The following is a 144,179-nucleotide window of genomic DNA, read 5'->3' on the forward strand; positions in this document are numbered from 1 at the left end:
ATATTTTTTAACAGAAAAAATGGCTATGATTTTTTGAATTATTAAAATTTCAATAACTATTATTTCATAATTTTTCCATAACCGTAAGTTTACTAACAACAGTGACATATATGTCTCTGCTAACAGTAATGATTTATCTTCCCTGAAAAAAAAACCCACATAATAAATGTCCTAATACTCAGTAGTATGATAAAGTTTGAAAGATGTTTTAACAGAAATATTTACTAATTAACTTTTTAACAACTACATGTACTGCATAAACCTACACACCCCGGGATACCAATATTGATTTGTGTGATTCAAGTATCTTTGATTGTTCTCTGCAGGGAGTGATGCGTGTATAAATATTATCAATTTTTCACAATTTTCTTATCATTTCAAGTTGAACACTTTCAGAGTTTTATCTTTGACGAGTTTTTGATTTGGCTAAGTTAGCTACATGTATTTAGGAAAATACCACGTGTTTACTAAATACTTTGTCATATTTGAGATCCGTTACATATATTTCTTTAGAAATAAACATTATTATGAAATAATCATTAAAACGAATATGAAAATAAATTAAAAAAATTACTGAAAACTATAATATATTTGGAAAAGTTTAATTCTTGAAAATCACACAATGGATTGTTACTTGAATACACACTGACTAAAATCATAAAATCTCGCAGCATGGAGGTTTAGATCTATTGTGTCAAATAAAAGATACATGTATGCAACCTTTTAAAAGGTTTTACCATTAAAATCAAGTTATATTAACATTTGAAACCAGGAAGAGTTTAACCAAACAAATTGAGGTCAACAGGGCCGAATTTGTGTCCCTAGTAGTAGATGTTGTAAGAGACCAATATAACAAACAATATAATGAAATTATGTTCAGAATTGCAATATTTAAACAGTGACACTATAGATTGGTTTTGATTATAAAAATTGGATCTCTCTTTTAGAATCTACTATACTTTATGCAATATCATAATTTAATTTAAAAGATAAAATAAAAAAAGGCCTAATTGAGATAAAATAAACATACATTTTGTAGCTTCTGTAAGGAGTACAAATTGACTTTTCTTCCCTTTACACACGTATTCCTCATTATTATAAACTTAAAGACAATGTAAACTTATATGTCAATCTTTTGTTAAGTGTCCATAGTTAAAACAACTGTCTTGCTTGAAGAATGGACAAATCACATTTTTAAAAAACTCTTTATTCGTAAAAAAAAAACTGTGAAACTGACATGATGTTTGATTTTTTTTTTCATTGACCAAATGTATGTTATGTTAGATTGACGTTTTTTTTCAACTGAGACCAGTTGCATGAAATCCTATCAGAAATAATTATGGTTCACTTTTCACCGACATGCATGTTGCTTTGTTTTAACCAAGCTAGTTTTTTTAAATAAATAAGGCCGTTAGTTTTCTCGTTTGAATTCTTTTACATTATCATTTCCGGGCCTTTTATAGATAACTATAATTTCCACAATTGTTTAGTCATGACACAGTCTTTCGAATCAATTTGTACGTGTCTGCTAAATGTAAAATGAAATTAGAAAAAAAATCTGAATGAAAACTTTTAGGATTACTGTATTTATATAACATTGACTTAATGATTGTGATGCGTTCAAAGCGCTTTTCTGTATTTACCCTTATCAATATCCAAAGTTATAACACACCATACAATTAATTGGTTAAAGGTGTCTTCTTAAAACTAAGGAATATATAAAGTATCAGTATGATGACCATAAAATCAGTAGGACATCATCGTTTACGAAGCAGTAACAAAAAGGTGTTAATTCTGTTTATCTTACTATGTAAAAGATCATAAACTTGAAATAGATATTATTACATAATACTTTTTATTTATTTTTACCTCATGTATCGAAGAAGTGAAATCAATTTTGTTTTAAATCATTCTCTATTTTAAACTTGCAACATTTAATAGATTTTATAGATGCATTTCGCCATCTTGCTGTTCAAAGATGAAAAAAGAAACAAACTTTTCACCAAATTCGATAAAAGTTAAATTGAGCTAATATGAGTTTAGATTTTTTCTCTGTACCGATGTAATGCATTGTCTGTATGAGATTCAAAATATATTTACTAAGTTCCTTCAACCAGACATGGCAAAATACAATGTTTTGGTAGCCAGATTTATTTCTTTTATGTCTTTTTTTTTTGTCTTATAAAACCAAAACTTTTCATTTTCTTTACAGAATTTGCATGTTTAGAAAAGAATTCAAAGATACGAAAGAATTATGTTACACAGTAATTACGCATTTCGTATAATAAAAAATAATTGAAATTATTATATATAAACCGTAATAATCCTAATTTGCTTCCGTACACTCGGTTTTCTATTAAGATGACAAATTATTATACTATTGGAATTCAGCGTGGACATCGATCATTAAACATTCAAACCCCGTTGTGATCCGATATTTAATTATTTATGTACACAAGTTGGCGTGCAAAAATCAACAGCCTCCTCGGAAATACTGATAAACTCGTTTCCCTTTATAAGAAAATTGAGTTACCTCCCTCTTTTTTAGTACGAGTTGTCTTTCTTGACCGAACTAATAGTTCAGTATGTGGCGTATTATACTATATAATCCTGGTACATTTGGTTACTATTTAAATAAAGAAATGCACACATGTAAATTTTAATACAATGATTGTGTTGTTAGGAGTACGGAAACATTATTTTACAAAATACATAAATTTGTTGTTCAGAGTACAAGAGCAGAACCGAAATATTTATCGTTATACTAAATACTTTAAATACTCAAAGGTGGCATATATTTAGAATAGTGAGACGAGATATAACACAAAATAAGTAAACATTAAATTACAGAAACGCATTACAAATTGTTTCCACAGGTAAAATTAACGCAAACGAACGATTTGGGGGTACTTGCAATTTCTGAAATCTAGTTAAAAGCCAAAAACAAGCTTATAGTGTTTTAAAGCCATTGACTGTAAACATTTTTTTTTATCAATTTCACCTGCATATTGGATATACATTTCTTACTCATTCGGTATCCAAGAGCTTGTAGCTGCTACTCAGATTTATAAAACTTCCCCAGTGTTTGGGCAAAAAGTTGATATTCCAAGATTAAGTCAAATAACGTCTCGTCCTGTTACTAAAAAAAATCATTGAAAGTTACGAAGGCATTGTTGATTACTATTCCTTATCAACTTCACAAATAAAACATGATGGTCTTGAAGTATACATTATTGGGCCTTACGTTGTCTATCATCTTAATAACGTGTTACAGTCCCCTTTTTGTCCTTTGTATATTTTCAATCTTCAATGGTAATCCATTTTTAGATTATATACCTGTTACGTTGATCGGTACTCTGACATCATACCATTGTGCTTTTGTGCTATGGTCAATTTTGAGTTATTGTCCTTCATTTATGCGTATATACTTTGCCTGTATGCCATTTTGTGTTTCTTTGTTCAAATAGTTATTTGTTTTTATAGTGATTAAAATTTTTATTACAATGCTGACAGCTTACGTCGATTTTTGACATTTTTACCTATTATGTCTGTTTGTTTTGCTCACACGTTGGTCTCAATATAATGAGGGAATTATATGCAATTGTCATACAAGCGATGAGTTTTGCAAATTATAAAACCAGGATTAATCGTCCATTTTCTACATAAGCAAATGCCTGTTGCAAGTCAAGAACATGACAGTTGTTTTCGATTTGTTGGATGCGTTTGAGCTTTTGGATTTGCCCTATCATAAAGGACTTTCCGTCGGGGTTCAGTATTTTTCTTATTAAACCCTTTTCAAACAATGGTAAACTTGTTCAATATCTGTACTGTTATACCACTGTCCAAGTTTGTGAAGAGCTAAGTGCTCACGAACATTTTGAACACGGTCAAATATGTATGTATTGTTCATAAGCCATGAGCTTGTTCTCATTTGTTGCTGTCTGCTATGGTTGCTTTTCGTATATAGCTTTTAGTATAAATAAAGGCAACAGTAGTATACCCTGTTTAAAAGTCATAATTCGATTTTGGAAAACATATCTTGGTTACAAACTGAAACAAGGGAAAATATCCAACTGAACCTGGTTTTTATGGCTATTCAAACCTACCGCTTATATGACCAGGCTGTTGCTTTTCTCTTATGAATTAATTGTTTCAAATTTAACGCGCCCTTTTTAAGTTACAGTGAGGTATTGGGATGTTCATTGTTGTATCGTGACCTGGAGCTGCTTCATCCTTGTGCATTTGTTTTTGATGGATAGTAACTTCTTGTGTTAGTAATTTGTGGTGACAGTCATAACGTGAGAAACAAATGAATAGGTTATAATTTTGCCGTGAAATACTTTTCAAAAATGATTGTCAATAAACTTTAATATATGAGAGTTGTTGTTTTCGAAATTATAGCAATACGTCTATACTGAATATTCCATGTTGTGACTATCCGTCTTTTTAAATTCAGTGTTCAAAGAAGATTTGCTTTTTTATTTTGCATATATGACTCAGGTAGTTCGCGGATGTTCGTGGTCAAAGAATACAGACCCAAAGCTCTGCCGTACAAAATATAATGCTATCGACAACAAAATACAACTTTCGTCGTTTCTCCTTCGCATTTGAGATATACGGTAAATTATTTCCAACCATACCAGTCTCTGTATCAATGTGGTGTAGTAAAAAATATTTCTACTAGGTTTTTTTTCTTCTGGTTGTGGGTTTCTTTTATGCTTTCAGTTACTCTTATTTTTAAATTTGACATTTGGTAGAAGACAGTTTTTAATATGTATATAGACTTTACCTATAGTTTGAATGGTTTAATGTCATTCAACCAAAGAGTCATCATGAAAAAGTTCAAATCTAACTGCATGAATTTGTACTTCATTTTCAAAATGATCACATTACACGTAATCTATAAAAAGGTACAAATGTATATGAACTGGTAAAAAAGTATTATTATATACAAAAATATGCCTTTATACGAGTACATGTCGTACATTTTTTTCACTCGCATATTTTGTTAACAAAATACAATCAGTAATAATACGAACCACCAGGTCAGCTCGAGGTCATATGTTTCAAAGCCAAAACACATCAAACTCTAATTAAACTTCAAAATTCAAAACACATAAAAAAAAACAACCAACTCGACCATAATTAGCTTTGTCAGTGAACATTTCATGAAATTATAGTTTCAAGTATTGTTTTAAAGTATAATCTAATGACTTGTCTATAAAAAAGAAGATGTGGTATGATTGCCAATGAGACAACTATCCACAAAAGACCAAAATGACATAGACATTGACAACTATAGGTCACCGTACGGCCTTCAACAATGAGCAAAGCCAATACCGCATAGTGAGCTATAAAAGGCCCCGATAAGACAATGTAAAACAATTCAACCGAAAAAAATGTGCCATTTAATCAATTGCTTTTATATAAGAAACCAAGAAATCTAAAGTTATAATTTTCATTACAATTTTGCTAACGTTTTTTTTTTGTGCTTAGTATCTGCATGACTGTGAAAGGCAATTTCCTTTCAAATAAATGGTTTAATTTGTCCAATAGCTGTACAGTTAAACAGCTGTCCACGTTTGTGAAGTGTTTTTTTTTTTTTTTTTTTTTTTTGTAAAACGGCAACAGGTGTATGTATCTTTCTTAAGTCATGAACCTGTAATCGAATGGTTCTCATTGGCTGGTGTCTTCTATGATTGCTTTCTGTTTTAGTTTTTAGTGTTAATGAGGCCGATGGATTTCTCTTTTGAATTATTTTAAATCTAACAGGTCGTTTTATAACTTGACAATATAAGATATTGGTTTTGCTAGTTGTTGATGGTCGTATTATGACCTGAGCTGTTTTATCCTTATCCATTGATCTTTGATTGATAGGTGTCTCATTGTAAAAAATCCCATATCTTCTTATTGTAAATGAGTTTTTTGTGACTAAAACTTTAGAAATTAAAAATTATAATTAGACTAGAAACAAACTATGACCTTATACGAAATGATCACAAAACTTAGGTTATTATAAATGACGAATTTCATCATATACAGTATTTCATCTTATGTCATGTAAGTGAGTTTCTGTTAAATTTCGTCTTCAAATTATGACAAATTAAGACATATTATGATTGCTTAGTGAAACAATAGCATCCACGATATTTAAAATAATTAATTGGTCAATAAAGTAATTTATATGTCGAACCGATATTGATTTGCTATTTATCATTTTCTTCACTATATCTCACCATTTGCACTTTATATGATTTATTGCGATATGCAAATAGGAGAAATCAATTCATGTAATTGAATCATCATACAATCAATTATTGATTATTGGATTTCACTTAGAAAGTTAAATAATTTGAATATGATAATTTGAAAATGTGTTTTGACATAAGTAAATCCCAAAGAAATACGGGCTACAATTTCAGATTCAAGACAATCATTAGAAATGTCTACTGTACAATTAGACATGGGGTCGATTATTATCAATCTTGGTTTTAACCCAATTCGTTTATATGCATTAACTAAGTATATTTTATCTGTGTTTGGACATAGAATATTTGGTATATGCATGTAGCTTGGATTTCGACCTCCGGTAAAATATCGAGGTTTAATAAATATCACGACCACCCATAGATTTCAAATGTTTGGCTTTGAGCGTTCCTAATGAAGGTAAATCCAGAAAAGCGCTTCGGACGCATGAAATTATTAAACGTGTTGTTTTCAAATTTTTAATAGACAACAAGTTAAATGACGGTTCGGTATACTGAATTGCCAGATATCATGTATATCCTACTAATGATAGAAATAATGCATAAATAGAATGAGGAACACGACATGGTGATAACTTCGTTGTATATATCCAAGCTCATGGAAAAATGTATATATATATAAAAAAAACTATGTGAATAAAGATCGAACAAAACTACAAACAAAAGAAAAACGAGAAATATGCAAAAAATAAAAGACCTTTATGCATAAAAAAACTTTCAAAGTTGAGCAACACAAACACTACTATTAACAGGTGGTGGATTACTGCTCAAAGTCCAGCGGCAAATTAATATGCCTATTCATGATAATAACATCTTAATGTAATACTAAGACTATCAACCCTGCTTTGTAATCGACAAACACGTCGAACCGGGTGTTTAAGTGAAGTCCGCAGAACACATATAACCTTACCGGAACAAAGACCGACTCAAAGACGTCTAGTATAAAAAAAAAGTCTTTGGGTTGACCACAGAGGGGTTCGAACCCACAAAATCCTACACTCGAAGCGAACATGCTATCATGAGACCCCTAAGTCAGTCTACTATATTTACTGTTGATACATTTAGTTGCTCTGGAATGGTATGTCATTTTGTTCTCTTGTAGATGCACTTCGGAAGTAAAAAAAAATGGGAGCATAACACAGGCAATATGGAAATGATAATGTACCATAGTAGTACAAATTAAATAATAAGAATGTCTTGTATGTGCCAGAACTCGCAAAACGCGCGTTTTGTCTACACATAAGACGACTGATCAGTGCATAAAACACGAATCAAAACTGTTTAGAGATTATTGGCAAGAACAATAGACTACGGCAATGATAGGATGCTCGTACTGTATTAATTGATGGCGAATTTGATCATCTAACAAAAACAAGAAAAGAAGTCAAACAAGGATATACATCTTCTAAATTGGCATGACTTTTGATACTTTGCAATCATTGTAAGACAACAATTAAATCTAGAAGGATTTGAATAATGACATTAATCTTTTATATCTTTGGTATCTCAAACAACTAGCGACACTGTTTTTTGTATTGAGTTCATGGATCTTGTGATACTAGTTTAGTAGTCTGATGTGTACTTTTGCCACTAGTGTACAAGTCCTGATTGTGACATTTTGACAGACTGCGAATTTGCACGACGACTGATGCATGCTCAGCAGGTGAAGCTTACCTTGTCGACGCACCGTTATAATAATCACACCTTTGGACTTTCATTGAATTTCATCAGCTCATATTTGTGACCTTGCTTTTTCTCGTCCTTATCGATTTACAAGATTATAACATCGATAAACTACTGTTGTCTTAAAATTCGCTAACGTGCAATGACATAGCATTTTTTGTAAAATTGTCTCTTGTAAGACATTATATATCAATTTAAGTGCACATAACACTGGAATATGCAAAGGTCATAGTTCCATTGCGTGATCGAAAGTTGATTTTTTTCAATGACTTAAGGGACGTGTTTTAACTTCCGATATGTATATACATCGCGGATATTGAAATGGTATAAAAATAAAAGAAGCAAAAATACAAAAACAAAAGAAAACTATGTCAATATGAAAACGGGCAACAGATAAAGGATAAGATTTAATAGAAAGGCTGATTATAAATCTAACTACAAGTAATAGCATAACCTTCACATTCACAATATCCCCGATGTAAGAAAACACATGTCTGGATATTGTCTTTCGTATTAAAGCGTATTGAATATAAGTAAATAATCATTACTGTAAGTTTATAACCAATCCGATTTTCATCGACTTATTTTTCCTGTTTACAAGCGTTAATTACCTTAAGTTTCCAAAATATTCTATCGTAATACCAAATAAAAACAATTAGGTGTTTTGAAATACCCAGATTTTCATGATTATTTGTATTCTTGTCTTTCGCTTATGCTAATGAGCTTTGTTTATATGCATTGTTATTTGTTTTTGTTGGCATATTTGTTTGTTTTTATAGTGATTAAGATTACAACATAATGCTGACTGCAGTACCAATATTTTTGAGATTTTTACCTATTATGTCTGTTTGTTATGTTCACACATCGTTTTCAATATAATGCAATGTTATGCTACTTTCAAACTAGTGAGAGGTTTAACTAGCTATAAAACCAGGTTTAATGCACCATTTTCTACATAACATAATGGTTGTTCCATTCATTTGATGTGTTTGAGCTTTTATTTGAAGTTTTATTTGTGTGGTCATTTTATAAATTGCCTGTTTACAAAACTTTGAATATTTTGAAAAACTAAGGATTTTCTTATCCCAGGCATATATTACCTTTGTCGTATTTAGCACAACCTTTTGGAACTTTTTTTTATCCTCAATGCTCTTCAACCTTGTACTTGTTTGGCTTTATAGATATTTTTATTTTTATATGAGCGTCACTGATGAGTCTAATGTACGCGAAACGCGCGTCTGGCGTACTGAATTATAATCCTGGTACCTTTGGTAACCAATTAAAGGCAAATAATCGATAATAACATTAACAGTACCAATAATATTGCACCAGATGCACACATTGACAATGAATAATACCTCAGTGATGCTCAAGGTCAAAATATTTGGAAATCTCAAACTAATGGAAATAAGTAGGGCAAATAAACTATAAAGGACAAAAAATACAAAAAGTTTAGCCTTAGCCTAGTAAATAATCAGAGCTTTGCTACGGTACAATCAATATTTCATATTTAAAGATATTAGATCTCCCTAATGAAACTTCATGACACATCATAACTTCACACATATTGTATTGAGTATAAGATGTTTCAATTCAAACTGATGTTTTGATTCTTAAAAATATTGAAAATTCGTTCAAAAGGAAAAGTACAAAAACCTATTAAAACAATAGTATTCCTTCTTTTTTTAAATAACAAACTGTTTATAAATTTGAATCAACAACGTTCTTATAATTATGATTATAAATATTTGTTAGTATATCACTCTGTACTCTGATGACATGGCTATGATTTGCAACAATAGTTGGATAAATTTTCTGCTTGTTGAATAATTAATTTGATGTAAAAATCAGAATTTTCAGAATTTTGAATGAACTACAATAGGGGAAGAGAAACAACTATGATCAATTCATAGTGAACAGAACACTGTTTAATGTATTAAGGTGGTACTTAACACTACAGGGGGATAACTCTGTAAAATCAGCAGAACGTTTTAATGACGTTGTGTTCTTAAGGGAATATTAAGCTTATCAATGATCAAAATGAGTGTTTGTCAAACTACTATATAACCAGTGTAATCTTTCTGATTAAACAGTTGGTTCAATTTTTTTGATTTTTTTTTATATTTTTGTCAAAGGGTCAAAGTAAATACTTTGTCAAAATTTTAAGAAAATTAAACCAGCCAAATTAATTTTAGTTCAGGTTTTAGGTACCACCTTAAAGATGGCTTTCAAATCCTGTGTATACAAGATTTATTAACTAAAAGTATGTTTACCTTGACCATAGTATCACCTTAGTATACACTACAAGTATTTAATAAATTCTTGTATTAATATTATAAAATGCCGTCGACCTTCCTATTTATCTCTTGAAAATATCCCCACGCCTTTTAAAATTCTAATTTCTAAATTTTACGGAGTCATCTCAAGTTAATTGACTGTTATGGAAAATCTGTTTTACAGATAGAGACGGATATGTTACAAAAAGAAAATGAACACAACACGTTATAAATTACATGAAACCGAAGGGCTCATCTGGATTTACCTTCATCAGGAACGTTTTAAGCCGAATATTTAAAAATCAAGGACCAATAACGTTGAAGAGATATAAACCAAAAAGACCTAACAAAAATCAGTGCCAAATCCGTCTAATGTTAACTTGCCAACTTTACAATTGGTCGTTTCAGAATCTAAAGCATCATGGGTAATTTCATTGTTCGTACCCCAAAATGAAAATAACGCCACTTCATTGGTTAAATTTCCATTGTTTATGACATTTTTAACCAATCAGGACGTTGTGGTGTACACCTTTGAAAATATTACCCAGGATGCATTATATTCTGAAACGGCCAATTGTCGTAACAGCAGTCCCATCCTCTTTTGACTCAAGTGTAACATCATCACAGTAGACTTATGACCGAGTTTGTCCTGACTCGAGCAAAAAGACGAATGCTTTTGTTTTCTATTTTGTGTTTTATATTCTGTCTTGTGGTCGTTTGTCCTTTTTTCTATGTCATTGTTAGATTGTAATCAACTTATATAGTCCTAGTTATTGAACTGAAGAAAATACTTTGCGTGAGCTTATATGATTATGTGTTCTTACACTGACTGGTTCGGTAATGAGGGTCTGGATAGGGTTTACAGGACAGCGAATACTATTACTTTGCAAAATGTCCAGAATTTAAGATACTAGTAAAGAATATAAAGAATATATTAAAAAGAAAAGACAAACAAAAATAAAGAAGAGAGATTAATTGGATGCTGTGGTATGGAGATTAGAAATTAAGGGTCAAGATATATAAGGAATCTGTTATTCAATAATTAAATATAAAAAGTATTCAAGCCGACAATAAACGCGACGTAATATTTGTTTTGAATTTTTGATTTTTTTTTAATTCTTTAATGATTTTTTATTTCTAATCAGACATTTGTATAATTTCTGTTAAATTTTTTCTCAAATTAAAAAATGATTCTAACTTATTTAAAAGTTTGAAAATTATGTTTAATGATAGTTTTTCAATACTTTATCATTTATGTAATCTAAATTCCGTTAATTTTATACTTATTCAAACATTTGAGTTATCTGTACCGTAGAAGAATGTTTACAAGTAAACATGCCTCATGGGTTGAAAAAAAGTGGAATTAGTCCTTTATTTTGCCTAAATTCTTTTATTGTTAAGATTGAATGTTCATTATGATTTTAAATAATCCATTATAAGTATCTATATCTCCTTATTTCTAGCTTCGTAATGATCGATCTTGTTTCGACGAACGTTAATCAATCAATTTTAAGATACAGTCGTAATCTTTCTTCAAACATTAGTTAATATATAAGTTACATTTGGTCTATATATGAGATCTTCTGATTATTAATTTAAATATCTTGATATATAAACTGACGTCACTCTATCTTATATGTTTCACAAGGAAGACAAAGAAACAGATGAGAAATAATGTTCAAGATTCTTCAACATTATGGACTTATTGTGATCTTTGGATGTTTTGTATGGACAAAGGTTGAATCAACAAAGGTATTTATATTTCGTATTTATATAATATGCTATAACATATAAAATTGTGACGAAAATACCAAAATACGAAGATGTTAGTGAAGATAATGAAATAATAAGTACATAGTTATCAAAGGTACCAGGCTTGTGATTTGATACGCCAGATGCGAGTTTCGTCTACATAAGGCTCATCTGTGACGCTCAGGTGAAAATTGTTTCAAAGAAAAACAAGTAAAAAAGAGCATTTTTTCCTTTAAAAATGTCCTGTACCATGTCAGGAATATGGCCATTGTTATATTATAGTTCGTTTCTGTGTGTGTTACAATTTAACGTTGCGTCGTTTGTTTTCTCTTATTTTTGAGTGTAAATTGACATTGCGATAAGACGTGTCACGGTACTTGTCTATCCCAAATTCATGTATTTGGTTTTGATGTTATATTTGTTATTCTCGTGGGATTTTGTCTGATGCTTGGTCCGTTTCTGTGTGTGTTAGTTACATTGTAGTGTTGTGTCGTTGTTCTCCTCTTATATTTATGCGTTTCCCTCAGTTTTAGTTTGTTACCCCGATTTTGTTTTTTGTCCATGGATTTATGAGTTTGAACAGCAGTATACTACTGTTGCCTTTATTCATTGACCATATTATTAAATGCACTGCTACTTCTAATTATTATTTTTATCATTATTATCATTATTATTATTATTAGTAGTAGTAGTATTATTATCTTGCTGATTATTATTATTATTATTATTATTATTATTATTATTATTATTATTATTATTATTATTATTATTATTAATCGTATTATCATTATTAATAATTTTATTATTATCAATAATAATTTTATCATTATTATCAATAATTTTATTATCATAAATAATTATTAATAAGAATTTTAATTATTATAATCATTATTATCATTATTTGTTAGAATCGTAAAAATATATGATGATTTCTTAAATTTCGGATAAATTATAAAAGTATCAAACATTTTTTTAAATGAAAATTAAAAGAACGAAACTAAACGGTTGTTGTCTGTTCTATGGTCGGGTTCTTGTCTCTTTGACACGTTCCTCATTTCCATTCTCAATTTAACAATATAATTGTTTGGAAATTTTGGTTATAGCTGTTTCTTTCTTATTAGAATTTTCTCTCTTTTAGCCTTGTAACACACCACTGAAACCAACCTGTAAATGTAGTTTCAATGGAAAAGAAATACCGATTGAAACTAACACATCTGGAAATGAGGCTTTAATTGGAGCTGTTAGTGCAATGGGGTCATTGTTATTAACCGGAAGTGGAATTGGCATATATTTGCTACTTAAAGATCGATGCAGCACACCACAAAGACCAGATTCATTGATTAAGAAAAAGCATGGACCAAGAAACTATGGAAATGTTCAAAGTTCGAATGCACCAACGAATGTTTACAGGTCGGGAATGTCGGACGAAGTTAATCCCCGGAGCGCAAATAGAATGAGCAGTGCTAATTCATATGGGAGAGGAACTTTAAGTGATTGGACCTAGCGGTAATTACTTTGAGGATAGGACAGGTCAAATAAAAATGACACTTGCTTTCGAAGCGCTGTTTTATATTTACATTATTCTACAATGCTCAAACCCATAATATTTTAAACCGAGGATGTGTAAATACTTTAGAGAGCGTTATGTTTGAGTTAACATCCCTTTCGACGTATACCATAGAATATGTTTCCTTTACTCATTTTTCAAAAGTAAACTAAAAATGATATCGTGTATTTATTTTTCTTTATACATATGTCTTCTTAATAAATGCATTATAAATGTTTTGTTATACATCCAGTCCACGTATATATATTCTAAAAATTATTGGATGAAATCATATGTATAGAGTTAACAGAAGATCTGTATTCCTCTTTAGATAAAAGTATGATAGACAAAACTAAAAAACTTATATAATACTTAACCCAAGTATGTATTAACGCTATCAATATAAACCTGTGATAGATCTCCAAGAAGAGTATGGTTAAAGACTTGTGAAGACATGTATCTTATTGGAGATTATTGAAAAAAAAATATTTATCAACATCATAGATAAATAAATACATTGTAGACATATAACTCAGTTTGTCGGCGTTAGCAACCAAGTTGGCTGTTGTTTGGTGTATCTTGCAGTATGGCATATCATTTGGCTAACCTCTAAATCCGGGAGTTCGCCAGTGATAGTCTATACAAACCCTAAGCTGAATGCCAAGTGCATAAACATGTATCGACAATTTTGCTCAACTTAAAACACTTGAATTCTAAACCTTGCATTAAATGTTTTATCTTCCAGATTGTTTATCCAAAATAATAGCTGTTATTTAATGTAAATAATATTACATTATAAATAGTACAAGTACATTTTATAAACACATTCACAAATAGGATTCAGAAACAAGCAACTAGTGCGTATATATATTAATCTGATTCCTTGTATTTGGCTGTTATTTATTATTGTCCTCAGTGAATCTATGATTCGAAAAGATTTTTGAAATTAAAATATGAAATTGTATATAAAATTGATTAGTTTTGAGTCGATATTTTTTTATCTTGGAGTAATCACCTGTTTTTGCTGGGAAGAATTAACTTGCCATTTGGGTTTCCCGTGGAAATCCCCCCTTTTTGTAATTGACGCGGAAGGGGAAAAAAGATAGTTAACTATTAAGTCGAAAAATAATAGAAAATGTCGTAGTCATCAAAAAACAACAAAAATATACTACAATCTACAAACACAAATTAGAAAACAGAGATTCAGCAACATTACACCCCACCAAAAACAAGAGGGTGACTACGTGAGTCCCGGCAGCAGATCGTGTTTAAGTTGTGGCACCTTCGTGTTGATCATGTAAGTGACATCTAATGAAAAGAGAACACGATTGGCTAATTATGACATTTGTGTCCTTTTTAATTCACACGTGAGTATATTACTTTTATATTTGTTCCATCCATCATATTTATTATATATTTTATATATTACAGGAGTGTGCTCTGCTTTTGGGAACTTTGGTCCTCGGTGCTCTTCCTATTCGTACTTTGTTTGGCCTTTTTGAGCTTTTTTTTGGTTCGAGCGTCGCTGGTGGGTATTTTGTGGACGGGGCGCGCGTCTGCTGTGGATCCACAATTTAATCCTGGTGTCTATGATGAGTATATCCAACATAATTATCAAGAGGGTATATTGAAAATGACACTCCGTAAATTTTATTGACACCATCACGAATTGGTTGATCTTTACAATGTGTTTGTGTTTGTGTTTAGCTTGTTGACTTCTACATTGCTGATCTGCTTGATACCGAACGTGACCCATTCCCTTATATGACTGTCTGCCGAGTGTAAATTCTTTTTGATATACGAAGTGTTTCGATATTTGTATATCAAACAGTAATGTATTTAGTAATTGTGATTCTTTTGTAAGTGCAATTAGTTATTTTGTCTTTTCTCTCATGTTTATTCCCTGTTAGAGAGGACGTGGTTCGGTATTTCTATATGTTGCGGGCATTTTCTAAAATGCCTGCAAGATTTAGTCATTGTCATATAAACAAATAAACATGTATGATAATTACTGAATTAAAATAAAAAGAAAGTAAAAATAATCAAGAAAAAATTAACTGAATTATCCCAAATTCACACAAGCACAGAACTCGACAATTTTTTATAATTTCTCAAAATGTTTCGATGACAGAACTGTTTGTCCTGATTTTTTGCAAATAAGTGGATTGACGCAAAACACTTTTTTTTTTCATTTCGACAAAACTTGGAGAAACCTTGATTATCACCAATTAAGCACTTTCATTACCATTTCTGATAAAACACTTATGTCAACAACATTAGGATTCGCAATGAGCATACACGTCAAACATGCATATCTTCTTTTTCAGATGTTTTAAGAGGGTTTAAAGTACATTATCATGATTATAAAACAGAAATTGCGGTAGGATTGTCCATGAAACAACTCTCCACAAGGGACCAAATGACACAGAAATCAACTAATATTGGTCTCCGCACGGCCTTCAACAATGAGCAAAACTCATACCGCATAGTCAGCTATAAAAGGCCCCAAAATTACAAATGTATAACGATTCAAAATAGAAAACCAACGGCCCAATTTATGTACAACTGCACAACAAATAAACGAAAAAAAAATGTAACACATAAACAAACGGCAACCACTGTTTGTTTGACTTGTTTCTTTTGGTTTATAGCTTTTCTCACTTACTGAATTAGATTTGCTTATAAAGGGTGATGCATCTATAACTTGAATTTCCTTGATGCAGTGAATATAAAGATACTCATACGTTGGCATCACAACCATTAACCGCTTTGTATCGCGAAGCCCATGCTTTAGACGGGCAAGCGGCAGTTGTAATTCCTGTTCTTTAACCAGGAAAATCCATTGCAGAAATAACCCATATGAATTATAACCATATCATTCTCGTCTTAAAGATGCATGCAATATTTGTTACTGAAAGCAACCAATCATTAAAATAAAAATTTATGTGGACTCTCTAAAAAATCGATTATTTTTTTTTTTATAGAAAGTTTCTTCTATTAAAATAACACTTTGTCCTCTTGTCCTTTTGATAAAATAATCATAAATTTACAATCTGAAATACAGATCAAGATTTAGGACATACTTAACGTAGTTTAAATTAACATAATTAATAATATGACATACATACCTTCCCAGCTGGTTTTTGGCAAAAAGAATAATTCTACCGAACCATTAGTTATTTTTTGGCAAGATATTGTGTTTATGTCCACTTATGTCATATGCATCTCAATGATGTCATTCTTCTACAAATTACCTGAAACTGAACAGGCAATTTGTGAAATTTTGTTTCAAAATTTCAGTCATTATACAAAATGACTAGATATTTTTAGTCATTTTGTATAATGCCTCTCAAGGTTAGGCATTTTTAAAAATTGCCTGAAAATTCAGACATTTTACAAAATGACTAAATTGAGAAATTGCCTGTAACATATATACCGCTTTTAGGCATTTTGTTATTTTTCCTATACGTGTGGGCGCAGTGGGTCATTTGATGCTGAGTTATTGTCAGTTTGTTTTATTTGTGTGTTTGAATTCTGTATTTACGGTGCATTTCACATATTTATATTTATCAGTATAGACGTGTAACTTTCTTGTGTTATGTTGTTTCTTTTCACGTGTATTTACTGTTTAGTCTCAGTCGATCATACCATATTATAGTTATTTATTTTTATTTTCTATATGTTTGTTAAAGTTAAGATAAAAGATAAACAACTCCATTTATATGATTTTAAGTCTAAGGCAACTATATGCATGGGATTTGTTTGGGTTAAACACAGTTTTGAATTGGAAGAAAAAACGACATGGTTGGAAAATACAAATAATAACACCATTACACTAGTCTTGGACGTGAGAAGTTTTAAAAATATAAATGTCAAAAAGAATACGTCACCTTTTTACGCTGATCCATTCAAGTGACGAGCTGTTACTTTTATGTCCGTGTGTGCTGTCGTAAATTATGGGAGATGTCCGTTGTTAGTCTGCAGTTTACATGTTGTAATGTGCTATTATATTATTATTCATTAATGCATTTCTCAGTGTGGAGTGTTAAAGCGTTTGTTTGTTCTGTTTTCCAGTCATGTAGTGTTGTCATCTAAGTAGTATTTTTAACATTGCCATATAGGCGAGAGGTTCGGCTAGATAAAATCAGGTTCAATCCAGCATTTCTTTTTAAATGTTCTATACTAAGCCAGGAATATGGCAGTTGTTATCTACAGTCCGTTTCTATGAATATTGGCTGTTGTTATTGTAGTGAAGTGTTTCTGGTGTTGCGTTGTTTTCCTCCTGTAGTTGATGCGTGTCCCTAGGTTTAACTTTGTTTACTGGATTTTTGTTTGCTGCTTGGTTGTATACTACTGTTGCCTTTTAAAAATAAAATAAATGAATATGTATTTTACAGACATTCTTGTCTTTTGTTTTTGCTTTGTCTTTATGTCTTTTCGTCTGTCTGTCTTGACATATTTGCTTGTTTAAGTAGTTATTTATTTGACGTGGCTCAGTACTTGTATATCTCGTCATTGTGTTGTTGTGCTAAAGTAAATTTGTGTATTCTTGTCTTTCGTTTTTTTCTAATGAGATTTATCTATATGCCTTTTTGTTGGTCTTTGTTGACTTACTTGCTTGTTTTTGTAATGATTGAGATTATAACACGGTGTTGACTGATGTGCCCTTATTTTTTTTTTTACCTATTACGTCTACTGTTTTATTCACACATCGTTGTAATAATTATAATGGAATTTTATGCGACTGTCATATAAGTGAAAAGATTAACTAGCTTTAAACCCAGGTTTAATCCACCATTTTCTAAAAGAAAAATCCCTGTAGCAAGTCAGGAATATGACAGCTGTTATTCATTCGTTTGATGTGTTTGAGTTTTTGATTATACCATTTGCTTAAGGACTTTTCTTTAAGAAAAGTGCTTGAAGTTCGGAACTTTTGTTATTTTACTTTATGCTGTATTCATCTGAATAGATAATCAAAATCAGTTATTCGACTATACTATTTTTTCGTTCTTAATAAAATTAACAATTTATAAATTTAGTCAGTCCGTCGGCGTCCCACATTTGTTTTACTTTCATGAGAATGTATCAAACCAGAACATTTTAAAGGCAAGTTGAGCTTATCTGGTGGACTTTAAACAGTTATTAGTAAAATGGACATTGAGCACTTAATTCCACGCGTCAGACCTGTTGGGAAAAAAGTAGACACAAATAACGTATTTTGGGGTATAAGTCAATAAAACACTAACTCAATTACGGAATAAAAACGTAGATATCAAGCTTATATTGTATAAAGCCAAACGTGTTTTTCGTTCAATTCAGACTAATCAGACTTTGGATTATTATACACCTAGCCATGTTAGGCCCTTTATAGTTTGCTGTTCGGTGTAATCGATCCAAGGCTCCGTATTAAAGGTCGTAGTCTGACCCATAATTGTTAACTTTTTATACATTTTTACTTGGATGGACAGTTGTCTTATTGGCACTGATACCACATATTTTCATTTATAATCAGTTAGAAGGCCATATCAATAAAAATGCTGATAAGATATTCCGTTTCTTGTATTTCCTATCCTATGTTCCCTGATAAGGGGTTGCTGCTCATAAGGAAGCTATTAAACCTAGAGTTCTAATTGCTCAAGATCATATCACTTCTTCGTAATTTTCACAGATACCATCACGAGCTGTTTGAGCGTTATGGTATATCTGTTTCACAGATGACGACGGATATCTTTCAATATTGTTGTAGCTATCCCAACCCATCCCATTTTTCCCGAATATGCATTACCGAATTAGACTTATCAAAACAGTGTGTCCTTTACATCTTGGTATACATTTGATGGGATTCTAACAAGATATGGTGGCGTTATGGTGTTTAAGATTCAATATTAAATATAGCTTTCGTTTCCAAGGGTCAAGGGGTAATCTCTTGTAAAAAAAAGTTGATCGGCGCTGATTTGAAGCTTATATGATGAATTGTTGGTATTAGAGAGTCTGGATGGGAGGGGGTCTGTTATTCTGTAAACGTTTAATTTTCACCCCTTTTTTCTCTAATCTTCAAAAAAATAACCCCTTTTTTCTCTAATCCTCAAAAAATTAACCCCTTTTTTCTTTAATCTTCATTTTTTTTACCGTTATTCTCTAATCTTCATTTTTAAAGGGCATTATTCTTAAACCATTTAACCCCATCCAAACCCTCGTATTAACATGCAAGATAAAAAGTAAAATAACAACAATACCGACTCCAAGGGCAATTCGAAACGGGAAGTCCCTCAACAAATGACAAAATCAATACGCATGAAAAAACTTCTTTCATATTCCTTACTTTTACAGTCATTTCCTAGTGTAAAAAGCGGTTTTATTACTAGCTAAACTTAACTTTTATTTGAATGACTGTCACATAAATGCCATTATATTGACAACAATGTCTGAGCGTAAACAAACAGACATAATAGGTAAAACATGTCAATAATTTGGGTACAGCAGTAAACTTTGAGTTATATTCTTAATCAGTATAAAAAAACTACTAGTATATCAGCAATAAAAAAAATCACATGAAGACAAATAAACTCATCATAGATACCAGGACTAAATTTAGTATATACGCCAGACGCGCGTTTCGTCTACAAAAGACTCATCAGTGACGCTCAATTCCAAAAAAAGTTAAAAACGCCAAATAAAGTACGAAGTTGACGAGCATTGAGGACCAAAAATTCCTAAAAGTTTTGCCAAATACAGCTAAAGCACATTAACAAAAAAAAAAACACAAGAATTCAATAAATGAACATAGCACAATAACGGGATGCATAAATACCAAGCAACGTCAAAAGAATATTATTAAAAATAGACTTATCAGTAAAGGTTAAAAATAGAGAAAAACAATTAAATAAAAACACTACGAAAAGCTTCACTTAAAACCGACATGACTTGACGGTGTGTGACATCTAACAAGAATTTATAATTGATTGGGATGATATTCATACTCTTCCTGCATTACATTACAGGTGTAAACAATTAAAATCTTACCATAAATGTTGTGACAGTGCTTTCAATGCAATTTACTGTATGCAACGAGTCATAAATCTTATAAAACAAAGTTGATCAGTGCTAATTTTCGGACTGTATGTTATTGCTTATGCCCCACTCGCATTATTATTTTCTATTGTTTAGTGGACCGTGAAATTGGGGTAAAAACTCTAATTTGTCATTTAAACCATTTAAAGATCATATCATAGGGAACATGTATACTAAGTTTCAAGTTGATTGGACATCAACTTCATCAAAAACTACCTTGACCAAAAACTTAAACAGAAATTTGCACTTTCATTTTCTATGTTCAGTGAACTGTGAAATTGGAGTAAAAACTCCAAATTGGCAATACAATTAGAAAGATCATATCATAGGGAACATGTGTACTAAGTTTCAAGTTGATTGGACATAAACTTCATCAAAAACTACCTTGACCAAAAACTTTGACCTGAGGCGGGACAGACGGACGAACGAACGGACGAACCCACAGACCAGAAAACTTAATGAGGGGGTCCCTCTACTATCGTAGGTGGGGTATAAAAACAAATCCGGGTTACAAATCAAAACCGAGGAAAACACATAAACTATAAGAGGAAAACAAAGGAAAACAGGAACACCGAAGTGCAAAAAAAAAAAAAACAATTTTAAACGCCAACATACATAAAACCGAAGTATTCCATAACAACTGCCATACTTCTGAGTTGGACATTTTAAGAAAAGTGAGGGGTTTATCCTAGTATAATTATAATACCATGCCAAACCTCCCGCTTTATGACAATGTTAAAAATATCGCTTAAAAACTACATGACAGACATATTTAAACCCGAAAAACTAGTTGGGATAGTAATTTTTTGGGTCAAAGTAATTAAAATTTTAATGGCATTTCTCCCGTAACAACAGTTCATTGGCTGTCAAACATGTCAAACTTGTTTATCATATTTCAAACTTTTTTTTTCGAATCGAACAATTATAGTTTAGGCGTCAGAGCGCTAATCGTGCAATCTCACATTCACTTTTCCTGAAGTAATATATAATGAACAAGTCGTTCTTAAACAGTTTAAGCGAGGACGTTGACATTGCAATTGTCCATATAACATACATTTGCCAGTCGATAAACTGTTGATCGATTAAAAGTCTGAACTTGAAGCAAAGAAATTGTCCGTATAAATCTTTTGTTGTGCACGAGTAGAAATGTTTAAGAAATTTATGTTTCCTCTCCCTTCAACCAAAGTTGCCTTTAGATAGATTTTGACACTGATATTTTTTATCTGTATTTTTTATTTTGCAGCTGCTCTTCCAATGTATCGGTTCTTGTACATCCTTGACTTTCAATTGTTCTGTTTTGAGCGTTCCTAATGAAGGTAAATCAATAAAAGCCCTTTGTACGTTTAAAGTGGTGTTTTCATTTTTTTTATTCTTCAGTCAAGCTGCATCCTTAGATATAGGAAGATGTGGTGTGGATATGGGCGATATATTCATATACATATATTTGTTAAATGCTAGATATTATATATCATTCATCGGATGGATATTTTTTGTTTGCAAGGACTCATGGGATTTCTTACAAATAACCAAATATCATTTACTCAATCATGAGTCCTTGCAAACAAAAAATATCCATCCGATGAATGATATATAATATCTAGCATTTAACAAATATATGTATATGAATATATCGCCCATATCGAGGTTTATACTATCCGATTATTTATAAATCGTCCAATTAATCATGTATCCGTCAAATTAATCATATATCCGTTAAATCATGCATCTATTTGTCAAGTCATATATCCGTCAAATTCCCATTCATATATCCATCTTATCAAAAATATATCCATTCAATTATTTTTAATATACTCGTCCAATCATTCAAAAACCATTCAAATCAATTTCATATCCGTCTATTCATGCATATATCCGTCAATCATTTATATATTCGTCTATCCATGCATATATCCGTCAGTCATTTATATAACGGTCTAGCCATGCATATACATGTATCTGTCAATCATTTATATATCCGTCTATCCATGTATATATCCGTCAATCATGAACGTATCCGTTAATCATACATATATCCGTCTATCGTTTATTTATCTGTCAATCGTTCAAATATCTTTCAATTCGTTTATATATTCATCCAATTATACTGTATATGTCAATCAGTATATACATTCGTCAATTCATTTATAGATCCGTCCAATCATTAAATAGTCGTCCTAACATTTATCTACATGTCCGGTCAATACATTAATTCGTTCAAACAATTATCTGCATGTCAAGTCAATATGAATACTCGCCCAATCAAATATATCCACATGACTGTGTACATCTACTTAATAAATATTAATTTGTGAATTTCAGTTATGCACAAAAGCTAATTTCACAAATATAAACATCAGTTATGTTTCACTTCGATTTCAAATGAATCTAAATTCAATAAGATATTTACATGGATTTTTTTTTCTCATAAAATCAGTACTTTTGTGCTGTATTCAAACATCAGAAATTTTGTTAATATCAGATAAAACTAAATCTAGTTATCTTTCTTATACCCTGTATTTGAATTGCCATCTTTAATATTACATCAATATTCAACTCGTTGGTTTTACATATAAATTTGTATTTCTATTCGGGTTCATATTGCCAATACCCGACTTCATGTGTATTAATGTCCGCCCTGAAAAACAGAAATGATAAATTCAAACTGAATTATTCTGATAAATGGAGATAAGCACACCATGCAAATTTTAAATCAGTACAGTTTTTCGGCCGATATATTGTCGATATAAACATGGTCACATAAATGGGAACTACATTAAGAAAATTTAATATCAATTAATTGTATTCAAAATATGTCAATAATTTAAGTGCGTAAACAGTTCAGCTAACAAAACATGATTTCACATATATGACATTTACCCTGAGACTAGTCTACTATAACACAGTAGTTAAGAATAAAGATTTCAAGTTCAGAAAAGAAACTGGTTTTATCTGCCTTCAAATAAACAGAAACTTACCTGTCCAGGATTGTTTGTTAGAAAAAACAAAAGCTAGACATTGTTCATCTGCATTGCAAAGCGCTTCCGCTTCCTGTAGGTCAAAGACCGATACAGTACATCCGGATCCAGTCAATGATAACCGACACGGGTAATCATATATTCCAGGAAGATCTTGGTAAAGTATTTTGTTGTAAAGAACTGAAAATGATAAGCAATGAAATATTATTTTTTTGCATTATGTAATGTATAAATGATAATAAATCTCGTTGGTTCTTGTATTAAAAAAAATAAAATAAACAAAGGTTTTACGGTTACATAGTAAGGTGACCAAAAACAATACCCATAGACAAAACAAACGGTTTTGAAAACATTACAGGAAATAAAGATAACTAACCATCTAGCAAAAAGTGATATACCATCGTTTCCTATTTCTTTACAAGTTCTAAAATTGTGCAAAGATCCGGAAATAAAATCTATAAATCTTAATGATAGTACAATAATTGTTTTTCTGACAAAGCAAATTGTAGACCTCATTGATAAATAAAAAAATATATTAAAAACATGTCGTCTTGTACCTATGCATAGGAACTTCAACCATGCTTTCATTTTGTCAATTTACCTTTTATGTGTGTACCAGTCCGGTTCAAGTAACTACCACTCCCGTACATTAGCACAATTTTGTCCATCAAATGCAAGAGTTGTTTGGTGTTCATAGTAACATTAGAGTAACCATGTACAACTCTGTCAACTAATGGCTGTAGACCTATCGGAACACCATGTGGCAGAAGGAATGTAGTAAAATGTCTGCCAGCATTAAAAATGTTCTTTTTCTCGTTATGTCCAACACACTTTAAATTCTGACAAGATATTCTAAAATAAATATAAGCATTTTTTTTCTATTATATTTCATTCAAAATACTACATAGATAAATAGAGTGTGAAGTAATAAATGAGGGTATATGGGTAGATATTTTACATATTTTAAAAATAGCGAATAATTGGCAAAAATACAAAGAATCGTGTCTGTCTTAAGATGTACGTATCTGTCTTAAGATGTATATTAATGTTTTTTTTTATTGAACTAGAGCTTAGAACTGTGTGGATTCGTAACAGAAATTTCATAATCGAACATATGTAATGGCTGAATATTTCATATTTTAGCATTATTACTTCACTTTGACTGATTTATAATGGTTTTTTTTTGTTGCAACCCGGATAAAAGAAGAAATAGTTTACCTCAAAGAGAAATTGGCATTTGGAAAAGAAACAGCACAATCGTCATCTGTTTGGCAAATTGGATCGCCGAAACCTATATCATCAACATCTGATAACTTTATTTCACCATTTACCCTGACAAACTGTTGCCTCCGGAAATCATTGATAGAAATTGTTCCAAACTCATTGTGTGACATGAAATATAACAACTTTGTAATGTCGTACGCAACCTGAGAAAAAGACAAAAAGAACTGTTTAAACACAATATACAAATGCATGTGTTAAAAGATAAAACAGAGATAAATTACATCTACAACGCGTTAAAAAAACGCCATCGATATTTATCGCCAAGGTAAAGAGACACAACTTAAAATCGCTGGTACGAGGAGTTGACTGACAATTCGGGCTACTTGTCTGAACTTGTCTTGCTGATCTGATTGCTGTTTTTAATTTTTTATCTGTATATAATGTTTTTTTAAATTCACGCATATTTTAGTGAAATTGGCTTTAAGCGAGAAAACAACGGGCAAATGACTTCGGCAATATGATTCGTGGATCATCTTTGCTTTCTTAAAGTTGCTCTCTCTATTTATTATAGTTTTGAAATAATTAAATTATAAGTAATAACGCAAAAAACAATCGTCATTAACGAGAAATAAGCTAACTTCTATAAACGTCAACAGTCGATTTCGGCCATGTTGGCTGTTAAGAAGACATTGTCTTGCTTATCGCCTATGATTCTATTCAACTATGATAATATCAAGATAATAAGTAAAAGTGCAACGAATTGGTAGACAAAAAGGGGGGAATCCAATAAAGAATCGACAAACAATTCGGCCATTTGATTCCTTTGAAGGTCGTGTATGTCTTGCTGGTAATTTTTTGTTTTAGTTTCTATCTATATATAACTTTATAGTTTTCAAGATAAATATCAATAGGCACGTTGAATAAAATTGTAATAAAAGGGGCGAATCAAGCCGGCTTTTTTTAAAGGGGGGTCCAGCCCTGGATAAAGAAGGTTCCAACCATATTTCCTCATTCAAAAGCATTGATTGTAAAAAAAAAAGGAGGAAAATCCAACTCCCGGATTACCCTCCCCCTATTAAGATCATAGATGTTTGCAAATTTCATTCTTTTTTTTTTTTACTGTATTCCGATGTCGATGCACACGGCCCGTGTTTCTGTTATAAACTTTATTGGGTGCTCTTACATTTGTAAGACCAACTGTTTGGAAGCGACCAAGAGTGTCAAAACCAAAATATCGACCAAGAGTGTCAAAACCAAAATATCGACCAAGAGTGTCAAAACCAAAATATCGCAATAAATATAAAAGCCAAATCGTCGTAAGTATAGTTCAAGATTAATATCCGTCAGACTGCCCAAGGTCGATTTAGCTTGATAAATTTTTAATCTCTTTATGAACGAACAAAGACAACTTTAGTCCCATTCGGTACAACAAAAAATACATGATTAATAACTTGAAGTTAAAGGTACAAAAAATTCCTAATATTATGAGCAAAAGTGTTTCTCCTGGTGAAATTACAAGATTAATACAACAGACTTCTATACAAAAACTCATTAATAATAAAAACAAACAGTCATTATAAAGACATTTAAATTCTTTAAAGACAGCTCTTACGTAATAGTTGTTTCGGATTAACGTTTCCACGTGGTACGCATCAATTATATTTTTGACACGGGAGTTTAAAACTGTGATAATATGCACATGCTACATGTGCTAGACAAAACGTAATCTTGTGAGACTTTCTATATATATCATGTCAGGAAAGATCGATGTATTCTAATGCAACTGCATGCATGCCATACTCCTTGTTTACTGATAACAATTCTTACCTGACATTTCTGTGTCTGTCATGGTAATAAAAGGTAAAGGAAACAATCCTATCGAATATGTATATAAATACATAAAGGTGGAAAAACTTACAATAGCTCTTTTACGACGCATGCAACTTTCGAGTACTATATTGTCTATTTCGTGGTGGTCAGTTTCATGGGTAGAGGAAGCCAGAGAGAAGAAGAAAAATCAACCTAGCTTTTATGATATCCCGATAGAGAGAGAAATTTAATACATAGGGACTAGGGGACAGGACATTTTTTTTGCCCTCCCCCTTTTTTCCAAAATCCGTTAGTTTTTCGTTTTCTATTAATTTCAATTATTTTCGCGCTTTTTTATGCCCCACCTACGATATTAGAGGGGCTTTATGTTCTCTGGTCTGTGCATCCGTTCGTTCGTTGTACCGTCCGTCTGTCCCGCTTCAGGTTAAAGTTTCGGACGAGGTAGTTTTTGATGAAGTTTAAATCCGAACAACTTGAAACTTAGTACACATGTTACCCTGTGATATGATCTTTCTAATTTTAATGCCAAATTAGAGTTTTATTCCAATTTCACGGTCCACTGAACATAGAAAATGATAGTGTACTTGGGACACATTCTTGTTTCTGTTTTAAAAGAAAAAAAATATACTACAAATTACTTGTATTTGCTATATATGTACTATCATTTCCAAGTTTACTATCCATAGGTGTCACTGGTATATTATATAGAGAGCCTCTTTTGTCCACAAGTACCTATGATTTAATGTACATGCCTTGAGTCTGTCCTCCCATGACATTTGTAAAAGTCTGATCAGTTCTACGGGATCCCCTAATTCTGTTACCATGGAGACATCGTACAGATTGTCACTTGTAATACAAAAACCAAACACCTACAAAATGAACATTTGTAACTCATCAGTTGCATCATTTGGGTAAAGCCACAGAAAAACTACCTTGGCGAATTTATTTTTATGCTGCAGCAACTATACTTTATAACCTTCCGGATCACGTGAGTGTACCTCTGATTTTTGCAGGTATCGTGTTGATCAGTATAGTTTTCTGTGTAATATTTTATTGACATGTTTATCTGTTTTTTATCCTTTTTAGCAGGGGCCGTGTCAACAAAGCTGTCCTAGGACTAGGACATACCTTAGGATGGTTTTAGGACACGTCTTACTCCTAAGTCAGATTAACGAAAGTCTCCTAATATAAGATATGTCCTAAATTTGGTCCTAAAGTTAGGTTATATAAATAGGTGTCTTAGGATAGTCCTAAAAGATACGATGTCCTAAAATGAAATAAAAACAACAAATATAGCATAAAGTCAATGAATAAAATACTAATAAAATATTAAACTATTATAATATTATAAAAAATAAACTAATTAAACAAAATATTTTTCAATATTTGTTGAAAATTCAATTGTGTTACATTATTTCCAATTTGATCTTTAAAATACTCCCAGATACCTGCCAACAAAAAGCGTTAAAGTATTCGGTTTGAGTTTTTTTTTTTTTTTTTGAATTATAAACATATTCCCAGAACGTTGTGTGTGTGCTAGAACTAACTTGATGCACATATCTAAATACATTAAGATATTGCGGAGTCATTTGGTGAAGTGCTTAACTAACTAAAATTGTTTTTCTATATGAAATAGACATCAATAGTAACTCTCCAAAAAGTATGTTTGACGATGTCATATTGTTACGCTCATATATAAAATAAGTGGTGCTGTCCTTTTTGCTTAAACAAATCTATCGTATATACAAAATTTAATCCTGGTATCTATGATGAGTTTATCTATCAACACGAGTGACATTTTTCGCACCTATCTAAACAGTGCAATGTTAATTTAAAGTTTTAATTAATACTCCTTCAAAGCATGTAATGAAATCGAGTGGACCCAAAGACAAAACTGGTATACATACTAACATTAAATTGCAGCACGGATATCGAATTTAATAAAGTTGTGTGACTATTTAGTTTTGTTGTCGTATTAAATTCATTTATATCATTTTATCATGTATAATATCTACTAGTTTTCGTAAATTGTTTTCCATAAAAGAGTAATCCTCCCTCCCTTTACACATAAAGTGAAATACAATAAAATATACGTAATGGAATTCTATGCATATTTTTTTCAATTGAGTAAATGTGTAGTAAGGATGGTCCTAAGACCACCGTAGTTAGGACTGTCCTAAGATACCTTTGTTTTACATCCTAAGACATGTCTCAGACACCTCCTAAGACCATCCTAAATGTCATAAGACATCTTAGATCATCTTAGGACATATCCTAGGATACTTTCATTGACACGGCCCCAGATTCTCTGTTTTTCTTCGATTCTGCTTTTAATTTCCCTATTCTCTCTATTTCTTAAAAAATAGTCATTTGAAGGATGGCATATGTGTTGGAAATAATTAAAAAAAAAAAATCCTAGGTATATCAGAAAGAACCGTATTTTCATGTGTTTATGTTCGTTCAACTGGGTACTAGCAATTATTTACATGCTTATAGTGATGAGAAAACACAGAAAAGAAGAAAAACACCCTATTTAGAAAAGAAGAAAAGCACCGTATAAAGAAAAGAAGAAAAAACCTATAACGTATTCCATATAACCTTAGATTGAGTGGTAATAATTAAATAGCATTGACTGATTACCGCTATAAATATTGCTGGATGTACATATATATATACGGCCTAGCCAAGATCAGATGTGCATTTCATAGTGGGTCTATGTTATAGGCTTGCAGGGGCGTAGCTGCCGTTAGGCACTTTAGGCACGTGCCTACACATAATTTTTTCACAAATATTTTTTTTTTTGTTAAAAAAAATAATAAGCAACGTTATATGTACATGAATTCCAGTGAAGTTGTCACACCTCTAATTATCGAATGTCATGTGTACACTAGTCTCTTGTCCTTAGTGAATGGAATATTGGATAGAATTGAATGTTTTTTATGTGTGTACCTTATATAGAAACTATAAACTAGAACTTTGGTTCAGATCATTTCAATTCTATCAACAAAAACTTGAATGAACCTCAACTTAGACACATGAATTTTTAATAAGTTGTTACTAGTTTTCAACTAGCTTTCCACTTTGTCTTCATCCGACTTGCCAATATTGGTCGTCCGTTTGGCTGTGCAGGATGTATAAATACGTAGTCACGTCTGGTCAGAATGGGGAAATTTAATATTATGGCTAGTTGTAGAGAGAATGCCACTCTTTGAGGAGTTCGTAGTTGGTCTACTGAAAGGCAAAGTTTCTGCTCCTATCCAAATATCCCTCATTTTCCAATGCATGGTATTTTCAAATTTCAAGACCTTCGTCCTGTACAACACCTATTACCATGATTACAGGACTAAGCTCCCTGTTGTGTTTATTGTAAATAATCAATTTTTATTTTTTTTTTTGTTTGTTCTAAACTTGCATAAATATTTTACACTAGATGTTTAACAAGAGTGCACACACTGAAATGTCTCGCCTTCTTTACTAATCATTGATATTATGTTGATAGTCCTAAGTATAAAGCTTTATTACAACTGTCACATAAACGCAACATTAACCAAGATAGCTTAACAAAGACCAATGAACCATGAAAATGAGGTCAAGGTCAGATGAACCATGCCAGGCAGACATGTACAGCTAACAAAGCTTCCATACAACAAATATAGTTGACCTACTACTTAGTTTAAGAAAAATAGACCAAAACACAAAAACTTAACACTGTGCAATGAACCTTGCAATTGAGGTCATGGTCAAATAAAACCTGCGGGACTGACATATAAATCATAATATATTCCCATACACCAAATATAGTTGACCTTTGGCATATAATATTAGATAAAAAGACCAAAACTTAAAAACTTAACTTTCATCACTGAACCATGAAAATGAGGTCAAGGTCACATGACATCTGCCCGCTAGACATGTACACCTTACAATCATTCCATACAACAAATATAGTAAACCTATTGCATAAAGTATGAGAAAAACAGACCAAAACACAAAAACTTAACTATAACCACTGAACCATGAAAATGAGGTCAAGGTCAGATGACACCTGCCAGTTGGACATGTACACCTTCCAGTCCTTCCATACACCAAATATACTAGCCCTATTGCTTATAGTATCTGAGATATGGACTTGACCACCAAAACTTAACCTTGTTCACTGATCCATGAAATGAGGTCGAGGTCAAGTGAAAACTATCTGACGGGCATGAGGACCTTGCAAGGTACGCACATACCAAATATATTTATCCTATTACTTATAATAAGAGAGAATTCAACATTACAAAAATTCTGAACTTTTTTTTCAAGTGGTCACTGAACCATGAAAATGAGGTCAAGGACATTGGACATGTGACTGACGGAAACTTCGTAACATGAGGCATCTATATACAAAGTATGAAGCATCCAGGTCTGTCACCTTCTTAAATATAAACCTTTTAAGAAGTTAGCTAACGCCGCCGCCGTAGCCGCCGCCGCCGCCGTAGCCGCCGCCACCGCCGGATCACTATCCCTATGTCGAGCTTTCTGCAACAAAAGTTGCAGGCTCGACAAAAATCAATCTATCAAATAGCTTCCAGTAGTTTTGAGTACTCTCAGATCTCAGTACGTGTAATGACCACAATTATTCAAATTCCTAAGCAGGAATTTTACAGTAGAGCGGGATATAAAGAAATACGAATTTCTTGAATTTTGTTACGTTAGAACGTTTGCATTGGCATCGACTATGTGTGTATATGTTTGTGTGGCTAGGGTGAAGGTTTAAGAATCAAAAGATTGATGGTTGATGTCTTTCTATCCAAAATGATAGTGTTATTTAATAGTAATATCAGTGTTAAAGTGCACGTGCCTATCTTTTTAATGAAGGATCGTCAATATGTACTATCAATTAAGTTAAACGTATATATCGATCATAACGGAATAGATTTGAAAATACCAAACAGGGTGTACTGCTTAATTAAAGGGATACGCTGATCTATGCTGGGCAGTACATATTGTAAATAATTTTTTTTAATATTTGATTTTCCAATTGTACTGCTTTATTTAATTCACCATTCAGATGTTATGGTAAATTATTCTTATTTCATCAATTTTTTCATCATGTATATTATAATTATCATGATTAAATAATCAGAAAATTTAATATTTTTGTGCATAAAATTTTGCAGCCAAAACGCTGAAATCCGTTTTTCGAAAGGGGCTTGGCCCCCTGAACCCCCTACCAGGGCTCTGCCCTGGACCTGCTGGAGGCTTTCAACGGCCCCAGACCCCTGCCGATTTGTGCCTACAGTTGAAAGAATACCTAGCTACGCCCCTGGCTTGTAAAGACAAGAAGATAATGTTTACATAAGTAATACATGTTTGAACTGAAGGAGACAATGTAGGGCTTCACAATGAATATCAAATATCATGTATAGGTGTTACCGTTTTTAAATAAAACACTAAAATACACGCTGAAAATGGGCAAAATTTCACGTTATGTTGTTTCATTTAAAATTTCGCTGTTTTCAACAATTGATAGTTAATAAGTGAAATTAATTTGAACTACATTATTGGTTCACTGTTATAGACAATTTATTCATCTTTCTTTTACTGGTTGTTGCAACAAAAAATCTCCAGTGGTTACAAAGTTATGATCAAAAGTTGAATACTATGCGTTTGTTATGTAATTTTGTACTTTTGTTTTTAGCTTGCTCAGTGTAGTAATATAAGAGAAAAATGAATCAAATTTATGCTGTTATGTGTTTTGTTTTCTCTTTTAGTATATACTTTATCAAAAACTACCTCGTTTATCAAAATTGCAGTACCCTAGCTGCAGATATATGCCATCAAAGTTGGATATACAAATAAAGTGAAAAATTGTCTTGTCCGTAGACATGCATTCCCTAGTAAACTGGAAGTATAATAACATTAATGTTGCATTGCTAAGTTCCTGTTCTTTTGTAGATATGAAAACACTACTAACATTTTTTTCTACCATCTATTAATAGAGGAAAAATTTCAAAAATATGTCAGAATGTCTTGTCCGTAGACACATGTCTTGTCCGTAGACATGTCTTTTTATCAATATTGCTATAGGCTGTATGGGTCTAAATTATACCTATGTGTTGTTTAAACTTAAACATATCTTACTTTTAATAAATAAATGGTAATTTAAGTGTTCTCAATTTTTGTAAAATTACTTTACAGGAGTGGATTTTAAAAAGTGGCAGATCATCAGTCATAAAAAGCATACCTTATTTTACTTCAATATTGTTTATTCCAGTTGCTGCATACCTTAAAAGGTTAACTAAATCAAAAAAAAAAAATTAAGGAAAAGTATTTCTCTCTCTCTTACTTTATCTTTTGTATTTCCGTATTAACAGCAGATGAGGAAGTGTCTACGGACAAGACACTTGTACATAACAAGTATTAAATTCAATTATTTGTCTGCTATGGAACTTAAATCTTATTTTTAGGTGAAGAAAGTTATCTATTCAAATTAAGACTCAGTATTTTCAACATTAAAATAGTCACAATTGATTCTAACAGATTTTTTTTTTTAACTAAAATTGTCTTGTCCGTAGACATTACCACAATATATTTTAGCCAATTTCCTCAAGTTCAGCCTAATTTGATAGGTAACATTTATGTTATTTTTTCAAGAGAACACATTCAACTATGTCAAAATTGAGTTATAATAAAAGTTTGATTGTTGTAAACAGTCAGATATATGGATTTCAGTTAAAAAAATGTGTCTTCATTTTGGCTCAATCAATAAATTTTTGAGATGTGTAAAGAATTATGGGTACATTTTTATATTTTTCAAAATTTAAAAAACACAATTTAAAATTTATATGGTAACTTTTAATCTTAACTTTAACAATCATCTTTGAAAGCATTAATTGAATATCAATAAAATGTCTTGTCCGTAGACATTATCAAAATGTATTTGTTTCCATTTTCCTCCCAGTCAAGCTAAGTTTGATAGATAAACCTGATAAAATGTATGTTTTTTTTTCAAGAGAACACTTTCAGCTATATCAGAATTAGGTTTTAAAAATGCATTCCATTAAATATAAATACAATGTCTTGTCCGTAGACAAAATATATAAATTGTATTGCTATGTTTGATTGTTTATTGTAAGAATATGCATCAAGTTATTTTAAGGTTCAATACACCAAAAGAAAGGTTTTTTTTGGAAGTTTTGTTATTAATAGATAAGTTTAGATACAGTTTTATCAGATAAGATAAATAATCAAAGAAAGCTACTGTTGCTTGAAATATCTGTGAGTTAAACATGTTCTTGTCATTTTTTTTTTCAATTAAAATGTTTGATATTCAATAATTCTAAACATATTTTGTTGTCTTTGTCATTGACCAAAAATCTGACACTGGTGACCATGTCTTGAAGGCAACCATTAAAGAGAATTATACAGTTTTTAAACACCATTTATTTCATAAAAATATAAAATATTTCTAACAAAAACTGCATGTATTATATAAATGCTTCCAGTGTTAGCCTAACGATGGCAATTTTTCATAATTTAAACCATTTTTGAACCAAAATACCAAAAGAGTTTTGTCCTGAGGTGATACTCATTTTTGACTTCATGTGAAACACAAAATGCACATCTGATCTTGGCTAGGCCGATATATATTATGCTCGAGTTACAAATGAATAATATACTAGGCAAACTGGTGGCGCCTTAATACAAATATTGTTAGGCGTTTTTAGAAAATGAAATATTTATAGACATTTTATGTTATGACAATAAATATAGCAACAAATAAAAAAAAAAAATATAAAAAAAAAACGAGCCTGTAATTTAGTAGTTGTTGTTTGTTGATGTCTATCATATATGTTTTTCGTGTCTTGCTCAAGTTAAATAAATCAGGTTGTTTTCTCTTTTGAATTTGTTTTAATAGCGTGTTATACATTATGGGTTTTACTCATTGTTGAAGACCGTGTAGTGCTATCTTTCTACTTCAATTTGTGGAGAGAATCTCATAGGCAAACATACCACATTTTTTTTCATTTTTATAAAACATATCAGTTGGTTACATCCTCGCCATACTATTTTGATGTGTTGTGCCATTGGCTTGTTTGTCTCATTCACATATAACTTGTATATCTTTTTATTCGTAGACTTACCTGGATGATATTTGGATGAGTTAGGGTCTGTAGCAGGCTGATCTCTTTGATCAGTTTCTTAGCGGCTTTATAAAAACATTTATCATACAAATATCCTTCTTCTAAGCAAGATGATATATCTCTACCCTGGGGAAACACCGTCTTCACTGCATATGTCTTGTTATTGTAATTTGCGCTATATACAGCTTTTGTCCACCCTGATGCTAAAAAACGATAGTTTGTCATTCGGACTATATCTTGGCATCCTAAAGAAGCTCTATCTCTTGATAAAGTATAGATATGTTCCAAATGAACACTCCTATCAATAGAGACTTCTGTTAGTTTTCGAAGTCTACTTTCAAATATACTATACTTATCCATGGAATGAGAATTAACACTATGACCATGATTTGTTCCGCCAGGATCAATCATATTCTCTCGTTCTAATCCACTAAATGTTTTGTGTAAAATCAGAACATTTATAAATATCACGACTATAGCGAGAAGAAAAACTCGCGTTTCCATTCTATATTTATTCATTTTCTCGCTAAAATAGTATCTTGACAATCCCGGCTCGCCAGATCCTATCTAGTACGCGCATACCATATTTACGACGTCCCGTAAATCGTCAAACCTTGCAAGGAACCATGATGATGTTATGTTCGTTGTGACACAGTCTACTTTGTTATAACTATGACAGACTTTCTCTTTTTTTCTGACTCACACATCCACATTAAAAAATGTCAATATCCAACATAGAAGATTGCTTGTAATTTGTGCTGGTTTTAAGTTCCGTGGTAGTCACCCGCTGTGCCTTTTTCGCTTCTGTCAATAGATGTATAGAATTGATAATTCCAAACCTCTCACTGTTTCATACCTGTCACCAATAATTGCATTGACAATCACAAGCTAATCATTTAACTGCACAGTAAAGCTAATTAGCGGTTAACAGACGATTTTATTCCGCATTGATTGATGGTGTGTAATTATACGGTTTAGAATATCCTGCATCTGTACTTTAAATCTACCTGGAGAATGAAAATAAATAGTTCAATGTAAAACAGTTGCACCAAGAGCATGATACGCCCATCTCCTTGATAAAAATCGACCATAAATAATTGATTCATTTAGGTTTGCTAAACGTCCAGTGGCAGATATTGCATGCATTATCGATCAAAATAGTCCGAGCACAGGTATTTAAAAATTGAAAGGATGTAGCATTTATAAATTACATGATCGTTATAAGTTGAAAAAAGGGACGTAAATAATAAACGCCTGCCCCAATTCTTCCTTTATTTTTTGTTATAAATTATTCGTTTAATAAAAAAAGGGGCATCAAAAGAAAAATAACTTTTGGTGTAATATATTATATGGATAGGAGTAAGAACACATTAAATACAATGAAATATTGAAGAATATTTATTGAAATAAACGGTTAAAATACTTAATGGAAGAAAGGGGGGCATTTCTAAAGCGCCTGTGCGTAAAACTTAGTTAGAAGCGTGTGTACGCTTTACAGAAAGCCATATTTTACCCACATTTAACTATTTATTTTGATCAATCTTATCTTGGATCATATCTAAACTTTAACGACTGTCAATCCCGAAATGAGACCATTTTAGTAGATTTTGCAGTTTGGCATGAGATTCATGTAGTATGAAAACTTGAAGTATTTGTAATACACAATTCAAAGATATATGTTTAGTGGTCAATATGATCATTTGTAGTTTATTTTGTTTCTCAGGTACTGTTAGTGATAGCTAGGTCACTATATTCAGCGTATGAATATAGTTAAACTCATCATAAATACCAGGATTGAAATTTTGTATTTGCGCCGAAATGATAATAAATAAAGGCAATAGTAGTATATCACTGTTAAATAATCATAATCGATTAAGCGAAAACAATTCGTGTCACAAACCATACCCGAAGGAACCACATTAACGATAAGAGGAAAACAACGATATAACAGAAAACCTGAACTTCAACCAAAAACTATGAAAGAGGGACGAAAGACATGATATATTGATACTCGTCAGATTTATGTCTTGTGAACATTGATTGATGTTGTTAATGTGTGATAATAGATTTATAATATTTTCGAATTCAAAACGCAGAACAAAGTGGTACCACCATGCCTCTCCTTTATAAACAACATGTATGACGGCTTTATTTCATTCTTTTATTTTGATATGAGCGTCACTGATGAGTCTTATGAAGACGAAACGCGCGTCTGGCGTACTAAATTATAATCCTGGTACCTTTGATAACTATTTTATTCATTATTGTATGGTTAGCATTTGATTAAGAAATTTGAAACCAAAAATATCCTCGATATTTAACTCAAATTTGTCTCAGATCCTCGATGAAAGACAGTTTTATACTCATCAATAAATAGCTAAAGATGACTAGATTGAGATAGCTGGTATATCCCCAGCAATACACAATAAAACAACTTAGAAACCCCTCCTCCCCCATAAGATAACATTTTATAAATTAAAAATGCATTTTATTTCAAGAAATATTTATACAGCACGACAGCCAAGTAGAAAGTCGGCTCGAGACCCGGGAAATTTGAATAACACCAGTTCAATATCGATCGTTGAAGTAAAAAAAAAGATGAATAATATGTACCCGCTATACGGTTGAACGTAAACGTATACCATGGTAACAGTAAAAAAAACCACAGTTGACAATATAAACAAAGCGAAGTCTAGAATGTACTTGTAAATTAAATGATTAAAATGGCAAAAATTCTCAATGCAGATAAACTTTCATTACACAGACTTACCTTGGTTGGTTTCCAATATATATTTTGCTGCAATAACAAATACTTGTAATCCATTTATAAAACTGAAAGGTCACATGCATGATTAGCTCCTTGATAACGTCCATCTCATTACAAACTGAAAGTTTTATCTTATTTCTTATCTCAATTACATTTTAAAGTTTTTTGCTTGTTTTTTGACATTCACGGTCTAATAACTTTTAAAACATTTAATTTTGACATTTGTTGAGTAGTTGTTTTATTAAAATCCTTATCAGATTCATCATGTGTCGGAGCGGTTTTAATTATCATCACCTGAGAGTAATTTAATATATATCTTAATCTTTAAACGTGATTCATTTTTTTCATTTACTGACAGGTGAAATTTACAATATTTCTGACACGAACCTTCGTTGACAAGTTACATGTTGATGCACCAGAAATCAATGTAAGTACATTTGTCGTTGCAATTTCCTGCGGTCTCACCTCTCGTTAGCGATACAAAGCTGATATTGAGAAGATATGTTTCGCACCAGTTGAAAAATATATTCCCGCATTATTAAAGTTAAACAAATTAATTTAGATATCGGTCAACCAAAGAACCCCCCTCGACAAAAAGAAAACCAAACAACCAAAAAAAAAAAAAAAATTTTTTTTTAAAACGCGACATCTGGTCTGGGACCACTATTGTTGAATATAGTCCCTAGTGTTGACAGTGGGTTACTTGCCAATGTTTTTTTATACCCCTTCCAAATTTATTTCTCCATGTTTTATGCCTCAAGTTGCAAGTAGGGGGGTTGGGGAGGGGGGGGGGTGAAATTACACTGTAAAAAAATTTGGGTCCAGAATTTTAAAGGAAAGTAGTTAAAAATTAGCACTTCGGAAGCTGTCAAAAGATTTCAAGACGCCCTAAACATAAAATTGTCCATATTTTGAGTCATAACCGATGAAGTTTTCTATAATTTTGATATATAATTTGTTCCAAAAGTAGTAAACACACTGTAAAAATTTAATTGAGAAAGCGCAGGTGGGATTTTTTAAATTTTCATTTATGTTCTAAAAGAAATGCACTACGAAATAATTGTGGTCTCGGACCATCTTACAGATAATGTCCCGGGTGGGGGATGGGGGTAAGACCTTTTGGCATGGGTTATCATATCTCATAAGGCCTTGTTTGATGACTACTTATTGGCCATAATTTTCATTTAGTTATTTTTTAAAAGTGTTTATTTACGCAGTTATTTTTTAAAGTGTTTATCTACGCAGTTATTTTTTTTTAAAGTGTTTATCTACGAAAACCTTATGTTCTAAATAGACATGGTGTACTGGTGCATATTTTCCTTTAAAAAAAACGCTTTATATTTCACCATTTTTGATTTATCTTGAAAGACTATAATTTAAAGGACTTGTACATGTTGTGTTTCTTATTTTCAATTTTGTAGATTTGCAAAATATATCTATAACTTTAACAACGAACCGGAAATATACAGAAAAATGCATGTTGCTTTCTATACAATGATACATATGAACATCGTTAACAGAAGCATTAAACAAATGCATGCACATGCAAAGGCATGATCGCTGTCAAGAACAAGAATACTTTCGTGGCTAACAGCGTACCAGAAAAATTACACAAATGCGTGATTCACCGCTGTCAAGAACAGAAATACTTGTTCGATATGCCTTTGTTTCAACTTTTTAAAAGTGTTAATGTTAAGCAAGTTTTGTGGAATATCTTGTTTTGTACTTAATTGGAAAAAAAACCTGATAACTTTTATATAGTCAGTTGCCAAGATACAATAAAGTGAAATTCTTCGTTTTTAAACTATAAAACGTTGTGCAACCAAATCGTTTTGTTTTGTTAAATTAAAGTATTCTATCATGATACAGAATTTGGAGAGGAAACTACTTGTTTTAATACATTGAACAAAACAATTAATCGATTGCAAATCAGTCATCATCTCACCCTATTTCAATCTTTATGGTCGGTCTCAATTTGATCAGCAAGATATGTCTTGTTTTTATTTCTTTACTAATTTATGTTAAGTCTTACTGTCATCATCGATATCGACAACCGGTATCAAAAAAACTTGTACAGGTATGCACTTGTTCTTCAAACATTAACCGTAGGACCAAAACTGTATCGTATGCCCTTCAAATGTCTAAATTGACGACATCATGATGATATCGAAAGATTTTGTTACTATAAATGACTATTTGCAACAGTTATGTATAATCAGCAACATATATATGTTAGAAACTATAGTATACAGTTCCCAGGTATAAAAGACAATTTAGTGTGTCCTGGCAGAGACATATATAATGTTTATCTGTTACAAATCATGATGTATTGTTCTATGTGGACATGTTATGCTGCCCATCAAGGGCCCTTGATTGGAATAATAAAATATTCTTATTCTTATTCTTATATACACATGTGTATATGTTACAGGGAATTTGTAGTGATTTTGTAAAATCACAAACAGTTTCAGAGGTTTTGTAAAATCCATGAATTAAATTATTAGGGATTTTACAAAATCACTGTAAATAGAGCTAGGGATTTTGTAAAATCCCTGATTACAATTAAGTATAACTTGCTAGTATTAGAAACTGGTTTTTCTTAATATGAAAATGCTCACTAATTATTTTGAAATATATTTGTTTATTTAACACTATGCATACTATGAGCTAGAAATAGTGTATAATAATAATGATTAAAAGGCATGGAAACGGATATTTAGACCACTGTGAATTTCCTTTTTTTGCATGGCAAGTTTGGGTGACATCTACTGTTGCATAATTAATTGCCCTGCTTTTCGATGGATGTCTATACCAAATCAACCAGTACTCGGAAAATTGAACTCTTAATATAGACTTAACGACAATACCTTTACTGTAGAAGTTCTACGTTTTTTGGGGATGGCATTCCTCTCAAAATTCCTTGTAAAGTTTGCACACTTTTCTATTTGCGTACTTTTAGCACCATTTTGTCCCGGCCATCATGACCTATTGATATGTGAATTTTCCGAACTATGCTGTACATGTCTTCAACACATACATATTATTTTTAAAACATCTTCATCCGATGAATACCGCTTTTAACGATTTTTTTCTTCAAATATTTGCCACTGGATCACATACTCTAACCCACTCAATTTCTATAGTACTAGTACCTTACATATGTGTTTTTCTTCTCTAATAACAGCAATCAACAAACATGTAGTGTTCCGTTTTTAAATTTGATTTTAAAAATTTGATATAATTTGTTTTATCGTATAAATTTGATGTATGCCTTTTTGTGCTTCTTGATCGTTACATTTGTTGTTTTTATAGTGATTAAGATGATAACACAATGTTGACTTATGTACCCCTATTTTTGACATTTTTACCGATTGTGTCTCTTTGTTTTGTTCACGCATCGGTGACAATATAATGGAATTTGATGCGACTGTCATACAAGTGAGAGGTTTAGCTAGCTATAAAACCAGGTTCAATCCATCTTCTACATTAGAAAATGCCTGTACCAAGTCAGGAATATGACAGTTGTTATCCATTCGTTTGATGTGTTTGAACTTTTGATTTTGCCATTTGATTGGGGACTTTCCTTTTTGAATTTTCCTTGGAGTTCAGTATTTTTGGGATTTTACTTTAATTATACAGTAATTACAGAAAATTATAATAAACAGTAACTTTCTTTCAAACAACGGTAGTGATAAGAGCTTGTTTTGTTTTCTTTCTGTGTCTCATTGACAACATGTTCCAAATTTTTATCATATTTTCCCCGGTTCCATATGTTGCACTTTAAGTTTTTCCCTCAATTATTTGAAGTAACTTTTTTGTGTATGTTTGCTCTCAAATTAAAGACATCTGTGCCTGAGCCATTGTTCTACAGTATATCAGTTGTGTAGTGCATGAAAACTGCTCACTTAATATTAAAATAAAGGCTAGATTAACCTCAAACTTATTGAGTGTAACTGTGGTAGTCTTTTTTTTCACAGAAATTCTTAATAAAAATGAGATCTTAATTATTTTAGGGATTTTGCAAAATCACTAGTCAAAATCAGGGATTCTGTAAAATCACTAATCAGTTCAGTGATTTTACAAATTCCCTGAAATTTGAGTGATTTTACAAAATTCCAGATTTCACAAATTCCCTGTAACATATATATGTCTCTGGTCCTGGTTCATCTCTTTTTTAAACATCGATATCGACAATATTGACGACATCAAATTTAGATCGCTAAATTATGTTTCAAATGATTATCTCAGATTCTATTACGTTTATACATACAAGCTAGTTTCTCCTTGTTCGTCTGTTTAAAATGTCAACGAAAGCATCAAAGTTGGTTGAGTCAGACTTTTACAAATGTCATTGCGGATATGAGTGGATTGATTGTACTCTAAATGCAGGATGGTAGTGTAGCATCAATACATACATACACATAGTTAAAGTCAGTTGGAAAAGGATTGACTTATCAGATTGGCACCAAAAACAACAACAAATGGACAAAATCTCAAAGTACCGACCTACGAGTTCTCAAAACTATTTCAGACCTAGCTATTTCCCTTACCTTTCTTCTTTAAAATTGAGTTTCTAACTTGCTTGCCACTAATATTACTGGCAGAATTCATAAATACGTTCAGATTACTTTTAGTAACTGTAATATTCTTTTGACACAGTATTCAGGGGCGTAGCTAGGTATTCTTTCAACTGTAGGCACAAATCGGCAGGGGTCTGGGGCCGTTGAAAGCCTCCAGCAGGTCCAGGGCAGAGCCCTGGTAGGGGGTTCAGGGGGCCAAGCCCCTTTCGAAAAACGGATTTCAGCGTTTTGGCTGCAAAATTTTATGCACAAAAATATTAAATTTTCTGATTATTTAATCATGATAATTATAATATACATGATGAAAAAATTGATGAAATAAGAATAATTTACCATAACATCTGAATGGTGAATTAAATAAAGCAGTACAATTGGAAAATCAAATATTAAAAAAAATTATTTACAATATGTACTGCCCAGCATAGATCAGCGTATCCCTTTAATTAAGCAGTACACCCTGTTTGGTATTTTCAAATCTATTCCGTTATGATCGATATATACGTTTAACTTAATTGATAGTACATATTGACGATCCTTCATTAAAAAGATAGGCACGTGCACTTTAACACTGATATTACTATTAAATAACACTATCATTTTGGATAGAAAGACATCAACCATCAATCTTTTGATTCTTAAACCTTCACCCTAGCCACACAAACATATACACACATAGTCGATGCCAATGCAAACGTTCTAACGTAACAAAATTCAAGAAATTCGTATTTCTTTATATCCCGCTCTACTGTAAAATTCCTGCTTAGGAATTTGAATAATTGTGGTCATTACACGTACTGAGATCTGAGAGTACTCAAAACTACTGGAAGCTATTTGATAGATTGATTTTTGTCGAGCCTGCAACTTTTGTTGCAGAAAGCTCGACATAGGGATAGTGATCCGGCGGTGGCGGCGGCTACGGCGGCGGCGGCGGCTACGGCGGCGGCGTTAGCTAACTTCTTAAAAGGTTTATATTTAAGAAGGTGACAGACCTGGATGCTTCATACTTTGTATATAGATGCCTCATGTTACGAAGTTTCCGTCAGTCACATGTCCAATGTCCTTGACCTCATTTTCATGGTTCAGTGACCACTTGAAAAAAAAGTTCAGAATTTTTGTAATGTTGAATTCTCTCTTATTATAAGTAATAGGATAAATATATTTGGTATGTGCGTACCTTGCAAGGTCCTCATGCCCGTCAGATAGTTTTCACTTGACCTCGACCTCATTTCATGGATCAGTGAACAAGGTTAAGTTTTGGTGGTCAAGTCCATATCTCAGATACTATAAGCAATAGGGCTAGTATATTTGGTGTATGGAAGGACTGGAAGGTGTACATGTCCAACTGGCAGGTGTCATCTGACCTTGACCTCATTTTCATGGTTCAGTGGTTATAGTTAAGTTTTTGTGTTTTGGTCTGTTTTTCTCATACTTTATGCAATAGGTTTACTATATTTGTTGTATGGAATGATTGTAAGGTGTACATGTCTAGCGGGCAGATGTCATGTGACCTTGACCTCATTTTCATGGTTCAGTGATGAAAGTTAAGTTTTTAAGTTTTGGTCTTTTTATCTAATATTATATGCCAAAGGTCAACTATATTTGGTGTATGGGAATATATTATGATTTATATGTCAGTCCCGCAGGTTTTATTTGACCATGACCTCAATTGCAAGGTTCATTGCACAGTGTTAAGTTTTTGTGTTTTGGTCTATTTTTCTTAAACTAAGTAGTAGGTCAACTATATTTGTTGTATGGAAGCTTTGTTAGCTGTACATGTCTGCCTGGCATGGTTCATCTGACCTTGACCTCATTTTCATGGTTCATTGGTCTTTGTTAAGCTATCTTGGTTAATGTTGCGTTTATGTGACAGTTGTAATAAAGCTTTATACTTAGGACTATCAACATAATATCAATGATTAGTAAAGAAGGCGAGACATTTCAGTGTGTGCACTCTTGTTAAACATCTAGTGTAAAATATTTATGCAAGTTTAGAACAAACAAAAAAAAAAATAAAAATTGATTATTTACAATAAACACAACAGGGAGCTTAGTCCTGTAATCATGGTAATAGGTGTTGTACAGGACGAAGGTCTTGAAATTTGAAAATACCATGCATTGGAAAATGAGGGATATTTGGATAGGAGCAGAAACTTTGCCTTTCAGTAGACCAACTACGAACTCCTCAAAGAGTGGCATTCTCTCTACAACTAGCCATAATATTAAATTTCCCCATTCTGACCAGACGTGACTACGTATTTATACATCCTGCACAGCCAAACGGACGACCAATATTGGCAAGTCGGATGAAGACAAAGTGGAAAGCTAGTTGAAAACTAGTAACAACTTATTAAAAATTCATGTGTCTAAGTTGAGGTTCATTCAAGTTTTTGTTGATAGAATTGAAATGATCTGAACCAAAGTTCTAGTTTATAGTTTCTATATAAGGTACACACATAAAAAACATTCAATTCTATCCAATATTCCATTCACTAAGGACAAGAGACTAGTGTACACATGACATTCGATAATTAGAGGTGTGACAACTTCACTGGAATTCATGTACATATAACGTTGCTTATTATTTTTTTTAACAAAAAAAAAAATATTTGTGAAAAAATTATGTGTAGGCACGTGCCTAAAGTGCCTAACGGCAGCTACGCCCCTGGTATTATTTGTTTGATTATAGTTTTTGTCGAGCCTGTGACTTTTGTCGCAGAAAGCTCGACTATAACGTCCCATAGGGATAGCTTTATATTTTAGAATGTGGATGACTTGGATGCTTCATACTTTGTACAAAGATGCCTTATGTTACGAAGTTCCTGTCTATCATATGTCTATGGTCTTTGACCTAATTTTCAAGGTTCAGTGACTACTTGAAAAAAATAATATTTTTTTGTAATGTTAATTTCTTTCACAATAGGAGTATTATAATAACTATATGTAGTTTGTTTTTACCTATCAATGTCCTCATGCCCGTCAGACAGTTTTCATTTGACCTCGACCTCATTTCATGGATCTGGGAACAAGGTTAAGCTTTCGTGGGCTAGTCCATATATCAGAAACTATAAGCAATAGGTCTACTATATTTTGTGTAATTAAATGATTGTAAGTTGTACATGGCCACTGAACTGCGGGCAGATGTTAGTCTGAGAAGGGTTGTAAGGTGTGTATGTCTGTCTGTCAAGTATAATTTGACCTTGACCTCAATGTTATGCTTCATGGTTTAGTTTTTTTCGAAGATACTATAAGCAAAAGGAAAAGTTTATTTATTGTGTAACCCCATCCCACGTCTGTTTAAATGGAAAAGCCCTACCGTGTATGTACATTTTGTCTGCAGGTAAACTGATCGTGATTAAAATGTGGAGGATTGCTCCCGCTTAAATGTCCGGCCTATTTACTTATCATTACATTCATTCTGAATTTTGCAATTTCAAGGTTTTACATGTATCACATAAACTTAACATTATCAATAAAAAATAAGGTCACGGTCAGATGAATAATGCCAGACTGGCATGTACATCTTACAATCTTTTTATACACCAAACATAGTGGTACTATCGCTAAACTTTAGCACTTGAGAAACAGACCAAAACACAAAATCTTAACATCGACCAATAAAAATGAGGTCAAGGTCATATTAACCCGACAGACAGTCATGCACATGCATCCTTCAATTATTCCATATAACAATTAAAGATGACATATTGCTGACGATATCTTATACACAGACAAAGTTATAAAAACTTATCATTGACCAATGAATCATGAAAATGAAGTCAATGTCATATAAACACTGTCGGACAGACATTTACACCTCACAATCCTTCTGTTCAAAAATTGAAATATACCTATTGCTTTTAAAATCTGAGAAATCAGTGGCGGATCCAGGGGGAGGGGGGGTTCCGGGGGTGCGCACCCCCCCTTTATTTTTGCCGATCAATGCATTTGTATCGGGACATATGTTTTGCACCCCCCTGCACCCCCCCCCCCCCTTTCGAAAATTCCTGCATCCGCCCCTGGAAATAGACTAAACGTCAAGGCCAGATGAGACCTTCAAGACGGACAAGTAAACCTTACAATCATTACACAAAAAATAATTGACGTATTCCTTATAGTATGAGAAATACACAAAACAACCAAAACCTTGTGCAATGAACCATGATTTTGAGGTCAAGGTCAGATAAAATTTTCCAGTCTAACATGTACACCTTACAACCATTATAGTTGACCTTATTGCTTGAAGTATTTGTGACATGTTGGACAAAAGCTTATGTTGTATTGTTATATGTATAACCGACTTTAAATAAATCGTTGATGCTAGGTACAGACTTGATTATGTATTTTCAAGCAGTTACTCAACCATGAAAATGAAGTCAAGGACAAAGGACAAGGTATCTGCAAACAAAGAATAAAGCATCCAGGTCTTCTTCCCTCTGAAACATAAAGATTTATACAAATAGTTTACGCTATAGACGTTGTCACTGCTGCCAAATTGTAATACCTATGCAAGCGAGATACAAATTTATTCAAACACAGTCACACGTTCATGTACCTGTTCTATGTCAGGAACTTTCTTATTGGTTGTTTTGCACTTTTATCTGAATGTTATGCTATTAGATTTCATAGATGGGGGCTAAGTTTGCAGGCATCAGGGCATGTCAACACCAGTTGGCCTGCATGTCAAACATCTTGGGCCGAGTATCAGAGTCTCCTCCATGACACTGTAAATCTGTTTGGGATTTAAATACATAATCTACATTTGCCAACTCAAGAAGGATTCAATGTCTAGCCACATTGGTCTAACTGCATGAGAGGCTATGACTGGCAGGGAAGATTTACACAATCTTCTTCCTTTTTTACAGCAAGCTACTTAGGAAGAAAGCCAGAGTGACAAGCACAAATACCACAACACACACACACTGTATGCATCATACAGTCATTCCCGCATTTTTGCGCCTGTCCCAAGTCATGAGCCTCTGGCCTTTGTTAGTCTTGCATTATTTTAATTTTAGTTTCTTGTGTACAATTTGGAAATTAGCTGTTTCAGCTATTACATCTGCTGTTGTTTTTTATTTGGTCGGGTTGTTGTCTCTTTGACACATTCCCCATTTCCATTCTCAATTTTATTCCAGCACACTAAATGAAATCCCTCCTTTTTTCACAAACAATTACATTATGTGTGAACACTGTCAATTGCTGTAGTTCTAGACACATTTTTATGGTGGTCTGTTGCTGTCTCATTGACATATACCCCACATTCATGCCACAGACCCTTTTCCTCAGAGCCTTTGATTGACATGGTTTCCTTTGACCTTTTTGCAATCTTCTTATTCATAAATGTTTTAACCACTGCATGTTAATTACCATCGTTCATTTTTGTGTACTTTTTTACATCTAAATTATCCATAATTTACTTATAAATTAAAACAAGAGTGCACATCCTGAAATGTGTAGCCTTCTTTTCTTATCATTGATATTATGTTGATAGTCTGAAATAAAAAGCTTTATTACAACTGTCACATAAAATAAACTTAACATTAACCAAGAAAACTAAACATTGACCAATGAACCATAAAAAGAGGTCAAGGTCAGATGGTACCTGCCAGCTAGACATGTACACCTTACAATCATTCCATACACTAAATATAGTAGACCTATTGCATACAGTAAAAGTAAAAAAGACCAAAACTAAAAATCTTACCTTCGACCACTGAACCATGAAAATGAGGTCGAAGTCAGATGACACCTGCCAGCTAGACATGTATACCTTACAATCATTCCATACACCAAATTTAGTAGACTTATTGCATACAGTAAAAGAAAAACAGACCAAAACACAAAAACTTAACTATAACCACTGAACCATGAAAATGGGGTCAAGGTCAGATGACACCTGCCAGCTGGACATGTACACCTTACAGTCCTTCCATACACTGGATATACTAGACCTATTGCTTAAAGTATCAGAGATATGGACTTGATCACCAAAACTTAACCTTGTAAACTGATCCATGAAATGAGGTAGAAGTCAAGTGAAAACTGTCTGATGTGCATGAAGACCTTGCAAGGTATGCACATTCCAAATATAGTAATCCTATTACTTATTATAAGAGAGAATTCAACATCACAAAAAAAATCTTTTTTTCAAGAAGCCACTGAACCATGACAATGAGGTCAAGGACATTGAACATGTGACTGATGGAAATTTTGTAACATGAGGCCTATATGTACAAAGTATGAAACATCCAGGTCTTCCACCTTCTAAAATATAAAGCTTTAAGTTAGCTAACACCTCTGCTGCCGCCTTGAGCACCGGATCACTATCCCTACGTCGAGCTTTCTGCAACAAAAGTCGCAGACTTGACAAAAAGCTTAATTATCAATACAGAAGCAGATGCTGTTATTTTCAAAAGGGAATTCTAACATATGGATTCCCTGGATTCGCAAAGAAAAAGTGGTTATCTTGGTGAGACTTGAATCCTGACAAAATAATCAAACTAATTAAATGAGACATCTAGTCATCATAAGTATAAACAAGTTATGAATAAATATATCAGACACTGCTAGATAAGCCATAAACACCAAAATTCTTTAAATGTCTTCAATAAATCTTAAATATAAACTAACACTAAATAAAAAATAAAACTCAGCTCAACTTGTATAATAATTATTCTTTAGATATGACAAAAAAATCTTTAAAGTTTTTTCCTAGGCATTGAATCAAAAGTGAAACTCCAAAATTTGGCACAATATTATTGAAAAACATCCATTCTGTTCTGTTCAGGTAATTTCCTCCGTTATATATCGGAGCACTCCCACTTGGGGATATATGGTTTTAAAATATTTACAGATTTTTACAGTGTGGTGGGGTGCTCAAGTTAAAAAAACTTTATATACAAGTAAAACTGTGAATTTTAAGAACAAGTGATTAAAATTATGTGCTATTTACATCATTTATGATTCTACCGAGGTTAGAGTTTATGGTTTTAAAAACCGTTTTGATTCCTTTTCAATTAAAGGATTAAAATGTGAAAGAAAAATGATAAAATTTCAAAGGATAAAAGGTAAAAATAAGTTGATAAAACAAAACAAAAAGAATGGGATTAAATTTTGGCAGTATGGTAATAGCTTTTAAGAGATAAAGTTACCATTTAAAAAAAAATACTGACCAAATAATTTCAAATACTTTCTATAACATTTTATGCATTTATTTCTATCAATACATGCTTCCAAAAACTTGAATCAAGGGACACCCTTTACCATCAAATCAATAATTAGAAAGTCATTGTCAATTAAAATACTACTTAAGTTAACGTGTAAGGAATTAGCTACAAACTGCAGACTTTGTCTATTTTCACAAAAAAAAAACTATTGAATTGATTGTAAGTTAAACTGAAATGAGTGTTACTCAATGCTATACATGTATATGATTATTTTTTGTGAAAAGAGCTAGCTAGGGCCTTGTTTGTTAGGTTGAGACAATGTAACCTGACAAATCATTTTTATTATTTTTAACCAAACTAAAATTATCATGATTCACAAGTATTTTTATAGATATAGGAAGATGTGGTGTGAGTGCCAATGAGACAACTCTCAATCCAAATAATAATTTAAAAAAAATAAACCATTATAGGTCAATGTACGTCCTTCAGCATGGAGCCTTGGCTCACACTGAACAACAAGCTATAAAGGGCCCCAAAATTACTAGTGTAAAACCATTCAAACAGGAAAAACAACGGTCTAATCTATATAAAATAAAAAACAGAGAAACAAGAAACACGTATAAATAACATAAACAAACGACAATACATAGATTACTCATAAGATTTTTCATGAAGAGGCCCTGTTTTATTGGGTTGAGACATGAGACAATTCAATCCAGCATATCATTTAAATTATTTTATTAAAACACCAGGTAGAGCCTTGTTTAATAAACATCCACCAATGGTATTGGTGCAAATATTTAAGGCACATTAATTCATTTAAATAAACAATAACATAACAACTCAAACAAATAATGAGTTTAAAAATATGTAAATAACTTTTGTTAATTCATCTATAATAATACAACTAAACATTCAAACACATATAGGTACATATATAAACATTTAGCATAACTATAATATTTCCTACATCTAAATTTTCTTTTCTATTCACACTTAATTACCTTATTCTTATGATTTACATGTATATATAGATTCTACCACTGCATCGAGTGTAATATGATATTTATCCACTCAAGACAGTTAAATATTTAAAATTTAACTGTTGAGAGTGGATAAATATTGAATTACACGAGATTTGGTGGTGGAATCTGTTCCTCTAATGATTTTCTAACATTATGCAGACAAACTAATACCTTCTTTTCGATTGATCTGCAAAAAGATGTGTTCTTTCTATGTGACGTTATCAGGCATGCTCGCCTTTTTTCATGCCGTCACAATAGGAAATTCAGAGGAAAGCAAGAAAATTCGACGTCATAATCTGATTTTAACCAAAGTACTGGGATCAAACGAACCACACGTTGACTAAATTTTTTTATACAATGGGTGTAAAAAGGGATAAATGGACGAAGAATTAGAGAAATTAAAATAGACATACTGTTGATTCATTTATTTTTGTGGGTATCAATTTTCATGGATTGCTTAAAACTTGCATATTTGTGGATTTTTGATTTCGTTATTTTAATAATCTCTGTATATAAAGCTATTGAAAATATGTTATTCGTTAAACATTTGAATTCACGGTTCACATGTACTCACGAAACCCACGAAAATTGGTATACAACGAATAATAATAATTCCAAAGTACCATATTTGTAATTTTGGCACAGGTTAAAATGGTTCAACTCAAAGTTCTGTTTTCTCTGCAGTCATGAGTCTATCAAACTTCATTGCTTTTTTTCATTTTCAAATCATAAGTTCTCACTCTAATCTCGCTTGTCATGTACAAAATATCTACTTATACCAATAATTTATAAAGATATTATTGTATCAGAATATGACACAATAATCAATATCTATGTCTATAAAGGTGGGTTGTTTGTGATGAAATATATTCTTTCTGCTGTTGCTAATAGCTTCTATCCTCCTTTCAATTTTTTTTCTTGGTAAAAAAGCTCTTACTCTTTATTTTCTGTGCTATAAATGTTATGATTGTAAACCATTTTGATTGTTCACAATTTGGTATGTATGATAACTCTCCAGATTTAGTTTCATAATTTTTTTTAATCAAAACTCAAATTCACTCTGCCTTTAAGGCCTTAGCCTATAACAGAGATACAAAATCTATGGCAGCTACTGTTTCATCTTACTGATTATCACACATATATATTCATTAAAATATTAGTATTTGGCATGTTCACATCACATAATTTTAAAACAGTGATTCTACAACATAACAAATTCTTCTAACATGTCTTATGCTGCATTAGTCCTCCTCTACCAGAGATGTCATGGTGCAATGCTTATGTTCTGTCTTAGGTTATTGTTTTCACCAAAAATTGATAATAGTGATCGTCCCTGTTGATTCTGGCGATGCTGTGACGATTTTTGTTTCTCCGACCCACATCAGGTGTAACAAATTAGGACATCTATGAACCATATTCATTAACTTTCCTGTCTGAAATGAAAATAAAAATAAGCAATGAAAGTAACACATAATAAATTTCAACCAAACCCTTTTCTTTCAGTATGAGATTGTCTCTCAAATTGTCACTAAGCTCTTTTGGATACTTTATCGAACAGTTGATGATCTTTGGAAACTTACCTTTTTTATGCAAATACTTTTTAATGTAAGAGTTATCTCCCCAATAACTATTTTTCTTGTTATTGTATCTCCTCTATAGCGAAATACAATAAAATACTTTTTCTTAAAAGTCATATGAAACAAGTGACCAGTGAAAAATAATGTTATTCCAATTCTTGAACCAATGCATACAAACGTCATAAACTTAGTCTTCTGTGCAGGATTTTATCATTTTTTTTCACATTAATTTCGTATAATTTTTGCCACCTGTTTGTCAACAATCAACAAAAGGGCATGGATATTGAGCACGTGTTTAACATGTACAATCAGAAAATGGTTTATTTTAAGGACATCCATGCATATTGCAAGATGGGTCACACTGAGGTCATTTTGCATACGGAAAATATGACGGGGAATTGCTTCCTGGAAAGGAAGCAATTAAAATAAAATAAACTTCTTCTAAAAATGAACAAATTAAAGAATTTTCTTCTGAAAAAAGTAAATGTACATAAGTTTTATAATGAAAACTATCCATTGAGTTATAAAAAAACATATTATGTATTATTTTTTTTTAATTTGAGGTTTCTTATGACTTTAATTGTTTGTTACATCCTTAGAAACGATTTCCTAATTTGGACCAAAACAATCCAGTGACATCTAATATTGGACCCTTCACATTTGGTTAGTCATAAACTGTTAGTCATATAGACTTTTTCTTTGGAGCTCTTAAGCCTTAACTTGCAAAACAATGTCTTTTGACTTTGGCTTGTTCCTGCATCTACTTTGATTCTTTTCAAGATAAATATATAAAAGAAATGCCAACTTTTTACTGTATTTTGATGGAGATAAGAAACAATCCAATGAAATCTTATGAGTTTTTGACCCTGATATTTTTATAATTTATGATTATTTAATAATTACTTCAACTAGGTACACGATTATATAGGGTCTTTTGCAAAAAGGTGGGTGACATATATATGACCTTTAAAAAATGTCAGCTGAAAGTCAACTTAAGTTAATCTGATGTAGCCATTTTTGACTTTTTTATTGTCTTCTCCTTATAAATCCACTTAATGTGCAATCATAGTTTCTTTTTAAATTGGTTAATAAATAAAGTGTTTCAATATAATTTTGTCAAGAGGAAAAACCCTACACTCTTTAAAAAAGATAAATGGGTGGTAAAAAATAAATATAATAATTGTAATGAAAATAAGACCTTTATATTTTCCCAATGAATTCTATCAAGTTTTATGCTACTCATTTTTATGTTGTTTTTTACTCATCTGTATTATGAAGTTTAATTTATGTATCGGTAGTCACTCTGGCTTTAAGGGATTCGTCAGTACTTACTTTAAAGTTCCAAATACCAATTTTCTTCTGGTCCCCACCACTTACAAGCCTATGATCATTGATGTACAGACATCTAACAACTCCAAGATGTCCAGTCAGTACATACTGGCATTCACCTAAATAACATATAATAAGGCCTTATAAAATTTGTTTAAAAATAATTATGCTCTCACTTACAAAAAATGCAGATTAAACACGCTCCATTTGTTTGCACCTGTTTGAAATCAGTAGTTGTCATTTTTCATATGGGTCATAAGTGTTTCTCATTTCTTGTTTTTTATATAGATTAGACTGTTGGTTTTCCTGTTTGAATGGTTTTAAACTAGTCAGTTTTAGAGCACATTATATCTTGCTGTTCAATGTGAGCGAAGGCTCTATTTTGAAGGCCATATCTTGACCTATAATGGTTTACTTTTACAAATTGTGACTTGGATGGATAGTTGTCTAATTGGCACTCATAACACATCTTCTTACATCTTTTTATATCTAGTTTAATAAAAAAAACCATTATAATAAACAAAATTCTTACTGAAAAAGATACAAACAGCATAATTCTAGTGATAAGATAATTGGGTAAGAAGGAAAAAGAAACAAGAATGTGTCCCCAGTACACGGATGCCCCATCCGCACTATTATTTTCTATGTTCAGTGGACCGTGAAGATGAAGGGAAATTTCTAATTTGGCATTAAAATTAGAAAGATCATATCATAGGAAACACGTTTACTAAGTTTCAAGTTGATTGGACTTCAACTTCATCAAAAACTACCTCCACCAAAAACTTTAACCAAAACTTTAACCTGAAGCGGGACAGACAGATTATCCAATAGAAGGAAGGAAGGACAAACGGATGCACAGACCAGAAAACATAATGCCCATAAATATGGCATAAAAAACATTGGAATTGTTTGTGCTATGAAAATGAGAAACATGATTGTATCATTTCTCAATAGGTAGTAATTTGTGATGTTAGAATTTAACTGACTTTTCTGAACTTCAAGTTTGTGTTCCAAAGGTTTAAGACACTTGAATAATGCATGATCTATAATCTCTGTGTGCTTGCATGTGTGTATTTTGGAATGATCGGAGTCAGAAACAGACCAATATTCATGCCAAAATGGAGACATGCCAAAATGAAGACATACTGTTATTTCTAATAATCTAGAGATGTTTAACACATTGTTCATGAGTGTCTTGTTACTTTTTTCAAGAATTGGGTAAAAAAACTCACAGCCCCATAATTTGAGTGACGCCAAATTCTTATTAGTATCTATTATTTTTTTGAGGGAAGAAGGCCCCAATCTCTGTGCTATAATCTTACCTGAATGAGACCAAATTCTTATGGTGCTGTCTGAAGCTCCTGATGCTATTACATGCTTGTTGTACACAAGACAGTACTGAAAAGAAAACTTCATGCTAGGATCATACACAACAAATTACATGCATGTGATTCACACATCATCACAACAATAACAACGAACATTTAGAACAAGAAAATGTGCAAATAAAAAATATATTGAAATAGTGTGCGAAGCTTGGTAGTGTTACTATTTTGGGTAAATGATATATTTCAGTGAAAACAAACCATGCAAGCTTGCTATTTTGATGTTTTAAACAATTGTGATAAAAAGTAGAAGGTCAGGTATCAACAACACTTTAAGGAATGCTTCAGTAATTTATTGAGATCTACATGTTTTGTCGGCAAGGCCACTGTCACCAGGATAGACCAGTTCCAGGATACAGTTTTTTAGACAAATCTGTCATGTGACTTCCATCACCATGTGACAAAAAAGTATGCATAGAAATTTCCAGCACATGTTGAGCAAGGGGGTGAAAAGTTTTATTTTATACTGCTCAAAATATTTGGGAAATTAAAATCTAAAAGGATGGTCATCCTCCCCATAAAATCGGGTTGAGAAATTTTAAACATCACAAAGTTACTATGGTGAGTAATGTTATAGATAGAAATTGAAAGAGAAAGTGTATATATGGAAGTAAACTATTAAAATAAAATAACTAGAGGCTCACCTTTGTCTATGTGCATATTAAACAAAGGAAACAGATGGATTCATGACAAAATTGTGTTTTGGTGATGGTGATGTGTTTGTAGATCTTACTTTACTGAACATTCTTGCTACTAACAATTATCTCCTATCTATTATGAACTTGGCCCAGTAGTTACAGTGGAAAATGTTTTGTAAAAATTTACAAAATTTATGACAATTGTTAAAAATTGACTATAAAGGGCAATAAATAAATTTGGTGTATTTACTGTCTTCTGATTGGTCAAAAGTATTACTTTTATTTTCAATGTTGTCAATTTTGATGGTGACACGCCCACTCTGACGTTGTGTATTCATACGCCAACATGTGTGTACATTGTTATTGTTAATATAAATAATATAAAAAGTTCTTTGGGCCTTATTTTTGATAGAAATTTATTTATAATGAATGGCAATAATTTATTTTGAATTTATTGAACCATAGAATAAATTTTTGACTCTTCACATTTTACATAATCTGCTTCGCTTACAAAAGATTACAAAAATTTATGAAAAAGTTGTTAAAATTGACTTTATATAAAAGTCAATAACTCCTAAAGGGGTCAACTGACCATTTTGGTCTTTTTGACTGATTTGTTGATCTTACTTTGCTGAACATTATTGCTGTAATCTATAATAATATTCAAGAATAATAACCAAAATGGCAAAATTTCCTTAAAATTACTAATTCAGGAGTAGCAACCTAACAACAAGTTGTCTGATTCATCTGAAAATATCTAGGCAGATTTTTAAACTAGATACTCCAATGATGATTGTGGCTAAGTTTGATTAAATTTGGCCCTGTAGTTTCAGAGAAGATTTTTGTAAAAGACACCAAGTGATGAGAAAATACAATGTTTTCATGGATTAAATGTTTGTAAAAAATATTCTGCCATCATGGGTTAGCACACTTGTACAGAGGGGAAGTATAAAAAAAAGTTATTGTCAGTTGTGTTGTGTAAACTTTGTGTTCAGTTAACATCTTTATTCCCAAATATAGATGACATTTAATAGCAATTCCGTACCATTTCGATTACTGGAGCATTCCTTAAAAGAGGGACGAAAGATACCAAAGGGACAGTCAAACTCATAAATCTAAAACAAACTGACAACGCCATGGCTAAAAATGAAAAAGACAAACAAACAACAGCACACATGACACAACATAGAAAACTAAAGAATAAAAGTGATGTTTTTACCTGACCTTCTACATTTTACGTTTTTATCCTAACTACCCTGCATACCCTAGGTATCTGGTTTATGGAATCTATAGGAATGGCCCGCAAAATGTTTCAATCTGAAAGTTCTCCTGTGTGTGTCAATCAAACACATGTTTGTGTACAATAACCAGATGATTAATGTGTAACCATCTGATATACTTACTACTTCTCCTGTGTGTCCCTCTAGCACATGTGTACAATAAGCAGATGTTGTCTCCCAAATGCGTAAATCTGAATCTGCACTTCCACTGATAACTTTATACTCATCAAACTGGCAACAACTCACAGCTGTAATATAAAGGAAACTGATTTATTCTGTAACTTGATTTAATACTGCCATGGAGACCCAGGTGATATCAGTAAAAGCACATTTATAGCAGCCTGGCTTATTGAAAAGGATCTACCCAAAAGTAACATAACAGATATCCCATAGTCAATAAATACAGTTCACTGTTCTCAGGGACCCTAGTAATTAACTAAAGTTTGTTACAAGGTTTTGCTCAAAGCTTTAGTTTATGTGTAAAAATTAAGAACAGTTTGTCTATTTTTTTCTAATTTAGTTTATTGAGCGAGAAAAACCCATCTCCAACATGCAAACAAGTTATCATAAAAAAAAAGTGTATCGGTATCCATTACAACATGTTATACTTATCTTGTAAATGACCTTTAATCACCATAAGCAACACCTTTATAGATGTCATTGGTGGTGCAAGAACTGCTTACCTTCTAGTGCCGCTGAGTAATAACCCCAGATTTTGGTGGGATTCCTAATGGTTAATTTCTATGAAGTACTTGATAATTCTTGCTTGTTTTTCTTTTGTGGATTTGATGGTTTTTTTTTTCAATGGACAGTTTATGGTAACTCCCTTGGTATCCACCCTCCCCTACATTTATTTCATACAAGAACAAAAACATAATTTTCAGATTACAGACGCAACAAAATATACACTTAAACAAGAATGTGTCCAAAGTACACGGATGCCCCACTCACACTATCATTTTCCATGTTCAATGGAGCATGAAATTGGATAAAAAATATAATTAGGCATTAAAATTAGAAAGATAATATCATAGGGAACATGTGTACTAAGTTTCAAGTTGATTGGACTTCAACTTCATCAAAAACTACCTTGACCAAAAACTTTAACCTGAAACATGCACTTTCATTTTCTATGTTCAGTGGACCGTGAAATTGGGGTCAAAAGTTTAATTTGGCTTTAAAATTAGAAAGATCATATCATAAGGAACATGTGTACTAAGTTTCAAGTTGATTGGACTTCAACTTCATCAAAAACTACCTTGACCAAAAACTTTAACCTGAAAAACTTTAACCTGAAACATGCACTTTCATTTTCTATGTTCAGTGGACCGTGAAATTGGGGTCAAAAGTTTAATTTGGCTTTAAAATTAGAAAGATCATATCATAAGGAACATGTGTACTAAGTTTCAAGTTGATTGGACTTCAACTTCATCAAAAACTACCTTGACCAAAAACTTTAACCTGAAAAACTTTAACCTGAAACATGCACTTTCATTTTCTATGTTCAGTGGACCGTGAAATTGGGGTCAAAAGTTTAATTTGGCTTTAAAATTAGAAAGATCATATCATAGGGAACATGTGTACCAAGTTTGAAGTCGATTGGACTTCAACTTCATCAAAAACTACCTCGACCAAAAACTTTAACCTGAAGCGGGACAGACGGACGAACGGACGAACGGACGAACGAACGGACGAACGGACGCACAGACCAGAAAACATAATGCCCCTATGTGGGGCATAAAAAATATGACCATACATACATGACACCATATTATACTGACCTTCAGAATGACCTTCAAAGACTTGGATTGGATTATCATTTTCTACATGGTACAGAACCATCAATTTGTCCCAGGAACACGTTAAAATCATATGTCCACAACAATGCATACACTGAAAATATCAATTAGTAATATCATGGAAAGAACTGCTTTAGGCTGTCTTCAACTTAGAGTGAGGTGAGATTTTTGTGCCATATTGAATTGTAATGTAACACTGTAACTTCCAATTCAAGAACATCAATAAGAGCAAAGACCCTTTGTGTTTTGACTTTTTGGTGGTGCTTTTATTTATAATGTGACATGAATGGATACCCCATATCCTTTCTTTTCTATTATGAAAAAAAAAAAAAAATTTGAAGACGAAATATTTAAAATATGTTACTGTTGATAAAAGGCACTTTGAAATTATTATTTTCTGAGACTAAGTATGTACATAAATTAAGGGTAAAATTGAACTTGCTCATTTTTAAGAAATAATTATGTTTCTACAGGATATATTAATAATAATGATGGATAGTCAGGACTTCAAATGTGATTTTAAATATTATGTAATAAACAATCAATTTTTGTATCTTTATACATTTTGATGAGGATCATTTCAAAGTATTGGTCATACCTCTATTTCATCTGTATGTGCATGGAACATCCTAATTAACTTTCTCTCACTAGAGGACCACACCCTCACTGTTCTATATAGATTAAAAATAATCAAATCATTAAACTCAAAAACTGTTTAAAAAATAAGATGTTTTTTAAAGTCTGGGCACCAATTATTAATAACTTTTGCATCCAAAAGAGAAAACATGTATCAAAACAATCACAAAACTAGATTATCTGATTCAGACAAATATAAAATATGATGGCTTTAAATAAAATTTACACGACGGGTGCCACATGTGGACCAGGATCTGCTTACCCTTCAGGAGCACCTGAGATCACCCCTAGTTTTTTTTGTGGGGTTCGTGTTGTTTGTTTGTCTTTTTCATTTTTAGCCATGGCGTTGTCAGTTTGTTTTAGATTTATGAGTTTGACTGTCCCTTTGGTATCTTTCGTCCCTCTTTTTTTACTTCTGCTCAAATTTCAATCTTGCCTTGGGAAACTTTATGACATAAAAGAATATTAGAATTAGGTATACTTGTGCTGTTAAGACCTAATACTGACTGAAGCTTAATGCTGTATATAATGACCCATCAATTTCTGTTTTTGCATTATATAATTTATACATCTAGAGAAGTATATGCCATTCATCACATCTTATAAACACTTTAAGCACAATGGCAATAGGTTCACTTGATAAAAAGCTTTATTTTGTGATCTGCAATTCTAATGCAACAACGTTTGTAACGTTCATTTGGATTGGATAACGTCACTTGTTTACATGGCATCAATTGGGACGTACGTGCAAGCGCAGACGGCATATGACAGATTTTAAATACATGTTTTTAACGTTGTTTTCTGTCAGTTTCATTAGAATGGAGATAACAATATTGCATTTTAAGCTCCGACGGCATCAATTGGGGATTTGATGGTCGCAAATACCCGTTTACTGTCTCCGCTAACGCGTCGCCAGTAAACTTAATTTGCGACCATCAAATCCCCAATTGATGCCGTCGGAGCTTAAAATACAATACAGTTATCTCCTAAATGTCATGATATTTAGAAGCAAAATTCTAAAATGGTTTACAAACAAAACATGAAGCACTCTAAAGTACCATTTGCTAAATCTTACTCTCTTATCCTAAAAACATGATTTATCTATGAATACAGATTACAAATTGGTTGACTGTAGTCTCAAAAAAATATATCCATTGATGTTTTTAAAGGTTTAAAGATTATGGTTACTGCATTCAAGTTAAATAATATGATAGTACAAGTGCCACATGTGGAGAAGAATCTATTAAACCCTTTTAGAGCACCTGAGATCACCTTGGTTTTTGGTGGGGTTTGTAGTGCTCAGTCTTTAGTTTTCTAAATTATAAGTGTTTTGAGGGTTGTCTTTATTTTTATGGTTTTTGTTTTTTTCCATGACAGTACATTGTAGAATATGATTGCAAGACATTAAAAGCTGCTTGAATAGAGAAATAATTATATATATTGTGTCTTTTTTTGGCATGTCAAGAACAAATTTTGATTCTAGAACTATCCTAGCCCATAAGCAGCACAATACACGTATTTACACTTGTATGCAAATTTGTACGCCATTACGTAAAATCACACATTTGTAAATGTAAACTTTGACATCATAATTTAAAATATTTGATGTCACAATTTAAAAGTGATTGTTGCTTGACGTCAAAAGGTGATTCGGAGTAGATCTAAGGTCATTCGGAGGCAAGATTCAGATAAATACCAAAAGTGTCAATACATTTATTGCTTAATCTAACCTGTCTGATCCTGCAGATATAATATAATCATGATCTATGACCCCTAGATGATCAACGCTGCCACTATGACCAAACAAGGAAAACTCTAGATCACCATTGTCTATCCTAAATACCCGTACAGCACTGTCAGCACAGCCTGTTATAATGTTATGACCCTAAAAAATATACATCTTAGTAAGTTGTTGTCTTTTGTTTTTTTTGTTCCTTTATTATTTTTTCATAAATCGTGTTGCCTCGGCTGAATTGTTCCACATTTTGTAATAAATTGGAGGAAAGATTTTATTTGGTTTTATTCTCAAATTATTAGAAAGGAATGCAACAACAAAAAACATTATCATTGTATACAAGTGATTTTGCAAGCAATTTTTGATAATCTTCAAGTCTAACTGTCATTTTACATGTTTTAAGAATCTATTTACCTGAATTTTAATAGCTGTAATAGCATCTGAATGACCATGTACTGTGTAGATTTTAGAACCTGTATGCATGTTCCAAGTTACTAATGTTTTATCTTCACTCCCACTCACTAAACAGGTACCTAAACAAGTAATATTTGCTTTGTTCACAATTTACAGCTAAATATTGATAAGCTTTACTAGAAGACCTCTGTTACTGTTTATTTGTTACAATTTTTTTAAAGAATTCAATTAAATACATTAAAAAAACTACAAAAGCAACATATATATGTTTGCAAAAATCTTTTATTTGAAATAAATCCAATGGAAATTAAACTTTTATCTGTAGGTGATATATCTATTAACACTTCTTGCCTCAGGGAAAATGTTCTTTCATTTTCAAACATTTTAACAAGAATTATCAAATTTGGATTTATATCCAGGTAAGGTAATAGCATTCAAATTTCAATTGAAAATTTATAGAACATCAAAATAATTTCAAGATGTCATGATGATGTGGATACAAACATCAGAAAAGTTGCTCGAATTCAAGCAGGAGCATGCAATATTGGTTGCTGTTTTTGGTTTTTCTAAATTTGTTTTTCACATATTGTTTTAGCATCAATCAGTTAGTTGTTTATCAAATTTTCATTGTTTCACAATTTGTCATGCTTTTTATAGATAACTATAAGGTATGGGTAATGCTCATTGTTGAAGGCCATAATGTGAACTACATGTATAGTTGCTACTTTTATCTCTGGTGGATAATTGCCTCATTTTAAATTATACCCCCTGCATAATTGGAATTTCAAGATGTATTTAAAAAATAAAAATAGTAACAACTGTATGCTGGACAAACTTGCTAATATGATACCAAGAAAAAAGCCAACAGTGTTGCAAACTTTTAAGGGAAAAGTTGAAATAGGAGCTACGAATATCCTTTTAAAAAAAGGTTTATATTCTGACTTTCTGGCCCTCATTTGAACCATTATACAAAGCAGCCATATTTATAAGTTGATGGTACTAAGACGATGGCTATTTCACAAACCTACAGCAAATATGTATATCTTACAATACATTTTGTTCATCAAAGTAATGTGTCACTAGAAGCAGTAGATATACTGTTAAGCCTCTTTTATTAGTCCTTTTATAATTAATGTTCTGAATGTCAGGTTTGATGAGCAAATCCTAATTAAAAGGCAGTAGTACTTAATTAAATATTCAAATTCCTTACCATTGCTGTCTATTGCAGTTACTCTTTGGCTATGACCACGTAAGGTAGGGGACACATAAAATCTTCCCTTCTCCCAGTTCCTGGTCAAATGGTACATTCTAAGGTATACATGTTTCCATTTACATATCGGTGATAAACGAGTATCAAATGGCACTGAAATAAAATAAACATAGTTTTTGTCATCAAAGATTTTTTCCCTCTACAACCCTCCCCCCTTATTTTTAACTAACTTAAAAAAAGACCTAAAATAAATGCCAAATTACTATGATGCTCAAAGACACTGGGCAAAACAATGTGGTTTTCTGCTATTAAAGGGTCTGACAGCCTTCTTACAGCTGGGTTGTCTTTTCAACAATGTATAACAAGTGTTTATATAAGTTTCAATCTCAATGCAAAAATCACGCACAACTAAGATTTTGACCCAATTAAATCTGAATTAACCTTAAAGTCATATATGCATATGGTCTCTGGTGGAAAATTGACCCATTTGCAATCATACCACATCTTCTTATTTTCATATTATAGATCATGCAGTCAAACGTTCAATATCATATGTCTGTCTGTCTGTTTGTTCGTTTTGTTTTGTTGTGGTTTGTTTATTTAGTAATGATCATATTGTTTGGATTTTTAACTAATAAAATTCTTATTCTTATTCTGTGTCATTATAAATTAATATACTCACCATAAAGATCAAAATGGGGAGAAGTTCCTGAGACATTAGTTGTTGGTTTAGCACTGGGTTCCTCATGTAAAATGCTGCCTGAAATACCATACTTCATCCAACCATTCTTCATACAATGGTGGAGCCTATGATAAAAATCATACATCATATTTATTCACATTTATCTTTTGTAAGTAGTTTTAAATAAATCAAGCTATTTAGTTGGTCATGATGATATTTCCCTTAAAGTTTGTGACATTCCATTTTTCCTTGATTTTTTTAAAATTTTCTAATCATATAAAAACATGATAAAGGGGTCTCAGTGACTTAAAGTGGTCGTAGCAGTTCATCTACTATATAACTCAGCCTATCCAAACAGATTTGTTGAGAAATTCACCATTCAGAGTCCCGGTTAGAGGGAATCCCCCCCCCCTCAGTAATACAGATTTTTCAATTTACTTACCATACCGAGTCCCTGTTTGAAGCTTCTCTCCAATTAACAGAGACTTGTGAGAAGAATCCAATCTCCTTTACATTCAGGTAGGACAAAACTTTGTCTATCAACTCTGGGGGTAAATATCTGGTAAAATCTGACATTTCTGATCATCTTTCTACAAAAACAAATGTAATTTCTTTATGCTAAAATTGCTACCGGTAATAAGGCCTTCATTTGTCAATCTGCTGTGTTTCATGGGCTTTATAGAGACTACATGTATACACTAGCTTTTATATTTGAAAAACAAATCTGTTCTTTTAAAATGTAAATCAAGAATGTGTCCATCGGACACAGATGATTCCTAGCATTCATATAAAGGGACATAACTCCAGAATGGAAAATAAAAGTGAAACCACCCAAATTCAATATCTGTCTGAGTTTTGAAGTAAAGAATAAGCTTTGTGTATATAAAGTTTCCTAACATTTGATTGAAGCAACTTACATTACAGAATGGAAAACAATTTCAGGACATATGAAAGGACAGATGGAAAACCTTAATGTCTTCTCTTCACTACGGGGAGGCATAAAAAGTGTAGTTCATCATAAAGTACTGGTCCAGGAGTTAGTTTCATAAAAAATATTATGACTAAGATTGATCATATATAAGTCATGAACAAATCAATATATACTTACAATCATTACATTATATTTTAGATGCAAGTTTTTTTGTGAAACTGACTACTGTAATTTACTAAATTATTAGTTGCAATCAGCGTGTATCATATAACTTTTCCTGTTGGTTTTCCACATGCTACATGTAGCTTCTTTAAGCGTCATTAAAATTTTGTTAAACTTTACTAGTTAGTATGAAGCTTTATAAAAGAAAAGAAAAATTGCAACATACAATGTATTACTATCCAGATAAAATTACAAAACTTTTCAAAACTAGTTGAAGCTATTTAGGGCCTTGTTCAAACAAAGAATGGTGTATTTACTTTTCAAAGAGACAAGTTTAAACAGGTTTTTGTAAACAAAAACAACAAAGCATACCTATTTTAACTTATCCAAAATGTAGTTTATGTTAAAAACTATAAAACATCTCATATTTTGCAAGGATAACAAGGAAAATGCATCATTTATGACAAGAAATAATAGAAGTAGAATTCAGAATTAATTTAGAGCTGATATCTTTTTATGAAATGATTTCAAACAAAAAGAACACCAAAATGATATACAGGACAGAAATTTAATATATTAAACTAAATTATTTGAGTTATCCCCCTTATAAAGCTGTTTTTTCAAATTCTATGAATAAACAAAAATTTAAAAAATTATCAATTAAAAAAAAACCACACTATTAACATGATAAGATAAAATGCATGGTCATCAAGTCTAATTCGCCAATTCCCGTGATTGGCCCTGTTATCAGAGATCCCCTTTTTAGTTGTCTCCCTTATGAGGGAAATTCATTTATATTTACAATGGAGAGCTAGTAGGGAGAGCAAATTTAACTGTGCGTAATGTGAGTAGTCTTTAAGGTTTTCAAATTGCATTTGCAAAAGCCAATTTTGTCCGGTAAAAAACAAGTCTATGACTGATAAAGGGAAGTTATTTGTCTAAAAAGCGTGTAATAACAGAATCAAATGACAAATAGACTTTTTCTAAGTTGCACAAATAAGTTTAATTTCTGTGCTTATAAAAGTTATTCAGCATGTTCAGTAAAAATCTTAGCATATAAATTATGAAATATATAGCAAATAAAAGCAGGCGACGTAGTCTTCTGACCAGGTACGTACATGTATAACCGTAACAACCTGATTTTATTGTAAATACTGTTTATAGCCTTAGGGGACTAGATATGTAATGTCACCATGCGTAGTCCCGCAGAGTTTAAAAGTTTCATTCAAGTGTAGCGGGGTTGCTTCCCCTCCTTAGCACAGGTAGAACATATAAAGCCAGTCTTAATACACTGAGCTAGGGAAAAATTCTTTGGCTCAGTGTTAACGCACTGACTGTCACGCAGGCGACTGGGGTTCGAATCCCAGTGGTGACGGTATAAATTTGTAGAGTAGATACATTTGTACATGCTCTCCGGTTACACAAGGAACCCAACTCTTTATATATGTAAGAAGAAGAAGACTTGTATATGGTACAATAGGAATTAAAATGTGGACTATGGTCGATACGACTGTGGCCAAACTGGTTGGGGCCGAAACGTCTCTAAAGCATATTTATGAACAACTTGGCACAGGAGTTTGAAATCCTATCAATAACAGGGTAAAAATTTATACCAAACTCGTTATTTCAAACCCCTGTGAACTTGCGGACCATAATTTAACCTTTATAATCATTTACAAAACCGTTGGTATAAACGTGAATCTGCAAAGGCATAAACAATTTGTAAGGGGGAGATTTTAAATGAAGACACTTTTTGTAACTTTTATCTTTCGCACCTTTAAGTTGCTAATGACGCTTTGCACCTTCTTTTTAGAGAGGGAAACAAAGCGGAAATGCAGTGTGGATTCAAGGGAAATAACTTATTTATGATGATGTTCGTGGCATCTGTCAGATTTGGTAAATAACATAATGTCATTAAGATTGACTTTGTTTCTATTTGATATTGTAAATCAAGAGCAATAGATAACAATAATGAAGAAAAAAAACCCACCTGCAATCAACTTCCTAAGAATATATTACTGTAACCAAATAATATCCTTCTTCAAAATTTTTTTATATCCCTCTCCTTCCTTTAACATTCTTCTTCTCTAATTCCAATTAAAAAAAAATAATGTCTGATCTGTTGGTTAACTTTTATACTTTCAAGTATAATAGCTACAGTAGTTACAACTATGACTTGAGGGAGGGTTTCAATGCCCTTTAGCGTCAGGCGTCATACTGTCATGTTTGGCTACCGTTACTCAGCGTTAGTGTCACAATGGTTTAAATTTTACTGCGATTCCTCAAAATATCCTTATCGTGATTCGTCATAGGTCTCAAATAGTTATTGTTACCGTTACTCGTCATCAAGGTTCCCCCATTACGACCCTCATGAGGCTAGACTCTGGGATTGGGTGATTTTCGGGATTTCAGGATTCGGAAATTCTTTTTACGATATTTGGGATGTCAGGATTTTAATTTATTTAAATTCAGGATCTAAGGATTTCGTTTAATTAGCCCGGGATTTCGGGATCCGGACCCCTCTTACACCCCCCCCCCCCCACCCACAACTATAGTCGACAAATAGTCAAATTATAACATACTAAGGATCTAAAAAGGTATGGTTTTGTAGCTATTTTATACTTACAGTTAGCTATAGTAGTTACAACTTACTTGTACTGATGATGTACACTTTATGAAGTTTAATAATCACAGGAAACATATATATAGCTTAAGGTAGATTGATGGTATACCGCCATCTTGGATTGTACAATTACAGTACAAAATCGGTCTAGTTATTTGCCTAACTCTGCAAATTTAGACACAGATTTGCAATTCAATAGTTTGACTGTTTTTTCTATTTGAAGAAAACTTGTTAATTAATCGTATTATACAAAATATTTTAACAAATATCAATTTTTTGGTTTTAAAATAAAAAAAAAATCAAATAAGCCATTTAAGGGGAGATAACTCTTTTAGTACACAATTTATACTGGGCTAATAGGGAAATTTTTTATTTTTACTTGTAGCAAGAAAATAAGTTCGGTGACACTATGTTTTCTTTTTATTTTCTTAAAACATCTTATAAAACCTTTCTTCTCACAATTTATTTCAAAATTCTATCTCATAGAATTTTTTTTATGCACACTAATGTGTTTTTATATGAACAAACTAACCAAATTTTGGCAATTTTCAACGACTCATAGCTTGAAAAATAGCACGGTGACCTATTCTTTTTACTTAATTTTTGAAAAGAGCATAGTAAAATCTTTATTTTGGCAAATTATAAAAAAATTCTGTCTCAAAAAATATATACTTGTGATCTACCTTAAGATAAAAAAAACAAACTGTTTCTGCAAATTGTCTGCTAAAAAAAAAAGGCGCTGGCATGGGTACAATTATGTTGAAAACCTAATACGTAATAATAATACTTCTGTCTACCGTTACGTTAATGCATTTCAAAGTAAAATGTATGCCATTGTTAGCCAGAAAAAGAATTTTACAGCTGATTTTAGTGTGTCCCATATATAATATAATATACATGATATATATGAATTTTTAAATTAAAACTTGGATAGTAGCTTCTTATAATGACATGAATGAAAAGATAGTATTTAGAGGAAAATTTTTAATAATTTTTTCCCCATTATTTTTTTTAAGCCTGCAAGTTGCAGAGGCGGATTTAGGGGGACCAGGGGGCCGGGCCCCCCCTTTTTGGGAAAAAATTTGGTTCCTTATATAGGGAATCATTGAAGTGTGACTGGAGCGGGCCCCATCTTAGGTCAGTCAGTGGGCCCCCACTTTATATGAAAATTTCTGGATCCGCCACTGAGTTGCAACTAACAGCAAAAGTAGATGAGACACTAGGTTCTGTGGAACTCTTCCAAATTTTTATCATTCTGTTTTAAAGATTGGAAGAAAGTTGTGTACTTTTTATGTTATTGTAGTTTATATAACAATGTACATGTATAATATTGTCTATTTTTATATTTAAAAATTTTAAATCAAATACTTTTTATACGATGTCGTCTGACAAAGTCAACTTTTTTCATGACGTCAACACAATAGAAAAAAATTCAGGAGAAACCAAGAAAATTTGACAGCATAATTAAATTTCGACCAGTCATTTGCTGAGAACAGATATTTCACTAGTGAGGAGAATTTTTTTTCTCTCACCGATCAAAAAATGTGAAAATAACACAAAAATTTGAGAAAGATATTTTTACAGTATTTATTTTTATTTTTACAGATCTGAGTGGTTATTGATATTTCAAAGTTCAGTTTTAAAAAATGCATAGAAGAGAACAATCAGCAGATTTAATACTTAGTAGTCTTAATCAGCCACAGGAAATGTCAAAAGCCTGTAAAGTAAGTCATTTTTGATAATACAAATTACAACAATAACCATGATAAAAGTTTTCACTTGTCACACCTAATCTCAGAAACTATATATGAGTACATGTATTGCTTTAAACTTTACACACTTCTTAGTTATATTAATCTAAAGATCTGTATATGTTTTGGTTATATGATTCAAAATTTTATTCTAAAGGTATTGAGTTTTTTTGTAAAAAAAAAGGGGGGGGGTTCACATGTTGCACCATATCTGAAAATAATTTATGATTATGGCTTAAAACTTTACACACTTCTTAGTTATATTAATCTCAAGATCTGTATACTTTTTGGTGATGATTCAAAATTTTATTTTAGAGTTATTGAGTTTATTGTGAACAATTATGTGAAAGGAAGGGTTTTCACATGTCGCACTGTCATGACTCTATCTCAGAAATGCATAAAACTTCACACACAAGATGACAGGCGTTTCATGAGCTAATGGCGCAGCTGTCTGTTATTTTTGCTCATATTAATTTTGTGAATTTGTTATTTTAATCAAGTGTACCATTGGATAAAAGAATGATTGTATATTTGAATGTATTTGAGTCTGTGAAACAAAGACTTATGTATTTGTCCAGTCAAGTGTATATATCTTTGTTTTTCTTTGTAACAAAATTGTCAAAAATGATGCTGAAAAATGCTTCAAAACAATCATAAAATTGCTGGTCTCTTGACCTGCAATATAAAAAAAACAAACCATAAAATACAAAACATGGGAAATACACAATTTCATATTTTTTGATAAATATATATCGTCCCAATCTCTACTCTTTCTTGTTTAAACATATTCATATATAAACATGTATATGAAGAAAGAAAATGATATGTTTTCAATTGATAATCTGTCCCGACTTTTAGTACAATTGATAATTTGTACATACTTTTTGTACAATTAATAATTTGTACTGACTTTTTGTACTATTGCAAGTTATCTGCTCTTCATCTTGTTACATTGTAGTTACCTATTAAAATGAGCATAGAGCATGACATGAAACCATTATTTTTAGATTTGTCATACAATGACTTACTATATGCATGATATATTTTGGTCATTGTTGAAGGCTGTAAGATGAATTATAGTTACTTACATCCATATTTTTTTGTTTATGCATGTTATGGAGATAATGTGGATTCATTAATTTTTCGTGGACACCAATTTTCATGGATCACAGAAAACCTGCATATTCATGGACATTTTATTTCGTGGTACTGCAGAATTCTTTATACAAGCCTTTAGGCTTAGAAAATTTGTCATTCGTTGGTCATTTAATTTCGTGGTTCACCTATACCCACGAAGTCCACGAAAATTGGTATCCAACCAATAATAATGAATCTACAGTAATGGCATTGCCTCATTGGGAATTGTACCATCATGACCATATCTCCCTTTTGTTTTATATCTCTGACTCAAAAGTAGAATTTAATGTATTTTATATTGTATTCTAGACATTGTATTTCAGGAATGTGGTTGTACATGTAATGGATTTTCAAGTAATTCAAGGTAATTTAATTTTTTTATAAAATACATAAAGTTGTATTATACTTGCAAAGCACCTTGCTCTAAATCACGCTTAAATTAAAATATTGTTTGTTTGCAGTTTACCGATCGACCCTTGAAAATCCTCTCGACTGTGAAAATTTTATTGCTTTAAATTTGAAGAAATTTTTTTTAATACTTCTATTGACGCGATCCGGAACTTTGGGTCCTTTCCGGAAATGATTTAAAGTCTGGGTCAATTACGCATTTCAAGTTCGGTTTTTCTTAGCTTCCCGTCAAGCGTCCATATGACCATTTAATGATAAAGCACATGGAAATTGTTTACAGGTATCCATGAAGTCACGGAGGAGTACTTTACGCTGTCGTCTCATGTCAATTTTAAGACAAATAACAAACAAAAAAGTTTATTAGTAAACTGTTTATACAGATTCAGGCACATTTAATGATGTTTGATGATATCATTGACGATGATGCAGCGGATATTCATAACTGACACGATAACCATTCTGTCTCAAACAAATCGGGTACAGAATCTGTGGAGCCTGACTTTATGGAACCAATTTCAGTGGTTGAATAATTCGACCAGGGGCGTAGCAGGCGGTACGGCAGGTACGGCAGCCGCCGTACCAATAATTTTTGTTGATACGGCATGCCGTACCAATAATTTGCATATATATTTTTTAAATCCAAAGGTTTTTGAATGGAAATAAAGAAAACAAGTCATTTAAAGGAAATAACAAAGATAGAAAATCCATTTATGAGTCATTAGTTATTTACCGTATACATTCATTAATACCGGTTCAATAGAAATAAGAGGATGAGGTATGAGTGTCAATGAGACAACTCTCAATTCAAGTCACAATGTGTAAAAAAGAAAACAATTATAGGTAAAATTACGGTCTTAAATACGGAGGCTCGTCTCGCATCAAACAGCAAGCATTATACAGAACCCCATAACGACTAAGGTAAAACAATTCAAACAGGAGAATCAACAGTAAAATCTATATAAAAAAAACGAGAAATGAGAAATGAGAAACACTTATGAACCACATCAGCAAACGACAACCACTGAAAAACAGTCTCCTGACATTATCAAGATGCTAGATTTTTTGATTGACAATTAACATCTTTGTTACTTTTGGAGGACGTGTTTTACACCAAACTCGGCATTCCTAAGTTTAACCAATTGTTCTTCTCTTCTTGCCGACTTGTTCCTTTATTCTTATGAGGCTGACTTCATACAGGCACTTCTTTGGAAGAAATGAAAGAAGTTAGAATTATCCTTTAATTTGACTTTCTTCTATATATATCATGTGTATAGATGATGTTCTCTCACTAAATAATTAAAAATTTGATGACTTTACGACCAAAGAGAGAATTTCAGCTTCCAAATTGTGAACTTTTCATTTCTATGTAGCAACATTCTAGCAGCGTCGACATACGGAGTATAATACCTCCTAATTGTTATGATATTCCCCGCTTGTATTTCCTCCTAATTGTTACGATATTCCCGGGCTTGTATTTCCTATAATTATTTCATTGATAGAGGGTTGCTTACCCTTCCGGAGTACCTGAGTTCACACCCAGTTTTTTGTGGGGTTATGTTGTTTAGTCTTTAGTTTTCTATGTTGTGTCTTGTGTACTATTAGTTTTTTGTTTTTTGTTTTTTTAGCCATGGTGTTGTCAGTTTATTTTCGATCTATGAATTTTAATGTCCCTCTGGTATCTTTCGCCCCTTCTTTTCTACAAGTGTCCTGGCTAAAAAAAAATCATACCAACAGTTGAATGATTTTTTTGTATGAATACTATACCTCAGCTGTTTAAAGAGTTACCGCAAAGAAAGTTATCGATCAAAACATACGACAAACAGAATGCGAGTTAAATTTCTCTTGTAATTTAACACTGTTTTGATTGATTGAAAATTTACGAATTTTACGCCATTGAACAAAAGGCGTAAAACTTTACGCAGATTTTTTGAAAAAAAAATACCAAACAGACAAAAATTCAGTTAGGCATTTGGTTGAATATTATTTTTCCTTAATTACGGAGTTTCATCATCTACAAATTTACGATCTACTATGTGATATTGAAAAAGGCTGAAAGTAAGCATTCCTTTACACTAAAATCTGAAACCAAGCGTTACGAATATACACCATGGATATTAGTCCAGCAGTCACATTTACATGTAGTCGTCGATTTGATCCCGATGCCTTATTCTTAGAATGGCACATAATGATAGAACAGCCCTTGCATCAGTAACTCATTTACATATTTGTTGTTTTAGTGATCACTGACAGAAAAAAAAATAAACAACAAGAATGTGTCCATAGTACTCGGATGCCCAACTCGCACTTTCATTTTTTATGTTCAGTGGACCATTAATTTGGATCAAAACTCTAATTTCGAAATATAATAAGAAAGATTATACCTTTGGGAACGTGTCAACTAAGTTTCAAGTTGGTTGGACATCAACGTCACCAAAAACTACCTTGACCAAAAACTTTAACCTGAAGCGGCCACTATCATTTTCTATGTTACGTGGACCTTGGATCAAAACTCTAGTTCGACATAGAAATTAGAAAGATTATTATCATAGGGAACATAAGTATGTACAAAATTCCAAGTTGTTTTGACTTCTTCAACATCATCAAAAACTAAACTGAAGCGGGACAGATGGCCAGACGAACGGACACACAGACCAAAAACATGATGTCCCTAGGATTGGCATATTAATTATTAAAAAAAAATATATCGCTGAAGCCAGGGTGTTTCTTATACGAGTTACAAACCCGTTTATTTACATTTAATAAAGGAAAATGTTATTCCATTACTAGTATATTCTCAAAACACATCCAACTCTTTGCATTTCTTTTTTTCAAAACCAACTTTTCCCCCTGAAATCGGGGTTTCTATTTAATAAAAAATTACCTTTGTCCAAGTTGTTATTTATTTATTTATATTTATTTTTCTTTATTATTTTTTATAAAGATAATGATAAATTAGCCAGCTATTTGCGATATTTTTGTGCAGCTGAACTTTTATGTGAATGCCTTTTTTACACTATAATCACTGTGTTTAGAAATGACGACGAACGAAATTGTTCCAAGTCTGCTGTTCTAAGTTTAGAGAAGGGACATCACGAGACTCTATTCTAAGTTGTATTGTACATTGCTATGTTTCTACTATATTTCAAGTCATCGTTTCAAAAGTTCTAGCGTTGTCATCAGGAATTGATTATTATGGCAGTGTGACCATGGGATGACTCGCTTCGCGAATCATTAATTTTCCTGCCGTACCAATATAAAGTTGGGTGCTACACCTCTGTCGACAGCAGCTTGAAGCATGGCATATTTTCTACAAATCGTTGTGAAAACGACAAAGATGAAACCACTCCTCCGTGACTTAAATCTTCATGGATATCTGTAAACACGCCTGTACGGAGGAAGGGCTCATTTGAAATGTTAATGGATATAGATCATGCCAAATCAATAAGAAGCAAACCTAACTACACAAAGATGTAGAGAAAATGAATGGTTAGCTTGAAAAATAAATATACTCTCTCTATATTAAATCTATCTTCGATTGCAATGAGTATGCTTCTTTAGGATAAGGGGGCTGCCCCACTCATTGCAATTATTCTCTTTCTTACAATATTAAATATACCCAAAATGTGTGGCCTGTGTGAATTCAATTAAAACATGTCCTTAGGAGCTATGCTGCCAATTTTTTTTATACATTAAAAACATTTCAGTACAGACCATTTACTTTTAATGGGTGCTATGGATTTCACCCCAAACTTTAGATTTCTTTGGTTTTCATTAAAGCCTGGCAAAAATATAACCTTATCACATATAATTAAATATTGTTAGAAATATGAAAACAGTCGAATGTCTTAATACTTTTTTTCAAGTGGCCTTTTTTTCAATTGAGGAAGATTCAATGGTTATTTTATTTTATTAAAAATACACTCTTTAATACATTGTCTTATAAATCTTTAATATCTACATTTTTCTGATGAAAATACTCTACTCATGAAAACATTCTAGTCAAGAAGCATACATGTCTGAATATATTTCTTTAAAACAGTTCTAGTCATAATGACATTCCTTGTTTATAAGTGTTCCAGTATTTAATAATTATACCATATTTTATGTCATAAATTGGATAATGACACTATGTTAAAGTTTCAGTTTTGGTTAAAATGTTTTTTATCTGAAAATGCCTGTTCATTTGATGTTGGTTTTCAGCGTGTCCAGTGTTTGTTGTTTTAAAATGTTTTTTTTTTCTTCACAAGAAACTTGGTTTAGTGTAACTGCTTGTTTAAACTGTATTTTGGCTGATAAAAAAAATATTTTTCCTACCTACCGACCCTTCAGTCTGAAGGTACAGTCGGAAAACTGCAAACAAACATATTGTTAAGGTTGGCCTCATTTAAGTTCAGAAAGGTTTTAAAATGTAAACAACAGAAAAAATGAAAAACGAAATAAAAAAGAGACAAGAACCATTTCTTCAAAGATTTCCAACAAAAGACCACTCTCTAGTTATGTTTCCTTACTGGAAATAATCATCAATTATGTGCACCTTTATGACGTCATTTACCAGATAGAGTCTGTTTACCTGCACTATTAAGTGTCTTAAGTGATTGTCATTGTGAAAGATAAACTTTCTAAAAATAATATTTGTCCTGTAGGTACTTGATCACAATTTCCTAATGACAGCAGAGCTTGTTGTCACGTATAGGAATTTAATTTGATAAATAATTAATTATTAGTGCAATATAGCATCATATTTTTCCAACCACTTGCTCAACAGAGGAACAAAAGTGACGATGCCCCTAAATGCATGAAATGATGTTCACTAAAACCAAAGTTTCTACAGAAATGCATCAACTCAAAAGTTGTATATTGAGATTTTATACTAATTTTGAAAAACTTAAAGCATTTCTTTGTTGACAATGTATTTTTCATTCTTATTTTAGTCTGGACATGCACCAGCAGATTGAAGGATTAGAGAGCCAGTTACGAAAGAGTAATACTAGACTCTCAGAGATTGAGCATGAGTTAATATACAGTAAAGTAGCTGCTGAGAGTGAAGTTCTCAAACTTAGAGACGAACTTAACAAACTGAGGGACCGATATGATAGGTAGGAAAACTAGGATACTTGGATAGATTTGACCATGTATAGAATATTTCTCCTGTTAGGACAGTTTGATATATAAGATTAAACTAAAAGTAGATGTATAGATAGATCAAAAGTTGTAAAATATCTTATCACATAATTGCAAGTTAGTTTGGTGGAACCTGTTTCTTTTATAACTTAAAGATGATACATTTCGGTAGTCAAGATTTGTCTTTTTCAAAGATCTACAAAAAGATTATATAAAAAAGAAGATGTGGTATGATTGCCAATGAGACAACTATCCACAAAAGACCAAAATGACACAGACATTAACAACTATAGGTCATCGTACGGCCTTCAACAATGAGCAAAGCCCATACAGCATAGTCAGTGTTCTTTCTCTGAGACATAATCAAATATTGACTTTTTACCATACTAGAGTAATGTCCCTTTACAAAGGTAAAACTTGCTGAATTTTATATTTCCGTTCTTTAACTTTAGTTTCCCTCAATTCAACTAAATGTATGAATCTTGTACACAATGTTTATTACCACAATACACAGATCAAGTTTGAATTAAGGAAGTGTCAATGTTACTATTCTTAAGTTATGTATTTTTATAATTTTGTATGCAAGCAGGGGCATCATCTGTGTCCCATGGACACATTCACCATTTATTTTCACAACTGTTAATGTAAAATTAGAATAATTTAGAGAATTAAGCTTGAAAATTTTTCATCCCAATGGAATTTGGACCAAAGTAGAACTGAGATTAAGCAATTACACCTTGACTTGAAAAAATATTCAGCCTACATGAAAAATATAAATCAGCTAAAAATTGAAAATAAATGAGAGTCTGACATGTCTGAGATCAGCATTCAAAATTATAGATAAAAATGAAAATAGATACAATGTACCAAGAGAACAGAGGTCAGTTAACAAATTTTAAAAGAGATCATGTGAAATAGGGAGATATGTTGTATACTTAAAATTCAGAAATTATTGCAATGGGTTTATTATTGCAAAAAATGCACCAGGGTAATAATCGCAATTACTTAAACTTACATTGATTTTGATATTTTTTTATACAAATTAAACAGGTTTTTTCACAATATTGCAAAAATTAAAATCACATTTATTTTTAGTCCAAAAGACAAAATCGCAAATATAAATGCAATAGTTATTGAATTTACGTTATATTGAAATAAACAAATATATTAAGTTACAGTAATGAACATCAATTGGCCACTGGATTATAGGTGGGAGAAATATAGATTCCTACACTGCAACAAGTGTATTACGATATTTCTCCACTCGAGACAGTTAAATTTTATTATTTAAAGCGCGAGGCTTGCCGAGCTCTTTAAATAACTAAAATTTAACTGTCGAGAGTGGAGAAATATCGTAATACACGAGTTATAGTGTAGGAATCTGTTTCTCTAATGATTTTTATGCCCCATTTATGGGCATTATGTTTTCTGGTCTGTGCGTCCGTTCGTCCGTCTGTTCGTTCGTCCGTTCGTCCGTCTGTCCCGCTTCAGGTTAAAGTTTTTGGTCGAGGTAGTTTTTGATGAAGTTGGAGTCTAATCAACTTGAAACTTAGTATACATGTGCCCTATGATATGATCTTTCTAATTTAAATGCCAAATTAGAGTTTTGACCCCAATTTTACGGTTCACTGAACATAGAAAATGATAGTGCAAATTTCAGGTTAAAGTTTTTGGCTTCAGGTTAAAGTTTTTGGTCAAGGTAGTTTTTGATGAAGTTGAAGTCCAATCAACTTGAAACTTAGTATACATGTGCCCTATGATATGATCTTTCTAATTTAAATGCCAAATTAGAGTTTTGACCCCAATTTTACGGTTCACTGAACATAGAAAATGATAGTGCAAATTTCAGGTTAAAGTTTTTGGTCAAGGTAGTTTTTGATAAAGTAGAAGTCCAATCAACTTGAAACTTAGTATACATGTTCCCTTTGATAAGATCATTCTAATTTTAATGCCAAATTAGAGAATTTATTCCAATTTCACAGTCCTTTAAACATAGAAAATGATAGTGCGAGTGGGGCATCCGTGTACTGTGGACACATTCTTGTTATCCTTCTTTTTCAAAGATTTTCAGAAATTTGTGTTCTTTATATGCGACGTCATCAGGCATGGTCGCCTTTTTTCATGACGACACAATAGGAAAATTCAGAAGAAAACAAAACATTTAGACGTCATAATCAAATTTCGACTAATCATTTGCCGAGAACAGATTTTTCACTAGTGAGGAGAAATATTTTTCTCACACCGGTCAGGAAATGTGAAAATAGCACAAAAATTAGAGAATAAATATTTATATTTGGCAATTTTAATTGACAGAACTCGGTAAACTGTAAAGTTTAGAAAAAAAATATTTTCCAATTTTATTGCAGATTGTATGAAAGTCACAAGAAACTACAGAAAGTAAATCATAACCTAGAAGACAAATTACTCAAAGTTGTAAGTATTATTTTATTATTGACTGTCTATGTGTGTGTAAACCAGATTGTTTTCAGGGAATTTACCCCTTAAATTCACTAATACTATACAGGTAATATTCCAGGCATGTAGGCCTTGAGGCAGAGCCAATATTGACAGTGTCTATTAAGGAGTAATAATCTGTTCTTTCTCCCTCTCAAATTATTTAATTTATTTTACTGAATGCTCCGTTATTATTGTCTTCTGAATTTTGAGTTGAAAATTAAAAAATAACTCTGAAGTCATGTACATAATAAACCACCATAAAATGTATTTAAGTGCACAATTGATCAAGTGTCTCCATAAATGGGGATAGATATAAGGGATAGAGTAGAATATCTCCCTTCTATTAACCAATCAAAATCTGACATTTTAATGTGGAGGATAATATTACTTCCAACAGTACTTTAATAAGTGTAAATTCAGAAATTATTCAGTGCATTTATAATTGCAATTTTTCACAATTGGAAAAATGTGAGTCTTAATTATTTTGATTTTCTAAAAATCTGCGTTAAGCATGTTAAGTTATCTGTTTCACTTGGGACAATATCCCTAATGCTCCTTGAAATGAGGAACTCAAAAGTCATGTGTAAACAAAAATCCCTGTGTAGTGATATTTGAAACTTTTCTATGATAAACAAGTGACAGAGCTTAACCATTTGAGTTGATTAGAGAGTAGGGGAACACAGAATAAATGTATAAAATCTATGGAGCTACTAAATGTGTTCAAAGTAGTGTTGCCGGTTAATCGGTCGAACGATCGAATACCGAATACCAAAAACGCTAACCGGTTAACCGGACTTTTTTCAATTTCGATAGATTTGATATCAATTTGTGTTGAAAATCAAATAATTAAATAGTTGTTTTATTTACATATTGTCGTCAAGGTAATTAGTTTGACAGATCAATTGTCCAGTATATTGATTGCTATTGTTAATCCTAAAAACATAAAATTAATTAGAGTTCGGGGCAGGATCTTTAAGTAACATAATTAGTAAACATGTTTTTTTTAACAGTAACTTTAAATCAGTAATGAGATTTAATTTTACTAATTACTTCATTATTTCGTTTTCGATCTAATATTGTGTAAACCTACATTTAAATGTGCAACCTCCGTAGTGCAAGGGTTAGTCTTACTTTAAATTAAAAAATTGTGAAATGCAAACCAATGTGAATGTACTCAATGTATACGTGAAAGTACGAGTAACATGCTTAAAGAAAAAAGCAAACACAGTGAAGAAACAGGTCGTACAGCATGTACAATGACCTATAGTTGTTAATTTCTGTGTCATTTTGGTCTCTTGTGAAGAATTGTCTCATTGGCAATCATACCACATCTTCTTTTTTATAATTAATCATTTCAAATTGAAACACCCCCCATTATTTTCGGAGACAACAAGAGAAAAGGAAAGAATAATTGGTTTCAGACATATGACATATTCAATTCTACTAGATTAAGATTTTGTTTTTGGATTTTTTAATCTGAAGTTGGTACAAACGCTATACTTGATACGGTGTATTTGATTATTAAAAGTCAAACTTCGCCAGGAATCCTCACAGACAAGCCTTATATGCTAAAGGAAAAACTTCAATTCTAAAAGCGTATTTATGACTTGTCAAATTGACAATCATACCACATCTTATATCTATGTGTAGGGTTCTATTGATAAGGCTTTCACAACTTAAATTACCGGTTAACCGGAAAAACGATTATCCGAGTAACCGGTTAGGCAAAAGTGTACGATTTGACAACACTAGTTCAAAGTATTAAATTTTAAAAGACCTTATTGTTTTAAAAATGGGATTTTTTTACCATGAGGAGCTGCATCACAAAAGGATACTGGGGGTTTACTAATTTACAGAAAAAGTAATCTCACCTCGTACCCCGAAAATTTAACCACATATATGTCAAAATGTCTCAGCTTCGAAAGGAGCCATCACACATATCCAAGTTAACGATATGGACTGAGCAACAGAAGAAAACATTACAATTACCGCCTATGCTGAAACTAATACGCATCTTGACCCACTTATTAAAATGTGAGTTCATATAATTTTGATACTCACCCAGTGGCAATATTTGCATTAATGAAATCTTCTATATAAGTTCTGAAGTATAAATGTTAATTTCTTTTTTAAAGGTTTCTGGGTTTGAATCAGAAAAAATGGGATTACAAAAAGAAATGTCCTCAGTGACATCTAAACTAGTAGAAGCAAGGCTAGCTGTAACAGAAATGGAGGAAGAAAATGTAAGTTTTACTAGAGTTTACCGTAAAATTCATTTCTAGTTTGAGTCAAGTTTACCATGAATGTCGTTGTAAAAAAGTTTCAGTAGAGTCATTGTAAGTTATACAAAATGAAAACCACACCATTAAAACCTTGCATGTACAAATCATACCTCTGTTCCGACTTTGATCACCAAAAGCTTGAAACTGAATATCCATATTATTCTATTTTTTTCAGGATCGTTACAGAACAGATTGCAATATAGCTGTTCAGTTGTTACAATGTAGACCCTCTAATTTTATATCTCATAAATTAAACACGGTAAGTTACATTTACTCCAATTTGCAGAAAATACTTCAGCTTCTTTTGTATACAGGCTTTAAAATAAGTGTTTTTTTACATATAAAGTTATATGGATATGATGAGTGTCATAGCACACATTATGCTTCATTCCCAATATAATAGGTGTTGAGGTATGAAATGTTTGTATTTCAACCTTTATTTTCAATTATATTATATTTAGTTTGATTTTATTTGAAAATTGAATGCTAATTTTGACCAAAGTACATTTTGTATGAAACCCTTCAGCGCTTTATTATAAAAATGGTGCACGGGCAACGCTTTTACAACCCTAAAAATTTACTAAACAAAGCATTCAATACTTATAATTACATATTTTTGCTAAGATCCTGAAAACACAATTTCTTTAAAGTTTTCTTTTATTACCTGTCACTTTCATATGGAAGCTCATGTCATCATAAATGTTACATTTTATTTTGAAATGAAGGTCAATTTTAGAATGACGGGAGATTGATGATAGCCTATCAAAATATTCTATTATAATGAAATATACAATTAATTAGTTCATATGTTTTGTCTACAAAAAAGAATTGCACCTTTTAGAAAATATCAATGATAATTTTTTTAATTATTTAATTTAATAAACCTTTCGGCACTACTATTCTACTCTACTATACATTTTCATTCACTGAAAGTTCTTCATTTGCATAGATAGATAGATAGATTGCACAACTATCAAAAAAGTCCTTATTCTCAGAAGACAATGTGCGAAAGAAAAATATGGAAAAGTAGGAAGGTGATGAAAAAACCCCAAAGTAGTATGTATGAGGGGTTGAACAGGGGTAAAGGAACATGTCAGGTGGTAGGAAGCCATAGTTAAGGGGGAGAGAAAAGGGGGAAGATACTGGAGGAGTAAACAATTTGGATATTCTGGGAAAAGTGATTTGACTGAGATAAGGGGAGTGGAAGTGGGGGTTAGTAACTGGGAAGTAGGAATCAGGGACCCCCTGTTAACCCTGGCATGTATCATCTGATTGCAATTTGAATTGACATGCTTGTCTTTAGCTTATAACCTAATAAAGAATCAACTATTATTTTACTTTCACAGCTTCCAATAGAATTTCAAGAAAGAGTAAAGAAACACATGACCCAAGAACAAAGACTGAATTGTGAAGAAGCTCCAAAATCAGATGAATCAACACAATTAATCCGTGTTCCTATGCCAACATTCCCGCCAACTGCCATGGTGTATTCTATAAATAATCCTACTAAGGACGAGAAAAAGGAGGAGACGAATGGCCAAGTACCAATGAATCTCATTACCAAAGTATTAACACCAAATAAACCTCGCCGTAAACCTCGTCGAGTTTACTTGTGTGTCAAATGTAATGATGATGTTACATTTTATGATAAAGAGGTGCAAGTTAATATGTCACGTGACTCAGTAAGTAACCATAGTAACTCACGAGTTCATAGACCTCATGCTAGAGTACGTACCAATTCTGCAGAGACAGATATTTGACACAAGCTATTTATTATTTTGGATTATGTATATATGTTATAGAATTTCTCCACTGAATACTGCATTCACTGAGGTTGCACATGATCAAAGATTGTTTTACCATAGAAGGATCAACGTGAAATAGAAATACTCTTTGAGTTGACATTTTCTTCCTAAAATTGATGATAGGTACCAGAAGTTGTCTGGAATGTTCCTCATCATGAATGAAAACTAATATACATTATCCTGCTATTTAAAGTACAGATATGTCTTACTACAATGTACCAAAAAAAGAAGATATAAACATTTTTTGGTTCATAAAATAGTACAAATTGGTAAATATTTAACACCTACACCAGACTTTTTATATTGGATAGTATTTTCTTTTAAGGACATTACTTGAAAGACAGTGTAGCAAGCAATGGCCAAGTCATCAGGAACAATGGGAGCACACATAACAAGTGTATGGAAAAAAAGAAAAGAAAATGTATATGGTGCATTCTGAAATATTGTATTAATGGTAGCCACCATAAAGTTTAACCCATTTTATATCAGTGTCATCAGGATATGAAATTAGATGTATTTGGTGTTTTTGTGTATGTTTCATTTTAGTGAAATTTGGTTTAAAAGGTTAATCCATCATGCAGTTATGAATGAGGCTGGTTCTCATGTTATATAGAAAAGAGAATAATTGGGAGCTTAAATATAAAGATAATGTGCAAAATAGATAACGAAGAGAAAAATGGTCTAAAGAATTTAGAAAATGAATTATCAAGTTAACAAACTCCCCTCTCATGACTTTGTTACTAGGTATAGAGAATGGTCACCGACTATTTAACTCTGTGATAAATGGTGCCAATGAAATTATAAAATTGAATTGTCATGTTTGAAGATTGTAATTATGACTTAGATCTCTGTATTTTGATATGTGTTCTAATAAGCATTATGTTTGGATAAATGTGTTTTCCAATTTTACTCTGCATGCTCTGGGCCTGTCAGGAAGAATGTGCCTGAGTGGTTTAATTCGTTCCAACTACAGTTTCGTTAACCTTTCAACACTACGGTTGTGAGTTCCAATCCCACTCGTGGAAAGTTCCAATCCCACTCGTGGTGAGTTCCAATCCCACTCACGGTGAGTTCCAATCCCACTCGCGGTGAGTTCCAATCCCACTCGCGGCAAGTGTATTTGACTCCAATCTTAATTGACTAGGGGTTGTCAGCTTTTGACTGTGCTTCACTCTAGGCACTCTAGCTTCCTCCACCAATACCAATTGACCACTATGAAATAGCCATCAGTGCTGGAAGTGGTATTTTACATTAATCAATCAATCAATTAATTTTTTTGAATAGCCCTGCAATAAAGAATTAACAATATTAACTATTTTTGATGATTGTGATAATAATTGCTTTATTGAGAATGTTGGTGTCATAAGGTATATCAATGCCCTGTTTTCTTATTACCCATGTTAATTTTGTAAGTATTTTTTATTAACAGGGGAAGTTACTGAACAGGCTTGAAAAAATTACTTCACCATTAATTCAATTTTATTCAAAGAATATTTTTTTTTTTCTCACCCCTTTTATGTCATTTGATCTCTGGTGGAGAGTTGCCTCATAGGCAATTATACTACATCTTATATTTTGTCTATCTTCAGTTTAATATAAGCACACCAGTTTTTCATATCAGCAGAGTTACTGATCCTGTTGGAGAAAGCTAGTAATAGGAATATTTATTATCAAATATGAAAATTTATTTGTAATCCTCAATCGTTTACTAACTTTTTAAGATTTGTCTATGCTGAGAAATTGAATGTCTTATATGGTTAAACTTGAGGGGGTAAATCAAACTTCATACCAATTGGTTGTCCTCAGTTTATCAAGTAAAACTCAAGTTCATTGATGCGGATGAAAAGAAATCTTACTAAATTTGTTTATTTTAGATTATGAAAAACTAGATTTAAGATGTTTTATGAAATAATATATGTATAAGTTGTAATATACTCAATTTTATTTTCTGTTTTTACATGTTAAGTTATATCAGTGTATCTAGCTAGTTTTTACATGTGTTTATGAGGAATAGGCCGGATGGCTGCACCATTCAAACTAAAAAAATAACAACAGATGTTCAATTGAAATTGAACTAATCACTGGTTAAGTAATTTTAACATTTTTAATATCTTTATACTTTGAGAAGTAGTTGAAAACACTGACCTTTACATTTGCTTGCCTTCATCAGTGTCATATATGTTTCCATTGAACAACCCTGTTATATTTTCTTACTCTACTCTACATGATATAAAATTTACAGTAAACACAGGTTGTACCCTGTCTTGTGCATATATTAAACCCCAACTTATTAGAATTTATTATAGAAAAACGTGTAAAATTTCATGTATGATAGGTTACAGTAATACACCCCCTTTTTTTCCAAACAATGCCCTTGTCAGTCCATAAATCTGTTCATCAAAATTTCCAACTACATATTATTCAGCTTAGTTACAGGTGTACTGTGTAATTCATTGTCAGATCTGTAGAGCATTTTAATAATAAGTTGGCAGATCTGACAATGAGTTACACAGTACACCTGTAACTAAGCTGAGTAATATGTAGTTGGAAATTTTGATGGACAGATTTATGGACTGACAAAGGCATTGTTGGAAAAAAGGGGGATGTATTACTGTAACACATCGTACATGAAATTTTACATGTTTTCTATAATAATAAGAGGTAATTATTGATTATTTCAGTTTTTAAAAAGAAAAATTTCTTGTCACCACGGTTTACTTTATATTTACTCAGTGTTACTTGAGGAATACCCTGTGTGATGGCTCATGTACATCACTATCGTCTCATCATCATGCAAGTTTAATTTTTAAATTATACATTATTATCAAATTATTCTTATTCAATGCATATCTTTAACGCATAATATTCTAATACTTTTGTCAGTTTTGTGCCAAAAAATATTTTAATGTTTATAATTTTAGTATATACATACATGTATATCATAGTGTATAATTGGCTGTGTATGAAATGTATATCAAACATACTGGACTGACATCAATTTAGATTTTAGGTAGAAAATATACTTACATGATTACAGCATTTTTTAATACAAATACGCTGTTTTTTGGTGTGTATAGTACAGAGACTTTTACTATGGTAGACTTTTGAAAAAGGGGTGTATAATACCTATTCTAATGCAATTATTTTGTATTAATGGTTCTGATTGCATGACAGTAAGCGTAAAATTCTCTATCTCCTTGTCTGTAACTAAGGAAGCCGACATTTTGAATTGCTGAATGTATTGACATGTAATTTCTACAATAATAAGCCAAAAAACTCACATGTTGCACCTAAAAATCTTCTTTTTATCAAATTTTAATTCATTCTGAAGCGGCACAGAAGCCAGAAACACCAGGTGTTTATGTTTGACACTAGAAGCATACCTATGATGTCACCTAGTGTAGGGACCAAAGAAGATAACATCTTTTCGCGTAATTTTCTTTAATGAAGATTTTACACTGAAATTTAATTGAAATTTAATTATGAACTTGTTTTGCATTAGAATAGAGATAACTGTATTGTATTTTGAAGCTTTTCGTACGTCCATCCATAGTTTTACTGTGGCAAATACTAAAAACTAATAAGGAAAACTACCGATGGACGTCCTTAAAGCTTCAAATACAATACAGTTATCTCTTAATTGTTTCAAAAAATAGGCACAAAATTTGATAAGAAAGGGTCAAACACAAAAAGTACCTAGAAAGATCAGTTTATTTACAATACTTTTTATAGATTATTGTTGATCATCTCAACAAGATTGATTATATCGCTTGTAGTGAGAAAAGCAATTGAGTTAAGATGACCAATGATAATCTGTTTATCGCTATTTTACATATGGCGATGTTGATTATATCCTTGACAACAGGCAAGTGTGCCCTTAATTTCTAGCAATAATTTTTCATATCACTCTACTGTGCTGAGAAAGGAAATTATCAGTCAGTAAGATCAAAGGAAAATTTCATAAAATAGCGATAATTATAACTACAACAAATATAATGTGTTAGTGCTATTACACTATTCATTTCTCTCAAATAAGTTGGAGGTTACAATTAGTGCTCACAAAATTTTTTTAATCCTGTGTCATTCAGTGGTTTTTGGTTTCCATCTGTCATAACTGTTTTTCATTTAGTGCCATTATAAACTGAAATCAGGCTGTTCATTTTTTCTGTAACAATGATTCACAATGTGTTTGAATGTATTGATTCACATGTTGTTTGAATGTATTTATTCACAATGGGTTTGAATGTATTTTTTCACAATGGGTTTGAATGTATTCATTCACATGTTGTTTGAAAGTATTGATTCACATGTTGTTTGAAAAATATTGATTCACATGTTTCTTAAAATGTATTGATGCACATGTTGTTTGAAATATACTGTTTTACATATTGCTTGAAAAATATTGATTCACATGTTTTTTGAAATGTATTGATTCACATGTTTAAATGTTTTGATTCACCATGAGTTTGAATGTAATGATTTACATGTTGTTTGAATGTAATGATTCATAATGCCTTTGAATGTGTTGATTCACATGTTGTTTTCATGCATTGTATTGATCCACATTTTGTTTCAAGATATGTATTTATTTTCACACTTTATTTGAATATTTCTGCATCTGACCTGTGATAGGGAACTAATTTTAGTTTGTGGAATGTAATGATTTATATTTTTTGTTACATTTCAGTTATCATAACACAATATTTTTGTTGCTGTCAGATTTGCTGTTGTTTTGAATTCTAGAATATATTTTGTAATGTGAAGTAAGGTCAATTACCACATTTTCAAGGTCAACTGAATAGGTGTTTTAATCAAAATTGTATAATGCAGTATTTTCATTTTGCTTCTAATTTTAAACTTTTTTTTTACCAAAACAGATGGTTGGTGAAATCTTTTTCAAAGTGTGCGAAATGTATACATTTTCTAATAAATAACAATTGGGGCTCTTTTTGCAACAAATTTTACAATCAAAATAAATCAAAGGTTCTGGTACATTGTAAAATGCTATGTACTTAATTTTTTATCTTGAAGATTTATTTTTTTGAAAGAGACGATGGCTCTTGTAATTTTATTCTAAAGTAATTGCTTATTTAACAGTTTGTACCCCATAAACTGAAGAAAAGGTTCATTACGAATTTTGACAAAAATGTTGTCATTTGTAAATTTTTTTTGTCATGTAATCAAATTTTTTTCCACAAATTTTGGAAGGGAATCGTATTATTTGTGGTATTGTATTTTTTTCCACAAATATTTTATTGACATGAATTTTATGAATTTACTATATAAATACTCTAAAACGCATTAGCCTAAAGTTTGAACTCCTGAAACAAGTGCAATAACTGTCTTTTTATTTGAGGCTGACTTATGACATATACAGTATCGGCTAACTCAGCTATAGCCATTTCTTGGTACCCATCATTATATGCAAGAAGCTTTAAAAAATGTTCTTATCGTAAGTGCTAGCCTATTATGCATAAATGAAGCGATATTGAAATTGTATTGCATTATAAAAACCATCAATATCTCAAACAATCTGATAGGTCTTTGCATCAATTACAAGGACACTCAGCCAGCATAAATTTATTGACCAGGATAGTATTTAATTTTTTTCTGAATTGTTTATAAAAAATAAATTCTTTATTATCCTGTTGAGTTAAAGCCAGAATTGGAAACTTCAACGTAAAGATACAGATACAGATTTTTATCATGGGTCTGTTTAAATCCATTATTTTATTAGTAAAACTTCTAGCATATGCCTATGTTTATCTCCCTTTGTTGTTTCTTACTTCCTGAGTCCCTGACTCTCATTTCCAATGTTCTCTTACATCTTTTGACCCACCTCATATACAATTCTGTCTGAAGTCCAAGATGACTCAACATTTTTTTTTCTTTGATCTGTCATTGCAATGTAGCCATTTTACTATAAAACAATCAATAATCAATCATTATCGCTATTTTGTGCATTTTTCTTTTGATCTTTTTTTGTGATAATTTTCATATCATGCTTCTCGCTTGAGATAGAATAATTATCGCTAGAAACTAAGGAGGCCACGTGGCGTTGCTAACGAAATTGACATGAAATTGACAATGTCGTCATAGGTAAAATAGCGATAAACAGATTATCATTGGTCATCTCAACTCGATTGCTTTTCTCACTTTCGCTGTACCAGCTCAAGCGAGAAAATCAATCTCGTTGAGATGATCAACGATAATCTATAAATCTTTGATTGGAAGAAATATTAATAAACTGGTCTAAGACCAAGAATGACTTATCCATAGGGTGACGGATACAGATTTGCTTGTTAAAAGGCTTATAATGTTTATAATTAAGAATTGAATGCTTCTTTTTGTAACTTCATTGGTGTGTAAAAGCGCTGACCGAAGTATATTTTGTATGAAGTGCGGAAGCGCTTTATTCTAAAAATTTGCGCACGGTCAACGCTTTTACAACCCTATGAAGTTACAAAAAGAAGCATTCAGTACTTATAATTACATTTTTTAGCTAGGATCATGAAAACACAAGTTTTATCAATTTTTTTATTTAAATCACCTGTGTACTTTATTGTGGGACCTCGTGTTATTGTGAATGAAAAGTTTTATTGAGTTATGCAATTGCTTAAGGAATAACATGTGATGTGCAGTTAGCCAATCAGAATAACGTATTATAGTGAAACATACATCTAATGTAATTATTTGATAATATTACTATTTCTAGATTATTGTTGGTCATCTCAACGAGATTGATTTTCTCATTTCAGCTGATAGGGCGAAAGTGAGAAAAGCAATCTAGGTGAGATGAACAATGCTTATTTGTTATTGCTATTTTACCTATGACGTTGTTAATTTCATTGACAACGCCATGTGCTCCTTAGTTTCTAGTGATAATTTTTTATCACTCTACTGTGCTGAGAAAGGAAATTATCAGTCAGTAATTTTAAGATCAAAGGAAAATTTTCGTAAAAATAGCAATAATACATTGTCATATTAATCATTTGTCTGAATTATGTTATTATGGATAGAACAATTAAACATTTGTCAGTTTTGAATCTAATATGTCTCAAAATAAAAATAGAAAAGATACATATAATTTGTTTCTTGTCCTTATCATGTTAATTGTCATCATGCAATTAAAATTAATCTGTTTGTTGTATTTATAACAATTCTTTTACATATGTCTTGCACTCATAGAGAAGTCGTTAGGATTATTTTTATGCCCCATTAACTGCCATTATGTTTTCTAGTCTGTTTGTCCGTTTAACTGTCTGTTCTTCTGTTCGTCCAACTTCAGGTTTAAGTTTTTGGTCAAAGTGGTTTTTGATAAAGTTGAAGTCAAATCAACTTGAAACTTAGTACACATGTTCCCTATGATATGATCTTTCTAATTTTAATTCGAAATTATATATTTTTGACCCCAATTTCACGGTCCACTGAACATAGAAAATGATAGTTGGAGATGAGCAACTGTGACACATTCTTGTTAATTTTTGTTTTTTTTAAATAACAGAAGAGCCCACTGAATATTGGTGGAAAGCCTTTAATTGAGTAATCTGTATTTTAGTGAGTGGGTCAGAAAGTCACAAATTTTTTCCACTCTCACACCCTTTGAAATTATTATGAAATATGAGATGATTTTTTAAACCACTGCCAGAATGTGGGACATATATAAAACAAATTTCTGAAAGTTATAATATAAAAATATTTCAACTTAGTCACTCCTTTGCATATGTACAAAAAGAAATTCAGATCTTAACATTATAATCTCTTGGAGTTCAGATACACTTTTCAGGATTATTCATTTCTAGAAAACATGTTGCAGAAGAACTAGAGTGTACACACTGAAATGTCTCGACATCTTTACGAATCATTGATATAATGTTGATAGTCCTAAATATAAAGCTTTATTACAACTGTCACATAAACTCAACATTAACCAAGAAAACTACACATTGATCAATGAACCATGAAAATGAGGTCAAGGTCAGATGAACCATGCCAGGCAGACATGTACAGCTTACAATTCTTCCATACAACAAAATATAGTTGACCTTTTGCTTATAAATTAAGAAAAACAGACTAAAACACAAATACTTAACGCTTAGCAATGAACCTTGAAAATGAGGTCAAGGTCAAATAATACCTGTTTGACTGACATATAGATCATAAAATATTTCCATACACCATAATATAGTTGACCTATTGCATATAGTATTCGAAAAATAGACCAAAACTCAAAAACTTAACTTTGACCACTGAACCATGAAAATGAGGTCAAGGTCAGATGACACCTGTCAGCTACACATGTACACCTTACAATCATCCCATACATCAAATATAGTAGACCTATTGAATATAGTATAAGAAAAACAGACCAAAACACAAAAACTTAACTATAACCACTGAACCATGAAAATGAGGTCAAGGTCAGATGACACCTGCCAGTTGGACATGTACACCTTACAGTCCTTCCATACACCGAATATACTAGACCTATATATTGCTTATAGTATCTGAGCTAAGGACTTGACCACTAAAACTTAACCTTGTTCACTTATCAATGAAATGAGGACGAAGTCAAGTGAAAACTGTCTGACAGGCATGAGGACCTTGCAAGGTACGCACATACCAAATATAGTTATCCTTTTACTTATAATAACAGAAAATTTAACATTTAACATCCGCCGCAGGATCATTATCCCTATGTCAACCTTTCAGCAACAAAAGTTGCAGGCTCGACAAAAGCCTATATTGAAAATCAAGGTCAACTAAGCCACCCAGCCCCGTACATATGTTCATAAAATAGTATCTGCTCTGTAACTTTTACACCCCTGGAGTTGAGGGACAAAGCTTGGCACGATTATTCACCAGTTTGGGAAATTGTGTCGTGTATACAAAAAAACATTAAGAGGATAATCATGGTAAAAAATTAAGTTAGATATCCCTATGCATTTACATTGTACATAGAATAACCCTACGTTCAACACGGTTTACTTATTTACATGAGAGATGGCAGATACCTAAGAGACATTTAAACTAATAATTTGATAATAAACTGTAATAAATTGTACCAGGTTTGTACTATAATGAGCAGCACCACAGGGGCCTCAAGTGGAGCAGGTTCAGCTTAACATTCTGGAGCACCTGAGACCCCCCCCCCACCCACCCTTCACCCCCAGTTTTTGATTGGGTTCCTGTTGCTTAGACTTTAGGTTTCTATCTGATGTTTTATGTACTTTTGTTTGTCTTTTTATGTTTTTCGACTTATGAGTTTGTCCCTCTGGTATCTTTCAACTCTCTTTTACATCCTGCTAGTTCCTCACTGATGGCTCTTATCCATATTTTCTAGTTTGGTATAGATGGCAGATCTTGGATAATCAGTCTGAAATTTATCAACAATTTTTCGAGGGAGCACAATTTAGAGCATGAAACATTGTAAAGACTTGTATGAAGACCATATAATGTGTTTGGTGTCATTGGGTTGATGTTTTATTTGTGTATACATGTAGTGTACTTTTTCTCGTTGACTATAAATGAAAATGAAAAAAAAAATCATTTATTTATATTTTGTTCTACTGATTGAATGTTTTCAAAATAGATGAACATTTGTATAGAAAGTACATAATTATCGGTTAAATTTTTTCTTAAATTTGCCTTAAGGTGGTACCCAACACCTTCACTAAAGTTAATTTGGCTTTTAATTTTCATAAAATTTTGACATAGTATTCACTTTCATCCTTTGACAAAAAAATAAAAATTTCAAAAAATTTGAACCAACCATTTTATCAGAAAAATTACACTGGTTATATAGCAGATTGACAAACACTATTTTTGATCATTGAGAAGCTTAAAATTCCCTTAACAACACAACGTAATTAAAACGTTTAGCTAATTTTACAGAGTTATCTCCCTGTAGTGTTGGGTACCACCTTAAAATCATCCAATGTTCACCTGTTTTGAATGAATTCAATCAGCAATATCTTAACCTTGAGATCTGTCTCCTCTTTTTTTAGTTTAAAGTCATTTTTTAGTCTCTGTGATTACGGAATTTGTGTTTTACCATACAAAACCATTAACTGTGACATTTCTACATACACATATCCTTAAATAGATGCATTATTCAGCAGAATTCCCAAAACATCATCAGAAATTTTTACAAGAGTTGTGCATCTGCTGTTTTAATTTTTTCCTTCTAGAATTATGATGTTTATATACCAAAGTGTAGTACATTTATACTAGGATTGCATGTCTTTATGGAAGACTCACACATTTTTCTAAATAATTTCCGTGTACATGCATATAAGAAAATAAAGCTTTAGATATTCTAAATTTATTGAGACAAATATCACAGTTATTTTGGCTTACAGAGTAAATACCAATCACCTAGTTACCTGATTATAATATCAAATTTGGGACAACTAATTTGTGGAGAAGGTACAATAAACACATACTAGCTACTGAAGTTACATCCTCTTAAATTACATCTGAATTCAAAATTAAAGTTTCAAATTTTTCATTTTGAAAGCCAAGCTGTTAGCTTGAGAAAAAAAATCCTGTACTTTTATACATTAAAATAAAAATATAGGGTAGCTTGTCATGATTTTTTTAAACTCGTATTAAGACTTCTTCTGGTGAAGATGGGTCCCTGTAGTAACTTTTGACATTCTTTTAGTTCAAAGTGTTAGCAAAAGATTTAAACCAAATGACTATTTCCTAAATGAGTAATTGTCTGAATATTTCAAATCCATTTTAATCCTAGACTTCTTTTTATAAAATTGAACAATTTTTGTTAACTTACATAAATTTATGAAAACTGTCTTTGGTAATTCAAAAATTACACCCCTACAAAATTTCCAAAATAATGCGCAACAGAAATATACAATGAAAAACATAATATCTGATCATGAGGAATTTCAATTTGCAATCATTTATAAAATCTTTCAAAATATAACGAATGTCAAATAAATGCATCTTATTAAAGATGTCCGATTACGGTACCTTCTCCTTTGGCATTCTAAAGTGTGTTAACTACCTAGCCTATAAATCAGAATTAGTCATAGTACAATTCAATAAAAAACTAAAGACTTCATGTAAACTGATCAATGCTAAAGATTCAATCCATGTCAAACAAAATCAAATTGGAAATTCCTGCCACAAATTCAAAAAGAAAACATATTTCCGGGATCCCACTTGTCATAGTTGGACTTGACTTTTATGAACATTGTAATTAAATGATATTTTTGCAATAACCCTACAGTCCATTTGAGCTCTGTAAATCTCAAAAATTAATTTTATATGTGGTTGATTTTATGTAACATGTTTTTGCTCAAGTAAAAACTTCAAAAAAATTCAAAAAGTTTTTGATCCCTTTACATAATGAATATGGGTTATTTTTTCAAGTTCATATTTGGGAAAAAAAATGGTCCAGAATTTAAATAGTTATTGAAATTTTCTGTTGTTCAGGTTAGTAGAAACATGCAACAAAATTTGAAGAGGATTTTTAAAAACTGATGGCCCTAACATGATGACTAGAATTAATATGGGTGATTTTTACAAGTCCCCTACCAAAAATATGGTTCACCATTTGAAAGTTTCAGGATTTTCCAATTAGATTCTGACATAATGTAACCATTAAAACCAGTGACTGAATAAATATCATTTTGTATTTGTAAAACAGAAAAAGTTCCCCTTCATCCATGTTAGTAAAATTACATAAATTTTCAAATCAATTCACCTTGGATAACAAGAACACAAAGTAAAACAACATAATACAGTACAGACCCACTGGTAAAGAAGGGGGTATTGTAACATCGAATATGAATATTGATTTTATATTTTTTCTATGAAGAGTTTCTACTAATTATCATCATTATTTGCATGGACAATTTTCATAACATCTTTGAAAGTGTAAAAAACCCAAATGGGTTTATCTAATAAATATCAGTCTTTGACAATATCATGCAGATGTTTGCAATAAATGGGTAAAATATGGGGGGGGGGGGGGGGGGGGTGGGAAACAGCTGATTAGTAATGCACAAATCTTTGTATCATAAATAAACATGATTTTCAGTTATTCTATGAGCTTCTTTTATCCTTTTGATACAAACATAAGCAGACTTTTTGTTGTTGTTGGGTTGATGTCTTACTGCTGTTCATCCTGAATTCTCTTTAATTCTTATATGAGAGAATAGGTTTCCCGATATCTTATTTTTGATTGATCTATGATAATGATTTAGAAGCTCTAATTTGTATTTCCCAATAACAAGTGCTACCAAAAATTTCATACATGGCCATTTCAGAAGATCTAAAAAAAAAATTCTTTTGAATATGCACTAAAATCTTTTATAGAAGGACAGAGATAATACAGCATACCTAGGAGGTATTCTAACTGAGAGCCTGAGATTATATACATATGTATAAACAGACAAAATGAAGTTGTATGTTATCCCCATTCCATGACCTACAAAGGAGCACCACTCAATAAGCAGTTTTTTACAATTTTGACAAGTTTCTAAATTTGCTTACATTAATGTACAATTGTTTATCATGAACCGTATAACATCTTAAATAGGAAACATTACAATTATTTTTTTAAATGTACAGAAAGGCAATCAAGGTCAAATTATATACAACCTGCTTTATTTCAATATAAACTCCTTCAGAAATTTAATTTTGGAGTATATGATGAAAAGATACCTCTTTTGTTCATCAATTTGAACAATAACAAAAATATAACATAACAGTACCTGTAATTGCATTTATCTTTAAAGTTAAAATCACCATTATGGAGCTTGCAAAGATGTTTAAAATATTGATATGAAAACTTCTTAATAATAACAAATGTATGATTAAAAATAAGAATGATTGTTGAGAAGTTTACTGCCACTTGGTTAAAGCATGACAGCCTGATCTTATTAGTGGAGAATACAGACCTTCTCGGGCAGAAAATGTTGTTTTATAAAAAACTACGCATGTAAAGATCAGGAAATAGTAAAACAAATATATATCACAACAGAAACAAATTATAAAATATAATAGAAATAGACTTTTTTAAAACATAAAATATTGCAACAGAACAACTAACTAATAACAATTGAGCATAATAAAAAGTTGTCAAAGCACAACTCAATCTACTGAAAATACAAACCCTGTAACCAAACTATGCTTACATGGATCTGTCAACACTCCAATCTACTTTCTGTTCTGGGACTTAATATGTCAACCAATCAAATTCACACTTACATATTTTTGAAAGTGTGTATCATTATGACAATACCAGAGAATCTCTACAGATCTTTAAAACAAAAAGTAGAAACAAATATTGTCAGATACTTGTAAGTGAGGCTTGGATACAGGATTTGTATTAACATAAGATTCAGCACAACTGAAAATCTAGACTTGTCCATCTCAAACACCATAACCTTGTAACCTGTACATTGAACAAGCTTTTCAGAAAGCTATTTCATTATAATGAATTTTAGAGGGTATGTATGTAGGTCTTCCTAAAACTTTCTGAGTAATTTTGCATACTACATATGGACCATATAACCATGAAAGATCATTGTTTAAAATAGAATTTTCCTCTCATCTATTCCATTCTATTTTAGTAGAATAGCTCTTCCCTTTCTACTCTCCCATTATGCTTTAATGGAATAGCCCTTCCCAAAATACCAAATGCTTCTCTGTATTTTTGGTATGACTTTAAATTTTATGACATGATAAAACATTAAATTCTAAAATTATACAATACATTCTACTTAACATTCCTACTTTCACATAATTCTAAAATCAAAATTAGCCATTCATATATTTTCTAAAATTTCAAATTGCTTTTTATTTTCCTCAAAGGTTTTTCTTTTCTCAGTTCCACCTAAAGTAAATTGGTTATATAGTCATTTTTTAAAGATTATTCTAAAAATAAAATAGAATTGACACTTTGCGTGTATATTAGTTGGTTGAATACTTCAAAGTCAGAAATTATTGCAAGTTTTTTCAAAATTAGAACAATGCAACTCAATGAGTATCACAATAAGAACTCTTATTCTGATATCTGATAAAAATGTATATGCAGCTTTTTCTGAAAATCGCAATTATTATTCTCACTTTTCTGTCCATTTTTCAAATATCACATTAATAAATACATGCAGTAACCTCTGAATTAATTGTACATGTGTATGGTTCCATTTAACAACTCTACACATTCATTCATTTAAGACACTACACTATAGTCTTAAACAATGAATACACTACAGCTAATAATTAAATTAATTTAAATGCCATGCATTTGTAACATTATTACCCTTTGTAAGGTTCTGACATAATTTTTAGGCCAATCAAAATAAGCACTAATCTTTTTAGTTTTATAACCTTTTAGAATGATACAAAGATAATTTTCTTTTCATTCTTTCACATTTTTTTTTCAGCAAAATTTGATGCAATCAGATGTTTTCTGATAGTTTGTGTGACATATCCTCAAAGTAAAATATAGAAATAATTTTAATGTAAGATATCAAATTGCCAGATAAATGATTTTCCATTTGCGTAGTAATATATTAATTTTTGTAGTACATTGTCCTTTCTTTAACCTTGAGCTCTCTTACAAATAACCCATCCCCCTCATCTTTTGCAAACCATTCATTACAGGGGAAAACGTATTCCTCGTACAGAGGAACTTTAAGTTCAATATTATCCGACATTCTACGTTGGTTTTTCTTGTCTTTTGATTTTGATTTATATTCCTCTTCACTATCACTGGAATCGCTACTACTAGAAGAATCTCTTTTTCCTCTTTTCTTTTTCTGTGCTTTCTTATTGTTCTTTTCCTTCCTTCCTTTTCTACCTCTTAGTTCTTCCTCTTCATCCGAACTATCATCATCATATTTTGAACGAGATTTCAATGTTCTTCTGCCTTTTCTCCCTTTCAGGTCTTCATTGTCAGAAAGGTCGTCATCATATCTTGAACAAGATTTTGACGTTCTTCTGCCTTTTCTCCCTTTCAGATCTTCATTGTCAGAAAGATCATCATATTTTGAACCTTTTTTCATTAGTTTCTGCATCCTGTCTTCGAGTTCATCCACTTCATCTTTACCTCCTTTTCTGTTTGTACGCTTCATTTTTGCAGCTTCTTTCTTTGTTTTCTTGAGGTATTCAACAATCTCCTTCCTCTGCAGGTATCTTTTTATCTTCACCTTTAAAATATAACACTCCTCATTAAAATAGTTCCAAAAGTAATTTGGTATTCTGTTATGTTTCTCTATTTTCAACGGTTCAGAAGTATTACATTTGTAGTATGTTTACATGACCCAAATGGGTTAAAAAAACAGAATTTCCATGACTGAAAATGTATTATTGTTATACCCTAAATGTATTTTACGATTGTTGTTCCATTGATGTGAATTTACATGCCCAGCGATGCATGCATAGCCAAACATGGTAACCATGTCAACATACTTTGTTACTGTCACGCTACTTTTGCAATTCAAGGGATTTCTGAAACTGTTTGTTAACTGGATTTGTCTCAAACAATTTAAAAGATTAGAACATACATTATTAAGTATAATCACTGATATTTTTTTTTAGTGATTATACATAATCCCTAATTTTACAAATTCACTGTAACATATATACATGGAGTATCCATTTGTATGGTATTTGATACCTGGCACTACATAGCAACCCTTGTGTACTCAAATACTTGTTAAGATCACCAAGAAATAAACATTCTCCTTAATTCGCAATTTAAAAATGACATTACTAGTTGTTAAAAAGGAGATGCAAAAAATATGTAAACAGTCTATCTAACTTTGACCTCTGTATGTCCTTTTGTGTCTCACTGTTTTACGATATAAAGTATAACTCACGTCTTGTAGATACCATCCTGCCCCTGGTCCAGAGTTATCATGGCCTATTGTAATGGTCTTGATAGGGCCAACATCTACATCTTCATACTGAAAAATATAACATCAAAATCTTCATACTGAAAAAAATAACATCAACATTTTCATACTGAAAAATATAACATCAACATCTTCATACTGAAAAAAATAAAATCAACATCTTCATACTGAAAAATATAACATCAACATCTTCATACTGAAAAAAATAACATCTACATATTCATACTGAAAAAAATAACATCTACATCTTCATACTGAAAAATATAACATCTACATATTCATACTGAAAAATATAACATCTACATCTTCATACTGAAAAATATAACATCTACATCTTCATACTGAAAAATATAACATCTACATATTCATACTGAAAAATATAACATCTACATCTTCATACTGAAAAATATAACATCTACATCTTCATACTGAAAAATATAACATCTACATATTCATACTGAAAAATATAACATCTACAGTGTACATCTTCATACTGAAAAATATAACATCTACATCTTCATACTGAAAAATATAACATCTACATCTTCATACTGAAAAATATAACATCTACATCTTCATACTGAAAAATATAACATCTACATCTTCATACTGAAAAATATAACATCTACATCTTCATACTGAAAAATATAACATCTACATATTCATACTGAAAAATATAACATCAACATCTTCATACTGAAAAAAATAACATCAACATCTTCATACTGAAAAATATAACATCAACATCTTCATACTGAAAAATATAACATCTACATATTCATACTGAAAAATATAACATCTACATCTTCATACTGAAAAATATAACATCTACATCTTCATACTGAAAAATATAACATCTACATATTCATACTGAAAAATATAACATCTACAGTGTACATCTTCATACTGAAAAATATAACATCTACATCTTCATACTGAAAAATATAACATCTACATATTCATACTGAAAAATATAACATCTACATCTTCATACTGAAAAATATAACATCTACATCTTCATACTGAAAAATATAACATCTACATCTTCATACTGAAAAATATAACATCTACATATTCATACTGAAAAATATAACATCAACATCTTCATACTGAAAAAAATAACATCAACATCTTCATACTGAAAAATATAACATCAACATCTTCATACTGAAAAAACATAACCTGAGCCAAGAATAAGATCAGATATTCAGTTTTCAAGATAACACTTTGCATCCACAGGCCTTCTGCTCATTTTTGAGATTTTTATATAAATTTTATTGCTCTGTAGAATAAATTCTAAATTTAAAACTGATATTTCACAAGGCTATATAGGCTGTTCTGACCAAACTTGATATTCTCAGTTACTGTGAGTTATAGATCAACTATATTTAGGGTATGAAGAAACATGTCCTTCAGACAGATTTCACCTGTTTTTACCCTCATTTCATGCTTTAATTGTTTTCATGGTGATAATTTTTCATTTCGCACTTCTCAAGAGATATGGGTCGGGTAGAAAGTGATTTTACAAAACATTAACTAAATGTTGACTACTTTCTGTTCAGCTGATTTTACCTGGAATGAATCAAGTTGTCCTCTCTCAAAATTGTTTTTTTCATCATCAAGAGTTTTTTTCTTGGTCATTGTTTTCTCTCCGTTGATTTGAATAAAAACATTTGCATCTGTCCCAGCATATCTTTTATCACCCGTCTTTATAAATATCATGTACTTTGTCTTTTGGCCTGAATACATGAAAAATAGCAGAATAAAAGTCAATTAATTAATTTTCTTAGAAAATAAGCACAATATATATATATATATATGCAACAACCATATAAATTCAAAAATAATAGAGAGATGTTTATATTATTGTTAATATTTGATGTCTGACCATAAACATGAATTTCCAAAAGTAGGTTTCTAGTTTTATTGCAATTCTCCAAGAATTCAATTATCACTGTCTGTCAGGGATTGGCAGCCTGGGCTGAATACCAATTTTGAAATAATTGAGTTACCAAAATGGTAATGGTGCAAAATTTTCCCCAGACATCATCAAGTGACGAATTATTTGTTACAAAAGATCTAATGTCTTTCGTATTTGAATGATGTATGGAGACAGGGATTAGTTAGAATCCTTGTCCTTTTTGATCATAGAAGGAAAGTTATCTCCCTGCAACAACTTACCCGTACTCTTTTTTATACGTATAAATACTGTGGATTCATTAATTTTCGTTTGATACCAATTTTCGTGGATTTCAGGTGTACAGGTTAACCACGAAATTAAATGTTCAACAAATTGCAAAGTTGTCATTGGCAGTTGCAGACTTTGGCAAAACCACAAATAGTCGCTACTTTCGTTTTCATTTGAAGTCTTTAAGAAAGTTTTCTCATTGGCAATCATACCACATCTCCTTATTTTCAAACTAAACAAAAAAGATGATTTATATTGTGAGTTCTAGGAATGTATCTGAAGGACCCACATACATACCCATGACCCCTTATCCATGCTAACTTTACCCTTCCGGAGCATCTGAGATGACCCCTAGTTTTTTGTTGGGGTTCGTGTTGTTTATTCTTTAGTTTTCTATGTTGTGTCATGTGTGCTGTTGTTTGTTTGTCTTTTTCATTTTTAGCCATGACGTTGTCAGTTTGTTTTAGATTTATGAGTTTGACTGTCCCTTTGGTATCTTTCTTCCCTCTTTTACTTTTGGTCCAATTTTGTTTTAGCAGCTTCTCATCCTTTGTATTCGGAATTTCAAATATTATTGCCCATAAGCATTACTGAACCTGAAGAAACATTAATTGTTGAAATTTTCATCTGGGCATTAACATTTCTCCTTTTAATGTTATTTTTAAACAATATTTAGGATTAAAAAAAAATAGTATCAAACATATCTGTTTGAAAAACTGACTTATGATAAATACCAGAATAAAAAATGATATTATAAAAAATATCAAATAAACTATAAATTCTCTATAGCAAAAATAACACTGCACACAGAAAAACAAAACATCTAATATGATCCTATCCTATAATCTCTTAGGTCCTATATAAAGCAAGCTTAAGGGTCAATTCCTACATATTATGGATTCATTGATATTCAAATCATTGTGAATTTTGACGGAGAGGGGGAAACCTTGAATTGAATAGATCGATTTTTAATTTACCTGACTTTTCTAACAGTTACAAAAAATTGTTTACCTAAAATTTCGTGGGCAGAAGGATGTGCTGACTATGTACCAGTGAGAACTGTACAAGCCCGAATATGGTACTTTGATGCATGCAAATGAAGAAACCATGAAATAAAATGCTCTTGAAATTTAAAAATTCAATAGAAAATATTGCTTCAACAATAATATATTTACTGAAACATTCTGATAAGAAAGTTAAATTTTGTTATAAAAGCACACAATATTAGGATTCAATGATATGAAGTGTATTTAAATGGATGTCTACGAGAAAACCATGCAAAATCAAAAAAAAATTATGAAAGGGGTTGTGGAATTTCCAGCTGGTTTTGGGTTCCTAGTAAAGTATTAAGTACATCTAATAGTTCTATGGTTAAAAAATGACAATTTATCTCAAATTATGTGAATACAGGGCAATTAAAGTTTAGTACCAAATTTGCTGGAAAATATTGTTGAAAATTGACATTTTTGGGTTTTTTTTATTGAATAGTTCAAAGTATTATATGACAAAAAAAATTGTTTGGCCTTAAAATTCAGACTTTCTACTAAAATAAACTGTAATTTGGATCTTATTTCGACCTTTGTTTTTGTTTTTATTTTTATTGACATAATTGTGTTTTTTTTAAATTTGAATTCAGCCTGTACTGAAAATGTCCATAAAACCTCAAAAGTCACTCCAATTGAAAATATTTTGTTAAACGTTATGGTTCACTACAAACTAGTATTCCTTAACGGGATTTTGGTTGCAAATTGATATAAGCTTATTTGAATAAAAGATGAAAAACTGAAAAATATAGCTAAAATTATCTCCCTTTGTAAAACTCTTCACAATAAAAGGTCGATTTAGTGTCAATAACAGAAGGAGGGAAATCAACAAATGTGCAGAAGGATAGGAAATAATGGTATTTTTGATGAATATGGTGTAGCCAAAAACTTATTTTTATTGAAAGAGTGTAACAAAGACATAGCAAACCATGTGGCAAAGACATTCCCACTGCCACTGGGATAAGTCTGATCCTGATCAGATAGTCTAGACATGACTCATGAGGCTAGACTATCACTATCATGTCTAGGTTTCAGACTCACATTTTAAAAATATGCATATGCTGCAAACATGGACAGGAGTTGGATTGCAGTAGACAAGATGACAAAATGAGTTGCTACCATCCTTTCATGACCCTTCCAAATCTAGCAACGGAAATTCCAAAGCAAAACTTTCAGTTTCAGTTGGTTCTGGTAAGTTTGTTAATTTTTTTGTGGTTAGAAAAAGCAATTTGACACCATAAAAAGACATACTATAGAAACATCACATTAAATCATAAATATAGGAAGAAGAGCATAGACCATTTCTCTTTGGGGAAAAAAGGGGGGGGTATTTACATAATTTCTTGAAGCAAACACTGATTTAATTTTCATTGACATACATTTATAATGATTTAAAATTCTTCTGAAACTAAAAGATTTATGTGTTTGCCTTTTAAATTTTAATAGAAAAACTTTTTTCTCTCTCAGTCTCTCAAGAGATCTATAATAATCATTATAAAATATATATTCTATTACAAAGCCCTCCGGTATCAGGTCTGTTCGCCCTGAGTTTGTTTTGCCAAATTATCAATAGAGTCCATTGACTCTGTTTTTTTTCTCCAAATTTAAAAATAATGGTTGCTTCAAATCTATATAAAAAAAAAAAAGGAGAAACGAGAACATGTATAAATTACATAAACATACGAAAACTACTGTACATTTATGCCAACTAAAAAGTATGTGTGTTAACCGCACTACCCTTACCTACCTTTATTTTTATCCCTACCCTAAATATTTTTGTGACAGGTTTTGATTAAGCACTGTTAAAGTCACAATATAACTCCCAAAGAGTTGTGAATTTCCTGTCTTTATTCATTCCTTTACCAGTACTACATATGTACATTGTACAATGCATCTAGATTGATACAATATATGGTTCTTAAACTCAAAAAAATGTTTTACAGACTATGAGCTGGTTTTTTTTTTCTCTTAAAATTGGTTACTGTGAGACTTTTTCTTTACATTTCCTTAGTGTAGGTCATGTATCACAGTTATAAACATGGAAAGAGAACTTGTACATGTCTTTACTTCTATCGTTAATATAATAGAATCTGAATAGAATATGCTTACAAATGTATTCCAAATTAAAGGGCCCAGAAGGGGCAACATGAGATTATAACATTACAGATTACTCAGATAAAACAAATTCAAAATAACAATACTAAAGAAATGAATTACTTGATGATGTGATTGATATCATAGCATACATTTACACAAATTAATTATCATATCTACAAAACTTTTTTTTCAATGAACCAATGCATTATGTTAAGCCAACTTAATGTACAATGTACATGTAGATGTAACTCACTGTACTGATCATGCAAATGTACAAATATACAATATTTTATTTCTTATCAACAGGTTAATGTTAAAGATGGAAAAGCACAAAAATAATGTTAAAATGAAAGCAGATATGATAGGAGATCATATAGGTAAATATATGATATAATTGTTTAAAAAAAAAATGAATCAAACAAGTCATAACAAGAGACTACTAAATAGACAGCAAATAAGACCTGTGCTGTGGCATTATTTGTGAAATATAATCATATATAGAAATTGGAAATTGACCAGTTACATTTATTATTGTAAAAACATGATAAATAATCAATAAATTAGATTAGCCCTTCAATTTTAAAAGTTCAATCTGGTAAACAAAAAGTAAAAATAACACACAGAACCCTCAAATTATTATTTTATGATCAATTAAGAGCCATATCAGTACAATTTACACAACAAAATTACTCATCATTGGAATTGTTCTCTTTATAAGAATTAAACCTAGAAAAAAATGTGTTCTTGTCAGCTTGACAGATCCTCATTTATAGTAAACATGCATTTATGGTAAAGCTGAAGACTACATTTGTATTTTTCATTTTTGGAAAAAAACACTTTTACCATTATTACAGCTATTTTCCTAATGCGTGTAGAGTAAAACTTTGGTAGGTTTGCTTGCTCTGTTTGTATAAATATTGATTCAAGCTTTGTAATTAAGGTTGATATCTTCAAACAATAAATATAGGCATATTTGAACCTTTATGGAGTACCTTTAAATTTGATAAGACGTTATGTCAATTGCAATTGTACAATATACAAACAAACCATGCAAGCTAACCGAAGTCTTAGATTTACATGCCTTAGGAAATTAGCTGTAAAATTAATTATATATTTGTTTCCAATGCTTATTGTTTTACCAATTTCAAATGTTTTGGCTTGTTTTTAAATTGGTCTATATCAGCTATAGGGTCAAAAGGGTCCAAAGTTAAACTTGATTTCATAAAACAATTGAATAATTGGTGTTCTATGATATTATGCAAAATTAAATGGTGTATTGTACTTTTTTGGGTTAAATACTTCTTTTATGTTTAGATTTTTAATATTCGTTTTCAAATTGCAAAAAAGATCACGGGGGCAAAAAAACCTTTGTTAGTTTATTAAAATATTATTGAAGTTTTTTTTCTATGCTAAATGTTATCATGCATTTAGCATGTTTAGATTTATGATTTGGGCTCAGTTATCAAGTTGATTCAAATTGGGGTCCAAACTTAAACTTTGTTTAAATTCATTAAAAATTGTATATGTGGGGTTCTTTGATGTGATAAATCTAATCATGTCTTTTAGACTTTAGATTTTGGATATTGGTACAAGTCCAATTTCAAAATCATCAGTTCGTTTACCACATTTATTCTGTGTCAGAAACCTACATGTATGATGTGTCTAATAATTCATCACAATCCAAATTCTGAACTGTATCATGTGAATCAAGTTTGAATGTAGTGTCTATATAGTGTCCCCCCCCCCCCCCCCCCCCCCAACCTGATGAAGGTGCAATCTCTGCATTTGTAATAGAATGTACCCTTGAGCTGTTTTATTCTCATTGTTGAAGGTTGTACAGAGGCATTGCATTCATTTCATTTGAACTTTTGTGGATATTTGTCTCATTTGCAATCAATACTCATCTCCCTAGTTTTGTATTGTCATAACGTCATAAATACAAGATGAAATCTGCAAAATTAACTTCATTAAAATTAAGTTTGCTGCAGCTTGGAATAAGAAAAAAATCAAATTTAGGTCCATTTTTAGCTAGTATACTCTATTTCTTATTCTATGTACTGGAATGTCAGAGTTGTGATAATCGAAACACATTTTACACTAAGACCAAGTTAATAAGAAATTTCTTTTTAGGAAATTTCAATCATTTAATGGATAACAATTGTTTTCTTATTATTTTTTACAGACATTTGGTGATCCAAAAATAACTGGAGTTCATGAAAGAAGACTGATTGCTGAGACACATTTTTGTTGATAAACATGTTTATGATGAAGAAAAACTTAGATAATATTACTGATACTTGAATAAGGCTCTGATCTGTGACGTCTTTGATTTTTCCTGTTGATGTTGCAAGCTCAAATAAAAATAAATTGAAATGGAACTCATATGCTTTGAAAAAAAGGAAAAAAAAACAGCAATGTGAATCTCGCTGAAGTCTTAAAAACCACCAAGTCAACACACAGTTGCAACACAAATGAGAAGAGAGAGATATTTGCTAGGAAATAGAATGTTCTCACTGTCTCACCATCAACAAGGCTTTCTTATCAGCGAATAAGAAGTCTAAAATTACATCTGTATTAAAAGGTCATCAGTATTGAAGACAATCATGAAGATTACGAATGTACTTGGCCATTTGATAAACATAATAATATTTTCATTTGTCAGAAATTGTTTCTTAGATTGACTAACTAGTTTTATTGATTGGATTATTAGTAAATTACCTTTCATAGTTCATGTAGTTACATGTATGTAAATTCTTATAAGATAGTATGGAAACAATTTAATATTTCCCTAAATTCCATACCTAATGCAACAATTGTCTTGTGCTGCTAAGTCAATTCGAATTAACTGTTATGTATGTTTATAATAATCTTATTCTTGCATGTAAGCACCATTTAGTGTTATTGTATCATCTTCATTGATTGTTAAATATAATACTAATGCTATAAAAAATAATAACATTGATGATCATTTATACAGATTGAGATATTTAAAAATTTATCAATGCTAAAAGAGAATTTATAAATTTAGACATTTTTTTAGGAGAATTTTAGAAAGTACTACAACAAAAGCAAACCAATAGTATATGCTCAAATGCACAATTAACTATCTCTCCAGATAACCAAATAGAGATATGTTTATATTTTATTAAATTGATGAAGTGTATGTTAGTTTAAATTAATATGTACATGCAATTTTAAGGTTTTAAAAATCAGCATTTTTATTGGATTATCTCCCTTTGAACAATAGAAATTCAGATTTTATCCACACTGTCTCAGGTACTCATGATCAAAATGACTTATATGGTAACCAGCATTCCAGTAAAAGGTTGCAACGTGTCTTAATTTTGTTTACCTGTCAGACACAACTTCTGAATGTCAATACTTAAGATTTTTCAATGTGATGAACTTGACATTGAATTTCATATCATTTTTCAGTAACCAAGCTGCAATAACCAAAAATGGGATTACTAGGAAGAAATGAATGGATTTTACTCTTTAAAGTAATAGGGACAAGTGACTAAAGGAATTTGGAATAAAAAAAAAATACAAAAAAAAAAATTGTCTTTGGCAGCTCCCCCCTTTTTTAAACCTAATGCTTACTATTGTTTGTGACACAAAAATCCATTTCACTTTGAATTTTCTATTTGATTTACCTATATTGCATTTTACAATCTGTATAATTCAAGTATTTATTTTTGAATGCTTGGTTTCATTAAAATATGAGACTTTCCCCAATTTATTGCGAAAATACAAAAAAAGGGGGGAGGCTATCTAAATGATCAATAAAATCTATAAAATTAATTTGCAACCAAAATCCCTTCAAAATCTTTTGAACCAAAGAAAATGCAAAGTATTTCTGAAATTTAGGGTAAATTAAAGCGACTTTTGGGCTGTATTGTCTGTTTTAGTGTGATTTGATGAAAAGGTCATATTTTTTATCATTTTATGTGTTTTGCCACACCCTTATTTTATATATATATCATTATATTTAATAAAATGATGTGATTTATACTTCATACACATCCTATCTGTGATATTAAAGTATTTAAACACTCAGAAGTATTATAGTATTTATTTCTATTTGAAAAATTTATGAAATCTATGCATTTCAGTAAATGCATCTATGAATAAACTCAAAAATACCCTAAATCCCTATCGTTGCCATGGTTACCAGCAGTGTAAGGGCTTCAAACTTGCATGACTTTCATATGATGTCAACCTGAACATGTCAGCAAAGTTTCATCAAAATCAAACAACTTTGCATGGAGCACCATCTGCATGGTTTTCTCATAGATGTCCATTTAAGCATTTCACTCAATGTTAGTATGAGTTGATAAAGTAGGAAAAGAAATTTTAATTTTTAATGGGAGATAACCTATAAAAACAACAATCAACAATGGTAAATGAAATTCTTTTGTAAACGCAACCATCTGTTACTTTAAAATTACAGAAATTACTGTGATGTTTTTTTTCATTAGCGCTGAAAACATTACAGTATCAAATGAATTCTTTATTTCACCAGTGATTTTCTCTCATAAATGTTTTGAAATAGCATTGATTAAATTTTTCATTTTTGACAGAGGTCAAAGTTATGCAATAATAAATGCTGAACTTACAATTTTTTATTTCTTAATTTTGAACAACAAAAGAACCTCAGATACTATATTATTCTTTAAAATTTCTATAAACATCCTAGCAACAAACAAAAGTAACAACTAAAATGATGCATCTCAAATAAAAAAAACCAAAAGAATAAATTATGTATAAAATAATAAAACCAGTTCAAACTTCATGAAAAGAAATATATTTCATCTAAATCCAATTAGCTGCATGAAATTGAATTTCTTATTACTGGGTAAAACCAGGTCAAACTTCATGAAAAGAACTATATTTCATCTAAATTCAATTGTCTGCATAAAATTGTATTTCTCGTTACTGGGTTTTGTTTTTGACTGCATTGAATATTCCTTATATAGTTTTTAATAAAACTTCTCAGATATCGTTAGACATGAAATGATGTTAATAAACAAATGATGTCATGCCATGAAGAGTTAGGGTTTTTAAACTATAAATCAGGGCTGAGGCCATACCAACTGAGTTCTGAAAATTGAATATGTTTGAAGCGTAAATAAATTTGATATAACATGTAGTATGGTCATGCAAAACTCATGTTGCCCCCATGACCCAATTATCAATTATCAAGAAGTAAAAAACAGTACAAAACAAAGAATTAAATTGGTATGGCACTTGTACAACAATGGTAAAAATGGACAACAGTAATAAAAATAAAGGTTAATACCTGCTTGACCACCTGAAAATTGATTAATTTCATTTTTAAATACATAAATTTATTTCAAAACAAATACAGTTGGACTTAAAATGCAGTTGATAATAAACGCTACCATCCAAAGTTACCAAAAAGACTTCAATATATCAATTTCATATACAATTTTTATCCTAAAACGAGCACATGTCAGAATAGATGCCGCATAAAAATACATACTGAAATGCAAAGGGCAAATTGCCTTTTGGTAAAATGCAATGAATAGCCACAAGTGGCAGCTTATATTTTGATGAATATAGTTCCAGTGTTCTTGCAACTGTTAAATATAACAAGTGAAACTGCGAGCTACTGCTCACTGATGATACCCCCGCCGCAAGTGGATAATATTAATAGTGTAAAAATATGCAAGTGTTCGGTAAACAGGAAGTTGTCGAGTGATGAATCTGAAAACGCATCACACGGTATAGCTGACTTATATAAATCCTGAAACCAAATTTCAGAAATCCTTGTATTGTAGTTCCTGAGAAAAATGTGACGAAAATTTTCAACTTGGCTATCATGTGTAAAATCATACAAGTGTTCGTTAAACAGGAAGTTGTCAAGTGATCAATCTGAAAACGCATCACACGGTATAGCTGACTTAGATAAACCCTGAAACCAAATTTCAGAAATCCTTGTATTGTAGTTCCTGAGAAAAATGCGACGAAAGTTTCATGGGACGGACTGACTGATGGACGGACGGACTGACGGACGGACGGACGGACTGACGGACGGTACGACTGACGGACGGACGGACGGACTGACGGACGGACAGACAGAGGTAAAACAGTATACCCCCCCTTTTTTAAAGCGGGGGTATAATAATAATTTTCAATGTTTAAATGATAAAAGCTAAAGAAATGGAAATCAATTCATCTTAATTTTATGTTGATTCATTATTATTCATTAGATACCAACTTTTGTGGTTTGTCTGAGAAGGGGTTAACCAATAAACCATGAAATCAGACATTCATGAAAATGCAATTTTTCCTTAAGACACGAAAAATGGATACCCCCAAAACTAAATGGTTCCACAATAGATAAAACATCCTAGCTCTTTTGAACCTAAGCTTTTCTTTTTGATATCTCCTTTTCTAAGGAACGAAAACAGGAATGGATGTTAAATTCAAGTTCAACTGTATTCTAATTCTCTAAGACTTTTTTTTCAAGATATTACCTAAATGTGATATTATCCAGAAAATAAAAACAATAAAATAGTGAACATGTTATTCATATAAAATTATGTAATTATGTGAATAAAGCAGAAGATTAATTTTCTAAAATAAACAGATAATAAACGGTTATTTTACTACTTTAATATGCATTAATTTCTAAGTTTACTTTTTACATTAATACACAAGTGAATTTTGAAATCCAAAATGTATCTTAATTTTCTTGTAGCTGCTGGAATAAATACTGAATGAACATTAGACACATAACACTCTTTTAATGTATATTCTTATATTTCATTGAATATGAGTTGTCTCCCATATTGTGTTCAACCATACACTGTCAACAAGGGCCAAGTACTTAAAATCCTTTTAGGACTGGACAATTTTAATTCATTCATGGAACATTGCTCCGACTTTTTGAAAAATCACTGGAGTGGTAGTCCCAAGGTCCAAACTTTTGCAAAGGACTGACATGATTTGGGTATTTTGCCATAGAAATAATATAGTAATCATAAGGACCAGCAGATTTTTTTTCAAAATCACTAGAATAAAATTTCAAGCAAAAATAAAACCTGATTTCTGTAAATGAACTGAAAAACAATTCCAAGGAGACATGTTTATCTTAATTTTCTTTTTATCTATTTGATCTCTAAAGCTATTTTTAAACTCTTATTTATCATCTCAATCCATAGCAAGAAAATTGTATACATTTTGGATTTTCTAAAATAAAAATTTCCTCAATTTCAAATAATTTTCTTACCAAATTCTGTTTCTTTAGGTATATGTTTCTTAGCTGGTATATCTCTATACAATACTCCTTCTCCAATATCTTTTCCAATCCAACCATTATACAGGAAATAATACTTCTGACTTGGATTGTCCCGCTGACTAATGATAACCTAGAAGAAAATATTTCACCTATAGCTAGCTAATTGATTTATCAAAGCAAAAAAAACCCTAAATATTCGAACCATTGAATAGAACATTACACCCTTGATTTTTTTCATTTGAATTGTTTTACACTTGGTCATTTAGGAACCTTTCATAGCTTACAATACTAACAGTTTATTGTTGAAAGCTGTACAGTGACCTATTGTTGCTAACATCTTAGTCATTTTGTCTCTGGTTGATAGTTGTCTAATTGGTAATCATACCAAATCTTCATATTTTACATGCATTTTCTAACAAAATGTTTGTCTTTAAGACAAGTAACAGCAGATTGATGTCAAGTAAAATTGAGAATGGAAATGGGGAATGTGCCAAAGAGACAACAACCCGACCATAGAAAAAAACAACAGCAGAAGGTCACCAACAGGTCTTCAATGTAGCGAGAAATTCCCGCACCTGGAGGCGTCCTTCAACTGGCCCCTAAACAAATATATACTAGTTCAGTGATAATGAACGCCATACTAATTTCTAAATTGTACACAAGAAACTAAAATTTAAATAATACAAGACTAACAAAGGCCAGAGGCTCCTGACTTGGGAAGTGTATACATTCCTACACTGGCAAAATAGTTCTGTTGATGAAATGTTTGCTTCATTTGTAAAGTTCTATCCCATTTCCTTATTTTTATATAAATGATATTCAACCTTACTTTATTGAATTGATAAAGAATCTAATATAATGTACCTTGTCTAAGAACCATCCAGAAGCAAATCCCTTAGCATCATGTTCTATTCTGAAAGTTAAAAAGATATTCATGTATTAAGTTTATATAGAGAGAAAATGGACATAGATTTTATGACATGTAATAATGATATAGAATAATTATCCACATTGTATAATTGTCAAGCAGTTAGTTACTTAGTTGATGGAATTATTAAGCCTCATTTAGCCACTTACAAGGATTTCCAAGACTGGTTTAATGATGGCATACCACAATTCATTAAATTATCTTCTGATTTATGACAAAACTCAACAAGAAAAATTAAACATATATTTATCAGTTAACAAGTTTCATGGATTTCATTGGCACAAGGTGAACCACAGATTATTCATCTGTTCGAAGACATTATATAACCTGATTTTTTGGCATATAGCAATTTGCAAAATGGATAATTATAGATTTTACAATTTCATACATGCACGTGTCGTGCTAGTTTAATATATCCTTTAAAATAAACTTTAAATTCATTGAATTCAGTTTTCCCAATGTAAAGAATTTGAACCTTTTTGCACACAAAGGGAAATAATTGCAATAAAATTAAATGATTATCTCCCCTATTAACTTTTTCTCTCTCATGTGGATGTATACTATAATGCTGTCTTTTTTTATCGTTTTGTTATAAAAAATCATTGTAGGAAATTTCAAACCGGCATGGCTCTATGAAGGGTGAATAAAAAAAATCTATTTCCATAAATACAATAAAGCCTATAATATGATCAAGTCAACTCTTTTTACTTCAGCCATCAAATACATATAATTTTTAAAATATAGTCTGCTATATATTTTATAAACAGTTGACAAGTTTCAAATAAATCATTAATTCCAAGGTCACCACCAGTTTATTGTACATATTTATAGACTGTTGTTTGCCTGTTTACTTTTTATTTTTGGGTTTTGAATTGTCTGTTTTTCTTTAAATTCTATTTCTATATCACCCCTTTGGGATCTTCTACCGCTTAGATAAGTACAGGTTTACAATATTAAAACAATAGAGCATATTTCAGCCTACATTTACATCATGCTTACTATTATGAATGCAAAGTATTTAATTTATATAGGTATGTATTAATATAAATATAACATGCTCTTTACTGGTTTTTTTTACAGTGCTTTAATATACTACTGAGTCCTTATTGAACAATAAATGACAAAATGTGGTAGATCCCTTTGCCAAATATACTTATCTATTTGTTCATATATATTAGCCCACAGCTGTGTTTTGCAATGCATTGTCAGATCTAGAAATGATTAAAAATGTAAACAAATTTATGGTTTCAAGTAAATCTGTACTTTGAATTAACTTGAACTTGCAGTGCTGTTAGAGTTTCTGCTTCTTGTTGAGGTTTGTCAAATGAAGAACTACGTTCCTTGGTTTTTGCTTTTCATAAACATGTGAATTTGTTTCATGGATTGATGCACAATATCCTTTTGTTTCTATTTCAACTGTGGTGTCATCGAAGTATAAATTTTGGGATATTACAAATGATTTATTTTACATATTTAATTTATTAGAATAGGAATAACTGTATTGTATTTGGAAAGTTGCAACTATTAAATGAGGAATATGAAGTTGTAAATATATGCATCAGTTTTTTATACTAGTTCTGCTTTGTGTAACCATTTGAACTATTATTTTCATCAGTCAAACTGAGACCTGACAGTTGCAAGTCTTCAAATACAGTACTGTTAAATCAATTTGAATACAAAATTTTAGTACAGTTCCTCCAAGTGAAGTCCTTTTCATTTCTTGAATTTCAAAACTTCTTGCTGTGGAAATTCTTAATAAAGCTATTAAAATCTTGAAAAAGCACTCTGAACAAAAAAAAACAAAATCATTCTTTATCATTAGTATATATATATATGTGCCAGTCCAAAGTCAGGAGCCTGTAAATCAGTGGTTGGTGCTTGTTGCTGTATATATATATATGTTCATTTCTTTGCAAATAAATCAGGCTGTTGGTTTTCTCTATGGAATTGTTTTACAATTCATCGTTCTTGGGCCTTTTAAAGCTGACTATGCAGAATAGGTTTTACTCAATGTTGAAGTCCATATGGTGACCTATAGTTGTTAATTTCTGTGTCATAGGGTCTCTTTTGGAGAGTCGTCTCATTGGCAATCATACCGCATCTTCTTATTTTTACATTTTGCTGTTAATTTGAATAATACTAAATCCAAATATTGAAATATGTCAAACAACTGAACCATGCAGCTTTAACCAACAGACATACCTTCATTGATGAGTTTCTAAACTAAAATAAAAAGTTTTTGTCAGCACCATTTAAAACTCTTTCATGCAATAAAATAATGTGTGTGATGGTTTGAAAGTAACCTTGGAATTTTTTAATCTAGGTTAAAATTGAACAAGACTTTGGTCTTATTTTATTAGATAAATAAATATATGTCAGTACACGCCAAGAGAATCATGGAGACCTCGATAACAAATAATTTAAGATCTTTCCAGTTGTCTCAAAGAACTTACTTTCAAGTGATAAAAGAAACATAAAAAAGAACAGCAAAATACAACAAATATATATCTGTGACTATCACAACTGAAAATTTGATAATAATAAAAAAAATAACTAGATATCATTGAGATGGGAGCCATCTCTGTGGGCCCCGCTGTGAATAATGTGCATTAAAAAATTGTATCTTTACCATAGGACATGGGTTTGTCAACTGAAATCAAAGTTTTTGACCTTGACCTTTGACCTAGGAAGTTGTAAATAAATTATGACACACTCTTTGGTGTTGGTTTATATACATGTCAAGTATAAACTTTGAAATGATAACGGTTCTCAAGATATAGAGCGGACACGATCTTTACCATAGGACATGGGGTTGTCAACTGAAACCAAAGTTTTTTACCTTTAACTTTGCCCTAGGCAGTCGTTCATAAATTATGACACACCCTCTGGTGTTGGTTCATATACATGTCAAGTATAAACTTTGAAATCATAACGGTTCTCAAGATATAGAGCGGACACGATCTTCACCACAGGACACAGGGTTGTCAACTGAAACCAAAGTTTTTTTACCTTGACCTTTGACCTAGGAAGTTGTACATACATCATGACACGCCCTCTGGTGGTGGTTAATAAACATGTAAAGTATAAAGTATGAAATCATAATGGTTCTCTAGATATGGAGCGGACACAAAGTTAAAGTGTTACGGACAGACGGACAGACTGATCACTATAGGGTGACCCGCCTTTGACCTAGGAAGTTGTACATACATCATGACACGCCCTCTGGTGGTGGTTAATAAACATGTAAAGTATAAAGTATGAAATCATAATGGTTCTCTAGATTCGGACGGACGGACGGACGGACAGACAGACTGATCACTATAGGGCGACCCGCCTAAAGGCGGGGCCCTAATAACACTTATAAATAAAAATGTAAAATTCTATATCAGGATTTAAATGAATCAGTAGTGAATGATCTATACAACAATATGCCCTTTACTCCATAGGAAATCACATGAAGTAAAGAACTGAATAAGAAAGTGAACATTATATGAATATAACTTACTCTGTAAATATTCTGAAATAATACACTTTATAATATGAGCTGCGTTGTATAGAAATCAACCTTAGGCCAAATAATAATATATGTGTGGTTCCAGTGACCCTACATATACTAATTTTTAGTCTTAATAATAGTCTACCCCAAAGATAATTTTGTCATTTTTCATTTAGCACTGTTAAAGTCAGAATGTTGCTCCCATAGACTCAATGTAAAAATAAAACATAAAATCAAAATAAATCCTTACCTACCTACCCTATTTGTTTTTATGGTGTAACTGAAACCACACATACTTTTTTATTTGGCCTTAGTCAATGAATACATAACATCTGTTAACTTATTTTTGGTAAAAAGAAATTTTCTATTATGTTTTTTATGTATTGTTGAAATGACATGTTATAATCAAATATAAAACTTGGCTTGTTATCAACTGTGGATTCATTAATTTTACTGGATACCAATTTTTGTTGATTTTTTTGATTTCATGTCTGCTTATTAGCTTATAGAAAATTTCTGTTGTTTCTCTGTTGAACATATCAATTCAAGGTTCACCTGTACTAACGAAATCCATGAAATTGGTAACCCATGGGTCACAATGAATCCAAAGTAAATAAAATCATATGCAAATTTTGTGTTGAATTGTTTTCTAAACTATAAGAGAAGAAAATGACCCGTATTCACATGATGTCAATCTGCTGGGCACATAGCAATGACTAATAGCTTACATCCACTTCCTTTCAACTTTGGATAGTTGTTTCATAGTCATCGGTAATCATACAACATCTCCTTTTATATCATAAGCATGTAATTTACCTGATTCTTCTCAATTCTCCTAAGTTTTTACTGGACACATCAAAGCTGTCCATTTGTCCTTTCTCAAATTTTGTTTTGTCATGGTCAACAAACTTAAGTTTATTAGTAGCACCTCTAGTTCCAAATACAGTCATACAGATCGTGGCATTAGTTCCAGAGAAGGCTTTCTTACCGGTGTATATCTGTACATTATAAACTGAAATATATAGTAAATAATATTGTAAATTCATAAATATTAGAGCTGTTTTTATTTTTGTGAATAATGTGATGGGGTATGTTTTGAAAAAAAAACAAAAAAAAACAATGTCCAATTACCATTAATCTATGTATTCTGAACAAAATACTCAGTCTTGAAGGGTTTATTCTAATTGTTATGATTTTATAGCTATTTTGAGTATTTTTCCTTTGATCTATTTTTGTAATTTTTTTTTTTTCATGTCATGCTACTCACTTGAGATAGAAAATTACAGTCAAAAACTAAAGGTGAAAGTGCAAACATGAATGATGTCATAGGCAAAATAGTGATAAACAGATTATCAATGGTCTTCCAAACTCAAGGATGTTTCTAGGCCACTTCTCATCTCAGGCCTATCACCCTTTGATGAGATAGTACTCTTGCACTCCAAAAAATCATCCAATCTAACGATCAGGGTAATTTATGTTCAAGATGAGACCTTTTAATACACTTGTACATAACGTCTATAAGGCGAATAAAAGAACATCTTCCATGTCAGAGAAAAATAATTGTTTGGCACAAAACAGGGAAAATGTTTTGCCAAAAGATGTTCTGTTTTTCTTTAATAAATGTTGTTCTTAAAGCAGTGTCTTCCCTAGAAAATTTCTCATGCATGGTGGGTCCATGGTTAATTTGCAACGCGGCGCGCGACGCTTCTTTTTTTCAGAACTATTTAAACTACATAATGTATATATTAAAAGCAATATACCAATCTGATTGTTTTATTATAGTTATAGCAATTCATGCAACTCTAAAGCATTTATCACAGATGAGAGGAATAAATGAAAGCCCTTAAGTTACAAACAATAATAAAAATAAAAATAATCCAGTCTGCAATAGTTATTTACACATAATGTCAGGTACACCTTATTTTGTTGATATTTTCCTCTGTTTTAACTTTCCAAAGGTCACTACACATTTGTCAAAATCAAAAGCTTCCTCCTTTGGTCCTTCAATTGATATATGCATTAAACAGTTCAGCACTTTTTGGCATAGTCTGTTTCTCAAGCATGTTTTCACTCTGTTCAAACAGGAAAAACATCTTTCACAATCAGCTGTTGAAACTGGCAAAACAAGACCAATTGCTGCATACTTAGACAGACAAGGATACAAAGTTCCAAGACTGGCAACTTTGTTCATTGTCTTCCTAAATGTCATGTCTTTACATTCTTTCACTAACAGTGTTCTCAGTGTTTCCCATTCTTCCAGAACTTCTATTTCACTTCCAACTGACTTGAAATGTTTGGCTAGAGTCTGAAAAAAATATTGTAGTGTAGGGATTATATGTCTAAAACTTCAGTTGAATAATCATACTGTATGTGTATGGTCCAGCTTGATAAATAAAAAGGTTTTACTATTTGTTTATAAGTTTTTCCTTATCCTCAGACGATAAGTAGTAAGATTTATTTGTATTTTAAATATATATTTCATAACTAGTTATATATTGAAAACTTCAAAGTACAAACCTTCAATTTTATGTGTTGAACCCATTCATTCAATGAAGGGTCTTCTGCATTTAAGAGGTCTGGATCCATGACAGATAGTGCATCCAGTACTGGGTTGTCTGGAAATCTGTCATGGAGGTTCTGGATCACATTTTCTAGGTAGGGCTGGTATATATCCCTTTTAAAGTTATCAATGTCAGACTGTCTCAGTCTTACACCATACTCTGACAGGCTGTCCAGACAAGTTGGCAATGACTGCATATAGTGTCCAGGTTGCTCAATCAGTTTTGTGATGGTTATTTGTGTTGCTGACACAAGAGTTTCAATTAAGGTGAAGTCAATATCTGTTTTCTGCAAAGATAAATATTAAAATATGGAATTCCACAACAACCATTGAAATGAACTTAATATATTAATTAATATAAGCATATGCAATTGTTATACATAACTTCTATTATTCCACAAGTTATCTCCCTTTCACATTTTAGAAAGAGTTGTCTTTCTTGACCCATAAATGGTGGATAGTTTTAATTGTAAAAATAATGAAGAGTAAGTAGACACAGAATTGTTATTTTTTAATTTGATAAATAACTTTAACTTAGATGGTGAATTATAAAAAAAAGTAATATTTAACTCACTTGGAAGGTCTTTGACAATCTTGCAAGGTGTGGCAGAATGTCTGACATCATATGGATAGAGGCAACAAATTTGGTTGTCTTTACAAACATTGCAAGACCAGCAGCTGTTGCATCTGACCTCTCACTGGCTTCTCTCTCTAGACTAGCAATAAGTGCAGGGAGGCATTCTCTTATAGCAGTCACTGCTCTATCATGTGACAACCATCTTGTGTCAAGGACTTCTTTCATCTTTAATTGTGGTCCACCTAGTATTGTCTGAATATAGAAAATAGGAATAATGTTTGATTGTACGGCCAAACTAAGCTACTCAAATAACTGAAGTTACTCAAATACTGTAATATGTAATGACTTCCTGTTTACTTTTAGTATTCGTATATATATATAAGTATAATTAAGCAACAATAAAGATTACCATAAAGATGTATAAGTGTTGTACATATAGTTAAAATATATTACCTCAATTTCTTTAAGTCCAGACATTCTAACTGCTGAGTTTTGGTAGAATTTAAATATCTGTTGCAATAAGTCCTTGAACTTCTTCAAATATGGAATATTGTCTGTAGCCTGAGCTGCAGCCAGTGCCAATCTATGTGCAATGCAATGAACATTCACAAGCTCAGGATTACGTTGTTTTAGTCTTGCAGCAACCTGTAGAAACAAAGACAAGATTTGATATGCAAGTCAACTATGTGTGATACAAGTTTACAGAGGAGACATTTTACTTATTTACTAAAATATTTTTTAAACTTACAGGTATACTGATTAAAGTATTTTAACATAGTCATTGTTCTTTCTTTATTTATAAGAGTCAGTTATGCTTTCTTATAATAAGTATTAATTGATTTCTGATAAAAAAATGTTTTATATCTGCCTACCCCAGATTTTCTCCCAACCATAACAGAGGCACCATCAGATCCAAGACCTATCAAATGCTCTGTTGGCAGCTGAAGTTCATTCAGAAACTTTTCCAAAGCATTCATTATTGTCTCTGCTTTCCCATCTGGCAACTCTACCATACCAAGGAATGAAGTCTTTACCTGCAAAAAATTAAAAAAAACTTTACATCAACTATCATAAATATTATTATTTACTTTGCATTATTTCAGAATGTTTATTTATCAATACAACATCTTTCTGTCTGAATAAGTTTGTTTAATATTACATAAAGGAGTACAACTTATAAGTTTATTATAAGAAAATTACTGACCTGGTTATTTTCAGTTATATATCTGGCTAGGATGGTCATTTGCTTGATGACTGCTATATCAGTGGTTTCATCAATTAGTATACTGTAGTAACGTGAGTTGCATATGTCCTGAAGTATTGGGGCTGCAATCTGTTCTGCAATGATATGTAGCATCTCTTGTAAAGTCCTTTGACTCTCATAATTGGCATTTCCTCCCTTCTGCAGATGATTCAAGTAAGAACATCCCATTCTCTTGGCATATCCAAGTAAAGATGAATATTTGGTTGTGTGTGGTATCTCCTCTGAGGCCAACCAATACAGACTTCTAAATGCTCCAATCAAGGCAGTCTTCTCCATAGATGCCTGAGCTGCTACAGCTTGCACTAGTCCTTGACCATTCCCAGACAGAATACGTTGTGCCTCCAACTGTTCTGCTTCCTTGTGGGCGTCAGATTTGGCATGCTTACTAATACTTTCAAGGGTAACAGTAATACATGGCTTACTTGTCCATATGAGGCTACCATTCATTGGTTTCTTATTGAAGGTGATACAGAGATTGCACAACAGACCTGAAAATCAAATATTGAAATTTTATTTAAATAGAGCAATTTATATTATATTTACAGAAAATAATATATCCACACGGTAAAAAATCTTTACAACAGTTGTTCAATACAATTATAGTATACCTAGCTGCTTGCAATGAAAATTTAGTAGAATAAATTAAGTAATTCGTATATATGTATTTAGGTCTGAGGTCGTTAATTACTTCAAACTTTTGGGATAGATAAAACTAATTAAAAAAAGTCTTACCAAATCCATCATTGACAGTTTTTAACCAAGGAAACTTGATCAGCCATTTCTTGTCAACTCCTGTTTTTCTTTTCTTTTGATCTTTTGTGATTATCGTATTTTCGGAGTTCATGGATACAATAGTCAGTGTTCTGGTAGGGTTACTTGTTTCTGTTTGTCCATCTTGACTTTCAGTGCATTCTGGAGAAGGTTGAATTTCAAGTTCAGGGCTTTGCTCAAGGTGATGATTTTCATGATCTGTCTGACTACAGTTTGACGAAGGAGTAGACTTCTCTAACCAACTTGTCAGAAAAGTCGGCCCAGTAATACGACGTTTCTTTGATGGTTGCTTTGACATGGTTGTTGAAATGATGATTGTTCTTCGAAATTTGCGGATAGAATGGTTTCATCATCAACAGCAAGTTGTTAAATACAACTTTGAGTGTCATCATTACTTCAGACATTTTTAATACAGGAAACAATAAAATAAAGTATATTTGCGTTAATTAAAGAAGTCGTCACTGACTTATACCTGACATACGACGGATGACATTTTTGGCAATTACCTATTTGGAAGCTCAGCTGACATTTTAAATCACGAAAATTAACTATCGATTTTAATACACCCCTCTTTGATATATTTATAACGATTCATAATTGTAAAATTCCTATCTTGCCGAAGTGAAAGAAATTTAGCCCCACTTGTGATCACTTGTTTAAAAACGGTAATTGAGGCCGCTACGCGTATTTAAGCTTGTGACCCATTAAAATAAAAATAAAACAACACAAGTTTATTAAAAAAACAATTATTCCGTAAATTATCAAATCTTTTAAATTTTTCATAAAAAGACCGTCTTTTACTCGGCCCGGAGATGTGTATTCTTTGATAAAATCAATCAACCGCGACTAATCTAAAAATATCTTTTTGTTAAGACCAATCAAAAAATAGTTCATCGACGTTCTATGACCTTCTATAAACTGTTGAAGTAACTGCGAAAATTATTAAAAAAATTATATGTTGTTCATTCTCGGTGAAATTACGTTAGCTTTATAAACTAACCTGACCAAGAATATACATTGTAAAGATCTCTGTTAAACAACGATGTCAAAAACCCGTTTTAAAAGTTAGCCACGGCACAGGTAAAAGTCAATTTACAGAAAAGTTAAACTTATTTTATTTTTTTTCTTCACAGAAAGTACTTCACGTCTTGAGCATTGGAGATTAATTTGACTATTTATTTATTAGCTATCTGGCAACTTCTATTATGTAACTGAAGTCTAGAAGTATAACGAACTAATTAAGAAGGTTGTAAAATCCCGGCACGCGCTACATGATGCATCCAATTATCAGTCGGATGAGTTTAAATCACCTGCGGATATTTGTTACTTGTCACTTCACTTTTAAAATATCGATAATAAATATTTTACACAGCTACGATTTTCACACATAGCGGGATGCATAGCGGCAATGATGAAAGCATGGCGGTCGAAATTGATGCGTAGCGGTACCGCTATGCTTGAATAGCCTAGGGAAAACACTGCTTAAAGGTAATAATAAGTTAACTACCTTTCTTTATAACCATATAACAAGTCTTTTTTGCATCAATATTAAAATGTTTATAAATACCTTCCAATGCAGCTTTCCCTGTCTTTTTGCCAAATAAATCTCTTTTTATTCTGTAATCTTTGATATGCAGCGACAACCAGTTAAAACACTCAAACTCCCAAACCTGTTCTGATTTAACATCAGTTATAATAATCTTCTCTAGGTACCATTTGTGTGTTTGTTGTAACCCATCATGCTGAAAAAAAATATCACAAAGTTAGAAATATTCAATTTCTAGTCAAACTTTCCGGAAGTTGAAAAAGTAACATGGATTTAAAAAACATAAGTAAAAGAAAGCTAACTTATTGGTTTGTCTTTTCTGAATCTGATCTTAGATCTGATCATACACTGACCACATGATCCTTAACATAATCCTAGTTTCGTTACCATATGCATATGCCAAATTTTAAAATACTGAGTCTTTCAGTAACAAGAGGCTCTCAAGAGCCTGAATCGCTCACCTGAATTTTTTTGGTTTAATCTCTCATCAATGATTATTTTGGCTTTTCAATTTATTTAAATGTTCTTTGAATCGTCCTATTTTCTTCAAAAGCAAAAATAAAATCATTTTCTCCTATGTTCTATTTTAGCCATAGGAGCTATGTTTCTTGACATACAAGGAAATGAAATATAAAATTTATACTAGATACTCTGAAACTCTAAAACTCATTTAGCCTAAGTTTGGCTGAAATTGATACAGCAGTTTCAAAGGAGAAGACTTTTAAAGTAAGTCAACATGATGAACAAATTGTGAAAAAAGTCTTTAAAGGGCAATAACTCCTTAAGAGGTCAATTGACAATTTTGGTCAATTTGACTTATTTGTAGATCTTACTTTGCTTAACATTTTTGCTATTAACAGTTTATCTGTATCTATAATAATATTCAAGATAATGACCAAAAACTGCAAAATTTCCTTAAAATTACCAATAAAGTGGCAGCAACCCAACAATGGTTTGTTTGATTCATCTGAAAATTTCAGGGCTGATAGATCTTGACCTAATGTACATTTTTACCCCATGTCAGATTTGCTCTAAATGCTTTCGTTTTTGAGATATAAGCCAAAAACTGCATTTGACCCCTATGTTCTATTTTAAGTAACGGCGGCCATGTTTTTTGACGGATCAAAAATCGAAGCACACACTTTGTGCAGGATAATCTAAGGAACAATCATGCTAAGTTTCATCCAAATCCATTCAGCAGTTTCAGAGGAGAAGATTTTTTAAAGTTAGCAAATATGATGAACAAATTGTGAAAAATTGTCATTAAAGGACAATAACCCCTTAAGGGGTCAATTAACAATTTTGGTCATATTGACTTATTTGTAGATCTTACTTTGCTGATCATTTTTGCTGTTTACAGTTTATCTTTATCTATAATAATATTCAAGATAATGACCAAAAACTGCAAAATTTCCTTAAAATTACCAATTAAGTGGCAGCAACCCAACAATGGTTTGTTTGATTCATCTGAAAATTTCAGGGCTGATAGATCTTGACCTAATAAACATTTTTACCCCATGTCAGATTTGCTCTAAATGCTTTCGTTTTTGAGATATAAGCCAAAAACTGCATTAGACCCCTATGTTCTATTTTAAGTAACGGCGGCCATGTTTTTTGACGGATCAAAAATCGAAGCGCATATTTTGTGCAGGATATACTAAGGAACAATCATGCTAAGTTTCATTCAAATCCATTCAGTAGTTTCAGAGGAGAAGATGTTTGAAAAATTGTTAACGACGACAGACGACGACGACGACGACGGACGCCAAGTGATGAGAAAAGCTTACATGGCCTTTTAGGCCAGGTGAGCTAAAAAGTAATACCTCAATTGTGGCTATTTCTAACTCTCCCAGAAATGGAGCCTTCAAATAAAAAGTTTCTTTAGTTTCTCTCATGAAAATAAAATTCATTGACCCTCTTCCTTTCTTCAGTTGTGTCTTTGGAAGCTCATCTCTGCTGCCCTTGATGGTTATATGTACCTGTCAAAAATATAAAACTATAATTACCAAATAGTTTTTGACATTATTTTTCAGCTTGAAAACTTTTAAACACAACCATGACTTGGTTGCCTGTTATCATACATGTACTTAACATCTGATGCACTCTAAGTGTACATTGAAATATATTCTAATAAGAAATAGTTGTGAAAAAAAAACAAATATATATTTAGAACACTCTTGATGATCAAAGTTCAAAACTATAACTAACAAAAAAAAAAACCACAAAAAAAACGCAAAAAAATCATGATACGTCCAGTCTCTCTCACCAGTTCATGGTATGATGAGAGATATATAAAAACATACATGAACAGGATGATAAATGGCAATTGAATTACCCTGCCCAATCCATACTGTGCTTTTCTGCTTTGTCTGGATTTCAGTAGCATGATTAGCCATTTGCAAAAGAGGGGGTTGGGATGTGGGGGATGGGCGGTGGGAGTTCCAACCATATGTCCCAATAAAAAACCATTTAATTCAAGGGGAGGGTGGGTTTTTTTTTCTAAAAAAAATATTCTGATCCTTAAGAACATGACCAAACCAGATGCTCCGCAGGGCGTAGCTTTATACGACCGCAGAGGTTGAACCCTGAACGGTTAGGGCAAGTATGGACACAACATTCAAGCTGGATTCAGCTCTAAATTTGGATTGTGATTAAATAGTTGACACAGCATAGGTTTCTGACACAGAATGAATGTGTTCTAATGAACTTAAAATTTTTGTTTCTCTTAGAGCAATTCACTATGCTGTTGAATATTAATCCTCTCAAAAAAATGTTTGAAGAAATTTTCTTTTTTATTTATGAAATTTCAATTGAGAAAAATTGAACCCAATTTTTTTAATCACATCCCCCTTTCCCTTATTCCAAAACTAATCTCAATTAAAATTTCTAATGGAGTTTGCAACAATAACTACTCATTTAAATACATCATAAAATATTAAGATGTAAAAAAACTGCTTGTTATCACTGAATGGTAAAGATTATTTTAATTTATCAGTTGGTAGTAAAAAGGGAATATACATTGTATATTGTATATAACAAAGATTTAAGTTGATTCTGGACAAAGAAAGATAACTCCAATTAAAAAAAATCTTGCTATTGCACAATATTTTGCAATTAGATATTTCTTGCTTACTATTCTGGACAAAGAAAGATAACTCTAATTAAAAAAAAATTTGATATTTCACAATATTGTGCAATTAGATATTTCTTGCCATTGCGCAATACTGTGCAATTGAAAAGACTTGCTATTGCACAATACTTAATATAATAATTTTAGATCCTGATTTGGACCAACTTGAAAACTGGGCCCATAATAAAAAATCTAAGTACATTTTTGGATTCAGCATATCAAAGAACTTCAAGATTTCAATTTTTGTTAAAATCAGACTAAGTTTAATTTTGGACCCTTTGGACTTTAGTGTAGACCAATTTGAAAACAGGACCAAAAATGAAGAATCTACATACACAGTTAGATTTGGTATATCAAAGAACCCCATTTATTCAATTTTTGATGAAATCAAACTAAGTTTAATTTTGGACCCTTTGGACCTTAATGTAGACCAATTTGAAAACGGGACCAAAAGTTAAGAATCTACATACACAGTCATGACAGTTAGATTCAGCACATCAAAGAACCCCAATTATTCAATTTTGATGAAATCAAACAAAAGTTTAATTTTGGACCCTTTGGGCCCCTTATTATGTTGGGACCAAAACTCCCAAAATCAAACCCAACCTTTCTTTTATGGTCATAAACCTTGTGTTTAAATTTCATAGATTTCTATTTACTTATACTAACGTTATGGTGCGAAAACCAAGAAAAATGCTTATTTGGGTCCCTTTTTGGCCCCTAATTCCTAAACTGTTGGGACCTAAACTCCCAAAATCAATACCAACCTTCCTTTTGTAGTCATTAACATTGTGTTTAAATTTCATTGATTTCTATTTACTTAAACTAATGTTATTGTGCGAAAACCAAGAATAATGCTTATTTGGGCCCTTTTTTGGCCCCTAATTCCTAAACTGTTGAGACCAAAACTCCCAAAATCAATCCCAACCGTTCTTTTGTGGTCATAAACCTTGTGTCAAAATTTCATAGATTTCTATTAACTTAAACTAAAGTTATAGTGCGAAAACCAAGAAAATGCTTATTTGGGCCCTTTTTGGCCCCTAATTCCTAAAATGTTGGGACCAAAACTCCCAAAATCAATACCAACCTTCCTTTTGTGGTCATAAACCTTGTGTTAAAATTTCATAGATTTCCATTCACTTTTACTAAAGTTAGAGTGCGAAAACTAAAAGTATTCGGACGACGGACGACGACGACGACGACGACGACGACGACGCAGACGCCAACGTGATAGCAATATACGACGAAAATTTTTTCAAAATTTGCGGTCGTATAAAAAACAATTCTGAATCTAGCTTTTTCCCATACCTTATAGTGTTGAATATCGAAAAAAAAAATTGATTGATACCCTAGAAAAACTAAATAAAATTAATCCTGCTCTGTGCAGAAAAAACTATGACTCCCCTTGAAATTAAATGGTTGCTCCCTTAATGAAATACATACATTGGCATTGATCCCTGACTCTCCTGTGTAAACATCCACTTTGTAGAGACGCTCATACAATGTTGTGTCAACTTCCACTTCTTCTTTCTTCTTTAGTGTTGGCATAGGAGCAATATATTTTATCCTTGTTTTCCCTGTTGATGGTCTCTTTGGTACCTGTAATTTCAATAAGATTTGTGAAAAGTATAATATATATATCTCAATCCTACATGGTGGCCTAAGCAAATGATTGTCTCAAACTCCTAACTTTGGTAACATTGGTGCACCTTTTTTCCATGAATATGATGTATGGAAATTCTTAATGTGGAATAAGTTTTATAGAAGATTAAACTCAGGATTTACCCATTGAAACTATGTCTTTTTCAATGCACAATAATATACACCAAAGCAATCCAATTAAAATTAAATCTCCGCACTCGCTCATTTTTTATACTTGGTCGCTGTGTTGACACTAAAGTTATATATCTGCTAAAAGATTATATTGATTGAGGGTTGATAAGGTGTGAAATATATTGAACAAGTGAAACTGCGAGCTACTGCTCACTGATGATACCCCCGCCGCAAGTGGATAATATTAATAGTGTAAAAATATGCAAGTGTTCGGTAAACAGGAAGTTGTCGAGTGATGAATCTGAAAACGCATCACACTGTACAGCTGACTTATATCAAGCCTGAAACCAAATTTCAGAAATCCTGGTAGTGTAGTTCCTGAGAAAAATGTGACGAAAAATATTCATGGGATGGACGGACTGATGGAAGGACAGACAGAGATAAAACAGTATACCCCCCTTTTTTTCATAGTAGGGGTATAAAAAGTCTTATCACATACATGTTCACTTTACTATATAAACATGTGTCCCTCCCGTAACGTAGATGTTTTTAAAACATGCGACATGATGTTAAACAGATTAGAGGTTTGATAAAGGTTTTGCAACTGTGACTGACTGAGACAGTATGATTGCCATTTAATGTATTACACATTCAATTTACTTGTACATACTACTAAGGATATAACTATTTTAGTGTATTGTAAATTCAAAAAATTATTGTGTGCATTTATTATTGTGATTTTGTCATTCTAGACTAAAATGATGCAATTTTAATTTTTGCGATATTGAAAAAAATCATTTTTAATTAATAAAAAAAAAATTCAAAATGCAGGTTTAAATTATAGCCATTATAACCCTTTCGCATTATTCACAATAATAAAAACATCACAATAATTTCCAAATTTCCAGTATTACATCATTCATGACTATGGTTTAAGTCAGAGTGAGATACAAAATATCAAGTTACCTTCTGTAGATGCATGTGTCTTTTATGTTCTTCCATAGTTGTACAAAGATAACAAAATTTATTTGGAGGTAGTGCTGCAAATATAAGAATTAAACATCTTTTAATAATTTAATTTTGGATGCAACGCGTCTTCTGATTGGCTGACTTGGTTTTGTTTATCAGCCCATAGACACAATTTTGTCATGTGACCGTGACTTCATCAAAGTTTTTTCATGATTTTCTCCGGTTTAAAATGGATTTAAGAATTAAATTAGAAGAAATGACTGTAATATTTTTTTCTGCCTATTTGAAATAACATAAAAAAGGTGGTGCACACTGTTAAATAACCTGCTACACGCGTTATTCAGTGTGCACCACATTTTTTATGTCATTTCTTCATAGACAGAAAAAATATTACGGTCATTCCTTAAATAAGTTCTGCTATTTTTATTTTATCATATCCATATACTTACTTACCTATGGATTTCTTTGATTTTTTTTTGTTTCTCTGGATTGCTGTCATATTGAGGTACGTGCATACCCATATTAAGATCTTCTTTTATTCTTTAATATTTAAATGAAACAAAAGTGTATCATTTGATAAATGCAAATTGTTATTTTATAATGCTTTCCATTTAAATGCAACATTCCAGCTTCAGTTGATTTACATGATTATATGTAGTTACTAGATTTTTTGTAGTTTTTTTCTCTGTCTTCCCTCTTTTCACACATATAGGCTTTCCATCATCCCTTATATTTATCAAACCTAGTTTTTGGTATCCACTTACAAAATCACAATTACCCAAGAAAATTTTGTGTTTTCTTTTGTTCCACATACTTTTCACCTATTTATTTGCATGAATAAATTATATTACATGCATGGAATAAGATTTTAACAGTTGTTTTTAAATTTGGTATATGTTTCCAGACAGAATTTTCATATACTTTGCCGAAATAAAGATTTACTATGCTCTTTTCAAAAATATAATAAAAAGGATGGGTCATTGTGCTATTTTTCAAGCTTGTTGAAAATTGCCTAAATTAATTTTCTAAGGAGAATCATATTGTTTACTGCAATAGTACAATCCAAGATGGCGGTATATCATGAATCTACCTTAAACAGAATTGCAGTATGGAATTTTTTCTTTGTTTAATATACTTACAGATATTTATCGGCATGAAATGACATCTTCTGAAGGTGTAATACCACCAAATCATGGTACATGTACGTCACATCCGGTTGTATACGAAAATAGGTCGAAAAAAAATATTCCCTTGAATTTGACAGTTGTAGGTAATTAATCCTACATTTTATTGAAGTAAAAGATTTCTGTGTCATAAACATATGTCTTGGGTATTTCAAAGCACCTTTATTTTTTTATTTGGGATTTCTATAGAATATTTTGTAATCTTGAGGTTACATGGTGACTAAACCTTGTACACAGATAAAATAAGGGGAGATATTTCATTGGTTAACTTCCAGTGATGATTATTTTCTTATATGCAATGAAATGTTATGTGAATTTTTCTATAGTACTGGACAGGATAAAACTTTACTCATGCCAAGTATTTTTACAGATAAATCTACAGATTTTTTTGAAAAGTGCAAATTTAACAAAGACTAATAGGGGAAAATCAATGGTGGTATTACACCGGAAACAATATTTATCATAGTTCAAGAGGATGGTTGGATTCAAGCATACTAAACCGCATGTGGCTATGTTCCAGACCGTATGAGTATTTGGACCGTACGCGTACGGTCTGGACCGTATGCGTACTTTTTCAAAATACTCACTATTTATCATAGTTTAAGAGGATGGTTGGATTCAAGCATACTAAACCGCATGTGGCTATGTTCCAGACCATATGAGTATTTGGACCGTACGCGTACGGTCCGGACCGTATACGTATACGTACGGTCCAAATACTCATATGGTCTGGAACAGCTATAATATTAGTTTGAACTTACGAGTTTCTGAATATGAAGACAATGATTCATTATCATTCATTGGTGTTGCAATGTTTTTAATTGTTTCTGTATCTGTAAACATCACATTGGCATCTTTCCATCTTCCTTTAAAGTCAACACTTCCTGTTAAACAAAATTTAGACATTTTATTGAGTTAAGCCTTCCAATTGATATTTTATCATGTGTTTGTCTATGTTGTGATGTTATACTATCGTTTCAGAAAAGGGAGAAGGTTTGGTACCATAAAACGTTGAATCCCACTGCAAATGTTTGCACCTGTCCTCTGTCCTAAGTCAGGAATCTGATGTACAGTAGTTGTCGTTTGTTTATGTTATTTATAAATGTTTCTAGTTTCTTGTTTTTTTAATATAGCTTAGACTGTTGGTTTTCTCGTTTGAATGGTTTTACACAAGTAATTTTGGGGCCCTTTACAACTTGTTGTTCGGTGTGAGCCAAGGATCCATGTTGAAGGCTGTACATTGACCAATAATAGTTCTACTTTTATAAATTGTTATTTAGATGTAGAGTTGTCTCATTGGCACTCGCATCGATCATACCATATCTATTTATATCTATTTATAGAAATATGAGTGAACATTATCTGCTAGGTTCCTCCGTCTTTATACCTACCTTTTATCTTATGTTATCAAGAACACTGCACATATATTTTAAATGTACCTGAAATGATTTTTTGTTTATGTCTCCTTTTCAATTCTTATCTGATTGATTGATTGATTGTTGGTTGCTTAACGTCCAGTGGCAAATATTTCATGCATATTCAGGACGAGAACAAGTTCACAATAAATACAATAGGTAGGTTGATACAATAAAGGCCATCTGGGATGATGGTCGGGGAAATTTGGACTGCCACTAGAAAATGAGGATATATTGGATAGGGACCGAAATTTTGCCTTACAACAGGCCACCTACGGACCCCTCAAAGAGTTGTTGCAAGGGTTCTTAACGTGCAAAGAGCGTGGCACTCTCTTTACACGAGGTATCGGATTTAACGTCCCCCTTCTGACCGGACGTGACTACGAACTTGATACATCCCGCACAGCCAAACGGACGCCCCACTTCGGCAAGCGTTTTACTCCCGGTCGGGAGAAGACCAAGTGACCATATTTCTATACCCCAGTCACCCTTGGGGGGAATTCTTATCTGACAGAGCTCTTCAGCTCAATTACATGTAAGTGTACAACATGATGCTATAAAGGCTTTAAAGGCCTATACATATATAATATATACTTGCTCATGTTTTTGTTAGAAAATCTGAATATATTAAATTATTTTGGGGTTTGATAAAGGATAACATGTACATGTGCAGTCAAAATAGAAAACTTAGGGTCCCATTTTCAGAATACACCTCATCTGTATTTTTCTCATCATGCTCATAAAGCCAATGCATAACCTCAGTACAGAGATAACAACAATAACTATTTACAATATATATCAATATACAAAACAAGGAGAGAGTTAATACTTGACATCACAAAGGTTCACTTAAAATTTTGAAGTCCCAAAAGAAATATTTGAGGTGATTGTTGTATGATACTAAAGTTCAAGAGGCATAGATTCTTCGCACTCACGCCATTTTCGCATTTTGCAAAAATTAATTATTGTGGCGATTCATCTCATCATTTGCTAAAGAATTTGGCGAAAGAAACACATAACAATTTAATGTCATCCATGCATCTTGTTTATTTATTTTGTTTCAGGTTTCTCAAACTTTACCAGACAATACTCTGAATTCACCTTGAACTTGTTCAGATTTTGACAGAAAATCAATAATCAGCTGATTGCATTTTATAGCTGTAGGCAATAAAGGAATAATTAATAAAGGTGTTGATTTTACTGTTAGACAAAATGATATGGTTAAATGGCATCTGCACATGTCAAATAAAGGATGTATTAACCTCTTTGTGACACATGTGTTTGAAGCCAACTTTTGACGTTTATATCCTCTCCTTCTTGTATTGACGATGGTGACCAGAAAAGAAAGGCACCCTTGTTATGATGAAAAATGTTTGAAAGCACGAAAAATTTCTGACTTTATCCTATGATTTTGATTTAGATAATTGATTTGAAAAGGTACTTTAACGTTGTTTTGGCGAAGCACATGTTTCAGGCATAATTTTACGCCTCAACTTAATCATTTATGATGGTCTGGAAAAGAAAACAGTCTTAAAAAAAATAATATATTCAACAGGTTGCAAACAATCATTCAAATGAGGGGTAACACTTCGATGTAATGACTATATACCTTTAATACTTACTAATTAGCGACAAGAAGCATCAAGAAACAACAAGAAAAATAATTTTAGTGACAAGAAACGACAAGAAGACTATTTAGTGACAAGAATTTTTTTGAATTTTTTTTTATTGCGAACCCTATCATAGTTTTCCATAGATTCACCTGCAAGTTACCTGTCCATTTAAACTTTTGTAAGTTCTATTGTCCCATTGAACAAATACAACAGGTATTGTTCTCTGTATAGTTTATTTGATGGGACCTTTAAATTTCTTCCAAGAGAAATCTATCACTCATTGATTAATTTACCGAGTAAAAAAAAATTCTTCCAAATAAATGAAAATACACTTGTAATTGTTCAATACACCCTGGTTGTTGTTTTTTTTATTCTTCATTCAAAACTGAGGTTTGGTCATGTTTTCATGAAAGGATGTCAATAGTGTATTTATTAGGACAGAAATCAATATAATAGATGCCCAAGGTGTATGAATGTGTGTTTTTTGTTTATTTTTCAAATTCTGTAAACCAACTTATTTTCACAAATAGTTATTCATCTCAACTTATTCCTTTTATGTTGATTTCTCAGCTATGTATCTGAATAGATTAATAATTTTTTTGCTATTTTTATGTAAGGGAAGACCAAATAGTAACATTTGTACAATGATTTATTTGTACTCTTATTTTATAAAATCACTGTTATTTTACTTTTGACCATACAAGAGCTGCAATATGTGATGCAGTTATAGATGGAATAACGCTTGAAAAATCTAAGAACATTTTTAAACACTGGATATATATAACTTACAAAAGTTTAAATGGACAGGTAACTTGCAGGTGAATGTATGGAAAACTATTATAGGGTTTGCAATAATATACGAGCAGAAATAAATTGATAATTTTTTTATCCTATTGATAGATGAAGAAATTAAATATTTGTGAGGAAGAAAGGGATTGTGCAGTTTATATAAACAAGACACTTGTTCCTTGTTTTATTGCTGCAATAACATCCAATTGACACCTTCAACTTTGTACACGTGTCAGATTATACAATTACACGCACCAGAATATACAATCATTGTAAATAGTGTAACCTGTTGAAAACTCAAGTTGAAGATTGTCATTAATTTCCTTTAATCTTCATTCAATATGCATAAACATGATAAATATCATTTAATGAGGCAATACACAAAATAAAATGATGAAAAATAATCACATTTTAATTTTCTTTTCCTTTTCTTTGTGTTTCACAATTTGTGTCTGTATTTTCTGCAAGTTTATAATTATATTTTGTACAAAATGTACAAAGAGAGTTTAAAAAAAAAAATTATAAGATAAATATATTACTGTTCTGAAACACAAGTAAAAGTAATATCATAATACGACAGGGTAAATTTAATACTTGCTGTTAAACATAATAAATGATAAAATATCATGTCTGACATGTAAATAATGCTTCAAATTTTTTTCTACCAATATTAACTTTCTTAATTTGTCACTAAAACTTATTTCTTTTGCATATTCTTTTACTGTGCTTATCCAGTAAGCTTTGGGGTATCACAATAGCAATGGCTCAAACAGTTTACCAAATTGAAGTTTGATTTCTTCTCCAACTAACTGATCAACTGGTAAAATATTTTAGTAGATTTAGCAGTTTATATATGTTACAATGTATGTATTATCATAAAATACAACTTACATTTCAATATTAAGGATGAACACGAATGGGGCCTGACTTTCGTTTTACACAAAAACCGTCTAAAATTTAACTAAAATGCTAGAATTGTGAAAATTTCAGTAATTTAGCACGACTTAATGGTGCTAGTAGCCAATATATGTGCATTGTTTTGTCAAAAATAGCCCATATTTATGTAGCAGAAGCATTTTACTGTCCAATAAACCATTAAAAGTTTACATTTTTACAATTTTGTAAAACTGCTATATTTTGGGGCCGAAAAGGGGTCTTACTGGACCTACTCCTTTAAACCTAGCCACAATTTCCAATAGGCTATCTTGATTGAAAACTGTATCCAATGACACTACCAGCCATATCTTTGCATCACATCAAAACACAGCCTTGTATGACAAAAGGTTGCAGTCTTGGTAATTGACTACTCCATAGGCTAATACATGCAAAACAGCTGATCTTTGAAAATAAAAAAATAAAAAATGCTACATAGAAAAAAAATTTCATGCTCATATCATGTATGTACTAATGTGAAATTGTGATTAAATCGGAAAAAAAAGGGGGTCATGCCACGAAGAATAAAAAGTTACGCAATCCTGAAGTCAAAACATTTTTTTTCTACTTTCTGTTTGCTATTTTTACTAGGCCGCACCACTTCCAGTAAACAATTGATATCCTTCCACTTTCCCTGGATTGATATCCCCAAAAGATGCAAGATTTTTTTTAAAGTCTATATATATGTTTCAATTCAGCATAAACCTATAATCAAACAGAAAAAAATTCAGAAAAAAATGCACTATTTTGTTTCCCTCCATGTTTTGACATGCACCAGAAACTGGAGTTGTAATACAAGACTGGTACCAAAACCCATATTGCAGAGGGGAATTTGTTTTGATGTGGGTGAATAAAATTAAAATTCTCATTATTCATGTTATTTCTGAATAGGAATATTAAATATTGTCATATGATAGTAAAATGCAACACTTTTTTCACGTTAAGAACTCTACATTTTCTATTTTTATTTATGGCTGTTCGGCAGGTGGAATTTTCTGTCCTTATCCAAAATACCTTATTTTCAATTGCAAGCGTCTGTCCTTTATTTGGGTCAATCCCCTACAGAACTATAAACCCATACGGATTATTACCAATTTGTTGTTGTCTAAAAAAAAAATGCATGACATATTTGTGACTGAAAGCAAACAAAAAACAATCAGTCAATAAACAAAAAATCTCTGCTTCCTATATACAACCCTTCCCAGCTGGTTTTTAGAAAATAAATTAATTCTAATGAACCATTAGTTATTTTCTTTGCAATATATTGTGATCTTGTCCACTTTTGTCAATGATAACGCTCTTCTACAAATTGCCTGAAATTCAACAGGCAATTTGTAGTATTTTGCTTCAAAATTTCAGTCATTTTACAAAATGACTAGGTAATTTTAGTCATTTTGTATAATGTCTGTCAACGTTAGGCATTTTTTTAATTTGACTGAATATTCAGTAATTTTATAAAATGCTTAATTTAGAAAATGCCTGTAAGTTAACATATACTTGTATATATGCCAATGGTCAAAACATTTGCCAAGAATTTAGTTAATATATTCCTGGACTTTTTAAAATGTATATCTTCTCTAATATTAAAAGTAAGTGGACCCCTACCCTCTTTTAGGAAAGTTGTTCCAAATATTATGAATTCCCCACCTCCCCCCTTTTTGAAGTAAGAAAAAAAAAGCAAAGTTTATTTTGAAAAGTAAACTTTCAGTGTTTATTCATAGTGCAGATAATTTTAAGAGAAAAATCATAGTCAATAATCATATACAGTAATGGTGCAAACACATTTCAACTTACCATTTTTTTAGGGGGATGAGGGGTGGGGGTTGGGGGAGAATGAAGGGATATTTGAATTGAAAAATATATTTATATATAATAAAATTGAGAAATGAAATGGGGAATGTGTCAAATCGACAACATATACAAATGTACATGTATATGTTACTTGGCGAAAAAAACCAATCAAATGGGGAAAATATACTGTTTTGGCAAAAGAGGTGGCGAAAAAAATAATTGACCCAGGGGAAACTCTGTTTTCGGGCCAAGTGTTGCGGTCTCACATATTCAAAAATAGTGATTTATTAAAAATCTATCAAACTACATTATAACCTTCATTAAAACTCATTGATGACTTTGGTCTTGTTTCTGTGTGCCAGTGCTTAATGCCATATTCAAAACAGGGATCTGTTTTCGACATTGTTGTTTGTAATCTTTCAATATTATCTGAAGTCTGATGACAGAGAGTTTGCAACCCAGTCCCGTAAAGCTGTGTATTTACTGGTCCAACCCAAGTATTCACAACATTGTCATTGTCCTCATAAAATCTAACTGTTGACCCTCTAAGTCTGTTCCGTCTGTGAAGTCTAAGTTGCTCTCGAACATCCATGATATTTGGCTTTAATCAAATCACTAAGTACAAATATTTGTAGTGGCCACCATGTTGTTTATATCATGTTACCACAGGAACTTTTGCCAAAAAACGTCGAACACCTGTATTGTCGTAAAAATGTCAAGACTCGCGAACAAACAAAAAAACTGGTGCCATCAATGATTATTACCTGATCAATTTTATGGTATCTTATAAGACACGTCAAGTCAAATTTGATTATTTAAAATACCTTCCAATATGGCGAAAGAATTTCGAATTAGGACAACTCGGTCCTATAAGATTTTGGACCAATTTATTGACAAACTTTTGAAAAAGGATAGACTAACCGTTATCACATTGATGTTGTGTCATATGCTGATCTATGATTGCTGGAATGCTTTATATTGTGTATCTACAATAGAAAATTCTATTTGCATGTTGCTTTATGCAGATTAAAAACATGATAAAGCACTTCCGTTTGTTAACAATTCAAGAACTCTATTTTTGTACATTTTTGTGCGCACTGCAATAAACTGGAACAATCTGGAAGACTCAGTAGTGTGCGCCACTACTACCGAGGAGTTTAAATCAGCACTCCTCAGCAAGCGCGACTAATTGTGCGCAGACCAACCCGTCACATAATAGCCGAAAGGAATCTGTGACGTACCCATCCTAATTTCATAAGTGGGAAATACAGATACAGATACAGAACGGCGGCTTGATCAGTTAGCACTGATATGTTCATAATAACTGTTTACAAATTTTAAACATTTTAAATACTAAGGCTTTTCTACCTCAGGAATAGGTAACCCTAGCTGTATTTGGCAAAACGTTAAGGATTGTTTGGTCCTCATTAATTTTTGTATGCGTCACTGATGAGTCTTTTGTAGACCATGTAGACGAAACGCGCGTCAGTCTGGCGCGAATAAAAATCAAAATTTCAATCCTGTTATCTATGATGAGTTAATTATCATGATTATTTATATGTTGTTACATGATTTGACGTCCCTGTGGTTTAATCCTGGTTTGCTTTGCACTTTTAATTATGCCACTGAATTATCAGTTTTTTCTATATATCAGTTAGGTATTTTTATAAAGGCACTGGCTACGGTTACATGGAAATGTAACAATAATAAAAATATTATTGTTACATTGGAGACTAATTGCCGGAATGCAAAGTTGGGTAAGGAACCGATTAATTACGAATGTAACAATAATTATTGAGGCTACGGTAATATGGAACGCCATGACTGCCTTATGTTAATGATCAGCATTATATGCCGTGCTCACACCATTATATTAAGTGCTCACAACATTATATTAAGTGCTCACACCATTATATGCAGTGCTCACACCATTATATTAAGTGCTCACAACATTATATTAAGTGCTCACAACATTATATGCAGTGCTCACACCATTATATTAAGTGCTCACAGCATTATATTAAGGGCTCACAACATTATATTAAGTGCTCACACCATTATATGAAGTGCTCACAACATTATACGTTTTTTGTTGTATGATGAGATTGTTGTATGATGAGATTGATGTATGATGAGATCATTCGGTAAACATCGTTTTTTTGCGGAAATTACCGAATCCATAATTTGTAAATTACGGTAATTCCCAGCAAACAAATAAACAGTTATTAAAGTTATTTAAGAATATAATTCGGACTACGCCGCATTTTTGCGCCTGTCCCAAGTCAGGAGCCTCTGGTCTTTGTTTTTCTTATATTATTATAATTTTAGTTTCTTGTGTACAATTGGAAATTAGTATGGCGTTCATTATCACTGAACTAAGATATATTTGTTTATGGGCCAGCTGAAGGACGCCTCCGGGTTCGGGAATTTCTCTTTACATTGAAGAACTGTTGGTGACCTTCTGCCGTTGTTTTTTCTATGGAGTCGGGTTGTGGTCTCTTTGATACATTCCCCATTTCCATTCTCGATTTTATGCTATACATAAAAGTCAAATTAGTTTCGACAATTTTCCATTTTTTCCCCCGTGAGTGATCCCTATCCACGAGAAAGAAGCCCCACAGAAACAATCAAGATCCGCCGTCAAAAGTAACTTTCCAGATAACGAAAAAAAATTCAGATATGAAATTTTCAACCTTTGAGATTGATCCTAACATGGGATATGGAAAAAAATTGGTAGCAAAAATAACAGAAATCCTCAGACTATAGACAAGCTTGTATGTGAGAAGAATTAGAACGCCAATCACAACAACGAGAAGAATTCACAGTAAAACAATACTAGAAGTTCTCCATTAATATAATTATATTATAATTATATATTGACATAATAATGAGTATCTTTTTTTTGTGCTTCCGTTACAAAACAAATTGTGTGGACTTTAAATAAAATCAAAGAAGTGCTCAGCAACAAATAGCATTCCTCTTTTTTGTGTTGTTGCTATCATCTGGACCTAAACACAAATTTGAATCTTTTTTCGAGGTCCATCGTTATCAAAGAAGTGCGATCTAAAAGATATTATTCTTCTATGACTTGTAGTTGATTATATTTTGTATCTTAATGTACCTTAACCAGAATTAATTTAGGTCAAGTAGTTATCAAAGCTACCAGGATTATAATTTAGTACGCCAAATGCTTGTTTCGTCTACATAAGACTCACCAGTGACGCTCATATCAAAATATTTATACATCCAAACAAGTACAAAGTTGAAGAAAATTGAAAATGACTCCTTTTTCATGGACAATCGTTACTATCCAATAATAGTAAATCATTCTATTTTACTCACAGTTTGTTTCAATCTTTACCTAAATGCAAAACTTAGATGCATGTTTTTTTTATTAGTTGTTAGTGGCTTTGAACTAGCTGTCAGTAATTGCGAGTACTCTCAGATCAGTACTTATAGTGTCTTTTTGTTGTTGGGATATAGAAGTACCCGCCCACGTCTACTCTATTTTCTGGTAGATGGATTTATATTTGTACCCATCTGATGAGTTAAGCCTTTTACAACTGATTTTCATAGTTCGTTCTTATGTTGTTCTGTTACGCCACTGTCCCAGGTTAGACGGAGGGTTGGTATCCCGCTAACATGTTAAAACCCGCCGCACATTCTGTATATGTGGCTGTCCCAAGTCAGGAGGTGCCTTTATTTCAGTGGTTGTCGTTTGTTAATGTGTTATATACATGTTAGTTTTTCGATCGTTTGTTTGTGCATAAGTTAGGAATGTTTTACGTTTATCATTTCGGGGCCTTCTAAAGCTGCATGACTATGCAGTATGGGCTTTGCTCATTGTTGAAGGCCGTACTGTGGCCGTTTAGTTGTTAATTTCTGTGATGTCATTTTGTCTCTTGTGGAAAGTTGTTTCATTATCAAGCATACCACTTATTTTATATATATTAACCGTGCAAAATGACGAACAAACGTAGTAAACGTTTTTCATCCCCACAAACTTAGTTTTCATAAGAAATGATAACTTTAAATGAAAATAATGTTAAACTGGGTCTTGAAAGGGTAAAATTTATGGATTTTTTTGAAAAAAAGTGTGTTTCCAGTTTTTGGAGAAAAAAATAATTTGTTTTTGATTCTGAGAAAAAAAATTTGATTGATTCACCCCTAGCTGCCAATATATGTAATGCTAAAATTGAATTAAAAAAAATATTTTCGACTTGTCGCGAAAAAAATTAAAATCAATAGCCCACCCCAAAAAAAATTTAAATGGTTGCTGCCTAAAGTTATGTGAAACACCTACAATGAAATGCTTTAAACTGCATTTTCCATATCTGTTAGATAATTATTCATGTGAAATAACAAATTCTGAAAATGGATGCCAAAAATGACTCAATCATGACATATATATAAGCTAGCGTAATATAACGCTTATGTGTTATAGAAAGCTGACTGTTTTATTTAAAATGTAATTAAGCTTTTTTTAAACTGAGTACGGACTATAAAGTGGCACCTTGCTAAAGTTCTTCAGTAGGAAATGAGCTCGAGGAATATGTCATACAAATTTCCCTTCGATATTTCATTAAATAAGCTTTTTATTATTTCACTTACATTTTGCCATTCGTATTTCTTACGACGAACAGAACTACTTTAATCATTCACTTCTTAGTTTCATCTTTTCCTTACTTATTTCAATCAGTTTTAAATATTGTATACTGCCTTATGATCACATGACTTTAATAACTGTTTAAATTTGTTTGCTGGGCATTACCGTAATTTACAAATTATGGATTCGGTAATTTCCGCTAAAAAACGATGTTTACCGAATGATCTCATCATACATCAATCTCATCATACAACAATCTCATCATACAACAAAAAACGTATAATGTTGTGACCACTTCATATAATGTTGTGATCACTTCATATAATGTTGTGATCACTTCATATAATGTTGTGACCACTGCATATAATGTTTTGACCACTTCATATAATGCTTTGACCACTGCATATAATGTTGGGAGCACTTAATATAATGTTGTGAGCACATAATATAATGTTGTGAGCACTTAATATAATGTTGTGAGCACTTAATATAATGATGTGAGCACTGCATATAATGGTGTGAGCACTTACTATAATGTTGTGAGCCCTTAATATAATGTTGTGAGCACTTAATATAATGGTGTGAGCACTGCATATAATGGTGTGAGCACTTAATATAATGTTGTGAGCACTTAATATAATGGTGTGAGCACTGCATATAATGGTGTGAGCACTTAATATAATGTTGTGAGCACTTAATATAATGGTGTGAGCACTGCATATAATGGTGTGAGCACTTAATATAATGTTGTGAGCACTTAATATAATGTTGTGAGCACTTAATATAATGGTGTGAGCACTGCATATAATGCTGATCATTAACATAAGGCAGTCATGGCGTTCCATACGGTTACATTGCGTTATTGTTACATGAAAAACAGCAATGTACGCTAGATTTATAAACTTAAATCTTCTATATAGTTGTGTAGCTTAATTCATTCATGTCTACTAAATAATACGTGTTATAATAATAAATAATAAATATTATTATTCAACGAATGTTGTTTAAATAGTTTTAGGTATGAATGGTTTTGATGTTCTTAAAGATACAGTTTTTACTACTCAAAATTAGTAGTGCCAAAGTTGAAAAATATAGTTCAATGGTTTGTTGTTGAAAACTCGGACTGAGAAAACTTTTCACTTTTAAGTATTTAACTACACACCTACTCGTATTACTGTCATTATACTTTGAACAATGGATGAAGAGATTCCTATTACCAATTTTGTTTGGGTGAAAAATTTTAAACTTGCATGGGATGCGTTTGAAACGAAACTGAAACAATATCAAGACACAAATTTCATACAGCTATTCAAACGCACTTACCAAAAATTGATACATCAAAAGCAAAGTTTGTTAACTGTGAACTAACACAGTGAACTTCCGTCTGTATACATGTATAAAATTGAGAATGGAAATGGGGAATGTGTCAAAGCGACAACAACCCGAACATAGAGCAGACAACAGCCGAAGGTCACCAATGGGTCTTCAATGTAGCGAGAAACTCTCGAACCCGGAGGCGTCCTTCTGCTGGCCCATAAACAAATATGTATACTAGTTCAGTGATAATGGACGTCATACTAAACTCCGAATTATACACAAGAAACTAACATTAAAAAATCATACAAGACTAACAAAGGCCATGCAAAGGCTCCTGACTTGAGACTGGCGCAAAGTGGCGGGGTTAAACATGTTTATGACATCTCAACCCTCCCCTATACCTATAGCCAATGTAGAAAAAACAAACGCCAACACTACGCATAGTAAAACTCGTTTAAGAGATGTCCGAGTCCGATTTCAGAATCCACGTAGGACGTACTATAAAAAAATAAAAAAATTGTATGTTATACTTGTATGTATTGTAAATATAAAATAATGTCTTCAACTTTTATTATTTAGTACATGTTACTAGTCCCCTCGAACATTGCTGTTTTTCATGTAACAATAACGAAATGTAACCGTAGCCTCAATAATTATTGTTACATTCGTAATTAATCGGTTCCTTATCCAACCATGCATTCCGGCATTTAGTCCCCAATGTAACAATAATATTTTTATTATTGTTACATTTTCATGTAACCGTAGCCAGTGCCTATTTTTATTTTGTATTTCTATTTTCATTTGTGACGGGGGATAGGACCTTTATCGGGACTCTGGGATCGGGTGTTTTTATGCTCGGGATTTCGGGGTTGACCCTTTCGGGATCCGGGAATTCTTTTTTTCGAATTTAGGGACTTCGAGATTTCGCGTTTTTAAGCCAGGGATTTCGGGATCAGGACCCCTCTCATTTGTATAAAAAAAAATCATCAGATATTTTTTTCTCTCAATAATTTAATATTAATTCATTCAATCCATTTAACATACATTTATAACTAATGACAAAACAATGGCATTAATATTTCATCAGTTACAATACCATTCCCTGTTCACGATTGTGACCTATCGAATTAGACTTTTAATTTTACCGGATTTGTAATAACATAAGCAACACCACGGGTGCCACATGTGGAGCAGGATCTGCTTACCTGTTAGGCAGCAACCATTTGATTTTCTGGGGGGGGCTATGGTTTTTTTTTCTGTGCAAACTTTTTTTTTCGCCTTCGGCGAAGAACAATCTATTTTATTAGCGACAAACCGAAGACAATTTTTTTCTTTCAATTTTAGCATTACATATATAGTGGCAGCTGAGGGTGAAACAAACAATTTTTTTTACTCAGGGTCCAAAACAAATTATTTTTTTCACCAAAACCTGGAAACAAACTTTTTTTTCCAAAAAAAAACCATAGCCCCCCCCAGAAAATCAAATGGTTGCTGCCTTAGGAGCACATGAGATCATCCCAGTTTTTGGTAGGGTTCGAGTTAATTGCTTAGTCTTTAGTTTTCTATGTTTTGTCTTCTGTACTATTATTTGTCTGTTTGTCTTTTTATTTTTAGCCATGACGTACGTTGTCAGTTTATTTTTAATCTATGACAATGTATGAGTTTGACTGTATCTCTGGTATCTTTCGTCCCTCTTCTGAATGATTTCCATGATATAAATACACCAATACAAGTTATCTTTTATTGCAAACATAATTTATATATAAAATATGAATCAAGTTTATAAATGCATTACTTATATGATTTTTATCAACATTATTATGCCAATTATCAAAATCATTGTAATAAATTACTTTGCTCTTCATGGGCTCTTTATTTGGAATAAAAATATCTTATCTTATCTTTTCTATAGGGAAAAAAATAAAGCACTATGATAAAATAGGTATGTATGAGACACTAATGGGAAATACAATTCCAAGGTCACAAAACATTATATTAAATAGGTACAAATTATAATATTTCACTAAGTTGTTCAATTCAAATAGAGATACTGTGATCCTGCGTCAATATAGTTAATCACACTGAGAAGTCATTGTGTGTATCTCTCTTTCAGTAGTTGGAGTCTCGTGTCTATAACTCTATATCTTCGTTATTTTGGTGGGCGAGCTCCTCCTGCTGCATGTTGGAATCTTTTCTTAATTTTGTTGTACCATCCTCCCAATTGATGCTTGGTCCTTCTGTCACGGTAGTTGTTGTATCATAGAAAGCGGTATCGTTCAACCCAGAACTCTGTCACGTAATCAGTAAATGATTTTGTAGCGTGTACATATGTTGTCAGCAGTTCACCAACGTCTTTTTAAGTTGTATAAGCCAAAGATCCTCAACTCTAGGTTGGGTGGTACGAAAGAGAGATAGCACTGCTAGCTTTGATGCAGATTACTGTTCAAATTGTGCCATTTGTACAGTTTGGCCACTGAAAAATTGCATCTATATTCTATTTGTTAAGACTTCCCCAGCTAACACATAATATTTTCATATTATTGACTGGTTATAAACAAATGTTGCTATTTGCTATATTCAACTGATTCTTCGATCATCTGCACCGACCACTATGGGTAGACTACTCCTGCACTCAGATGACACGTACAGCATCAATGTGACACGATGCGGAGGTACATTATCCTTAATATTGATAAACAGAAGAAGAAGTTAATAAGGGCGAACGGGAGTCAGGGCGAATCGACCCATTGTACATTACAATCAGAAACGAAAGTAGGAAAAAAGGTATTTCCCATTTTTCAACATCTCGTCGATTTTGTCGTCCATGTAAAGGCATGTTCAAACAGGGGAATATAGAATATAAGCTGGGACTATTATACAAGTATAGTCCCAGATATAAGTAATGGTTCAAAGAATGTAAAGTTTATCTGGTAAACAAAACACCAATCTCCGTACAGCGCTCGTTTCCTTTCCGTATACTTAGTACACTACATATATACAATGAAAGGTCATTTACCAAAATTTTAGAAGATTCTTAATTTTCTTTCTTTTGTTTTGAGACCCGATAATACCAATGCAAATATAAGGTAAAAGTCCGAGTCAGTCTTTTCCCGCCATATTTTAAATCTGAAATATCTCGAAAAGGAGGTCCATGACCTATAAATATTTTTAGCTTATATTTATCCTTAATTGATGCTCTTCCAGGTTATAGTATCAATTTTAACTTCTTAATTTATTAATTTTCACCTAACCTCACCTAAGGTTTATGAACACAAAAGGAAGGTTGGGATTGATTTTGGGAGTTGAGGTCCCAAAAGTTTAGGAATTAGGGGCCAAAAAGGGGCCCAAATGAGCATTTTTCTTGGTTTTCGCACCATAACTTAAGT

General features: G+C 31.7%; 5 protein-coding genes and 1 long non-coding RNA gene across 11 annotated transcripts; 2 read left to right on the forward strand and 4 right to left on the reverse strand.

The window, feature by feature from the left end:
• Positions 1 to 22,109: 22,109 nt before the first annotated feature.
• Positions 22,110 to 37,696, reverse strand: LOC143069769 (extracellular tyrosine-protein kinase PKDCC-like). 3 transcript variants are annotated; one of them, XM_076244538.1, is made up of 7 exons: positions 37,523 to 37,696; positions 34,753 to 35,759; positions 27,376 to 27,492; positions 24,788 to 24,996; positions 24,171 to 24,421; positions 23,570 to 23,749; positions 22,110 to 23,229 (listed from the first exon to the last, which is right to left on the reverse strand). In XM_076244538.1, exons 2-7 carry the CDS (start codon positions 35,269 to 35,271, stop codon positions 23,144 to 23,146), a joined length of 1,362 nt encoding a protein of 453 aa, XP_076100653.1. In that variant the 5' UTR covers positions 35,272 to 35,759; positions 37,523 to 37,696; the 3' UTR covers positions 22,110 to 23,143. The 3 variants fall into 3 exon arrangements, with proteins under 3 accessions (XP_076100653.1, XP_076100654.1, XP_076100655.1); XM_076244539.1 differs by having other exon boundaries at positions 34,753 to 35,755; positions 37,519 to 37,696; XM_076244540.1 differs by lacking the exon at positions 27,376 to 27,492.
• A 12,350-nt stretch (positions 37,697 to 50,046) lies between these two features.
• LOC143069770 (uncharacterized) lies at positions 50,047 to 65,884 on the reverse strand. 2 transcript variants are annotated; one of them, XM_076244542.1, is made up of 12 exons: positions 65,841 to 65,884; positions 63,415 to 63,562; positions 62,973 to 63,097; positions 62,291 to 62,443; positions 61,081 to 61,199; positions 60,662 to 60,816; positions 58,894 to 58,966; positions 58,278 to 58,389; positions 56,620 to 56,744; positions 54,516 to 54,591; positions 53,197 to 53,312; positions 50,047 to 51,720 (listed from the first exon to the last, which is right to left on the reverse strand). In XM_076244542.1, the coding sequence occupies exons 2-12, from the start codon at positions 63,546 to 63,548 to the stop codon at positions 51,592 to 51,594; spliced, it is 1,317 nt and encodes a 438-aa protein (XP_076100657.1). In that variant the 5' UTR covers positions 63,549 to 63,562; positions 65,841 to 65,884; the 3' UTR covers positions 50,047 to 51,591. The 2 variants fall into 2 exon arrangements, with proteins under 2 accessions (XP_076100657.1, XP_076100658.1); XM_076244543.1 differs by lacking the exon at positions 65,841 to 65,884 and adding an exon at positions 65,816 to 65,835.
• Positions 65,871 to 85,551, forward strand: LOC143069771 (tight junction-associated protein 1-like). Of its 2 annotated transcripts, XM_076244545.1 has the most exons (9): positions 65,871 to 65,961; positions 68,294 to 68,412; positions 69,900 to 69,940; positions 74,916 to 75,080; positions 77,472 to 77,538; positions 79,698 to 79,805; positions 80,020 to 80,103; positions 81,191 to 81,526; positions 81,975 to 85,551. In XM_076244545.1, exons 2-9 carry the CDS (start codon positions 68,335 to 68,337, stop codon positions 81,984 to 81,986), a joined length of 891 nt encoding a protein of 296 aa, XP_076100660.1. In that variant the 5' UTR covers positions 65,871 to 65,961; positions 68,294 to 68,334; the 3' UTR covers positions 81,987 to 85,551. The 2 variants fall into 2 exon arrangements, with proteins under 2 accessions (XP_076100660.1, XP_076100659.1); XM_076244544.1 differs by having other exon boundaries at positions 81,191 to 85,551.
• Positions 85,552 to 91,975: 6,424 nt separating this feature from the next.
• On the reverse strand, positions 91,976 to 135,544 carry LOC143069772 (uncharacterized). Of its 2 annotated transcripts, XM_076244546.1 has the most exons (13): positions 135,186 to 135,544; positions 129,091 to 129,213; positions 127,143 to 127,216; positions 125,847 to 126,002; positions 123,097 to 123,252; positions 121,295 to 121,469; positions 115,372 to 115,567; positions 110,996 to 111,044; positions 110,123 to 110,261; positions 108,167 to 108,178; positions 99,112 to 99,278; positions 97,504 to 97,590; positions 91,976 to 96,831 (listed from the first exon to the last, which is right to left on the reverse strand). In XM_076244546.1, the coding sequence occupies exons 1-13, from the start codon at positions 135,460 to 135,462 to the stop codon at positions 96,196 to 96,198; spliced, it is 2,247 nt and encodes a 748-aa protein (XP_076100661.1). In that variant the 5' UTR covers positions 135,463 to 135,544; the 3' UTR covers positions 91,976 to 96,195. The 2 variants fall into 2 exon arrangements, with proteins under 2 accessions (XP_076100661.1, XP_076100662.1); XM_076244547.1 differs by lacking the exon at positions 108,167 to 108,178 and having other exon boundaries at positions 135,186 to 135,543.
• LOC143069774 (uncharacterized) lies at positions 101,416 to 106,926 on the forward strand. Its single transcript, XR_012976493.1, has 3 exons — positions 101,416 to 101,961; positions 103,174 to 103,244; positions 105,050 to 106,926. It is a non-coding gene; the product is annotated as an uncharacterized LOC143069774 (long non-coding RNA).
• On the reverse strand, positions 116,315 to 121,203 carry LOC143069773 (zinc finger protein 862-like). The gene is made up of 7 exons (XM_076244548.1): positions 119,689 to 121,203; positions 118,897 to 119,444; positions 118,565 to 118,726; positions 118,146 to 118,337; positions 117,690 to 117,944; positions 117,073 to 117,402; positions 116,315 to 116,860 (listed from the first exon to the last, which is right to left on the reverse strand). The coding sequence occupies exons 1-7, from the start codon at positions 120,023 to 120,025 to the stop codon at positions 116,474 to 116,476; spliced, it is 2,211 nt and encodes a 736-aa protein (XP_076100663.1). The 5' UTR covers positions 120,026 to 121,203; the 3' UTR covers positions 116,315 to 116,473.
• Positions 135,545 to 144,179: the final 8,635 nt, after the last annotated feature.

This window comes from Mytilus galloprovincialis, chromosome 3, assembly GCF_965363235.1.
Source record: "Mytilus galloprovincialis chromosome 3, xbMytGall1.hap1.1, whole genome shotgun sequence".
NCBI lineage: Eukaryota > Metazoa > Mollusca > Bivalvia > Mytilida > Mytilidae > Mytilus > Mytilus galloprovincialis.

Coding starts and splice junctions, on each gene's coding strand:
- LOC143069769 (XM_076244538.1), bottom strand. CDS start 35,271: ATGAATAAATATAGAATGGAAACGCGAGTTTTTCTTCTCGCTATAGTC. Junction 24,997..27,375: donor CATGGGAGGACAGACTCAAG/GCATGTACATTA, acceptor TCTTTTTCTCAG/GTTGCGTACGACATTACAAA. Junction 23,750..24,170: donor GACTGGTACACACATAAAAG/GTAAATTGACAA, acceptor TATCATTTTCAG/TTCTTTACAACAAAATACTT.
- LOC143069770 (XM_076244542.1), bottom strand. CDS start 63,548: ATGTCAGATTTTACCAGATATTTACCCCCAGAGTTGATAGACAAAGTT. Junction 63,098..63,414: donor TCAAACAGGGACTCGGTATG/GTAAGTAAATTG, acceptor TTTTTATCATAG/GCTCCACCATTGTATGAAGA. Junction 60,817..61,080: donor TTACAGCTATTAAAATTCAG/GTAAATAGATTC, acceptor TATATTTTTTAG/GGTCATAACATTATAACAGG.
- LOC143069771 (XM_076244544.1), top strand. CDS start 68,335: ATGCATAGAAGAGAACAATCAGCAGATTTAATACTTAGTAGTCTTAAT. Junction 68,413..69,899: donor AAATGTCAAAAGCCTGTAAA/GTAAGTCATTTT, acceptor ATTGTATTTCAG/GAATGTGGTTGTACATGTAA. Junction 75,081..77,471: donor CTGAGGGACCGATATGATAG/GTAGGAAAACTA, acceptor ATTTTATTGCAG/ATTGTATGAAAGTCACAAGA.
- LOC143069773 (XM_076244548.1), bottom strand. CDS start 120,025: ATGTCAAAGCAACCATCAAAGAAACGTCGTATTACTGGGCCGACTTTT. Junction 118,338..118,564: donor TGGTTGGGAGAAAATCTGGG/GTAGGCAGATAT, acceptor TTGTTTCTACAG/GTTGCTGCAAGACTAAAACA. Junction 117,945..118,145: donor CTGGACTTAAAGAAATTGAG/GTAATATATTTT, acceptor TTCTATATTCAG/ACAATACTAGGTGGACCACA.
- LOC143069772 (XM_076244546.1), bottom strand. CDS start 135,462: ATGGATGTTCGAGAGCAACTTAGACTTCACAGACGGAACAGACTTAGA. Junction 123,253..125,846: donor AGTCAGGGATCAATGCCAAT/GTATGTATTTCA, acceptor TATTTTTGACAG/GTACATATAACCATCAAGGG. Junction 97,591..99,111: donor GACAACTTGATTCATTCCAG/GTAAAATCAGCT, acceptor TATATTTTTCAG/TATGAAGATGTAGATGTTGG.